At 44.1% G+C, this 144,179-nt stretch overlaps 1 protein-coding gene and 1 long non-coding RNA gene across 2 annotated transcripts; both read right to left on the bottom strand.

The window, feature by feature from the left end:
- Window positions 1-57,120: 57,120 nt before the first annotated feature.
- Window positions 57,121-134,425, bottom strand: LOC138288178 (uncharacterized). The gene is made up of 5 exons (XM_069229502.1): window positions 134,315-134,425; window positions 129,089-129,159; window positions 102,801-102,839; window positions 101,653-101,697; window positions 57,121-62,256 (listed from the first exon to the last, which is right to left on the bottom strand). The coding sequence occupies exons 2-5, from the start codon at window positions 129,156-129,158 to the stop codon at window positions 60,881-60,883; spliced, it is 1,530 nt and encodes a 509-aa protein (XP_069085603.1). The 5' UTR covers window position 129,159; window positions 134,315-134,425; the 3' UTR covers window positions 57,121-60,880.
- On the bottom strand, window positions 71,586-73,282 carry LOC138288583 (uncharacterized). Its single transcript, XR_011202473.1, has 3 exons — window positions 72,911-73,282; window positions 72,523-72,623; window positions 71,586-72,285 (listed from the first exon to the last, which is right to left on the bottom strand). It is a non-coding gene; the product is annotated as an uncharacterized lncRNA (long non-coding RNA).
- Window positions 134,426-144,179: the final 9,754 nt, after the last annotated feature.

The raw sequence follows: 144,179 nt of genomic DNA, 5'->3' as shown, positions 1-144,179 counted from the left end.
TCGCTCTCACATCTCAAATCCACCCTCATATCCCGCAACAGAGGCCACAACCTAACGTCCACCAAAAAATAATCAATGACACTTGTGGACATACCTCGTTTAAATGTAGGCGCGATGTTTAAATCAGAGGGCGTATGACCATTGCAAGCCCTGAGGCCATACTTTCAACATAAAGAGGCCAGCTGAGAAGCCACGCAAGAGCGAGTACAAAACCGAGAGTTAGTTGTCTGTGGAATTCCACAGAGTTCATCCTCTTCGACCGTTAATCCACTAAGCAGAGCAGATGGTTCAAAAGTAATCATGAAGAGCAAGCTGGTCTGATTCAGAGGGAATATGAGTTCAAATCTCAGAAGGGACAATTCCCCACATAGCCAAGAGGGGGAGCCGAATGAGCAAGTTGCTGTCACTAAATTTAAACCTCCTGTAATCAATCTAGCACCTCCTGTCCCTATGTTGTGGTACTATCAGGGGTACCTGAATTAAGGCCAGGCCAAAGGGAGTCCCAGGAAGATCTAACCAATAAATGCTGCATTGTCTCACAGAAAATAATAATTATCCCCCTGCATTTGTGAATGGCATCCTTTTAACGAGAATAGTTAGATAGATTGGCCAGAGCCCTAACGACAGTCCAGGCAAATGTGTTGCAGTTCATTTCAGGGATCCTCAGCTAGTCCAATGCCTCCTGGCAAGTGAACAATATGCATGCAGCCCAGGTTCTACAAAAAATGTTTTACCGCTGGGTTACTTCGATAGGCCTCCCAGAGCTGATAACCTAATTTGTTTAGTACCTAACATTCGGCATTTATGCCCGAAGCCCAGTCTTTTTAAGCTTCAGAATTCTTGCACTTTTAATTATAGTGTATCTATTGCCAACAGATTTGAAGTTTTGGTGGAGGTGGACTGACCTTATCGATTATGGGGCTACTGGGGACAACATGATAACTGATGATTAGTCTGTATTTTGTTTGGGCTGGTTCAGATTGGTTTGACTTAGCCCCCTCTAACCATAGTGATCAGTATGCCCCCCCCCGCCCAAGCCTCCTGAATTAACTACACAAGTTTGAAAGTGTAGCCTTGGAAGGTTTACTTGATTTGGCTAAATGGAAGGCTGCAAGTAGTAGCACTATCTTGGATTTATGTATCTCTAGCCCAGAGTCTAGCAATTTGATCACTCATACACATGCAAGGGGAGGTCCGGGAGTGGGGGTGGGGGAGCGACTGATTGTAGTATTCCCATCAACGATGTAATAGAACAAGTGGCTGATCTGGCCAAACCCAGATGGGACAGTGGCACCACCAGGGGATACAGTCTAATTCGGTGTAGTGGTTTGTGATCCATGTGATGGCACTGATAGAGAATGTAATGCTGAAATGGGGAGTAGCGGACTTAGGTATTCTAGTTACAGGCCATAGTATTATGGTAGCAGACAGAGGTAAACCTACCTATGATGCCAGTCTCCAAGAGGGTCCAGATAGATAGAACAAAGTTGAAGTGAGAGGGGAAGTTGAATTTTCCTCACTTTTCAAAGGCCCGAATATCATAGTGGCAGACCTGGGTAAACTTACTCGTAACCCTAGCCGCATAGAGGCAGTCACATTAGATCAGGTGGCCATAGCCACTCCTCAGCAGAATGGCCAGGGGAATGTTGCAGAATGCCTGGACATGCAACATTTGATCAGAGAAATCGAAGTGGTGTCATGGAACGTGGCCAGGTTGAAGGGGAAGCTGGATTGCTTGGACTGGGATTCCTTTATAAGCCAATATGGTATTTGCTTATTTCAAGAAACCTGGCTGACCAATGAAATATATCACCCAGGGTATGCTGTTTATACTAAGGTAGCTATTGGTGGGTGGAAAGGGAGGCCGTCCAATACTCTCCACCTGGGTAGCTTTGCAATTGAGTTGTATGGTCAAGGTTATATGAAACTGCCTCTGATGACATCCTATGCATCTTGCTCACTTTTTCCAGTTGCATGGATCTTTATCTGATCAATGTTTATTCTAGACCAATTGGTATAAGCTAAGAGTCTGCTGTGGTGGAGTCTTTAACAATCCTTTTATCCACGCTATCATAGAGCGCCTTCAAGTTAGTGGGTGGTGATTTTTTTATTGGCACTTTGAGCCCATTGAAGCTGACACAGATGGAATGCTATGTAACGGGGATAGGTTGTGGGGAATTCCTCTATTGACTACCCCTCCAATTATTGCATTATCAGTGAATCTCTCTTTGCGTGCCTGTAAAGGATGAACTAGTTCAGATAAATTAGGATCCCACACATTCAATCGAGCTGGCAGGACCTCTTTGATTGACTGTGTACTAGTGGAAATAAAGCTGTGGGCCTGTGTAGGAGACGTGTTAGACCTTTCCAGGTTTGACAGTGACCACAATGCGCTATCGCTTTAACTGGGGCTCCCCACTTTGAAAACCATTGGCACCATTCCAGACCAATTAGATGGTAGGCTTAGTCTGGCACTGAATAGGCGTAGAGATAAATGGAGCAAGTTTACACAGACTCCCGACCATATAAAGGTGGTACATGATGCAGTAAGGATTGCTTTACAGGAGCTAGGAAAGGCATTAGATTTGGAGGAGAAAAGTAGACTAGTCTAGATTAACCAAGATCCATCAAGGGTTGGTGGGAGCCCTCAAAGACCTTTTCTGGAAGAAACTTGGTCTGCAGCTTTGCTCTTTGTATTGCAATCAAGTTTGTCAGAATGGTTTGTGGGGTCTAACAATAATAGTAGGGCGTCCCCTATTCACGAAGTGAACAGATACACATTGATGGCCCTAGAAGAAGCGCTTAAGGCTATTAACAAATTAGCTCCTGGTAAATCCTTTGGTATTGATAAAATTCTCGGGGCATATATATCGCTCAGCATCAGACATGAGGGGTCCATATCTTTGTTTTTTTTAATGCTATTGTGGAAGGGATGCCTATCCCTCACACTTGGGCTAGGGCAGAGATTATCCCCATATTTAAAAAAGTTTCCCTTTGCTCCCTGTCAATTTTAGTCCCATTAGACTAATCAATATGATGCAAAAAATCTTTGCAAGAATTATCTAGGAAATGCTTAATGACTGTATCAAGGAAAGTACATAGCCTGTTTCAGGCTGGCTTTCGACAGAACACCTCTTCCATTGAGCAAGTACTTATGTTACAACTTTTGTATTGGAAAACTGAGCTGCTGGAGGGTGCTAGCCTCTATTTGATTTTTGTGGACTTGCAGGCGGCATTTGACTTGGTCCCTAGAGATGTATTTTGGCGTGTGCTGACGGACATGGGGGTTCCGACTTACTTGTGCAATATTAAAAAAAGATTGCATGTGGGAAATTTTGCACAGGTACGTCATGGTAAGTTGAGGGAAAGGGTTTTAGATAGTTTCAATGACTTTTGTAAGATAAGGGGTCTTGAAATCAGCACAAGTAACACCAAATGTATGGTATTTAATCCACCCCTTCTACCTGACCTAACCCCAGTTTGAATGGGATTCCACTGGAAAGGGTTACTTTAGTATTTGAGAAATTACACTAAATGAGCATCTGGACTGGTCAAGTCATATAGAAAACAGAGGTTGAGACTGGCACGGTTTATGGATGGGCTTGAAAAGGTATTAGGGGTTCCTTTTTTAAGCCCATTATGCCTGTGATTGAAATTTACTGAGACCAATTCTTGGGGGCGGTTATGTATCGGGCGGAGTTATGGGGTCACAAATCAGTTAACAACATCTTGCAATTAGAGAATGTATTTCTTAGGCAATTATTGAATCTTCCTCTTAATATGCCACTGGTCCTGTTTAGGATTGATTTGGGACCTAGCCCATTTCAGAGAATATTGGCTTAAGGTCTCTTTTGTTTTGGAGAAGGTTATGGGTTATCCCAGAATGAATTTCCAACAGGCAGGGCCTGGAGGAGATTTTAGGGTCTCTGGATGCAGGGAAACTGCCTAGGCTCTGGCTCATTAGGGAACCTTTGAAAAGTATGAGTCAAGCTGGCATGTGGGAGCAGCTCGCAGAGGCCTGTGTGTCTATCTCCAAGAAGGATTTTATCAAATGCTATGAAATGTACAAATTGTCTCCTGTTTTAACAAGTTCTACCCTTGGCTCTATGACCAGTAGATTCTCAGATTTGAAGGATTCTTATTTATCAGAACCCTTTCTAGGTGAAATCCAACCTGTGCTCGCCCGAAAGCTATATTTACAGCAAGGACACAGTACTTTGCCCTTGCATATGCCTACGAACAATTGGACAAGCAGGGGTGATGCAGTGGGGTTGCCATCTGGCACTCAGGATTTTGACTACTGACACACAGCATTTTTTTTGCTGTTTCCAGATATTTATTTCTGGCTTGGTGCATAAGGAAAAGGTATGTGTGATCATTGCACAGGCTATTAAATTGACAGTTTTTGCTTTAACAGTTATTTATCTTTATGCTCTTTTAGCTTTTTAATCTTATTTAATGTAGAGGTTTGTTCTTAAGCAATTTGTAGTGTTGCTTTTAAGTAGAGATTTGACTAATGAATCATGTGATGTATATAAATTTGCTTATTGGTATGTACTATTATGGCTTTGAGCTACAATAAAGTACTTAAACAAACAAGCATGTTCATATCAGGAAAACTAATTGACACAAATAAACCTATTGTTTGGAAAAATGAAAAACTATAGTCACGCAGAGGGGAAGTGGTAACAAGGAGGAAGTTGGGCAAATAATAAAAACACATCAGGAATCGTCAATGGAATCAGTCTATATACATGGAAAACAGAAATGTCCGTCCACAATATATGAAGGCTTGACTATCTACATTTAAAAAAAAAGTCAGACCCCCTAAGCCAGAAGCTGTGTTCAACTATGTTCCTGTCTTGGAGCAAAATTAATTGGTCATCCTCACGCTCTATTTTAAGCACTATGTGGAGATCCTTCTCCGGCATGGATGCTAGATGTGGCAGGACCAGACACCTCACTGGAAACATGAATCAGGGGAGTTGCAGGGTAAACAGTGATCACAGACAAAATGGAAAACAAGAATACAGAGGATGGGGCAGGTTAGGGAGCAGAAGAGGTAGAATAGATGCAGTCAAGGAGGTCATGACAGGGGGCGTCGCTTAGTACCGATCCAAGACGGTCGCACCTCCATGCACTCCTGTGCACTTGCGGGTAAAAATCTGCTGTTTTTCCTATCATGCAGGGCAGAATTGTACTGGAATGTAAGGCAAACTATTACTAAAGTTTCTACAACCTGCAGGTCGGTTTTCTTCTGCGACTATGCCCTTTTCTATATTTATTTAATGGAGTGACTACTCTGAGGAGAATACTGTGGCCGCCATTTGTATTCACACAAATCTTCATTCTCTTCATCAATATTACCGCATTTGCTTTGCTATCCTTCATGTTTTCAACAAGGCTGTTTTTTATTGTCTGTTCCAGTATTTCTGGCTCCATGACTTTTATATTTTAACACATATATTTTTGCGCTGATTGGACTCAGTCTGAATTTCTCGCAATATCTTCTATATGTGAAAATATGATCTTTTCAGCCTTCCCACCGAATAGTTTTAGATATATATGAACACATTTGTATGGGAAGAACTAAGGGCCCGGTGCGGTTTTCTGTCCAGATAACAATTTCTCAATACTTGCAACAAGTATTGATAGCACCATTTTTGAAAATATGGCATCCTCTTCTCCCAATGGGAATTAAACTCAAAATACTAAGTCAACTTCCAAACAACATGTAGGCATGACTTCAGCAACTAAACATGTTTAAAAGGATCCTCCATCACCAATTAAATCTCCTACTACTATTTCAATGGAGCTACTGTTAGATGAAATTCATGCCTTAAGACCATTTATGGAAGAAACTAATAACAAACTGCACACTTTAACAGATCATTGGTCTCTTCTGGAGAATAGAGTTACTCAAGTGGAACAATAATTCAGCAATGTTGAAGATACAGTTCAAAGTTTGCAATTGCTTAAATCTGAAGTAATTAATCTCAGGAAGAATGCTGAAGACCTAGAAAATCAAAGTAGAAGGAATAATCTACGTATTTATGGCTTACCAGAAGGAACGGAAGGTTCAGATCCTATTACATTTTTCCAATCTTTTCTTCCCAATCTTTTGGACCTTTGTTCTACATACATCTTTATTGAATATACAACAAGCCCACAGACTAGGCCATTCATCTCACCAAGCATCTTCGTCACGAAAACTGAGAGATGTTATTATATGCTTTCTAGAATATGTTGAACTTCTTCAAATACTTAGAGCTGCTAAATCGAAAGGAAAGACTTCATGTTTGGATTCACATTTGTTCCTTCCACAGGACTATGCTAAATCTATGGCTGACAGAAGAAAACAATTTTTGGACATGAGACCAGCCCTTCGTAATTTAAACACAAGATTTGGACTTTTTTCATTGATGCTCTGTTAAAGTAACTTATAAAAATAAAACAACGGTATATGAAGATCTCAAGATTTTACAATGCTTCATCAACTCACTATAAAGGAGAAGACATGGACTTTTCAAACCAACCTGCAACTTGAATCTCATTCATCCTTTTTCACTTCTAGATATTGCTGTTCGTTTTTTATGTTTTATTATTCATTATTATTAATACATGTTATATTTTATGTTCTTTTCCTTATGTATCTTATTTCTCGTATTAATCTTTTGTCTTTTATTTAGGTATTGGTTGTTGATGATATTATGATTACATCATTGTCTTTGTACTTGGTCCGATTCCTCTCCTGTTGACCTCGTCCAAGTTCTAGTTGTGCCATCTTCCTTTTGTGGTGTCACCACCCTCAATTCCTTATGTGCTATATAGGTATGTTATTTTTGTTCGTTTATATATTATGGTGGTCATTACAGCCCTGGCCGACGGTGTTAAAGTGGAGGTAAAACCGCCAACAGGCCAGCGGTAAAAAAATTGCAATTACGACCGTGGCTGAAACCTCCAACAAAGACAGCCACTTTAACACTCCGACCGCCACTGCGGTACAAACAAACAGCGCGGCGGTCACTGCCAACAGACAGACGGGAGACAATGTGCCGCCCACACTATTATGACAGGCCAATCCGCCACCTTTTCCCGGGCGGATTCAGCGTGGATAAAAACACGGCGGAAACAGGAATTTCGAAGGGAAAACGCTCACCTCTACACACTCCACGAGGAACGAGGACACCATGGAACCGGAACTCCAAATTCTACCATGAGCACGAACGCCGGCGGCGGAGACCACGGTGAGTAATGCACCTACGACACAGGGGAGGTGGGAGGCAAAAGAGAGGGACACACACACGCAACACCCCACACCCACCCCCACCCTCACCCACTACAACACACACACTAATGCATATCAATACATCACAGTTACACCCCCCAAACCCCCTGGAAAAATGCAAAGACCAAAGAAAATGAGTGTAACCATCGGAATATATTACAAACAAGTAGGCAGAAATATATATATACACCATGTACAAAATATATACCAGGCATAGTAGTCCAGGTACTGCACAAAGAAAGTCCGTGGAACACTGGGACCACACGGTATGGGCGAGGCCCACACAAGATCCCCGACCATGACAGAGAGAACACTGCAGGGGCATCAGACAGCAACTAAACAGGCACCTCAGGGGGAGGGAAAGGAGGGTGCACCTCAGCCGCTTGAGTGCAAGATGCCAAATCAACGAGGGGGCCACATGCCCACTGTTCAATCCTGGGGAGTGCAAGCCACAGTCTCTCAAGTCTCTACAGTGGGTGGTTTGCCCACTGTTCCATCCTGGGGAGTGCAAAGCCACAGTCTTTCAAGTCTCTACAGTGGGTGGTTTGCCCACTGTTCCATCCTGGGGAGCGCAAAGCCACAGTCTCTCAAGTCTCTACAGTGGGTGGTTTGCCCACTGTTCCATCCTGGGGAGGGCAAAGCCAGTCTCTCTAGTCTCTACAGTGGGTGGTTTGCCCACTGTTCCATCCTGGGGAGTTCAAAGCCACAGTCTCTCAAGTGGATAACAATCTCCACTGGTTCTGGAGGGGGACTGGTGCCCAGAGTGCTTCATCCTGTGAAGGACAGAGGTAGTGGATGGATGTCTCCACTGGTTCTGGAGGGGGACTGGTGCCCAGAGTGCATCACTCACCTGTGACGGACCCAGTTGCGTCAGTGCCCCTGCCGCTCATGGGCTAGCGGTGCTTGAGATGGCGGTGCCCTGTTCAGCGGTGCTTCAGTTGGCGGTGCCCTGTTCAGCGGTGCTTGAGTTGGCGGTGCCCTGTTCAGCGCTGCTTGAGTTGGCGGTGCCCTGTGCAGCGGTGCATGAGTTGGCGGTGCCCTGTTTAGCGGTGCTTGAGTTGGCGGTGCCCTGTTCAGCGGTGCTTGAGTTGGCGGTGCCCTGTGCAGCGATGCTTGAGTTGGCGGTGCCCTGTGCAGCGGTGCTTGAGTTGGCGGTGCCCTGTTCAGCAGTGGTTGAGTTGGCGGTGCCCTGTTCAGCGGTGGCTTGTGTTGGCGGTCCTTCATGGCCCAGAGGGGCTTGTGCTGGCGGTCCTTCATGGCCCAGCAGGGCTTGTGCTGGCGGTCCTTCATGGCCCAGTGGGGCTGGTGCTGGCGGTCCTTCATGGATCAGCAGGGCTGGTGCTGGCGGTGCCCTCCTGGGCAGCTGGGCTGGGGGCGGGGATGATGGCAGTCTTCTCTGCCGTGCAGCTCTTCCCAGACTTGCCAGGTTTCTTGTGGCCCTTCCCCACCTTGGAAGGTGTCACAGCTGACTCCACACTCTCACCGGGACCCCTGGGAGCGGCTCTGGTGGCTGGAGTCTTCCCCCTCTCCTGCCGGACACTGGCCAACTTCTGATGCTTCACAGGTGGGAGAATGTCTGTGCTGTGGCTCCGTGCCACACTGGCTGTCCTGGTGGCCGGTGCACTCCACACACTGGTGACTACAGGCACCACTGGTCCCGGAGATGTTGTGGCTGAGGTGCTAGTTCGGGACCTATGAGATGGACGGGGTGGGGGAGGTGTTGGTAAAAGATCAAGGCTGGACACGAAAAAAAAATTGGACACACTGGGACGGGTAGCTGGAGGGGGCTTGGGGGTGGAGGAAGAGGTGGTGGTAGTGGGAGGTGTACGTTTGGTGACTTTGGGTGCAGGTGCATGCGCTGGAGGCTGTCGTGAGGGGGATTGCTGTTGGGTGGGAGTGTGCCTGCGTTTGTGTATCTTGGGAGGGGGCGTCACAGACACACTGGTAGAGGACACAGGGGACGTGTGAATGGTAGTGGGGGTGGTGACTGAACGTGAGCAGGGTGTGCTGGTGGGTGTGCTGGTGAGGGACGTAGTGGCTGTAGAGGTAGTGCATGTAGGTGTGAGTGTAGACGAGACTGGGAGGGAGGAGGGAGACAAGGAGGAGGGGGACACAGTGGAGGCAGTGGATGTTGGTGTGTCTGCATTTGTGTGTTGCTTGCGTGAGTGCCTGTGGGATGTGAGGTGCTTATGCCTGAGCTTCCCTTGTGTGTTGATGTGTATGCATGCTGGTCTGATGGTGTGCTTGGGATAGGCAGAGGTACAGGGGATTGAGTCATGGTGGAGGAAGTTGGAGGGGGGAGGCTAGAGACGGGAACAATGGCTGCCATCAGTGCTGAGGCCAGATTTTGAAAAGCTCGGTGAAGTGCCGCCTGACCAGAATGAATGCCCTCTAGGAATGCATTAGTTTGTTGCAACTGCCTTTCTACACCCTGGATGGCATTCAAAATGGTAGACTGCCCAACAGTGAGGGACCTGAGGAGGTCAATGGCCTCCTCACTGAGGGCAGCAGGGGTGACTGGGGCAGGGGCTGAGGTGCCTGGGGCAAAGGTGATGCCCACACTCCTGGGTGAACGGGCACGGGGCGAAGGCTGAGGGGCTGCTGGGAGGGCGGTGCTGGTAGGGGGGGTAACGGCTGTACCTGTAAATGCAGGGGGCACAGATGTTGCCGCCACCACAAGGGAGCTCCCATCAGAGGATGTGTCTGTGTTGCTGGTCTCAGCTCCTGTCCCCGCTGTGAAGCTCCCCTCACCCTCCGTCCCACTGGTGAATTCGGAGTCCGTAGTCTCGCCCTCAAGGGCCATGTGGGATGCAGCTACCTGGTGCTCTGGTGCCTCTGCTCCTCCACCTGAGTATGCTAATGCACACAAGAACAGGGAGACCACAAAAAGGGGGGTGGGCGACAGAAGAAAGACATGTTGAGTGCATGGATTACTGCTACCGTTGGCAGACAAGACAGACACAGAAGCCCCCTGCACTACGCCGCGCTCTTGGGCTCCACTGTTTCCTGGGAAATGGCCTACAAGGCTATGGACGACATCTGCACACATAGATGACACAGGGGCATGAATAGCTGTACTTGGCAGTCTACAGAGGTGGGCTGGGGTGCCACATGGCCTGCCTTACGGAGGGGCCTTGCCTACGGACCTCGCCCTGGCCTAGGGAAACCCACAGACCTCCTCCCCCACCCAGACCACTCCACTGCACGCAAAGTCAGCAGAATGAGAGTGCACTCACCCCCTTGTGTCTGCTGTGATGCCCTCAAGCGCCAATCCAACTCCGGGTAGGCCACCGCCAGGATCCTGAACATAAGGGGGGTCATGGTGCGACAGGCACCCCTCCCACGTTGGGAGGCCATCCCCAGCTGAGCCTCCGCCGTCTTCTTGCTCCAGCGGCGAATGTCCTCCCATCTTTTCCGGCAGTGGGTGCTCCGTCTGTGGTAGACCCCCAGGATCCGGACGTCCTTGGCGATGGCCCGCCAAATATCTTTCTTCTGGTGGGCGCTGACCTACATGAAAAGTACGGGGAAAAAGAGAAGTTATTACCAGCTGCACCGTCAAAGTGATTGGCCCCCATCCCTACCCTTGCCATGTGGCACATGCATTCACCGTCTTTCATGCACGCAGCACTCTGCCCCCTTCCTTCTCAAATCCAGCCCTCTTCACACAGGCATAGCCCATACAACATGGTCCCTGTTTACTTACCTGTTTGTCTGGAGGACCGTAGAGTAGCGTGTACTGGGGTAGGACCCCATCCACGAGCATCTCCAACTCCTCCGATGTGAAGGCAGGGGCCCTATCCCCAGACGCACGAGCCATTGTCTCTTCCAGACCGAGGTCACAGCAGCACTTGCAGTGTAGGTCCTCTCCTGTCGAAGATCAGGTATCGAGTGATTGAAGAGATAGAAAATGGCGGTCACGTCCGCGGCGGTGCGTACCGTCACCGCCGGCGTACATCGTCATTGGCTCCTGGGACCCATAGGGTCCAATATTGACCAATGCAGAATTGCGCCACGGTCTTTGACCGCCTACCGCGACGGTGTACAACGCCAGCACAGTTACCTAACATCCCATTGTCCCACTTTACAGGTCAGACAGCCGCCATTTCAGGGGCCCACATGGCTTCATTTTCAACTGCGTCACACATACCTAGGCCTAGTCTCAACACACATACAGGCAACCTTTTTTGTATGATTGGTGTTCTGGGTAAACTGTGGGTACGTACCTCTGAGTTGGTTGACTCTGTGCTTGCTGTTGTCCTCCATAGGCACCGTCCGCTGGGACATGTGAGGAGATGGCAGCATCCTCCGGTGTACCGACCGCTGGTGGACCTGTCGACAATGGAAGAGCGACATTTGATAATGACCTACAGACTTGACCGTGCCACAATCCAGGAACTGTGTACCCATTTGGAGCCAGACCTGATGTCAGCAATCCGCCATCCCACAGGGTTCCCCCCTTAAGTGCAGGTGCTGTCAGTGCTCCATTTCATTGCAAGTGGCTCTTTTGAAACAACTGTGGCCATGGCATCAGGGATGTCCCAGCCTATGTTTTCCAACGTAATGTCCTGAGTGTTGTCTGTCCTTCTGAAACACATGCAGAGCTACATTGTTTTCCCTCAGGTGGAGGATTTGTTACAGTGAAAGGTGATTTCTATGCCCAGGGACATATCCCCAACATCATAGGTGCCATTGATGGGACCCAAGTGGCTTTGGTCCCCCCCCACAGGAGTGAACAGGTGTACAGAAACCGGAAGAGTTATCATTCTATGAATTTACAGATGGTATGTTTGGCAGACCAGTACATCTCCCATGTGAATGCCAGGTTCCCTGGCTCAGTGCATGACGCCTACATCCTGCAGAATAGCAGCATCCCTTATGTGATGGGTCAACTCCAGAGGCACTGTGTGTGGCTATTAGGTGAGCACCTGGAAGCAAGTCGGTGGGAATGGTTGTCTTGGGTTATCCTTCCAGGTTAGTGTGTGTCTAACAGTTGCCCCTCACCATTTGCAGGTGACTCTGGTTACCCCAACCTGTCATGGCTACTGACCCCAGTGAGGAATCCCAGGACCAGGGCAGAGGAACGCTACAATGAGGCCCATGGGCGAACTAGGAGGGTGATCGAGCGGACCTTCGGTCTCCTGAAGGCCAGGTTCAGGTGCCTCCACATGACAGGTGGATCCCTATTGTACTCACCAAAGAAGGTGTGCCAAATCATCGTGGCCTGCTGTATGCTTCACAACTTGGCTTAGCGATGCCAGGAGCCTTTTCTGCAGGAGGATGGTCCAGATGGCGGTGTTGTTGCAGCTGTGGAGGGTGTGGACAGTGATGAGGAGGAAGCAGAGGAAGAAGACATGCACAACAGGGACTCAGTGATCCAGCAATATTTCCAGTGAGACACAGATAAGAATACAATCATGCCTACTACATGTACTTTAACACTACTACCTCTCTCCTGACTGTCGTTTTCACCCAGTTATGGTCACTGAGTTGTCACTTTCCCTTACGGTTTCACAGATGTGGGCCCCACTGTGTGACATCTGCTTAGATTCCTCATGGACTAGAGTTGTGTGACATAGGTATGTTGACATTACTATTTCACAAACATTTTGTCACTGTAATTGCAAATACACTATTTCAAAATCCCAGACAGACTCCAGATCATTTTGTGCTTTAGGTGTGTTTATTTAAATGCTCAAAATTGGAGGAGGTAGTGAAATGGTGAGGAGTGATGGCGGAGGAGTGTCCATGGCAGAGTCCAGTCTATTTGTCTCACAGGTGCATTGCCCATATGGGCATAGGAAGTGGAGCTGGGGCAGTTTCAATATGGACAGGGTGACAAAGTGGGACAGTAGGATGACAATCAGGGTGGTCTCATTTCTTGGCGGGGGTCTTGGCATCGTTCTCTGTCTTGTTCCTGGATCTCAGGGACCGTTTGCGGGGTGGTTCTCCATCTGCAGGGGGTGGGGTGCTGGTGTGTGGTCCTGTGGCGGTGCCTCCTGTCCACTAGCGCCGGCGGAGGTGGTGGGCAGTTCATCGTCCATGCTAGTGTCAGGGGCCCCTTATAGTGCCACAGTGTCCCTCCTGGTGTTGAGTACTTCCTTCAGCACCCCAACGATGGTGCCAGGGTGGAGCTGATGGTTCAGAGTTGCTCCCTGAAGCCCATATACTGTTCCTCCTGCATGAGCTGGGTCTCCTGAAACTTGGCCAGTACCGTTGCCATCGTCACCTGGGAGTGGTGGTATGCTCCCATGATGGAGGAGCGAGCCTTGTGGAGAGTGGTTTCCCTTGACCTGTCCGCCCTCTGTCGCACGGCAGCCCTCCCAGTTCCCCTGTGTTCCTGGGCCTCCGTCCCCTGGACTGTGTGCCCACTACCACTGCCCCAGGTCCCTGTTGTTGTTGGGGTGGTGGGTTATCCTGGGTTCCCTGTAGTGGTGGACACACAGCAGATTGCGTGTCCTGGGGACGGAGGTATGGGCCCGCTGGTTGGGTGCTGTGCTGGTGTTACCAGAGGAGGGAAGGTCTGTGGTGGCCTGTGCCTGTGTGAGGGGAACCGACTGTCCCGAGGCCCACAATGGTCCGGGCTGCTCATCTAGATCCAGGTGGACAGAGGTGCTGTCATCACTGTGGGCCTCTTCTGTGGGTGGAGTGATGTCTGTACCCTCCTGTCTGGTGACGTTGGGTAGTGGTCCTGCAGGGGTGGAAAAGCATGATTGTTGCATCTGTGTGTGTCATGGTGTGCAATGGGTGGGTGACCGTGTACCCCAATGCTAGCATTCCTGTGTGGGGGCTTGTGTGATGATGGTTTAGGGGGGTGTCTGGGTATGTGCAGTGGGCATGCTTTAGTGATGGGTGTCCATGAGTTGTTGTTGCATGCAGAGCTTGGTGTTGGGATGGGTGGTTTGTAATATTGGGACATTTGTGAAGAGTTGGAGTGATAGGGGTGGGTGCAAGGGTGGGGGTATGTGATAGCATGCAGGTAGGGTGGGGGATATGGTTGTTAAAGGTTTGACTTACCAGAGTCCATTCCTCCACCGACGCCTGCGAGTCCCCTTGGGATGCACAATCACCAAGACCTGCTCCTCCCATGTTGTTAGTTGTGGGTGAGGAGGTGGGGGTCCGCCGCCAGTCCGCTGAACCACCTGGTGGTGTCTTGAGACCACGGAACGCACCTTCCCCCGTAGGTCGTTCCACCTCTTCCTGATGTCCTCCCGATTTCTTGGGTGTTGTGCCACTGTGTTGACCCTGTCCACTATTCTGCGCCATAGCTCCATCTTCCTAGCTATGGAGGTGTGCTGCACCTGTGCTCTGAATAGCTGTGGCTCTACCCGGAGGATTTCCTCCACCATGACCCTGAGCTCCTCCTCAGAGAACCTGGGGTGTCTTTGTCGTGCCATGGGGTGATGTAGGTGATGTGTGGGGTGGTGTGTGTGGTGATAAGTGTGGTGATATATAGTGGTGTGTTGTGTGAGGTGCGTGGAAGTTGTGTGGGTGATGGTGTTGTGTGCCTGTGAATGCTGTTGTTCTTGCTGGTGGTGCTCTCTTTCTGGCCTTCTTTCTGAATTTTTTGTCATGGGTTTTTTTGGGTGATGTGGGTGTGTGTTTTATATTGTAATGGGTGTGTGGGAGTGGTGTGTGTATGTGTCTCAGGTGTGTGTATTTCAAATTGTCGAATGTGGCGGTGTTTTGTAGCAGTGTGTGTATTTTGAGCGCGACGGTGTGTACCGCCAATGGAATACCGCGGTTGAAAGACCACCGCGTGGATTCGTGTGTCGTGATAGTGTGGGCGTATTTCTGTTGGTGTGACGGTGTAGGTTTTGTTTTCGCCAGTTTATCACTGACCTTTGGTGTGGCGGACTTGTGTGGGTGTCTGAATTTTGTCAGATTCCAAGATGTGGGTCATAATAGCTGTGGCGGAATTCCGCAGCCACAGCGGTGTGTTGGCGGTCTTCTGCACGGCGGTAAGCGCCTTTTACCACCAATGTTGTAATGACCCCCAAAGAGTACTCACACATCTAGCCAGATTGAGCACAGACATAGCATTGTTACAAGAAAAACATGTTTCAGATAAGGAGGTTAGTAAACTCAAACGTAATTGGGTAGGGTATGCCTTTACATCTCCTGGCACAGGTAACCGTAATGGTGTTGTTGTTTTATGTAAAAAAAAAATTACATGTTAAATTAGTATTACAAGAAAACAACACAGAAGGCCGTTGGCTACTTTTAAAATTTATGATCAATAACACACCAATAACAATTTTGAATGTATATGCACCTACTCGCTTGGATAAAACATTTTGGCCTAATATTGCCAATAAGTTGAAGTCTATTTCAGATGATTACTTAATTTTTGGAGGTGCTTGTAATCTTGTTTTTGATCCTTTTTTAGATCGTTCCTCTAAAACTAATTTTATTCCCACATCCATGCACAGACAGTTCATTTCAGCTATTGCACAGAGAGCCCTTATTGATTCATGGAGATTCAGTAATCCCATGTTACGAGAATACACATTTTTTTCTCCAGTAGACTTTTCCCAATCCAGGATTGATTATTTATTTATATCTAAGTCCTTATCTCAACATATCCAAGGTTCAGAGATTGGTACTATTCTAATTCCAATCATGCCCCAGTTACATTAGATCTGGAATTACCTTCTTTTTACTCCCAAGGCTAATCGTTGGTGCTTTAATACCTCTCTGTTAACAGACGCTACTTTTATTAAAAACTTTCAAGAATTTATACATGAATCTTTTTTATTGAATGATACACCTGAACTCTCTTTTCACACAATATGGGATGCTTTTAAAGCCGCTTAACAGGATTTTATTTTAACATATGTTTCTAACAAAAAGAAATCTAATAATAAAAATCACTTGACATTATTAAACATATTAAATCCCTTGAACAAATTTATTATACGTCTAAAACAAAATAATGTCTGAATGAATTAGTAAACGCTGAATTACAATTCAATAAATTCTCTACAGATAATGCTGCCTCATTTCTTCCTAAATCAAGTGCCAAATATCATGATGGACAAAACAAAGCAGGCGAACTTCTAGCAAATTAGTTAAAAATTAAAAAGGATAGAACCAAAATTGAAATGATTTTACATGATTATCATACCCCAGTCACTAATGTTAGAGAGATTTTGCATGATTTTTCTGACTACTATAACAAACTTGATACCCCAGAAAATGTTCCATCAAATTTGAATATCATTACATACTTAAACTCTATTAAACAGGAATTTGCTCAAATATAGATTTTTCCCCTCTAGATGCTGATAATTCTTTCAAAGATATTCAGGGAGCAATTATTTCTATTAAAACAAATGAAGCCCCCGGACCAGATGGTTTTCCTTTGGAGTTTTATTTATCTTTCTCAAAATTGTTAATCCCGAAATTACACAAACTCTTCGCATCTTTTACAACATCTAACAAAGTGTCTGGCACGTTTCAAGATGCTTTGATCTGCCTCATCCAAAAGAAGGCAAATGTGTTAAATTATGTAAAAATTACAGACCAATATCCCTAGTTAATACTGATTACAAAATATTCACTAAACTTCTTGCAATTAGACTAGAATCTTTCCTTCCCATTTTAATTGGCAAGGAATAGTCTGGTTTTATTAAAGGTAGATATCTTTCAGCTAATACTAGACTTTTCTTTGACATTTTAAATAAATCTAAGACTTCTTCCAAATCATTAGCTGCTATCTCCTTAGATGTCGAAAAAGCGTTTGATTGCATCCATTGGGATTATCTTTTTGCTACTCTTTCTTGTATCGATTTTGGCCAGAAATTTATCAAACTAGTGTCCATTTTATATAGCTCTCTTAAAGCGCCAGTTTTTGTGAATGGTATTACTTCTTCATTATTTTCTCTTCACAGAGGAGTCAGACAAGGAAGTCCCTTGTCTCCTTTGCTTTTTATCTTGGCACTTGAACCCTTTTCATCTTCTATTCGTCAGAATACTAATATACAAGGATTTAATTATAGAGACTTGCATATCAAATGTTCTGCATGTGCTGATGAAATTCTATTATGTGTATCTTCCCCTTAAATTTCCTTAAAACTTTTTTAGATACGGTCTCAAATTTTGCAAAAAGTTCAGGTTATAAGCTGAACACTGATAAATGGTGTTTTAAACATGAATTTACATCTTAAAATTTTCTTTGGAGTCCTCTCAAACGAAAATATCTAGGCATCTGGTTTACAAATTCTTTGAAAGACAATATTTCTATTATTTTTGGTGCTCTGTTGTCCACTCTTAGGAAGCTAACAATAAGATGGAACCCTTTGTTTCTCTCATGGTGGGGTAGACAATATTCGATTAAAATAATTTTCTATCTCTCTAATATTCCCATTAAAATTTTGCCTGCCGCCTTTAAGAATATCAATTTGTTTTTAATCTCCTTTTATTGCATAATAGGAAGCCTTGGATGTCTCTTAAAAATATGCAACAACCCAAACAAGATGGGGGAGTACATTTTCCAAATGTTCAACTATATCATACTGCCTTTTTTCTAAAACATTCAATCCATTTGTATCATGAAGATCCTTTATACCAAAAAACCTTGTGGGTTGAGTTAGAATTATCTTTTATTCATCCATTTTCGTTCACTGAATTTATTTTTCTCACCCAGTGTCCAGCCAATATGTCATTACCGGTTCTTAAAATTGCTCGTAAAATATTACATCCTATCTTTACTTCTAGATTTTCCAATTTAGATCAATTTATTAATTCGTCAATTTGGTACAATAATCATATCAAGATCAAAAATAAATGTGTTTTTTTTTTTAAGTCATGGCATAAAAAGGGCTTAATATGGGTATCTCAATTATTAGATAATCACCCATACTTTAGTTCACGCAGGTCAAACTGTTCTTTAATTTTCCTACATCTTTTCAAAACAAATATCAGCTCTTAACCATAGCTGTCTTACAATCGTATAACTCTCTATTGTCGGTAATGTCCCAAGCACCTACACCCTCTGTTGTGTGCTTACTAATTCACATTACTTTCAGAATGTAGAGGCCGGTGACGCATACGGATTCTTGTGTCCTCGATGCTGGAATGGTTCTGCTGTCAGTTGAGCTTGGACGTGTCGAGGAAGCAGACCTGTTCCCTTTTATCGTACTGGCAATTTAATAAAAGAAGATTTCACTTACCTCGACTCCGTCTTTAATTCCACCACACCCACTTCAATCTGGCGATGAGGGTGGTGGAAGAACAAGCTGCGTTACTTCAACCTCCAGATTCACTGCGGCCCTCGTTGACATCCTCATTTCGGTGGCGTCACTATTGGATCGTCGATCGTCGCTGAACAGGCTGGACAGGTTGTTGTTTTTTTTTTACATATGTGTATATTTTTTTTTTGTTGCTTTGAAGCAATTCTTATTAAGCAGCAACGCGCGCGTGCACGGACCGTTAATGCGCTCGAGCTGCCGGCGCATGTTCCCACTCGCCCGTCATCTCCTAGGCAACGGAGACTTTGGAAGTGCATCAATACGGTCGAGCTGCTAGCACGCATTTCCATTTGCGCATTGTCTCCTTGGCAATGGAGACGCTTTTGGAAGTTATCGCGTTTCCGTAGGAACGGAAACTGAGCGTACCTCTCAGCATTACGTAGAGCATCAAGCAGAGTGTGTCATAGGAAACGACAGACACTCTGCACAATTTACCTTTTCAACACGCTTTACACGCGTGCCACGTTGTTCGACTGCTGGTCATATGCAAATATGGTGTTCAGGCAACCCCTAAGCAATGAGCATTAGTGAGAATATATTGCTCATACAAATTTTTTTTTTAGCTTTCAATAAATAAGGGAACAGGTCTAGGAAGTATCCTCAAGCCAGTATCAGTATTTTTTTAATCCGCATAGCTAAGTGTGGGTGACATGGCACAGCCTAATTTCACGATTGTTCCTCCACAAGCATTTTGGGCTGCTGGGAATAACCCACCTGTTAAATGGACAGAATGGAAAGATTATTTCCTGAACTATATAGGTATAACAGAACGCCTGCAGAACAAAAGAAAAGATTCTTACTACATTCATTGGGACCAATGGGTCTGAAAACGTACAACAAAATGCAGAAGTGCTCCATAAGTGGAGACGTTTGTGTTTTTGGTATTGCAATGCAAGACCTGGATAAATACTTTGCACCCAAAGTTTGCATTGGAATTATTTGTTACAAATTCTTTCAAATAAAACAGGAGAAGGGTGGGGAAGATGTGAGACCTAAGTTTGGTTCAATACAAGATGATTTGATAAGGGATCAAGTGGTCATGCATAACAACAATCAATCCATTCAAGAGAGGTTATGGATTAATGGTGACTCCTCATTGGAGGAAATTGTGCCTATTGTAAGGAAAGCGGAAATTTCCGAAAGGTGTGTTTCAGAATTAAAATCGACTGAGAGGAGCTCTGACAACGTCTGCAAGATAAATAATCGTAGAACAGTGAAGGAACAGAAAACACCACAAACTAGCGACGGTGAAAGAAGATGTTATAGATGTGACAGCAAGGAACATTTAGCATACGCTAAATCATGTCCAGCCTTGAAATTGAAATGTAGTAAGTGTGGCATTGTGGGTCATTTTGCGAAGGTATGCAGGAATAAAAAGAAAATGGTTAAATGCATATTAAATGGCAGTGCTCACGTAGGGGTTGAACACCAAGAATATGATGACTCTGAATCAAAAGAAGATACTGTAGATGGAAGCTTTATCTTGAACATAACAGACGCAGAGACAAAGGGGAAACCAATGTGTGATATGGAAATAGGTGGAATTCCAATCACTATGTATTCAGACTCTGGCTCACCTTTCACTATAGTGAATGAGGAAGTATGGAATAAGACAGTCGCGAATAGATTAGGCTGGCAACTGTTGCAACCTGATGTGCGGCCGGAGAGCTACACAGGAGACAAGATTGACCTCATTGGTTTTAGATGGTTGATATTCTCTTTTAAAAATAGGTGTGCCAGAGGAAAATTGTATGTGTCAAAAAGGAGGCCATCAGTGCTTGGATGGAAGGATCAGGGACAGCTTTGCATGATCTTAGATCTTAATAGCAAAGAAAAGGTGTTGATAGTAAGTGATGGGCATACCCTGGCTACGGAAATGGAGAGAAGATTTCCCAAGGTCTTTGGAAACTTTTTAGGAAAATTGATTGGTTTTGAGCATGAAATTGTATTGAAGAAGAACGCAGGACCGAAAATCCATAAGGTGAGATCAGTACCCTTGATGATAAGGGATGAAGTTTCAAAAGAACTGTAGAAACTGGTAGGAATGGATGTGATTGAATCTATAGAAAGTGCAGAATGGTTATCACCAGTGGTTATTGCTCGACACAGCAACGGGAAAATCCGCTTATGTGTCAATTTAAGATATTTAAATTATAATATTGTCATCGACTGCTTTCCATTACCCAAAATCAATGAAGTGGTTTCAAATCTTAAAGGTGCGAATTGGTTTTCCACAATTGACTTATCAGCGGCTTATCATCAGATTCCTTTGAGAACTGAGTCGAGGAAACTGACAGCTTTCATCACACCTTTCGGTTGCTACCAGTACAAAAGGATGCCATTTGGACTAGCGTCTGCAGTTTTTCAAAGACTAATGTATAAGCTATTTGGACAATCTTTACGAGTTATGTGTTTCCAGGATGACATTTTGGTGTTTGGGCGTGATTGGAAGATGAATGATGAGCGTTTGGAATATGTTTTGGGGGTGTTGGAAAGTAAAGGCTTGACTGTCGAATTGAGCAAACGCAAGTTTGCCAGGAGAAGTGTAGAATATTTGGGGCATAAAACCGAAAGCGTCATTGGTTAGTGCCATTGTTAATGCAGCAACTCCTACCTCAAAGGAAGATGTCAGATCGTTTTTGGGAATGGCTGAATTTTGTGCTAAATTCATCCCAAATTTTGCAGGAGAAGTTTATAATTTGAGACTACTCCTAAAAAGAATACCCATTTTATTTGGAGTGATGTATGCGAAAGGGAATTTCTGAATGTTAAGGATGATTTGAACAAAGTAACGAATTTAGGAAGTTTTGATCCTGAATTGGATAATGTGGTGACTACGGATGCTAGCAATAAGGTTTTAGGCGCTGTACTGTCCCAGAAAGGGAAAGATGGAAGGGAAAGGATCATTTTGTTCGCATCTAGATCACTTTCGCCTTCAGAGGAGAAATACTCAGTTATCGAAAAGGAGGCGTTAGCATGCGCTTGGGCCTTGGAACATTTTCGTACATTTATTTGGGGTGAGAACATCACTATCCAGTGTGATCATAAACCTTTGATTAAGCTCCTCACATCAGACGGTAGTGTACTGGCTTCTGCGTGAATTTTAAGATTGTCTATGCGTATGAAGGATTTTATATACCATATTGTGTATGTTCCTGGAAAAAACAATCTGATGGCAGATTGTTTATCTAGGCTGCCGTGCCCTTTAGAAGGTTGTGTGGATGATCCTTGGGAAGGCTATAGTGTTGCTCTGTTGCTCTGATACATGATACTGGGAATTCCTCACTTGATAAGGACTTGTGGAGTAAGGAAATGGAAGAAGATTTAGATTTGCAAATGGTGCGGAAGTTCATCCTTGAAGGTTGTCCTAAGAAAGATCTACTTGGGGAGCAAAGTAGACACTTCTGGGAAGTTAGGCATGAACTTTCTATTGAGGGCAGCTTCATATTGAGAGGGAATAAAGTAATTCCACCACGTGGTATGAGAAATGTTGTTTTAGATCTATGCCATAAAGGCCATTTTGGTGTTCTTCGTACTAAATCAGAAGTTAAAGATTTGTTTTGGTGGCCTGAAGTGGATAAAGCAGTTGAAAGGTTTGTAAGGTCCTGTGAAGTGTGCTCTTCAGCAGACAAAACTTTGTGTACTTTAAAACCACCTATGGATCAAAATTTATTACCAAAGCAACCATGGGAGTGTGTTGTTGTTGATTTGTTTGGTCCTGTTGGGGATGAACAAGAGTATGTGGTTGTCCTTATTGACCTATTTTCTAAGTGGCCAGAAATTGGTGTAGTAGAGAGGGCAGATACAGTTTCTGTGTTGGACTTTATGGACAAAGTGTTTCTGTCAGAAGGAATTCCTGCGAAGTTGTTGAGCGATAATGGTGTGCAATTTGTTTCTAGTATAGCCAAGATGTATTTTTTCAAACCTTGGGCATCCAACACAAAACTACGTCTTTGTATAACCCCAGTGGAAACGGTACTTTTGAGAGATTCAATAGGGTCATTAAGAGTTTTATTTAAAGCTCTGCGAGTAATGGTGATTGGCACACAGCTGTGTTCAAAGCGGTGTGGGCTTACAGGATTACTGAGAATCCAACGACGGGTTTGAGTCCCTTCGTCATTATGAGAGGTAGAAAACCCAGGGGTAAGCATAATCCTGCGTGGTTGTTTGGTGCTGGTGTGGAAAATTGGTAGTTGGAATTTGTGAGGAATAATTTGGACAAATCGCAAGAAAAGAATAAAGTGTACTATGACCAATCTCATCATGTGAAACCTGTCAAAATTGCTGTGGGTGATTGGGTACGTGTTAAGAAACCTTTTAAAGTGAGAAAAAATGAGAGCCAATATTTTGAACCCGAACAAGTGAGGGAGGTGTTACATAATGCTGTTAAATTGAGTGATGTTCGGGTCTGGAATCTTAAACGTGTCGCTTTATTCAACAATAAGCAATGTATTATGCAAGATGGTATGGGTCTTAGGAATGAGGGAGGAAGGTCTGATTGGCTAGAAGATGAGTTATTAGACACGAGACGTTCACCTTCCTCATCCTTTAAAACTCGAAGAGTGGTTGCTCTTTTTCCTGCAACTCATCATCATTCCAGTGATAATGGAAGCGGAAGTGGTGTGTGTGATGATAGCGATGATGATTTTGATAGGGATGGGGAAGATGTGAGACCTAAGGAGAAGAGGAAAGTAACTCGTCCTGGTTGGTTGAAGGATTATGTGTTAGGGCATATTGCTGCCTCCTACACGGACTCTGGATGCTCTTGATGGGAATTTTCTTTTCTTATGTTTACCACTATATTTTGTTTTTTTTTGTTGCTATTTTAATTTATTGTTCTTAGTTAATTATTTTAAATTTACGGAAGGGGATGTATTGTGTGCTTACTAATTCACATTACTTTCAGAACGTAGAGGCCGGTGACGCATAGGGATTCTTGTGTCCTCGATGCTGGAATCCTTCTGGTGTCAGTTGAGCTTGGACGTGTCGAGGAAGCAGACCTGTTCCCTTTTATCGTACTGGCAATTTACCTCGACTTCGTCTTTAATTCCACCACACCCACTTCCCCTTCCCCTGTATAACAAATCTTACCAACGTTTCCCTCCGCCTCAAGAATTTACTCTCTTCTCAATTATGTAGCTCAACGAAGACAGAAGACATTAGTGGAATTACATTGGGAAGATGACGTATGAACCTCATATCCTATTCCTTTAAGGAATAGGATATGGACTAAAATTTGCAAAACATCTTGTGCGGCTATCACTACTCAAACATTATTTTTTCTATATAATAGATTACTACTTACACCATATATTTTAAACAAAACAAATTCTTCTATAATGTCGACATGTTGGACATGCCAAGTCTCTAATTCGACTCTAAAACATATGCTATATAAATGTCCACATACATATCAATTTCGGCTTCAGGTATGGTCTCAAATTAATCTAATTTTTCATACCTCCATACCATTTTCGTTTACAAATGTATTTTTGGGTAGTCTTTCTGATATTTGGATAAATTGTGAAATGGATGTGCAAATTGTGGATTTATTAATTGCTGTAGCTTTTCAGCAAATAACAAAAAATTGGAAAAATGCTCTTAATATAAACTAATTTGCATTAACCCATTTCTGAAGAAGTGTTCGAACCCCCTTGAATATCCTTTATTACCCATCTCAATGTTAATTGTTGAACTAGTTATCATTCTTAATTTATAGTTTAATGTATAAGGCTCATATAGTTTTATATTACAAGGAATGTTTATTCATAGTTTATTTTATTTTTTATAATATTTGTAACAATGTATTTGTTTGAGCCTATATTCTACTCAATGGTTTAACATCAATGTTCCTAATAATTTAAACAGAATATTTGAATATTTTTAATAAAATTCTTGAAATTAAAAAAAAGCAGGTCATGACACCACATAAAGGTTCTAGCTGCCTAGAGACATATTTTGGAGCATCGAGAGCTCCTCAATCAGGTCCTGGATATCCCATGAGACAGAAGTCCCTTAAACTCCATAGTTGGTATCATGACCTACATGAGAACAGAGAATGATGCAGCACAGGAGAGGTGTGGGTTGTGGGGGCATAAATGTTGCATGACTCAAGATCTGAGCAGGTAATGGGAGGACAAGGTGATGCATGGGCAGGAAGTGCAGCTGGATAAGGTAAAACTTAGCAAACATACGGTAGTTAGAAAGTGAGGTAAAGGTACACAATGTCAGCAGTTCCATAACTTCAAAAAAAGATTAGTAGCAAAGTCAAAGAAAACAAAAAATGACATGCATATAATTGAATTTGAACATTCTAAACTTTCATACAACAACAAAACATGTTAAATAGAACATTTAAAGCATGGTGAAGATCACAGTGAACACATGACAGTACAGCACTCCCAAAGCACACGTGAACCTAAATATCAAATACTCATATGCAATTATTTACTGTCCATCTGTTGCTAAAACCCTTCCAGCTGAGCATGGAGGGTGTTCAAGGCAGCTTTCAGGGCCTTCTGGTACATTGGTGTTATGCGGGATGCTGCATATGTGGCGTGGAAGACATGCCCAGAATATACTGGATCTTAATATGGGAACAGCAATTAAGGTCTCCCAGCACTTCCGACACAGCTTTCCTCTGCGAACTGTGGATACCAACTGCAGCCCTTGGCGATAACCCCCCAGATTTTTGAATGTCCTAAATTGCTCAGCTGTGTATCAGGCTCCATAAAGGTGAGGGAACTTGTCAAAGACCCCCAAGTGATGATGTTGAGTTCACTTTCTGAACATGAGGAGGGGGTCTTCTATTCAAGTCCTTCAGCCATTTGGAGGCAAGATTGTGCAAAGAAGCAGCAGGACAGAAGAGGATACTGCTTGGAGAAGAGGATGGCTCAGAATGAAAACAGACTGGTTAACTTTCTCTTCGTGTATGTCATTTCCTTTTACCATAGATGAAGATCTTTGTTTTGAATGCAGAGTCCCCACGTGCCACCCGCTCACATCTACTACATGAACTCCAAATGTGAGACAGTAACAAAATAAAAATGTACCTGATTATGGATTAAGTTATGATTTTTTAATATTTGCCCTAGATTTTAAAATATTTGCTCTGAAGCAGGAGTGTATAACGCAAGGTATTATGGTTCAGTGTTGATCTTTGTTACAATATTTGCAAAAATGAACAGTCTACTTTTTAAAAACTTGAGCATAGCATATTAGTTGGTGGCATTATGCGGTGAACAGAGTTTTCTCAGGATGGTATGACAAGCGGCTGTCCAACCACAGAAATCGAGTAAACATACTGGCAGCTCAAGAGACAAATTAGCCATTCATGCACCTGCAGGCACTGGCCTCTCTTCTGTACCCAGCCTAGGTCCCTGGATGTGGCCACAGATCAGATTTAACATCAGTATGTAAGCCCTGTTTTAAGTTGATGTTGTGCAGCACAGCACAAGCTACAGAAATCTTTTACACAACTTCGCAGGAGTACACAGGTACCATCCGGTCTGTCAAGACAGTTGAATGGTGAATTTAGGAGCCCAAAAGGGGACATAGGTTAAAGTTTAATTATGTCAGCATATTGGCATACTTTTGGTAATTTGGAATTGTTGGAAATTGGGTTGTTCGTTGGGTGAGGTGTGAGCCCTGGTCAAGCAACGGCCACAATCCCTTGCAGGGTGAACCACAAAAAGTTGCTAAATTAACCTGCTCTTAAACCTGGGTAGGCTGGCACAGAAAACAGTCGGGCTTAACTTAAAGGCAACATGGAAAGTATTTATGCAGCATACAAGCAGTAATTAAGTGAAAACACAACATAAGAAACCTTCCAAGCCAATTTAAAAAATAGAGTAAATGTTATTAAAGTACTTGACACCAGAACGACAAAAATTAAATCTGTAGAACCAGAGTTATGATGTTTGAAAGTTTTTTGTAAAAACTACCACCTAAAAGATCAAACCACCAACAGCGGACGACTAGTCAAGCAAGACTGTCTCAAAATATGGCCAATTGTGATGAAGCGCAGTTTGGGTAGAAGAAGTGGATTAGGACAGGTTGGTGCTTACTTTCAGACTTAAAAATGATTGAGAGAAAAATGTTCTGAGAAGGTAAATTTCACCAGGGCATGGATGCATGAGTTGTCTGAAGAGGGAGGGTCATTGCAATCTAGCCATGAGTCGAAGCTGATGTGAAGATTTCTACGTTCAGACTTAGGGATTGATTTAGAATTTGGCAGAGGGGTTACTCCACCACAAAGGTGATGGATCTACCGTCCACTGTATTACGATCTCCATAGGCTAATATGGGATTGTAATACAGCAGACAGGATATCCATCAAGTTTGTGATGGAGTAAACCCCTATGCAAACTCTAAATCAGGCCCTTAGTCTCTGAAATGGAAGTTGAACATCTCCCTCTGGAGGAAGCAAAGGCCTGTGGCCAGAGACAGTTACACGAGGCCCTTTGGCAAATGACCACTGAAAAGGATTTACTGCTCTGGAGAAGAATGTGCCACGGGAAAGTAAAACTGACCCGTGATGCATGCCGTGCAGATAAGCGAGCAGGTTTGCCCTGGTCTCCTCCTGGTTTTCAGAGCAATTTTTAGCCAAAAATGTGAAGTCCCCACTTTTGGATATTGCCTGCCTGAGCACAATTAGCACCACTACCAAGTGTACATGACAGGAGGAGCACCACTTGGAGTGTTAGGACTCACTCAGGCTGGGCCCAGGTACTGGTTCAAGATGCAGGTACCTTTTGTGTCCCTGTACCTCTGAACAGGAGGCCAGCAAACTAGCCCTCCTGAGTCACTCTGAAGGTCCTGTGACAGATGATAATCCATTCCTTGTACTCAGGGAGAAGGTAGTAGAGCAACAGGACAACAGAGCAGCAATCTAGCAGGACAAATATATTTCAGAGCAGCAGTCCAAAAGAGTAGCAGTTGTTCCAGCAGCACAGCAGTCCTTCTTCCTGTTAAAGTATCCCCATGTCCAGAAGTATACTGAAGAGCTTGTGTCTGAGGTCCCTTTTTATGCTCGGGTGCCCTCCTTCTAAAAGGTGGAGAAGCTTCTAGACAGTAGCTTTGAAGTGCATGGAATTTCCTGCCTCTATCCCCCCCTCCACACCCCTAGCTCCAAGCTGGCTGGCTGCAGTGACAGTGTGGGCTCCTTAGGTAGGTAAAGGCAGAGCACAGGCTACTTAGTTGTAAGTAGGGCTGTGCTTGTTTGACTGCCTGAGAGGAAGTCGCAAAGTCGCAAAGTCTTACTGACAGTTATTCCCAGTCATGTGGCTCCAGATAGGCTACAGGTACCAAAGGACTAAGGGCAAGAAAATGACACATTTCTAAAATAAATATTTTCAAAATTGTAATAAAAAAACAGACTTTACCATTAAATAGGGGTTTCCATTACAATTTCAAAGACACCAAACATGAAGTAGCTACCTGCTCCGAATAAGAAATTAAAGCTTCTAAATTGAAATAATGAATCCTCAATGTTACCTTATGGGAATGTTAGGTTTCACAGTAGTGCAATTTATGAGTTTGCACTATGAGGAGATGTAAATCTTCAAAGTCCATGTTCAACTTTTTAATTATGTAGCACCCCACCTGACAGGCTACACCTGATAAGGCCTTCTTTATGGGTGACTTATATGTCATAAAAGACAAGTCTTAGGCTTGCCAAGGGGGTTTTAATGCCGATATGACAATGGCAGTTTGATATTGCATTTTTTTGGGGCTATGAAGTGGGTGGCACAATAAGTGCTGCATTTAATTTACAGCTTCTAGACACATGGTAGTCTACTCTACAAGGACTTATAAGTAAATTCAATATGCCAAACAGGTGTAAATCAATAAGTACTAAGGCCATCAAAAATAAACTCAGCAAAATGTGAAGGGAAAAAGGCACAAAGGTTTGGGGTGACTCTGGAGAGAGGGACAGGTCCAACAGACATAATCAATTTGTGCGTAATTAACAAGATGATGACATTATGCCACTTAACGTAGACAAACTCCAGTTCATAGAGAAATGCAGCACAGGATGTAGAGAAACAAGTTGGCACAATGTGAGTGGCATCTTCCCAACCAAGGTAAGCAGCAGTTCCTTTAGCGTGGCCAGTCAACAAACATTTCAGGTTGATTTAAGCAGGCAGACCATTAAGGTAATTATTTGAGGAGATAATAAGAAATCTGAATGCAAGCGCCACCTTCCCAATGGGAGTGACAGTTGCTTGACAGCAGGTGCTCAACAAACATTTATGGTAGACGTTTTACCCAAGCATACTCTTCTGGTACTTTTAGAGGGCCAAATTACAAAACTGAGCTCAAACAGAAGTACTTTTAACTAGTGTGACAGGAAAATCAATGTGAAATTATTTTGAGTTTAATTTTTACCAGAACAGACTATTCTGGTAATTCTTTGAGCACAGACCATATTTTACTTTTTATCTTTTCAGTATTGTGGAGAGGCTACTGTACTTAAAGTAACAACTCTCTCTTCCCGTCCTGAGGTTCCTCCCTCTACTTTGTCTGGCCCTTGGTTATTTTGGATTTGGATTTTAAAGGGAAAGCATCACTCTCTGTCTGCAAATGTGTTACTTTTGGAAGTTTTACTTTCTTGGAAAAATAAATTAAGTTCAATATAATACTATACAAAAAGTTTGTTATTTGACAGACGGCGTGCATCACAATTTTTTGTTCCTTTTGTGTTCTTTTTGTTTGCTTGTGCTTGGATGGCCTAGAGTTAGTAACTATGGAATTGTGTTGTTTCAAGGGATAATGTTTCAAGGGATAATGTTCACGCATTTTTGGGAAGTTTGAGAATGTTTTAGATCCATTTTCTGTATTTCCTTGTGTTTTTTTGTGAGAATTTTGTGCGGATTTGTTAATCAGTTTACAATGTTATACTTTTAATATTTGGGGCCTACACTACCCTACAGTAGGTCTCAGGTGTATTTTGCAATATATTTTTTACATCCTCACAACTGCTGTGCTACATTCTTTTATAATCATTTTAGGGTCTTGCGGATGGCCTTGTATTAAATGGAAAATGTAGGTTATTTATTGTCTGCATGTGTCTGTTGGTGGCTGAGGTTGGGGTGGCTCCTGAAACCCAGGAGCATGTAGGCAGATATGTTCTTTTCTTCTTAGCTACAATCTTCCTCGTGCGCTTGCCCACAAGTGCTTGCCAGTGTGTGTCTGTGTGACATGGTTGATATTGTGTTTTACTTTTTTGATGCAGCTTTCAAAAATACTTTGAAGAGGCAATTATTGTTCCTTGGGCTGTTTTTCATTGAAGATTTTTTTAAAGGTTATTTCATTTTTTTTCTGATCTTGCTGATTTAATGATGGTGGGCACATCTGTGCTGTGCTTTCCCTGCAATACAAAAAATATTTTTTAATGGGGTGGAAAGTGTTTCAGGCAGAATAGCGTAAAAGGGTCTCTGTTCTCCACGTCTCCTACTTTGCTGTCCATGTGGTGGTGGACTTTTCGCATAAATAATTTGTGTGTTTGTCATGTTCTGCCACTCATGCCTTTTTGTCCATGCCTGTTTCATTCCTGACCATTCAGGGTGGTCACTTTGTGGAGCCAGTGCGTGTGTCAGAGAAAGAGAAAGAGAGAGAGAGAGAGAGAGAGAAAGAGAGAGAGAGAGAGAGAGAGAAACAAAAATACAGTGTGTCTGTGTGTGTGTTCATTGTGTCTTTGTACTCTATGCCTCCTTGTTTGATGGACATGCAGTGACCATCATTTTGTGGAGTCAATGACTAAGTGTTTTTGGTGGCCATATTGTCTTTGTTTTTTATGCCTCCTTCTTTAGTGGGAATGTGGTGGATGAGCTGGCTACTACAATTTGGTGGAGCCACGGTGTGTTTCTAAGTTGTTATTCTACTTTTAAAAGCCATTTTCTAGGAACATTGATAAAAGAGTCTCAGGACATTTTTATTATTCGTTGCCGTATTTATTCTTGTAGTACATTGTTGTTGTTTTTTAACTCACCTTTTCATTTTTGGTCTGCCTTCTGCCACCCATAGAGTCCCCATGTTAGGACTCGCAGTCACACACGCACACTTCTTGCTGCACCCTCACTAAATAAATCAGCATGTATGAAGAACAATGAAACATGTCATGAATGTGTTTACAGCACAGCACTTCCCTATAACTTGTGAGGAACACTGCATTGCATGTTTGTTTATATTAATAAAATCAAGTGTTGCTCCATTTATGAACTGTGTGCCAAATGGTTTATGGAGACATCGAATTCCTTCATATAAATCATCAGAAGTGTTTGATGACTCATCACCAGATACCCTTCATCTGAATCATCAGAAGGGATTGATGACTCATCACCAGCATGTGTCTGATGACTCATCACCAGTCTATAAATAGAACTGCCAAGGTGTTTTTTTGTGCTTGGCTTCGAGTCTTTCTTCACTCGCAGGTGTTCCCAGTTCAGATGTAGTTTCTGTGATTCTTTCCGGAGTTGTCATTTCAGTGTGAGGCTTCATCAGAGCTTCCTCTCTGGAGCGGATTACTTTCACAGTGGCTGGAGAATTTACAAACAGTATTCCATCTCCCTCAAATAATCGAAAATATTACAGGAGAAGTTGGTTCGTGAGTAATCCCCCTCTCGTTCCCCTGTTTTCAACCTTCTTGAGGTTAGTGATCTTTTGGTGCATTATAAAAAACATTTGTTAATGCTGAGAAAACCGAGACCATTTTCCAAAGACAGCTTGAGAAGTATTTTTAAAGGCAGCATTTAAGTTAAGTGTTGTGAACTCCTGAAAGCATCGCTCGATATCTATGCAAAATTAGACGTTTATTCTGATTATTCTTGGAGCAAGTCTATTGTGTGAAAATGAATAACAAAAGACAAATTCATGAGTTTAATTTTATAACGATTGTGTTATGAGTTACAAAAGCATGTTTCATAGTTGAGCATTCAAGTGCTAATAATTATTGTGATTTTGCTGAAAGGCTCGGTGATTGCTCAATTGAATGATAATAATTATTGTTATGTTGCTGAAAGACTCTGTGATATTTGTAGTTCTGTTGTTTTGGATTTGTTTTTGGTCTCAGAAATTCCTGCACCAACCCGGTGGCAACTTTCTTAGAACAACAGTGATGCTCCTTTATGAACCAGTGTTTTTGTTTCTCTTCCCTTCCCAAATCCCTGTTCCATATCCCTTTCCCCCAGCGACTATTCACTTGGTCCCTGTTCAGTTCAGATACAAGAGATTAGTGTTTAGGGGTGAATGTATTATTCTCTTCGTTCCTGCGGAACCTGGAATTCAGGTGAGTGGACATGGTCTTGTCACCCGCAGGACCCTGTAGGGGCACCAGTAATTCTTTAATTTATTCAAGTTTTTCTTCTCTCCCTCTGCTTCCCATACAGTTCCTGTTGGCCCCTGGTTGGGCACTGGCAATCATTTTGTTTATTCAATGTATGCCTGCCACTACACCCTCCTCCCAGAGAGTTCCCATGTGCACTGGAGGAGCACCAGCAATTACTTAATCAATTTATACAAGTTCTGCCTGCTACCAGTGGCTTCCCACAGAGTTCCCATGGGTATGAGAGGTTCACCAGTAATTATTTGATTTATTTATTTAATATTTGTCTGCCTCCCTTTGTCTTGCATAGAGTCCTCTCGGGCCCATGCGGGCCACCAATAATCATTTAATGTATTCAAATTTTACCTGCCCCCTCTGCCTCCTTAAGGGGTCCATGTACATTGGATAGATACCGGTAATTTATTTTATTTTATTTAGCTGCCTCTCCTTGAGTCCCTATTGTCTTGGAGGGGCACCAGCTATAATTTAATAAATGTATTTGATTCCCTGCCTTTCCAGTCGCTTCCCATACAGTTCCCATCGGCCCTGGATGAGTATCAGCAATAATGTCATTTTTTATTTTTGCCTACCCCCCTCACACAGAGTGTTCATGGGATCTGGATGGGTTTTACCAACAATTGTTTTCATTTATTTGATTTTTGCCCTCTCACCTCCCAAAGAATCCCCATCCTTTTGGAGGGCCACTAGCAATTACTTTGGCCTGATTTAGAATTCAGCAGAAGGGTTACTCCATCACAACAGTGGTGGGTATCCTGACCGCTAAAATCTAAATACCATGGAAACAATGGTATTTAGATTTCTGTAGAGGGAATAACCCCATCCGCTGAAATGTAAATCAGGCCCTTAGTTATTTATTCAAATTGTGCCTGCCTCTCAGAGGGGAACTATGGGTCTCGGAGGGACACCACTAATTATTTATTTAATTTATTCAATTTTGCCTACACCCCATCTCTCAAATGGGTCCAATCATCCCTGGATGGGCAAAAGCAATTCTTTAGTTCAATTTTTTCCAATCTATTGGTCAAAACTCAATGGTGAGTTGTAAGCCATTTGGTGGGTCACAAATGTCTTGGCATAGGTCACATTTACAGATTGTTAACTCATTCTTTCCTAGTCCTAATTGTGAAAAATCTTTGTTTACAAAGTAAACGCAACATGACAGCAGAGAGTATGCATGCTCATGTTCCCACTAATGTCTGTGTTCTGTGCATTGTCCTATTTAAGTCATGTTAGAGCACATCAACCACTGGTTCTGTTCTTGTCAAAGATTGGGAGATGTGAAGACATAGGAAGATGTCAGTGATTAATCTGCACTATTTGGACCTTTAGGACCATTTTGACCAAGAAGGAGTGAGTGACAAATCAAGCACAAGCGTTTTATGTGACTCGTTCTTACTCAGCGCTGCTGACCTTCCAGCAGGAATGGTCTGCAAGTAATTGTATTTAATTGTCTAGGTAGCCTAGTCCCCTGCTGGCCCTAAGGAGAGGTGCGCGCAGCTGGCAAGACCAAAGCACTGAAAGCTGCAGCCACAAGCTCAGGTTGAGGCAAATGATCTACAAAAACAACCGGAAAGCACAGGATAATTTGTCAAGGTCTGGAAAATATGTATATCATCTGTCTAAACTTCAGCATTCATGGGTAAGAAGCACACTATATGCATTTTGTATTGTGTGTAACACAAGCCAAAGAAAGATCCTGGGGCTCACAAAATCTAATTATGTTCTACCAGACTCTGTATGCCTGTGTCATAGTGCAACTCCTTGACAATGAACACAGCTGTCCCCTTCACCAGGGGTCTTTTATGCAGGCAGCAGATTTCCTTCTTCACCGTCAAAAACACCCGTGCCTCATGTCAATTAAAGCTAGGTGGGGCACAAACATATGATGTTCTAACAAATGGATTGTGCCTCCCTGCTTCTTAATTTGTCCCATGGGCCCAGGATGGACACCGGCAATTATTTAAAGAATGTCTTCCTTTTTGCCTGAAACCCTGTCCCCCACAGTGTTCCGAGCACCAGCAATCATGTAATTCATGTATTTTATTTTTGTCTGCCCCCTCTCTTGCCTGCCACAGGGTGTCCATCAGCCCTGAATAAGCACCACTAATAATTGTATTCATTTGTTTGATTTTTGCCTTACCCCACTTTTCCCTCACATCCACCTGCCAAAGGGTCCTTGTTGACTCTCGATGGGCAACACCAATAATTTAATTCAGTTATTCAATTGCTGTGCCCCTCACCCCCACCTGCAATAAGAACCCAAATGGGTCCTGGAGGGAACCAAGTTAGCTTTTGGTTTGTAATGTCTACCAAAAAATAGTTTATATATGGGTACGCTACTGTTAAGCATTGATAATTATGATGACTTGTATTGCCTTGGAGAGACTGACCAAGTCTCTTCTACTTTCATCTTCTCAAATTCACCATCCTTCCACACACACACAACCTGCCCACTCACCTGAAAGCACTGTATTTTCTTTTCCTTTTGTGCTGTCCATACTTTGACAGATATACACATCTTTCACACACTTTCCCACAATTACTTGTGGATCATATGCACTGTTCCCTCTAGTGTGCATGCCTGGGCGGCCACGCACATTGTAATATAACTCTGTATAGCTCTACACACTGGGACGGGGAGCAGCGCGCATTGCAAAGGGTCTTTCTGCTGGACAGCAAGAGAACTCTAAATGTGCTAAGTAAGTGGCAAAAACTGAGCTGAAAGCAAACAAAAGACTCATGTATTAGCTAGGCAAATTAAATATTGTTCAGATATTAAAATCTATTACAATTAAAAATTCACAACCAAAACGCACAGTCCATGCTCATACAGAAGTCCTTAAAACCATTGTTGCAGCTAAAAGTGAACAAATAGCAGGTGCTGGGCAATGTGACCAACATTTAAAACATATGGAAATTACTGCACAAGTTAGCTGCTAGAGATGGCACCATTGTACACTAAAGTGCTGGTGTGCTTAATCCAACAATAGCAGGGGCAGAAGTGTGCATCATTGACAATGTAAAGTGTATCTAAATCTTAGTATCACATCCCAGCTTTTACTGTGAATTTGCCTCACAAATTGCATCATGCTGAGGTCAACTGTTGTTGCATTTTCTTAAAAGAAATTATGGAGCAAGAGCAGAAAAGGCCTAATTGTTCAGTCTACAGTTGCGCTCAAAGTTCTTAAGTGAGCTGCAGGACAAAGCTGGGGTAAAAAAGACACAAATTTGTTTCACAGTTTGCACAGTAAATGAAACCTTTGGGCCCCAGGGCCACAGCCAAAGCCCCCTATGGGGCCTCCAGGTGATTAAACCTATTTAACTCATTGTTGACTAATTTTGTCAGCAAGATGTCATATTATTGGGATTTAGAGATGTGATAATGGCTTTTGGGCACCTACAGACTCCCGACTTGTTCACTCTCCCCAACTTGTTCCTCTTCCCATAGCCTGGATCTGCGTTCCTTCAGCAATTCTGGGTAGAGACACTTTATTTGTTCAAGGATTCTTCAAGGCACCTGCAGATTGATCCAACAGAAAGCTGTCGCCAGCTGTGTTGATGTTTAAAAAAGGGCCAATCTTCCAGCCTGAGGGCCATGAATCTTGCCTTAAAGTGAACGGTGTAGGTGCACATGAGATAGCTTGCTAGAGAGGGTGACTGATAGATATTGAGGACTGCCCAGGCATGCTTAAGCTTAGCAAGGAGGGCTTTATCTGAAAATGATATGACCACAACCAAACACATTTTCTAATACCTAGTGCAATGTAGAATGGCTCAGGTTGCTGGCCCAAAGATCTTCGACATTCAGTAACTGCTGACAGTCTTCGGGAAACCAATAGTGTGATCACTCGACCCACTAAAACTAATTTTGGTTCATTAATGCATTAGCTATTTGAAATAATGCCCCACATACAACTTTTGAAACAGATTTTCTAAAACAGTTTTTATAATTTTTTGTCTTGCTTTGCATGTTTACTAGAAACTTTTAAGATATACACATAAATATATATATATACACAAATATCTGTGGTGTCTTTAATGAAGCTAACATGGCGTGCCATTACCAGAGAGATGGAATCTGGGGCCAAGAGAGATTCCACGGCGGACGGTTGATGGCAAATGCGATGAGCGATGGATGGGCGACTATAAATAAACATACTTCGTCAGACAAGACTTATTGGCGTTGTTGATTCCCAGTATAAACGACTTCACATTGGCGATGAGTGCAGGATCAAGAGTTGCCTCAACATTGCTAGGAAACCTGCTGTCCCAAGGGATTTTACAATGAAAGCGGTACTCACGTAAGCGCTGAGGAGATTAGTGATGGTGTTCAGTTTTCTTCAGTGACTGCGCCCTTGGAAACGGCATTGTTTTCGTGGAGTGAGGTTTGAGAAAAACAAGAAAGATTTAGTTGGAGGAGTTGCGTGTTTGCTGTGTTTGTTGGGTCGACGATTGTCCAGCAGTTTTTAGTTCCGTCTTGGGAAACGTTTGCTGCTGTGATAACACTTCCGGTTGAGGGGCGTGTCCTCGAGGATTGCCCAGGATTTAAAGGGTATTTTCAAATTGAAAGGGGAATTCTACGGAGAGAAACTGTTTTAAATAAAAAATAACAATCTAGTGTTCGTTTAGACACAATTGGCTTTATGGTGTCAAAATAAACGTATTCTATAGATGCGGTGAGGCATATTTGGAAACAGTGGCACCAGGAAGGACAAGTGTGCTTTCTATTTTAAAAGTTATTTAGTTGTGAACTTTTATTGACAAAATAAGTCACCTGAGTGTTTGGAAAAGGAGAAACTTTTATATTATTGGGAAAAGTGAATGTACTACAGTGACAGGCACGCCATTCTTTGACTGTCAACGGGAACTGCAAAGGAATACGGTGACAGGCACACCTTTTGACATGGGGAAAGTGCTTTGTCTGTCTGTGATGGAGAACTGAAGGAATACACTGTGACGGGCACACCTTTGGAAATTCTGCTTTTAAAACCAATTTTTCTGTTTAAAAAAATATATATATATTTTCATAACTAATAATTTATTAAGTGAAGTTAGAGTAAATGTGCAAAATGCAAAGCCTCCACCATTTTCCTGGGGAACCACTTTATCCGTGGACAAAATGGATGAAGATGTTTATTCATTATGCTAGAGTATGTGGACCGACTCTAATTGCCAAAAGGAAACATGCTTTGCTTATGCATTGTCTGGGTGGTGAAGGTCAGGAGGTATTAGAGAACCTACCTGATTTGAGTAGTGAAGAAGCCAGGAATTTAAATGGATATGAGATATGTGTAATGAAATTAGACAGACACTACTTACCAAGAGTTAGTACTATTATAGAAAGATATTATTTTGGTAAGAGAGAGCAAGGAAAAGATGAGTCTGTGGAGGAGTACGTAACTAGTTTAAGGAAATTGGCAGCTTCATGTAAATTTGGTGCGCTAGTGGATGAGAGGATTAGAGATCAATTTGTGTTGAAGTGTAGCAGTGATAAGATTAGAGAAGAGTTGTGGTTGAAGGATGAACCACCTTTGGAGGAGGTCATTATGGTGGGAAAAAGGCTTGAACATATGTTGAAGTGTGTCATGGAGGTGAGTGATGTAAAAAAAATGGTACCCGGTGGCACAAATGTAGAAGAAGTGGTGTGTGAGGTAAAAACAGGTAAGTTGGTGGTAAAAAAATAAGAGTTAGTGAAGTTTAAAGGAGATTGTTTTAGATGTGGTAAGAGTGGCCATAAAGCTAATGCAAGTAACTATCCAGCCTTGAATATAATTTGCAATGGCTGTGGGAAGAAAGGACACTTTTATAAATGCTGTTGTAATAGAAGGAAGAAGAATTATAACCGTAAGTCTAGGAAGGAAGTCAGGGAAGTTTCACAAGATATTGTTTTTCAAGTTGAAGCACAAGTAAATTGTAGTGAACATCCTAGTGAGATGGTTATCCTAGATGGTGTTGGTGTAATGATGCGCTTTGATTCTTGTTCACAGTTAATCATAATTTCAAAACTGTGTTTTGATACTTTGGGTATGAGAGACTAAAAATTAAAGAAAATGGATGTATCCCCCGGAGGTTCTGGTGGGCAACCCATACAGATGTTAGGGTACTTCGAAGGACATTTAGAGTTGAAAGGAAGACATCTTGTAGGGAAAATATATGTATCCAACCGGTGTGACAATCTTTTGAGTTGGACGCATCAGAAGTTATTGTGGGTGATACTAAATCCTAATGCTCAACCACAAGTCCAAGTGCAAAAGGTTAATGATTATGAGAAGGATTTGGTACATGAATTTCCAGATGTGTTCTCAGAAGGTTTGGGTTGCCTTAAAGGTTATAAACATAGAATAAGATTGAAGAAGGATGCCATTCCGGCAGTGGCAAGAATGAGGAGAATTCCTTTAGCCCTACAAGAACCATTGGTGGCAGAACGTCAGAGATTGGAGAAATGAGCTGTAATAGAAGAGGTCGAAGCCACAGAATGGTTGGCTCCCATAGTGGTGGTGCAGAAGGGTGATGGTGAAATAAGGTTATGTGTGGACCTTAGAGCACTAAACAAAGAAATCGTGGTTGACAAATTTCCTCTTCCGAATATTGAAGAAATAGTGTCTATGATAGGTGGAGCAAAATATTTTTCCACTTTAGATTTGGGATCAGCATATCACCAGGTAGAGTTGGAAGAGAGTTCACAAGAACTGACAGCATTTATTACACCTTTTGGTGCATACAAGTTCAAAAGAATGCCATTTGGACTTGTGTCGGCGGCTTCCGTATTTCAACGCATCATGAACAGGGTATTGAAAGGCTTGAAGGGTGTGAAGTGTTATCAGAAAGATGTGTTGATATTTGCAGATACTGTGGAAGAACATTTTGAATGTGTGAAATTAGTTTTGGAATGTCTAAAACTGACAGGACTTACGCTTAAAAGGAAGAAATGTTGTTTTGGTTTGTCTGAGCTCGAATATTTAGGACATTTGATATCAGGGGATGGTGTAAAACCCAAACGTGATTTGGTCATGACAATTAAAAACTTGGTCTCTCCTCAAACCAAGGAGAAAGTTAGTTCTTTTTTAGGTATGGTTTGAATACTATGGGAGGTACATAAAAAATTTGGCCGAAAAGTCAGTAAACATGAGAGCATTATTAAAAGAGAATTTAAGTGGAGTTCGGTATGTGAGGAGGAGTCTTTAAGAATAAAAGAAGAATTAGAGAGTGCACCCTGTTTACAAGCTTTTAAACCAGGCAGACATACATTTATTGTCACTGATGCAAGTTTGGGGGCAGTTCTTATACAGGATGATAACGGGAGAAAGTTGATGATTGCTTGTGCATCTAAATCTTTGAGTGGAGCTGAAAAAAATTACTCAGTGATCGAAAGGGAATCTTTACCAATTTTCTGGGCTCTTAAAAAATGTAAGCATTTTGTTTGGGGCACAGACTTTGTTGTTCTGTCAGCCAATACCAAGTTGTGTCCAGGATGGATGGATTGGACGAAGGATAATTTCAACTTGTTTAACACTGATTGGAGGAAAAGAGAGGAAAGGCTCATGGACAAAAGGAAGCAAGAGTTTGATGTAAGAAAGAAAGTGTGTAAAGTGAAAATTAAAGTGGGGGATGTGGTAAAAATAAAATCACCTGTTGGTTGTGCTCAGGGGTCAAAATTCAATAGACCTTTAAAAGTTACCAAGATATTCAGAAATGCTGTAAAAACCTGTGATGGAAAGATTTGAAAGGGAGATGTGTGGTGTCTTTAATGAAGCTAACATCGCGTGCCATTACCAGAGAGATGAAATCTGGGGCCAAGAGAGATTCCATGGCGGACGGTTGATGGCAAATCCGATGAGCGATGGATGGGGCGACTATAATAAAACAGACTTAGTGAGACAAGACTTATCGGTGTTGTTTATTCCCAGTATTAAAGACTTCACAATATCTGTATTCACTGAAGAAACCAAAGTTTACAGGGACGTTATAGTTAGGAAATAGAATTTAAAAAAAACATAGAAATTCACTTAAAAATCCTTAGGGTACAGGGATGTTATAGTTAGACTCGCAAATTTTAAATGTACCAAACCGTAGAAGTTCACCAGTTACAGTTAGAGTTATTTCAAGTAACTATAACTCATTCCCTAAGGTAACTAAAACTGCATCCCACCATGCCATAATTTTTGGGGTAATTAGCAGTGCATGGCGAGGGTGCAAGTTATAGTTATCTCAGGGCACCAGTTGTAGTTACTTGAGATAACTCTAACTATTCTAATTACCCCACAAATTACAGCAATCATGACATCTTTGATAACATCACTGATAATATCAATGTAATACTTGCAGTAAAATAAATTATGAAAAATCTATGCATGGTGGGGGCACGAGTTATAGTTGCCTCAGGGCACGAGTCATAGTTACTAGAGAGATCTCTAACAATAACAGGTGAATTTCTATGGTTTTGTACATTTTAAATTTTTTCAGTGAAAATGTATATATATATATATATATATATATATATATATATATAAAACCATAATTGATCAAACAGCACTGTAAAGCTAATCTACTTTTAAGAAAAACACATACAGGGAGAGATTTTCTTTCAAGTCATAAAATATTGGGTATTTGTACACTACTAAGTTTTAACAGTAATCATTTTAGTTGCAAAAGGCATGATATGCACCGCTTTGATCGCCTCGCTTAAAGGTAGTAAAATTGCTTAAAATCATTAAGCAATGAAAAATTTGCTATTAACATACAGCCTGGCCCATGGAATGCTTGAAAATGTAAAGTGGTGTAAATGTATCTGCCAGAATGTCTCCTTTTTTATTGGTGAATTTTTGTTTTAGTTCTTGAAATAGAGGAGCGACAAGACAGGCGATGGCACTAAAGTTGCACTGAAAACAAATATATACGAAAAACATTGCTCTTTTTTGTCACATCTGGCTTCAATGACCAGCAGTTTCAACTGTTGTAGATCAAATGATGAACACATTAATAACACCAAAAGACCATGACCCTCATTACAACATTGGCGGTAATCCCACTTACCGCCAGCACACCGCTGCGGCGGCGGAATTCCGCTACAGCTATTATGACCCACAGCCCGGAATCTGCCAAAATCCAGACACCCACACAAGTCCGCCACACCAAAGGTCAGTGATAAACTGCCGATCAGAATACCTCCAGCGTCACGCCAACTGGAATACGCCCACACTATCACGACCCACGAATCCATGCAGCGGTCTTTCATCTGCGGTAAACCAGTGGCAGTACACACCGCCGCACTCAAAATACACACACACTTACAAAACACAACCACTTGGACAATTCAAAATACACACACCTGATATACATACACACACCACACCCACACACCCAATCCAATATAAAACACACACCCACATCACCCACAAACCCTTACATCAAAAACTGAGAAGGAAGCCCAGAGAGAGACACCACCAGAAACAACACTAGCATCCACAGGCACACAACACCATCACTCACACAACATCCACGCACCTCAGACAACACACACAAACACATCCCCTCACACATCACAACCGACACCACCTCACACATCAACCACACCACATCATGGCACCTCAACGACACCCCAGGTTCTCTGAGGAGGAGCTCAGGTTCATGGTGGAGGAAATCATCCGGGTAGAGCCACAGCTATTCGGATCACAGGTGCAGCACACCTCCATAGCTAGGAAGATGGAGCTATGGCGAAGAATAGTGGACAGGGTCAATGCAGTGGGACAGCGTCCAAGAACACCGGATGACATCAGGAAGAGGTGGAGCGACCTACATGGGAAGGTGCGTTCCGTGGTCTCAAGACACCAGATTGCAGAGGACTGGCGGCGGACCCCTACCTCCTCCCCCACAACTAACAACATGGGAGGAGCAAGTCTTGGCTATACTGCATCCTGAGGGCCTCGCAGGAGTAGCAGGAGGAATGGACTCTGGTAAGTCAACTCTTAACTATTACATCCCCTCCCTACCTGCATGCCATCACATACCCCACCCTCAACCTCACCCCATCACTCCAACACCTCACAAATGTCCCACTATCACAACCCCCCAACACCAAAGCATGGACACCCATCACCAAAGCATGCCACTACAGATACCCACAAAGACCCCAAACTAATTATCACACAAGGTCCTAGACAAGAATGCAAGCACTGAAGTACAGGGTCACCCACCCATTGCACACGATGGCACACACAAATGCAATAATCATGCCTTTACACCCCTGCAGGACCCTTACCCAACGTCACCGGACAGGAGTTTCCAGACATGTACACTCCCCCCACAGAAGAAGCCCACAGTGATGACAGCAGCTCTGTCCAACTGGATCAAGATGACCAGCCAGCCCATCTGGGACCTTGGGACAGTCGGTTCCCCTGACACTGGCACATGCCACCACAGAGCCTCCCCAATCAGGAAACACCAGCACAGCACCCACCCAGCGGGCCCATCCCTCTGTCCCCAGGACACGTCAAGCAGCAGTGTGTCCACCACTACAGGGAACCAAGGCAAACCCACCACCCCAAGAAAATCAGGGACCTGGGGGCAGTGTGCACACGGTTCAGGGGACAGAGGCACAGGAAAACAGGGGAACTTGGAGGGTTGCTGTGCGACAGGGGGAGGACAGGCCCAGGGAACCCACTCTCCACGAGGCGCTCTCCAACATCATTCCCAGGGGACAATGGCAACGGTACTGGCCAACTTTCAGGAGACCCAGCGGCTGCAGGAGGAACACTATCTCGGGATCAGGAAGGAACTTAAGTCCATCAACACCACTCTGGTCACCATTGTAGGGGTGCTGAAAGACCTTGTGAACACCAGTAGGGACACTGGTGCACAACAAGGGGCCGCCGGCGCTAGTGGACAGGAGGCACCACCACGGGGCCACAACACCAGCACTCCACCCCCTGCAGAAGGAGAACCACCCGCAAACGGTCCTGGAGATCCAGTACAAAGACAGAGAACAATGCCAAGACCCCCGCCAGGAAATGAGACCCCCCTGAATGTCATCCTTCTTTCCCACTTTGTCACCCTGTCCATCCATCAACTGCCCTAGCTCCACTTCCTATGCCCCTTTGGACAATGCACCTGTGAAACAAATAGACTGGACTCTGCCATTGACATTCCTCCACCATCACCCCTGCTCATTTTACAACCCCCTCCACCAATTAGCACTGAAATAAACACCCTTGAATCACAAGACAATCTGGAGCCAGTCTGTGCTTTCACAAATGTGTATTTACAATAACTATGGAATATAGCAATGTTAATTGTATTGTCAACATACCGATTTAACACAGCTCTAGTCCATGAGGTAATAATGTCGCGCCGCACCGCACGGCGCGAGCCGAGTGTTCGGCACAAGGCGGGCGTTCGGCTCGGGCCGCGCATCGCGTTTCTAAGACGCGGCGCGCCCCGAGCCTTTCCTGTACCTTACGAGGCCCCAGACCTTACATGGGGCCTTGCACTGCTCTCTCCCTCCGCATTTTTGGGGTCTCCTGACCCCTCTTACCTGTTCTTGTTTCTTCTTTTTCTTCTTTCTTGGGTTTTTGCTGCACTTTCCTTTATGTCTTTTCCCCCTTCCCAGGTTACCTTTTTCTTCCCAGCATTCCTCATTCCCTAGTCTCTATGGTTTCTACTCTATTCTGTCCTATCTACTTTTCCCTATCTAAGATGGTGTCCTTTTTCTTCCTGTGGGTCACTTCCTGTTTTTTGGTATTTAAGGGCGGTGTTTTCTTCTCTTCTTTGCGCTGCAACACTTTCTGTTCAGATGGTGTCTTCGCTCCTGATTTCCTTGCCTTTTGGTTCTGGAATTCGCCAATTCTGTGCTATTTGAATTCAGTTCTTTTTGATTCCTGTTCTTTTGTTCTTGTTTTCAGGAGTCATTCTGTTGGAGGTTTTTTCCCCTTTTTTGGAAGGTTTTTTTCCCTCTGGCGCTATTTTCTGAAGGTCACGGTCAGTTCTTGGCGTTTCCATTGCCTACAGCACCGTGGCTACCAGAAAGAGTCGCCCCTTTTTGGGCCAAAGCCGAACACTCAAGATCCACGCCACGAGATCTGCAGATTCCAGGCGCAAGCAGCACGTGAGTCGTGACAGATTGCAGTGCCTAACCATTCCGACGCCTTCAAACACCATGGATGACACAGTGGTGGATGCTGCAGATCCGGATCAATCTCTCCTGACGACGATTCAGCAACAAGCTCAAGAATTACAACAACTACGCAGTGAGAATGCTGCGTTACGACAGGCTTTGGCTTTCCGCAGTGGTGATGTTCCAACGCTTTCAGCTTCTACCCATCGTTTTTCCGGTGAACCAACCAAACTGTGTGAAATCCTTGATTCATTAACGGTGTACTTCGCCTTCCGACCCACCCAATTCTCCCATTACAGAAGAAAGGTGGGTTATCTAATCAGTGCCTTATCCGGTCCTGCCTTGGCCTGGGCAACCCCGATGGTATCGTCCAACGATCCGGTATTGTCGGACTATTCCGCCTTCGTGAATCGCTACAAACAAATGTTTAGTCGTCCTGGATTGGAGACTTCAGCGGAAGAAGCCTTATGCGACATTCAACAAGGTTCACAAGATGTCCTACAATACATAACACGTTTTCATCAGTTAGCGGCAGAGACCACCTGGGTGGAACGTACGCTGGTGACTTTGTTTCGTAGAGGACTCAAAGAAGAAATAAAGGATGAATTAGTACATTCCACCAGAGTGGAAGATCTTCGTGGCCTGATGGATCAAGCCCTTTCCATCGAATACCGCCTTCAGGAACAGAGATCGGAGAAGAGAAGGAGTAGAGGGTCTTTCCAACCAAGCACTTCACGAGTTTATCCGCATCGTTTTGAGGAACCTCACCCTCCTGCTAGAGACATCGAAGGAGAACCCATGCAGGTGGATACTACTCGAGGCCCTCTCTCCGCTAGCGAGCGGGAAGACAGGCGAAAGAAAGGGTTGTGCCTGTACTGTGGTTCTGCTGGCCATATGCTTCGTACCTGTCCTGTACTTCCGTCAAGGCCATCGGGAAACGCCACTTCCCGTCCTCTGTAAGAAGGGAGGGGACGGGATTATCAGCTATACCTTCCATCAGTTCCTTTAATGACAATACAACATCCTTGTTCATAGTACCAGTCCTGTTACAATTTCCTGACGGCCGTCAAGAAAAGACTATGGCTTTACTAGACTGTGGTGCTAGTGGTATTTACATGGATAAAACGTGGGCCACTACTCAACAAGTTCCTACACAACCCAAGGAAATTCCCGAACAAGTGAACACAGTGGACGGATCCTTGATATCCTCTGGTCCAGTTGATACAACTACTCTGCTGCTGAATTTACAGATCGGTAACCATCAAGAACACGTTGCCTTTGATCTCATAACATCCCCCAACCATACCATCATTCTTGGAATTCCATGGTTCATTAGACATAATCTGTATGTGAATTGGGCAACCCGGACAGTTTCCTTGTCTTCACAATTTTGTTACGAGCACTGTTTTCCTTCTGACAAGTATTGGTCACCTAAGAGATCAATAATTACGGAAGGTACCACCAGTTCTTCCATTAATACAGTCCAAGGAGTCCCTGAACACTATTTGGAGTTTCAAGATGTGTTCCAAAAACCATCCAGACCTGTGTTACCTCCACATCGAGACTATGATTGTGCTATTCCCTTGGAACCTGGCACAATCGTTCCTTTTGGAAGGATGTATTCCCTCACGGAACCTGAAAAGGAAGTTCTAAAAGAGTATCTGGAAGAAAATATACAGAGTGGTCTTATTGTTCCATCGTCTTCTCTGGCCGGGGCTCCTCTCTTTTTTGTACCCAAGAAATCAAAGGATCTTCGCCCTTGCCTGGATTTTCGAGGCCTGAATAAGATAACTATTAAAGATCGTTATCCTTTGCCTCTCATCAGGGATATTCTAGAAGCAGTCAGAGGGGCTCAACGGTTTACCAAACTAGATCTACGGAGAGCCTACCACCTTTTACGCATTAAAGAAGGAGACAAGTGGAAAACAGCTTTTAGGACCCCTTTTGGTCACTTTGAATACAAAGTAATGCCTTTTGGTCTCACTAATGCCCCTGCAATCTTCCAGAGATTTATGGACTCAGTGTTTTCTGACCTTCTGAACCAGACAGTTGTAATTTACTTAGATGATATTCTTATTTATTCTAGAAATCCCGAACTCCATTCTTCCCATGTGAAACAAGTCCTTCAAAGACTCCGGGCACATCAGCTATTTTGCAAACCAGAAAAGTGCGAGTTTGACAAGACCGAAGTTAAATATCTGGGTTATCATTTAAGTCCCACCGGCATAGCTATGGATAAAGAAAAAGTACAAGCTATTCTAGACTGGCCTTCTCCATCTTCTATTAGAGAAACACAATGTTTTCTAGGGTTAGCGAACTTTTATCGGCAATTCATCTTAGACTTTGCGAAACAGACTAGCCATATAACTCACACTTTAAAGAAGGAAAATTTAACTAAAGGGTTTGTCTGGACTAAGGCGGCCGAAACAGCTTTTCAAGATTTAAAGAAGGCGTTCACTCAAGCTCCCATCTTAAGACATCCAGATACCAACAATTTATTGTAGTTACCGATGCTTCCGAAAGAGCCATTGGAGCCGTCTTACTTCAACAACAAGAGAATGATGGTCTTGAACATCCTGTCTTCTACTTGTCCCATATACTCTCTATAGCAGAACAACATTACTCAGTACTGGAGAGAGAATTACTGGCCCTGAAAACAGCCTGCCTAGAATGGAGACAGTTCCTGATGGGTTCCAAGGAACCTTTTGAGGTGAGAACAGATCACCGTAATTTACAATGTTTACGAAATTTCATATGCCAGAATAGTCGCCAAGCTCGTTGGGCCTTTTTCTTCAGTCAGTATGACTTTTACATTACTTATATTCCTGGATCCCAAAATATTCTGGCTGATGCTCTGTCTCGCCGTTATCCAGATTGTACTCCTGCCCCATCTCACATCTACTGGAACCTAGTAAGATCATTGGAGTAGCTCAGTCTTTTCTGGAGGAGGTACAACTGGAATACTCCAACTTATCTGATCACGAAATAGAGAAACCTAGGCCTCTATTACATAAAAGACAAGGTTACTATTATTATCAAGATCTGTTATTCCTCCCTACCGACAGAGTAAGAGAAAAAGCATTACAAATGTGCCATGATTCACCGGTTGCGGGTCATAGAGGCATAAAGGCCACATAAGAACTTCTTTCGCGATTTTTCTGGTGGCCTACCTGGAAACTGGATATTGAAAGATACGTTCAGGCTTGTCCCACATGCGCTCAAGTCAAGATTCCCCGTAGCAGACCTGCAGGATTACTTCAGCCTTTGCCTGTTCCGCCAACTCCATGGCACACCATCTCTACTGATTTAATGTGTTCGCTACCACCTTCAGCAGGAAACCGGGTAATCATGGTCACTGTGGATTCCTTTACTAAAATGGCTCACTTCACTGCCCTGAAAAAGCTACCAACATCCCAAGAACTAAGCCAGATATTTATCGATCATATCTTCCGTCTTCATGGACTTCCACATACCATTGTATCCGATAGAGGGCCTCAGTACATTTCCCGGTTTTGGAGATTTTTTTGTAAAACACTAAATATCAATTGAGCCCTGTCATCAGGCTTCCATCCTCAGACCAATGGACAGACCGAGCGTCTGAACCAAGGATTAGAGCAATATCTTCGCTGTTTTTGCAATTCTACCCAAAGCAACTGGAACACTTACCTCCCTGTTGCAGAATTTTCCTACAATAATACTGTCCATAGTGCCTCCAAGGTCACTTCTTTTTTCTGTTCCTATGGCTTTCATCCTACTTCTTTTCCTACTTCTCCTCGGTTTACCGCTCCCCTGCCCGCTATCACTCATTTCTCCAAACGACTTCTACAAATCCATAGACTAATTCGATCCAATCTATTACACACCAAGAGATATATGAAGAAAGCAGCAGACAAGAAACGTAGGTCCACTCCGGACTACCATCTGCAAGATAAAGTTTGGCTTTCTTCCAAATTCTTACCCTCACGTCTTTCTCAGAACAAGTTCACACCTCGTTACTACGGACCTTTCCGTATTCTTCAGTTGATTAATCCTGTCACTGTCCGTCTTCACTTGCCTCATACGTGGAAGATCCATCCAGTCTTTCATGTCTCCCAGCTTAAACCTTATGTGCCTGACCCTTACTCTCGTCAGTTTCCTTGTCCTTCTCCTGTCTTAGTGGATGATGTTCCTGAATATGAGGTTCAGGACATTTGTGACTCTCGTCTTTCTCACAAACGTCTGCAGTATCTGATTCATTGGAAGGGTTATCCTCTCAGTGAATGTTCTTGGGAAGACGCATCTTCTGTTCACGCGCCTCTTCTGATTCAGCGCTTTCACCGTTTATTTCCTCTCAAACCTGGGCCTTCGGGAGGGGGACCTACTGTCGCGCCGCACCGCACGGCGCGAGCCGAGTGTTCGGCACAAGCCGGGCGTTCGGCTCGGGCCGCGCATCGCGTTTCTAAGATGCGGCGCGCCCCGAGCCTTTCCTGTACCTTACGAGGCCCCAGACCTTACATGGGGCCTCGCACTGCTCTCTCCCTCCGCATTTTTGGGGTCTCCTGACCCCTCTTACCTGTTCTTGTTTCTTCTTTTTCTTCTTTCTTCTTTCTTGGGTTTTTGCTGCACTTTCCTTTATGTCTTTTCCCCCTTCCCCCTTCCCAGGTTACCTTTTTCTTCCCAGCATTCCTCATTCCCTAGTCTCTATGGTTTCTACTCTATTCTGTTCTATCTACTTTTCCCTATCTAAGATGGTGTCCTTTTTCTTCCTGTGGGTCACTTCCTGTTTTTTGGTATTTAAGGGCGGTGTTTTCTTCTCTTCTTTGCGCTGCAACACTTTCTGTTCAGATGGTGTCTTCGCTCCTGATTTCCTTGCCTTTTGGTTCTGGAATTCGCCAATTCTGTGCTATTTGAATTCAGTTCTTTTTGATTCCTGTTCTTTTGTTCTTGTTTTCAGGAGTCATTCTGTTGGAGGTTTTTTCCCCTTTTTTGGAAGGGTTTTTTTCCCTCTGGTGCTATTTTCTGAAGGTCACGGTCTGTTCTTGGCGTTTCCATTGCCTACAGCACCGTGGCTACCAGAAAGAGTCGCCCCTTTTTGGGCCAAAGCCGAACACTCAAGATCCACGCCACGAGATCTGCAGATTCCAGGCACAAGCAGCACGTGAGTCGTGACAAATATAGCATAGGGCACACAGTGGGACCCACATCTGTGAAATCGAAAGGCAAAGCGACAAGTCAGGTTCCATACAGTGGGTGAGAGTGACAGAATTATGCTAGCTCAAACAATAATATGAGATGTGTGAGGCAGTGACATCTTCTTACCTGTGTCTCACTGGAAGTATTGCTGGATAATGTTGTTTCTGTTGTCGCTATCCTCTTCTTCTGCCTTCTCTTCTTCACTGTCCACAGGCTCCACAGCTGCCACAAGACCTCCTTCTGGACCATCCTCCTGCAGAAAAGGCACCTGTTGTCGCAAAGCCAGGTCGTGCAGCATACAGCAGGCCACGATTATCTGACACACCTTCTTTGGTGAGTAGTAGAGAGAACCACCTGTTATGTGGAGGCACCGGAACCTGGCCTTCAGGAGGTCGAAGGTCCTTTCAATCACTCTTCTAGTTCGCCCATGTGCCTCATTGTAGCGTTCCTCTTCCCTTGTCCTCACTGGGGTCAGTAGCCAGGACAGGTTGGGGTAACCAGAGTCACCTGCAAATGTCGAGGGACAAATGTTCGACACACACTAACCTTTAGGGACAACCCAAGACCCACACAACTATTCACAGGGCATAGGGTCCTTGTCCTCACCTATTAGCCACACACGGTGCCTCTGGAGTTGCCCCATCACATAAGGGATGCTGCTATTCCTCAGAATGTAAGCGTCATGCACTGAGCCAGGAAACTTGGCATTCACATGGGAGATGTACTGGTAGGCCAAACACACCATCTGCACGTTCATAGAATGGTAGCTCTTCCGGTTTCTGTACACTTGTTCACTCCTGCGAGGGGGTACCAAGGCCACATGTGTCCCATCAATGGCACCAATGATGTGGGGATATGTCCCAGGGCATAGAAGTCACCTTTCACTGTAGGCAAATCCTCCACCTGAGTGAACACGATGTAGCTGTGCATGTGTTTTAGCAGGGCAGACAACACTCTGGACACCACTTTTGAGAACATAGGCTTGGACATCCCTGATGCAATGGCCACTGTAGTTTGAAAAGACCCACTTGCCAGGAAATGGAGTACTGACAGGAACTGCAATAGAGGGGGGATCCCTGTGTGATGGCAGATTGCTGACATCAGGTCTGGCTCCAACTGGGCACACAGATCCAGGATTGTTGCACGGTCAAGCTTGTAGGTGACTATCACGTGTCTCTCTTCCATTGTCGACAGGTCCACCAGAGGTCTGTACACCGGAGGATGCCGCCATCTCATCACCTGCCCCAGCGGACGTGCCCTAAGGACGAGAAGAGCTATCAGAGAGTCAGGCAATACTGAGGTATTTCAAAAATTTTATTTGCACACATTTGTTAATCCGCAATGTGTCTGTCACTGTGTGTATGCAAGGCATGGATAGGCGTGATGCAATTATTATTAATGCCATGCGACCCCCTGAAATGGCGGCTGCCTGACCTGTAAGGGCGGACAAGGGGATATGAGGTAACTGCGCTGGCGTTGTACACCGTCGCTGTAGGCGGCCGAAGACCGCGGCGCAGTCCTGCATTGGTGAACAGTGGACCCTATGGGTCCCATGAGCCAATGACGATGTACGCCGGCGGTGACGGTACGCACCGCCGCGGACGTGACCGCCATTTTCTGTCTGTTCACTCACTTGATACCTGACCTTCGACAGGAGAGGACCTACACTGCAAGTGCTGCTGTGACCTCAGTCTGGAAGCAACGATGGCTCATGTGTCTGGGGAAATGGCCCCTGTCTTCACTTCGGAGGAGTTGGAGAAGTTAGTGGATGGGATCCTCCCCAGTACACGCTACTCTACGGTCCTCCAAACAGGTGAGTACACTGTGAGCATGCTGTGGGCAATGCCTGTTTGGAGTGGTGTGGATGGAAGTTAGAGGGGGGGACTGAGGCCTGCATGAGCGGACAGTGAGTGTATGTGCGTCAGGGCAAGGGTGGGAACGTGGGTGAATGACTGTGATGGTCCCACCCAATAGCCATCCACCTCACAACAGCCTCCAGCCCATGCACCTTCACCGAAATTCTGCAAACGTACACCTCCTACAACCATTGCCTCTTCCTCCACTCCCAAACTCCCTCCATCTACCTGTCCCAGTGTGTCTAAAAACTTTTTCTAGCTAATATTGACCTCTTCCCTACACCTCCCCCCGTACTTCCCCTAGGGCCAGGCTTTCCAGGTCCCAACCCAGCACCTCAGCCACCACATCACCAGGCACAGTGGTGCCAGTAACTGCAGGCTATTGGAGTGCGCTAACCAACAGGGCTGCCAGTGTGCCACGGAGCGAGGGCAAGGACATTCCGCCACCTGCAAAAGTTAAAAAGTTGCCCACATCCCGGAGGGAGAAGCAGAAAACAGCTGCCACCAAGGGCTCAGGGAAAACAAAAGGGGGTGATGGCAAGACAGCTGCGCCACCATCCAAGGTGGGGAAGGGCCAGAAAATAAAGGGCAGGTCAGGAGAGGGCATGGTGGCACCGACAATTGGACCAGTGTCACACCTTCAGTCCACGCCGATACCAACCTGTACGGCGGAGAAGACCGCCACCTGCACCGCCACCAGCACCGCTGTCATTGAGCCCGCCACTAGCACCGCAGTCACTGAGCCCGCCACCAGCACCGCAGTCACTGAGCCCGCCACCAGCACCGCCACCACAGAGCCCGCCGCCAGCAACGATGCCACAGAGGCCACCGCCAGCATCGCCGCCACAGAGCCCTCCGCCAGCACCAGTGCCACAGAGGCCGCCACAAGCACCGCTGCCACAGAGCCCCCCGCCAGCACCGATGCCACAGAGGCCGCCACCAGCACCGCCGCAAATGACCCCGCCGCAAGCACCGCCAGCACCCACGCAACATCCTGAGCCTGTGGCACCACCGCAGACATGGCTGCCATCCCCAGTGGTCAGTCGTCCGAGGCTGGTGGTCAGTTCCAGGAGCCTGGGCAGCTTCCATGATGCACTACTTTCTGTGGACAAAGGCATCCACTACCTCAGTCCTTGGCAGGATGAAGCACTCTGGGCACAAAGCCCCCTTCAGAACCAGTGGAGAATCGCATCCACTGCCTCAGTCCTTGGCAGGATGAAGCACTCTGGGCACAAAGCCCCCTCCAGAACCTGTGGAGAAAGGCATCCACTACCTCTCCCCTTGGCAGGATGAAGCACTCTGGGCACAAAGCCCCCTCCAGAGCCAGTGGAGAATCACATCCACTACCTCAGTCCTTGGCAGGATGAAGCACTCTGGGTACAAAGCCCCCTCCAGAACGAGTGGAGAAAGGCATCCACTACCTCTGTCCTTGGCAGGATGAAGCACTCTGTGCACAAAGCCCCCTCCAGAACCAGTAGAGAATCACATCCACTACCTCAGTCCGTGGCAGGATGAAGCACTCTGGGCACAAAGCCCCCTCTAGAACCAAAGGAGAAAGGCATCCACTACCTCTGTCCTTGGCAGGATGAAGCACTCTGGGCACAAAGCCCCCTCCAGAACCAGTGGAGAAAGGCATCCACTTGAGAGACTGTGGCTTTGCACTCCCCAGGATAAAGCAGTGGGCAAACCACCCACTGAAAAGAGTTGAGAGACTGGGGCTTTGCACTCCCCAGGATAAAGCAGTGGGCAAACCACCCACTGAAAAGAGTTGAGAGACTGTGGCTTTGCACTCCCCAGGATAAAGCAGTGGACAAACCACCCACTGGAGAGACTTGAGAGACTGTGGCTTTGCACTCCCCAGGATAAAGCAGTGGGCAAACCACCCACTGGAGAGACTTGAGAGACTGTGGCTTTGCACTTCCTAGGATACATCAATGGGCATGGAGCCCCCTCGTGGAGCAGTGACGTTGTGCATTCATCTGGCTAAGGTGCTCCCCATCCCCCTGAGGTGCCTGTTTCATTTCGATCTGATGCCCCTGCAGTGTTCTCTCTGTTTGAAGTCTGGTGTCATGTGTGGGACTTGCCCCTGCATTTTGGGCCCAGTGGGCCACGGACAATAATTGGTGCACTACCCAGACTTGTGTATTTGTTGTACATAATTGTATATACTGTATTTAGAGTTTTGAGTACTGGATTTTTATTGATTACAATCATTCAAATCATTTCCTTTTGTCCTTGCTTTCTTCCAGGGGGTGGGTGAGTGTATTTGTAATGTTGCAGCATGTATTTGTGTGTATGGTGTTGTGGGTGGGGGTGTTGCGTGTGTGTGTCACTTTCTTTTCCCTCCCACCTCCCCTGTGTTGTAGGTGCAGTACTCATTGCTTCGTCGCCGCCGTCTTTGCTGCTCCTGATAGAGGAGCAGGAAGATTATCGCAGGAAGTATCTGGAGTTCTGGCTCCATGGCATCCTGGTTCCTCGGGGGTGTGGTGAGGTGACTGTTTTCCCTTCCAAGTCCTGTTTCCACCGTGTTTTTGATCGCATTTGTTCCGCCACGGAAAAGGTGGCGGATTGCCGTGTTGCGATAGGGTGGGCAGTACATTGTCTTCCGCCTGTCTGTTGGCGGTGACCGCTGTGCTGTTTGTTTGTACCGCCCTGGCGGTCGGAGTGTTAAAGTGGCTGTCTATGTTGGCTGTTTCCGCCACGGTCGTGATTCAATTTTTTCCGCCGGCCTGTTGGCGGTCTTACTGCCGCTTTAACACCGACCGCCAGGATTGTAATGAGGGCCCAAGTTTTGCATTTATTTCTACGAGAAACAAAATTAGAACCCTATGTTAAACAAAGTCAACTACTATTTGCCAAATAAAGCCTATATCAGAAGTTGGTTTTCTAGAAACAAATACAAAGTAAAGTGAAGGCAGCGCACCATATTTTTATGTTGATATCCTGGTCATCCTTTGACTTAAAAAAGAGCCTGAGTTCAGGAGAGGCTCAAGACAGATGCTAAAACAGGCCAAAGGATATAGTTATCCAAAGGCTGAAGTACACAAGGTAAAAGAAGGGAACCTGGGCTCAAATCCCGGCTTCTCACTTGAAGAAATTGTCTGATCCTAGACTATTACATTACTCCACTGCACCTCTTTTCCATGATCATCACGTTTGAGAGCACCTTCCGGTAATTGAGTTGAAGACGTGCCCTATGCAAACGCCTCTCTGGGACATGGTTTACTAGCCCACAGTAATAATTTTGATTTTGGTCCCAGCCAGGCATGTTTGGAACAGAAAGTATTTGACTACAATAGTTCTTCGCATGCCAACCTGTATGGAAGGTTACCACTTTTCTCAGAGATAATACTGCTCATTTGTCTATGTTGGGTTCTGGGAAAGTGCGGAATTTGCAGTGCAAATCTCTTCTACTATGTATGGATGGGCACGTACAATGTTCAAATCAAGAAAATAGACGAGACTACAAATAGGAGAAAGCGAGTTAGGCAGCGGAGAACATCAGAAATGCGTCTGCTCTAATGTCATCACAATTGAGATATACTCCAAACAGAGTTCGTCCATTTTGAAAACTAACCTGTGTGTCATTGACAAGTTTATGTTGTATGGCTTGCTGATTACACTTTTAACTCAGTTTAGGCAGCACACGAAATCGGAAGCAGGTATGTCACTGGACCAGAACATCCAGGTCAATTGATGGAGTTAGTGGGGTCTAGGGTGGAGCGACGTATTAGGTCCAAGCCAGAATGACTGATGAGGTATGCAATGGATCATTTTAAATTATGGCAGAGCTTTCAGATTCAGAGGCAGATAGAGCTCTTGCAGCAATTGTCAGCCACAACACGGCCGTTAATGGCGGACCCTCAATGGCACACAATTTGGGGGATAATAATGAACTCCCTGCTGTTTTTACAGACCTAACAACAGGCTGCTGGAGTCGTGAATCAGCAGCCACCCACTCCAATAGATAACAACCTAATCCAGCCCTCCAGAAAGACCCTATGTACACCCCGGGTTCCTCATGATACCTGTGTAAAGCACAAGAACAACTCCAGCTCCAAGGAGGGAGGAGGCACAAAAGCCACAATGCCTACAATTGCACATATACACCAAGCAGTCGTAGCAACAAAGAGGTGTGGTTAAGGGCCAGTTTTACATTTAAGGGAGAATGTTTAGCCACAAACAGGTGGTGGTTTTATGCAGCATCAGGTTTTGAGGGCACAAGTCTTTGTGTCACAAGTGGCAAATCTTTACCTAGCAACTATAGGTTTACGCAACCATCTGCCAGCACTGCACAACCAGCAGTCCGAGTGTCTAATACCACATGACTAGCCATCCAGCTCACCATACTTGAGAACAAGTTCATCCCTTTTAAGCCAGTCCATCACAGAAAGGTGCAAAAGGTTGCTAAATCCGGGACAATTTCTGTCTATCTTGTAAGAAATAGGTATTGGGCGCTTGGCTTAAAATTCCAGAATAATAGCTTTACCTGCAGAGCTGGTCATCATCCCTGGCTAGCCACATAACCCACCTATGAGTAGCATCGGAGCTCTTTTCACCATACATCCGTGATGCAGACACAAACTAAGTGTCCCTTCCCCATCAAGACTGATTCACTTGTAATCATCCTAAATGTGGACCTCAAGATGTGGACAGAGTGGATCTTTGAAAGAAGAATTATGGAAGGCTTCTAAGTTTCCTAATTTTAGCCCCAAACAAAAATCACGTAGGAGTATACAAAGCAATTTTACCGGGTCAGTACACCATCCAGAACATTTTCAGATATCTATTGCCTATTTTAGCCATCGCAGTTATAATAATATTTCAAATTTGCCGTTTAGCCCTTTTGATCCAAAAATGAAAAAGGTGTTGCCTTTTATTCAGCCTTATAAGTTAGCAGTCTTGCTCCTTTGGTGATTCTTTCTACCTCACTAGTGCTCGGACAGCTCAAAAAGTGTGCACATAGACACTGCTTTGCCTCTCACCAAGAACAATAATTAGAGGGGACATTGGTCATATGTGACATTTGATGTGCATACTCTATTGAGAGGCGAAGTATTTATTGGATGTGCATGCAGTCTGACTATCTTTAGGACATACTGACGGGCAGTGTGTAGAACTCAAAGGGATTCCGAGGACAAGACTGCTCCCTGGTTGATGCGTGCGCATCCGACCTATGTGCCAATGGTGCTCACTGTATAAACTGGAATTGCAGATACAATTGCACTTGTTCCCCAGGTTACCAGGACAAGAATTGCTGCAATGATGTGGATGAATGCCGCCCACGCAATATCTGCCAAAATGTTGGCACTTACATTAATACCCCCGGCTCCTTCAAATGCCAATGTGAGAGTGGGTACACCCGGAAGGTGTGTGAGAACATTTACATGCCCTGTTGATCATCACAATGCATGAACGCAGGCACCTGTCGGCCGGCCGGCGACCTCACCTATGTGCCTGCTTACCAGGTAAGTTCCATTTTCTGCTTCTGGAGAGTAGAAAGGACAGCCTTTCATACTGAAGATCTAGGTTTATGCTTTGTGACAGTATAGGGAGAGTATACTGAGAATATGTGGTTGAAGGCTTACAGAATGGAAATAAAATTGGGGGAAGGGGTCGAAGAAAGTCCCCAGTGAGAGGGATGTCTGGTTTCCAGACATTGTCACCTTGTATGAATTCAAGTAGTCGGAATGTGGTAATGGTTATTTAAGTGTGCAGTGCGTGTGTCTAGCGAGAGCAGAATCTGAGTTAGACATGTTTCATACCAAGCTTTTAGTTTCAAGAGACAGATACGAGGAGAACACTATGGATATGTTCATGTACCACAACTATTTAGGTATTTCTAGGTAGCAGGGTTGTTCCTGTTGTGGGGCACTAAGTCTTACCCACTTGGAAGGACCTCTGTCACCTTAAATCCGGTTTTGCTCCGACTAACTAGCAGTGCCTCATCTCTCCCAAGGGGGAGGGATGATTGGGCAGCCGAGCGCATGGCATCTTTAGAACTTCTCAGGGAAGTCGTGGTCACTCAGGTCCCAACAAGCTCTCTCATTTACAGTATGATCTCATATACAAATGACAGAGGCAGTTTAAGTTTTATAAATTGTTTTTAATAATACGACTGCATTTTAGATATTAAGGCATGAGCCGCAATAACCAGAACCATACAACACAGTAGGATTAAAAATAGTCACGATGAGAGTGAAACATAAAAACAACGCTATCATTGTGTTAATAGATTCTATTCTCTCTCAGTAAGTTATATTTCGAGCACAGCATGTTAAGCTATTAACTTGCCTTTCAGATTCCCCGGGAAGACATCAACCCTCATACCTGAGCAAAGGCCTGGGATCTGGTTCAGCACCTGCAACAAGGCAGTCAGCGTCTAGTTGTGGTTCCCCTGGTCGGAATCTCCCTCTTGCGTGTATTAGGACAAGGAAGTGTTTTTATCACAAAATGTCCCTACGCAAGTAATCCAAAGACTAAACTTCTACCACGTCTATCGGCAATGTACCAGACTGTATCCTTGACTGAAGCACAGAGTGAACAAGAATGTGTTATTGAACTCCAGTGCTGAAGTAGGCTAAACAGTGTGATATAAAAAATAAAACAAGACCGTAGAACTGGCTATTTGAAAAATAACAGTACGAAACTGAATAAAATGCATTTAGAGCAAAGTGCACAGAGGCTCTATGCTGCAAGCAAAGGAATAAAATACATCCAGGGCAAAGTGCACAAAGGCCTAACGCCTGAAGCAAATGCGCAAATAATACATAAAAATGACCACACTACAGAGCAATGCATGCATTGTGCCACTTTGTAAATCTGGCGTGGCGATTTTTGCCTCGTTACAAATTGGGACTTTGGTTGGCAGTCAGGTTACCCACTGTCCAAGCAAGGAACCACACTCTAGTCAGGGTAAGGGAGAAACACCCACAGTTAACCCCCGCTCACCCTCTTGGTAGCCTGGCATGAGCAGGTAGACAGTAACTCAGTGAAAACACTACAAAATGACACAACACAGGTTTAGAAAAATAGATAATATTTATCTAAACAAAACAAGCCAAAACGACAAAAGAAAATCCAACATAAACAAGTTAAGATATTTTAAAAAGAATAAGAGTCTTGGGGCCATATGTAGGAACACTTGTTCCCATAGACACAGAATGGGTAAAAACCTTTGCTACATCTGGCCTTTAATCCTTAGAAAACAGTGAGAACACTGTTAGCGCACAAAAGTACCTGGGTAGCGTCAAAATAAAACCACACGAGCGAGTGTGCGTTGAAAAAGGTCAGTGATGTGTCAATTTTTCACCCACAAGCAAAAATGTGCATCATTCCTTCTTCGGTCGGGTCTGCCTGTGTCATTTCTTCTCTCCCGCAAGAGAGGGATGTGTTGATCTGGATGGGCACCTCGACTCCAGGCAGGCTTTGCGTTGCTTTTATGTGCCCAGCGTTGTGCTGAAATCCAGTTACACGGTGTCGAGAAACCACGCTGCGTTTGGGTTTGCATCATTTACAGCAGCCGATGCGGGTGTTGCGTGTTGTTTCTCGAGCTGCGTAGCATCGATTTTAGCCGCGAGGCCGGTGGCGCATCATTTATCAGCTGCGAGGCGGGTGGTGCGTCTAAAGTTTCCCCGCTCTTTGCGTGGATTTTCAGTTTTTAGCTGCCAGCCTGACCTCTCAAGGGCCCAGAGATTGGATAGGGCACCACTTGGCAGGGCAGGAGTCTCAGCAGAGAGTCCAGGTGCTGACAGAGGAAGTCTTTGATGGCCCTGAGACTTCAACAACAGGAGGCAATCTGAGTTCACGCCCTTGGTGATTCTTCTCAGGCAGGAATGCACAACAAAGTCCAGTCATTGCCCCTTTTCACAGGCAGAAGCAGCAACTGAAGGATAGCCCAACAAAGCACAGTTACAGGCCGGGGCAGCACTTCTCCTCAGCTCTTCAGCTCTTCTCCTTGGCAGAGGTTTCTCTTGATTCCAGAAGTGATCTAATTTTCAGGGGTTTTGGGTGCTCTTCTTATACCCCTTTCTTCCTTTGAAGTAGGCCTACTTCAAAGAGAAGTCTCTGTTGTTTTCAATATCCTGCCTTGCCCAGGCCAGGCCCCAGACACAGACCAGGGGGTTGGAGACTGCATTGTGTAAGGGCAGGCAAAGCCATTTCAGATGTAAGTGTCTACTTCTCCCTTCAGCCCAGATGGCCCATCAGGATATGCAGGCTACACCCCAGATCCCTTTGTGTCACTGTATAGAGGAGATGTGCAAACAGCCCAACTGTCAAACTGACCCAGACAGGGAATCCACAAACAAGCAGAGGCACAGAATGGTTTAAGCAAGAAAATGTCTACTTTCTAAAAGTGACATTTTCAAACACACAATCCAAAAAACAACTTCACTAAAAGATGTATTTTTTTAAATTGTGAGTTCAGAGACCCCAAGTTCCACATGTCTATCTGCTCCCCAAGGGAATCTACTCTTTAATAATATTTAAAGGCAGCCCCCATGTTAACCTATGAGAGAGATATTCCTTGCAACAGTGAAAACCGAATTTGGCAGTTTTTCACTATCAAGACATGTAAAACACATAGGTACATGTCCCACCTTTAACATACACTGCATCCTGCCCATGGGGCTACCTATGCCTACCTTAGGGGTGTCTTACATGTATAAAAAGAAAAGGTTTTAGCTTGCCAAATTGAATTGGCAGTTAAAACTGCATACACAGACACTGCAGTGACAGGTCTGAGCCATACTTACAGGGCTACTTATGTGGGTGGCACAACCAGTGCTGCAGGCCCACTAGTAGCATTTGATTTACAGGCCCTGGGCATCTCTGGTGCACAGTACTAGGGACTAACTAGTAAATCAAACATGTCAATCATGGAAAGCCAATTAGACATAAATTTTTACATAGGAGCACGTGCACTTTAGCACTGGATAGCAGTGGTAAAGTGCCCATAGTAAACAGCAAAAACGGAGACCAGCACACACCAAGAACCTGGAAAACAGAGGCAAAACATTAGGGGAGACCACACCAAGGATGTCAAGTATAACAGGCCTCGTTGGACCACATTAGCGTAAAAAAAAAAAATTATACTAATATGGCGGAATGAGGCAATAGGGGGTCTTAAATCACCCCCTAAGACCTTGATTACAAGTTTGCTGGATAAAAACTTGTGCAGGGGACCGAATTATGACAAATGCGTCTAAATCATACCAAATAATTTTTGCAGATCAAACCTGCCTATATTTACTGGGGAAGAATGTCCGGTAGATACTAGGACATGCAGCTTTTGGTGCATGGTGTGTCCTATTCTGAAGGTGAAAACCTGGACCAGAGTATAATTATCACACCAGATTCATTCCAGTTCCTCACATCCGATTTTAAAGAGTTTCATCATCATTTAAACATGGCTCTTGGGCACTCCTATTCAGGGGCTTAAAAAAGCAAGACAAACAGCATCCAAAAGCAAAACAAACACACTACATTTGGTCTTTAACATTACGCAGCTTTAGGTTTATTAGAAAGTAGGTAGAATGCAGCTAGTTCAAGTTCACGAGTCAATGTTGTTGCAAACTACGCCAGGGAACATAACTGACAAACAATGAATTAATAGAGCAAATGCGTACTTCCACCAATGAAGTCAGAGAGGGTGGATCGGTGCATAGAATGATAAATGACCAATGGAACAGATGGATGAGTGGGACGATTTAAGTACAGAGCTACAAATGGATGAATGGACAGACACATTGAAGAAGAGGAGAATGTAAACTTTGTTAAAGGACAGAGAGCAGTAGGATAAACATGGCATAAGGCAAAGTGAAAAGTCTTGTCATGTGCCCTGTATCACGGCCTCAATCACTAAATATTTAATTTTATTTCAGAAGGTCGACAGGTGAAATGGCGGTAAAAAAATTCAATTTGAGTTACTCCATTGTTGCCGGTCATTTTCACATTGTAAAGGCCGTAGGTATCTATGTCTCCAGCTTCAACTCTGGTAACACTCCAACCCCCTCGATTTCCAAGCCTGCCAGAAGATGTTCCATCACTACGAATAATTTCTATATCCACCATACCACCGTTATTGAAACTTATTTTGATATTGTGCACGAGTTTTCCCTTCGTGTCGATTTCATGAAGCAGTCCCCCATTTGGATTTCCGACAAATCTGCCCCAGGTGCCCTTATAGAAGAATCGGAGACCATCGATCAGATTCCACTCCCTCACATTCACTTGGGTGACAGGATTCTCGTTCGAGTTGTCTGAAGAGGGATAGTAAACAGTGCGGCTACGGTCAGAGTTACCTTCTAAAATGTTGTATGAAAATGGACCAAAGGAAGCTTTCTGCATGGAAGTGTGTGGTTTGGAAGGAATGTCCTCGCTCCCAGGCATGAAGTTATCAAGGAAGAAGGTGGGTACCAAGGTTTGAAGCATGGCACCATTTGCCCTATTCCACAGCATTGTCTTCACTGTGTCACAGATCTCTTTGAAGTAAGTCGGGTTGGACACAACTGTAGACTGCATTGTATAAAAGTTCCTATTTTTCCCAGTGACTTTGTCATATACATCTCCTGTGAAAACGTAGAAGAAAAAGGGTGGTATGGTTGTTGGGGACTTGTACTCATCCAAGGTCACAGTAATGCTGTCGCTTCGCCACTTTTGCCATTTGCCATAGAGTTCCTCAAAATCTTTCTGATAAGTTTCAATCTCTTCCTTCAAGTCTTTCTTCCAGACTACTGTGTTATCTTCATCATAGATTTCTTTGCCATGCATCAATCTTTCCTTAAGATTAGCCAGATGCATGTAAGACAATGTCACGGTCAGGGGAATCAAATGAACTGCGTTATTGGAGTGCACAAGTCGGCTGTGAAGATCATTACAAGAAGCAACGATGGCGCCCATGAGTGCCCCTTTCTCGTTGTTTTTTGCCTCTACATACTGTTGCATGGTTCGGCGTAAGCCATCAAGGCTATTTTGCATCTGGTTTACCTCTGCAGCAAGGATCTTCTGGTCAATCATGTATTCAACTTGATCTTTAACAAGATCCCATATATTAACAGCAGAGCTTGGCCAGAAGAAGCTTATGAGCACACTGATAAACTTCCCCACGGGGATGCCCTCCACATTAATAAGTCCAACAAGACCAGTAACTAGCTCCTTCATTCGATCGTTCCATGTCTCACCTAGTTTAGCAGTTCGGAAGATAGTTTGATTGTTCTCCAGTTTGTGAGCATTTTCTGTAAAGAAAACATACTGGTGAGACAAATGCTTCCGAAAAACATGTTCTAAATTGTGCATCTTAGCAGGAATGTGATACAGCATGCACAGTTCTAATATTGATTATGGTCTATCAGCAAATAATGGCCAGTGGTAAAATAGATTTTACTTGTCACTGCCAATTTTTGATAGTAGTGTATTGTGACCCATGTCACAGAGTTTCAATGAGAAATCTTATATCACTAATGATTGTCTTTTGGCTGGCCAGTGATTGTACGTTTTTTGATGTGCATTCCCCATTAAAGATTATTATTAATTCAAAGACCAAACCAATATACTTCTCATGTTGCATGCTCGCTGCAATCATTTTGGAGACAGCCGCCTTAATCAGCAAAGTTTCTGCCTAACGGACTCTCTATCTTAGACTTCAGAAATAACTCTTAATTTCAGAAAGTCTCTAAAAACATGCTTCTACATCATCCCTGTACACTCTCTGCCTATGCCCCACAGACTAGAAAACAACCTTCTTACATTCAGAAAGTCCCTAAAAACATATGTCTTCAAACTAGTCTATGAGTGATATTGTTTCCCTTTGACTTACCACAGGTCCACTGTGACTCGATTTAATTTTTCTGCCAGTCAGTCATCTAAAATTGATCACTGTCTTTAACATTCCAGGTCCCTAAAAGCATCACTGAATTATTTAAGGCTTCACTTGCAGATTGGCTGTCTCTCTATAACAAGATGTGTAATCTATTCTCTCCATATTTGTTCCCAACTCAAAATGCTGCAAGACTACCTCTTGAGGTCTAGAGTGCTTTACAAAATAGCTTAATTGCCTAAATCAAATGCAAGGGACACATTTTCATGTAAGAAGTGCAGGTTCCTTGCCTCTTCATGTCAGACCTATCACAAATGAATACAAAAAGGGTTTTATGGCAGAGTATTGTATTCAAAAATACTATCTAAAACATCTTCGGTGTAAAGTTTCTGTTCTTCATTCCAATATGGCGATTTAATTGCAGACAATGTTTCGGACCAATATTTACGTCATACAATATTCTGAGAATATTATTCGGGCACCACGCCACACAAATCATGGACCTTATAGCTCAGTTTCCCACCATCTAATACTGGGCAGACCTTGAAGACCCTAATAACAAAATGCATTTAGTGATGATTATCACATCTTCTTGACTTGATAAAGGTATAACTATCATATTGAAAGCATGAATTCTGTTAACATTACCTTGGACAGACTAAAGCCTGGGGAAAAGGTCTTCACATTAAGTGCCCCTTTACATTATAATTTACAAATCACTCACTGAAAGTTTTCATTTGGAGAAACAAAACATATCCTGGTGTTTCTATGATGACAAACAATGAACAAAATAAGGACGTGCTTAGTCCCATGAATACTGACATAGCAGTATTCTCTTTGCATGCTTAGTGTCAGCCCCTGCCCACCTGCACACCTCCCATAGCCACTAACAACTCACCTGTTTCCATTCTTTAGTCGCTAAACACTCACCTGATCCAGTCTCAGATCTGCTGACTCCTCACAAAAGCACCTCTCACAGAAGGGCAAGCCACTCATTATCATCAGTGGGGTGGCAATGCTGTCCCACACCAACTGGTTACACAGTTATTCCCTTCCTATAATATCCAATGAGCATCTGCTACGTTCAGGGGTGGCTGGTGATCTTTGTCATTGATGGGACGTGATACTTGCCCACAATTCCAGCCAGTGAATCAATTTCCTTCTCGAAAGGTTCAGGGTGAGGAAGGAGTGGTTCTTGTATGGCAGACTTACAAGCGTAACACTCTTATGTGCACACTCTCACTCACTCATGCTCACCTACATTCACTCATTCTTATTCTCACTTACACTCATTCATTTTCACTCACAGCTCCTTACCCATAACTCCTTCACACTGCCTTAAACGTGTTCTCAGTCACTCATACTGACTCTTACTCCCACTCACTATCACAATCTTTTTTTCTCATTCTCACACGTGACCATTGCTCTGTAGAGGGGAGAGGTATTGGATGAACACCTGGCCACACATTTTAAGGACCCAGTGACATGAACTGTGAGAAGATTGGGTTGTAAAATGAACGAGATGAAACATCATGAAAGGGCTTATTCTGGCATGGTTTGTTTAGGCAGGAATGTTCTGAAGTAGGACAAACTGGGGACTGAGGCGGATTGGCTGCAGGAGGCAACAGAGGGCCCTTGGAGCCCGACCTAACTGTAATCAGAGGTGAGGCACAGGCATTCTTCTTTTGCAGGACCAGTTCTCCAATTTAGTGTTCATTTCTCAGCCCTGGCTATGTCCTCTCTGCTGCTCTGACCTTCTGTGAGGCACAGCGGCAACAAGGGGAAAGTGAAATCAGGTTTAAACAGACACACCGTACCTGCATAGCGAAAGCAGTGTATCCATTTTACTGCATGTAACCACACGTCACAAAGTCATCAGACCTCTTGGCTCTGATGATGCCAGATCGCTTGGTGATAGACTGGCCCACCCCATAGATAAGCAGCCCCAGGAGCAATCACTTGATTGATAGGTAACCCCAGGCAATAAGGCTGAAGGCTACAGCACCCGGGACCACATTAAAAAGTGATGCTTGCTGTGTGCCATATAGGAAAATGGCATGGAGGCCCTGAAGAATTTCAGGCCTTGGCTGGATGAAGGTACTAGCACATGTAGCATTGAAAAAGTGAATGGCTGCTTGACCCTTGCTCAAGCGCGGGTTCAGAAAAGTGGCAGCCAGCCAGGATTTACTAACTTTTAATTGCTTTTATGAGATTATAATGTAATTAGAAAATTAGTTTATGATACAGAAACATGGATGAGTGGTACTCCAAAGCTCTAGGTAACCAGCCGCTCCTGGTTCTTTCCTATTCACCACTGACAGTGCCCCGGATCCAGTCCTATTACAAACTGGTTAGTTCTCACCATTCTCTCACCATTTATTTTCTGCAAACCAACAACAGTGCACTTTCTGCCCTTGCCATGAATAAAAACAATGTGCCTGCTTACTTCCTTACACTAGTCCCAGGATGATTGTTTTCTGGTCCAGGGAGGACCTGGCCTGGCAGTTCAGGTTGGACTGTTCACATGAGCAGCAGGGTCAAGACTGATTTGTATATGGCTTGGTCCAAACTGAAATGGAGTTGTATGGGAAAAAAGTGATGTATTTAGTACCAGACTGGACAAGGGGTGAATATTTGACAGTGTTCAGCGCTCCACAGTCACCATTAGGTAGGTATATTTAGGACATTGATTCTATAGAAACAGCATTTTTTGTTTTGCTAATAACTTTGGCACCATTTGATGAATCTTCCCCAAATTTTTTTTAAAAATATGATGCCCAGTTCAGCATCTGTCTGCTGTTTCCTCATGCATTTTTCCATAGGGATTTTGAACAGGAATAGCACCCGAACCACTGGAAGGAATTACACCAAATTTGGCAGAAAGGTAGCTCATGATCCAGAAAGCGCCCTTTTTGTTATTTGGTGTAAATCCATTCAGTAGGTTTTGAGAAATTAAAGAAAAAACAAATTTGTATACATAGGGACTCAAAATCTGATTGGGTGCCAATGTAGGCAGCCATGCCAAAAGATTAAAAAAAGAAAAGGGGCCAGGGTAAGGACACCCTGGCCCCTTAGCTCTGGTGCTAGGGATCCAGAGGACACCCCCAGAGCAAAAAAGCATTAAAAAAAAATATTTTGCAGGAGTTGCGGCAGACCTGCGGATCCACTGAAAATTCCTTTAAAACAACAAGCGTGGGCTCCAATGCGTAAATGCAGCCCCGAGTGGACAAGGTCCTGGGGGGCATTGACATTTTGAATGTGGAGGGGGCACCTGGCCCCCACATCCCAAGGACCACCACTTTCCTGAGGCTATCATCTAAGTAAATGCTGGGCTCCACCCGGCTACCTACAGCCCTGGGGGCTGCCAACTTCCTGGTGCTATCATCTAATAAATGCGGGGGGGTGCCCGGACTCCTGCAGCCCCAGGGATCACCACCTCCCAAGGGCTATCATCTAAGTAAATGTGGGGTGGACTGCCATGCCCCCTTGGCCCCGGGAACCAACACATCCATGGCACAGTTTGTAATGAAATGCAGGGGTGCAGCCTGGTCCCCCCTGCAGCTCCGGTACTGCCACCTCCCCGGGGCTCAATTTGAAATGATATGTAGAGGGGCTTCTTTCCCCCCTGCAGCCACTGGGACTGCCTCCTCCCCTCGGCTGTATAAGTTGGAGGGGGCTCGCTGCACCCTTGAGGAGCCAATGTTGGCCCTGGGAACCACCACCCCCGAGGGCCGGCTCAAGCTATGTCCCAGGCTTTCACTAGCTGGAAGCAGAGGTTTCCTCTGTTTCCCTGCCTGCAGAGAAACAGAGGGAAACAGAGGCAACAATTGCTCTCGCAGACAGGGAGCTGCATATTTAGCAGCTCCCTCTCTGTTACAGCATTGTTGGCTCCCGCAGGAGGCGGGGATCCAGTTGGGACCACGACGGCCTTCAGGCTCCCCCTGCAGCCTTCAACAGTAGTAACTGGGTGCCCTGGGGAGCACCCAAGTGACATGGCAAGGCCCCAGGGGTAGAAGTCCCCAGGGCTGAGATCGGTCTGGGGTGGGAGAATGTACGCCCCATGCCCCCGCAAAAAAAGAAAATGTTTAGGCTGGGCCCAAGGGTATAGGGTCACCATGGTCAAGATTCCCCCAAGGAGGGGAGCCACGAGGCCCCTGTCCCAAAAAATGTAAATATTTAGGCTGGGCCCCAGTCAATGGGGTCTGCAGGGCCACGATTGGCCCAGGGATTGGGGCCACGCAGCCCCCCCACTCCATAAAATAATCATATTAATGCCGGGCTCCGGGGAATGGGGTCCCTGGTCCCAAAAATCAACCAGGGGAGATGGACCACGTGGCCCCCGGCACTTGGCATGGGCACTGCAGGAGTCCCCCTGCCCAGAACCCTTGCAATGCTCACTGTCTACTGTGCAGACAGTGAGCATTGCGTGGGTGCTGGTGCACCCTTCAGGCCATGCAACCCCCCTCCCCAGGCTGAACTCATCCCCAGGGACCCCATCCTCCCAGGCATAGTCTAATTTGTTTTTTAGAGGTTAGGGAGGCTGTGCAGCCACCCTCCCTAGGCCGATCATTGCCCTGGGGACCCCATCCCCTGGGGCCAGGCCTAATTATTTTGTTTTCATCTGTGAGAACATTTTTGCGGGTAGGCAGACAGAGGAAATCTCCGCTCTGGTGAAGGGAAAGCTGACTGCCAGCTCTCCCTTCATCAGAGCAGAGTGTTTGTTGTGGCTTGGTGGTAGCTGTCAAAGCTGCCACCAAGCCACAGCAAACAGCTATGTCCCGGTGGGCACCCTAGGACAACCAGGACCCGGCCTTGGGGTTGGCAGTCCCCAGGGTCATCAGTGGCTCCTCAAGGGGGGCTGTGCGCCCCTTCCCATGAAAATAGCCTAGGGGAGGTGGTGGTCCCCAGGGCCTAGGGTACAAAACGGACGTCTTTCTATTTTCTACAGTTTATAGATCGATAGATAAATAGATAGATAGATAGACAGATAGATAGATATTTGTATTGACTTTTTTTTTTAATGCAATAAATAAAAAGAATCTAAATTTAAATATAGAAACAAATATAAAAAAGAATAAGTAACTTAATAAATTTTTGTTTTACAAATGTTTTGAAATACTAATAATAATATCTATTAAAATTTATAAAAAAGGCAAAATGTATACAAAATATAAAGGGCCTTGTTGCATGTTGGAGGTAATACGACCGCTGTATTATGACTCATACAACGAAGTCCGCCAAAATCACGAAACTGCCAGGACACTGAAGGGTGGGAAAGAGGTGGTCCCACCACCAGCACCGCCAGCCTGCCAAAAAACCTCTGATCCAATTACAACCCACAAGTCATGATGGCAGTTCTTCCATGGCAGAAAACCAATGGTGGTACGAAGTGCGGTGGTCAGCGGTCACCACAGTAATACAACATACCACATTGGATAATTTGAAAAGCCCACACTTGACACACATCCACACACCTACAAACTCCACACCACATTGGATAATTTGAAAAGCCCACACCTGACACACATACCTACACACTGCACTAGAAAACACACCCCTTCACACCCCACAATCCTTTGCATCTACAAGGACTATCCCAACTCTATAGAGGCCATACAAAAAATAATCATCATTTATAGATTAGGCTCCCCTGCACTCATCACAGAGCACTCATCCCACACCTGCACAACACACCCCACACATACATTACTACCCCACATAAAATACACCACCGCTCAACCACTCACAGCCCGGCACCCACACCTCATCACCAAATTTCATATTTTCTTATCCTTCCTCACCGCCACATCCACCACTACCAAGACCCCACAAAAACATCCCCGTTTCACAGATGATGAATTAAGGGTCATGGTCGATGAAATAATCAGATTAGAGCCACACCTATTTGGAGCTCCAGTCCAGCAACCATCTTTCGTCAGGAAAATGGAGATGTAAAAAAGAATCTTTGACAAGGTGAATGCTGTAGGCACCTATCCATGCACCAGGGAGGACATCACGAAGAGGTGGAACAACCTCGGGGGACGGTCCATTCCATGGTCCTCAGGATCCAGCTGGCAGTCCTCAAGACTGGCGGTGGGCCCCCACCTCCTTCCCCTAATTTCACATCATGGGAGGAGAAGGCCTTGGACATCCTGCATCCTGAGGGCTTGAAAGGAATACCTGGGGGAGTTGAGTCGGGTAAGTCACAGTACAACAACTGCAATGTCCTGCATGCTCACATCTGCCAGTACTATTACAAGCAACACACAGCTACAACTGTGTTCTCCACTAAACTGGCCTTTAAATCACCATCTAAACAATGTTATGTACTGACCTGGGAGGGGACACCAATATAGGAAACTGGATGTACTTGCAGTACATTCATACAGAAGCCCAGGTATAATAGTTACTACTATACTGTTGGCCGGCTCTGCTTCCATAGTACATTATGCAGCTGTGAGTTGACTCAATAATGCTATACACCTAACTGGAGATCACTTTAAAATGTACAGTCAACAAACCGACAATATATGAGTCAATGAACAGTCATCTAACCACCAAGATAGTCCAACATCATGTAGCAAGGTATATGCAATTGGAAATCTCTTTTTTGCCCACATAGCTTGAACCCAGATTTGGAAGTAGGTGGCATTGTCATATCAGGGGATCAAGTAAAGGCTTTGTGTGCATGTCACATAGAATGTCTACCGGTCAAAGTTTGATATCACTTGTTCCATTACTTTCAATAACTGTGTGTTTCACTTCTCCTACAGGTAACCTAACCAGTGTCCCCATGGAACGGACACAAGAGACGGACACTTCCCCTCTGGATGAAGCCCTCAGTGAGGAAAACACCACTGATGTGTGGACATTGAGGACGAAGCTGGCCCATCTGGGACACCTGGTCAGTCAATAACTGTGAGCCTCACCCTGCCTACATAGACTCCTCCCAGCCCTATTGTGTCAACATCACAGGCAACCATTCGCCCCCAAACCTGTGTTCCAAGGACAGTGTCTACCATCTTGTGCCCCCCAGTACAGGTATCTGATTCTCCTGTTGTAAACCCAGACAATGATGGGTCTGGCACCAGTGGGAGTGGCCAAACTGTGCCAAGGGCACAAGCACGTGGGGGTAGGGTGCGTGGGTGGGATGGCGTAGGCCAGAGGATGGAAGAACTTAGGGATACAACTGGCCAGGACACCATCTCACAAGTTTTGGGAGCTTACGATCAAACCCAAGGCGGGATGGGCCAGGTACTTACCATGATGGGGGAGATCAAGCAGCTGCAGAGGGACAACCACTAGGAATTCATGCAGAAATGGGAGGCCCGAAATGCCCACTTGGCTTCCATTGAAGGAGTGCTTTGAGACATGAATACCACCCGGAGTAGGTTTTGTACCCAACAACTGGCCCCTTCCACTAGAAATGAGACCTCAGCCCCTTCTACATCTGTGGCTGCTAGAGGAATGGAGGGCCTGCCGTGGGAAGGACATGCCTCAGACACCCCTGCCTCTGTAGCTGACGAACCCCCCACAAACGTGGGCGTCCTCCCAGACATCCAGGCGGAGCAGGTGCCAAGACCAAAACCACTGCCAGGAAGTAAACCTCTACTGACTGGTTCCCCTTGTGTGTCACAGATACACCCTGTTGACTTTTCTTAAACCTATCTCCATTTTCCTATGGTACAAGGACACTGGGCGTTTGTCTCCAAATGTTGTAGTGTCGTAGTTTGGACTCTTGCTTTGAGCAAGACTGCTGGTTTAAGGATGACAGTATTTTTGTTTGTAGGCGACTACGTCTTTCCTACAACAAGTCGCAACTGTTGTCCCAACCTTACCGGCTCACTAGCAGCACTTCACCAGAAACACAATAGTAAAAGGTGATTTATGGCAGCCGTTACGCATGGACTCGAGAATAAGATATCTCAGGGAGTGTAGTGGTTAAACGGAGATTACCCTTTTCTCACAGATATATTATGTCTCATACAAACACAGGCAATGACAAAGATGCAGTAAAGTTTCAATAGTTTTTATTTAACATAACTGCAATTTGCGATAAGTTGCATGGGCTGCAATGATTAGGATAATGAATAATGCAAGAAACAGAATTGTGAAGACGAGAGTCATTATTACAAAGACCCCCACCATCTTGCAATACGTAGAAAAGATATGTGAGATGTAATATACCCTAATACCCTAATGTGAAAGGCCTAACCTCCTACCTAAAGGAGAGCTGGGTTTGTTAAACCTAATCTGCCAATGCCATATCCATGAGAGGAGCCCCCAATCCTCGTTACCTTATAATGAGGTCTCTATTTCAGACTCCGCAGGGACACGAAGACTGGGTCAGGGTCAAGACAACTGTAGCATCGGTATAAGCGATGGTCGGAATCCCTCTGATTATCTGCCTAAAGTGTGATGTATTTATACAGATCTACAAGGACCCCTGACGTAGGTGTGTTCCTAAACAATAGATAACAGACATGCTTGGGACGGCAATTAATATAAACAATCCCTCGAAAGTATAGGGAGGGAAAATCCCTAAGTGTGAACACCTACTGTTTGTTTGTCTTTGGTGCTTGATCTTGACGCCTTGGCGCGGTGACACTGATAATGTTACCCATAACAAGTGGCCTATCTATAAACAAGGCAGCCATCTTAGAATAAATAAATAATTAAATGGGCTAAGACAGAGCAAGCTAAGTAGGTTAAAAGTCACTAAGTGACGGGGGCACGAGTCTGCAAGCCAGAGGCTAAGCTAACTCCTGTTGTCCCATTAAAACGAACTAGGATTCACTACAGTAGCAGCTACCCTGATGATTTCATCCACCATGACTGAACCCTTCACTGTCTCCTTTGTGTTATAGTTGATCCAATTCACCAATTTTGCTGTGCACTCCTTAATAAATACTATTTAACCACAGATCATGTGTGAGAGTCATTTATCAACTATATTTAACTGTCTTCTAAAATACCTCCTGCACAAAGAAGGGTCTCACAAATGTTAGACATTAGTATTGTTCCATCTCACATGTACTGCTTAACCAGGGTAGATTTTGCATTGCATAATTATGATAGACAAAACTCTAATCACTTTCATCGAACTTTCCCACATATAAGTTGGGAGGAAGCCAATGGTCACACAGTGAAGTACTGATGCTCACTTCAGTGTTTCGGCATAGGTGTCAATAACTACTACCCCACTCAATACTGAAGTTAAGAACATGTCAGTCTTTCACTATCCAAATAGGCAAACAGATTGGTTTAATGTATCATCAGCTAAAGCCTTATCACATACCCTTACCATAGCTCCCAAACGACCATACCCTATGATACAGACAGAGGTCAGTACAAATGCCCCCAGTCATGGAACCTTCAATCTACTATGGTCAGGTATCAGTAGGCATGCCACTCACCTATGTCAGTCTTGATTCTCATGTACAGTGGCCTGCAATGAGGAAACACAGTGAAAACAACATACAAGTTAGTTATTACCAATAAAAACCATTGAGGGCACAGATAGCACAGGATGACGTGTAAGAGACAAATGAACACACATATGGCACCACTGAACCAACCTCCCATGCCAAACAGGTCTATAGTGTGGAATAGGTGACCACCATCCCAATGTCCTGACAGCCTGGGCATAGAAGTCACACACCACAAATCTCATGCCTGACAGTACCTGGTTCAATCCATGTTCACCTCACTTGTCGGTCTGCAAATCCCACCTGCCTGTGACTCTGTTTGATATTGCCAAATGAGTGAAGTAATTTGTGAAGTAATCTGCAAAATATAAATTTCAAACAAAAGGTATAGGCAGCATTTAAACTAAAACATTCTACAGCCATGTCCTTTATACAACGGTAACTCTGACTGTGCATTGTGATAAACTTGGACTATGGTGATCAAAAACCTGCACAATACTCCATGTAATATTCTGCATGCACATCTGAGTTATGGGCTTTGAAGCTACCTATGACCCGTCTGATGGTCATACTAAGACCCTTATCAAGCATTCCTAACCCAACCAATACCCTACTGAGTTACTGAAATTACAAGACATGACATACCTAAAGTCAGGTGACGTACTGACTGATGATATCTCCAGCTTCATTCTCATCATACTCATCCTCATTTGGCAAATCTACATTCTCACCCACTGGAACTGCTGGCTCCCCCTCATCCGGTATAAATGGGCTTTGACGTCTCAGGGCAAGGTTGTGGAGCATGCATCAGGCAACAATGATTGGACACACTTTAGAGGGTGAGTAGAGGCGGGCTCCACCAGACTTATTGATGCTACGGAATCTTGCCTTCAAGAGCCCAAAAACGCGCTCCAGGACACTCCTTGTCCTTCCGTGGGCATCAATGAAGCAGACTTTCCCTGGCATGGTTTGGTACCTCACTGGTGTCAACAACCAGGGATGGCTTGGGTAACCTGAGTCCCCTGTAAAGAAGAGTTTAGAAAGGCATAAGTAATGGACATCCACACATTAAACACATAAAAAAGTTACAGACACACATTACATATATGTCTTACCAACCTGCCAGGCCCTCTATGTGTATTGTTGTGTCCTAAGCAGTGGGATATTGCTTTTCTGCATGAGGAAGGCATTATGGAATGACCCGGGGAACCTTCATGTAGGCTAAATCTTCACGTTGTGGAAATCAGATGTACCTGTCCAAGTGTTTAAACAATACAGACAGTACAGCCTTCAAAACCAGACTGAACACAGGCTTAGACGTCTCTGCAGTTAGGGCTACTGTATTTTGAAAGGATCCTATGGCCAGGAATGCAGCACTGACATGACTTGTACAATGGGTGGTGTTAGAAATGGGGTCTTTGGTTGGCAGTCAGGTTACCCCCTGTCCAAGCAAGGACCCTCACTCTGGTCAGGGTAAAAGAGAATCTCCCTCAGCTAACCCCCCCTCACCCTTTTGGTAGCTTGGCACGAGCAGTAGGCTTAACTTCAGAGTGCTAGGCATAAAGTATTTGTACCAACACACACAGTACCTTAATGAAAACACTACAACACAACACAGGTTTAGAAAAATAGAAAATATTTATCTAAACAAAACAAGACCAAAACGACAAAAAATCCACCATACACAAGTCAAGTTATAAATTAAAAAACAAAAAAAGAGTCTTCATGTGATTTTAAAAACAACGCTAACGCTGTTAGCATGGAAATGTACCTGGGCGCGTCAAAAATAACCCCCACGGGCAAGTGTGCGTCAAAAGGGGCTTATGAGCGAGACCGTGCGTCGTTTATCCTTCAGTCTGGTCAGCGTGCATCATTTCTTCTCCACAGGAGGCCGTTGCATCGATCCGAACAGCACTCTCGGATCTGGGCAGGCCATGCATCGTTTTTACACGCCCAGCGATGTTTGCATTGGAAATCCTGCAGCACGATGATTCGAACACCAGACAGCGTGGGTTGTGATCTCACCAGCCTTCATTACCGATGCTGCACATCGTTTCTCCAGCCGTGAGCGATGATTTTTCAGCTGCGTCTGGGAGTTGCGTTGATCTCTTCCCCGCACGGCGGTCTTTGCGTGGATTTCTTACTCTTGTTCTGCCAGCTTCTCCTTTCAGGGTCCCAGGAACTGGAAGGGCACCACTTGGCAGGGTAGGAGTCTCAGCAGAGGCTCCAGGTGCTGGCAGAGAGAAGTCTTTGCTGTCCCTGAGACTTCAACAACAGGAGGAAAGCTCTAGTTCAAGCCCTTGGAGAGTTCTTCACAAGCAGGAAGGCACACAAAGTCCAGTCTTTGTCCTCTTGCACAGGCAGAAGCAGCAATAGCTCCACAAAGCACAGTCACAGGCAGGGCAGCTCTTCTTCCTCAGCTCTTCAGCTCTTCTCCAGGCAGAGGTTTCCAGAAGTGTTCTAAAGTCTGTGGTTTTGGGTGCCCTTCTTATGCCCATTTTGCCTTTTGAAGTAGGATTACTTCAAAGAAAAGTCTCTCTTGTTTGTGAAATCCTGCCTTGCCCAGGCCAGGCCCCAGACACAAACCAGGGGGTTGGAGACTGCATTGTGTGAGGGCAGGCACAGCCCTTTCAGGTGTGAGTGACCACTCCTCCACTCCCTCCGAGCACAGATGGGAAAGGGAATCTACACTTTAATCATATTCAAAGGCAGCCACCATGTTAACCTATGAGAGGAATAGGCCTTGCAACAGTGAAAAACGAGTCACAGAAATGGTTTAAGGAAGAAAATGCTCACTTTCAAACACACAATCTTAAAATCAATTTTACTAAAATATCTATTTTTAATTTGTGAGCTCAGAGACCCAAAACTCCACATGTCTATCTGCTCCCAAAGGGAATCTAGACTCTAATCATATTCAAAGGCAGCCCCCATGGTAACCTATGAGAGGGTTCCCCATCGGGAAAAGGGTCAAGGCTGATTTGCATATGGCTGGGTTCAAACTGGAATGGCATGGCAAGCAAAAAAAACTGATGGATTAAAGCCAGATCTGTGACTGGGGGTGAATGTTTGATTTGTTCTGCATACCGTCCATCATCTGTTGTTTTTGCGTTTGTTGCCCCAAGTGGGAAGGGTATGGCCAGACGTGGGTCTCGTGCTTGCTATGCCACCAGATTTAAGCTAGCCTGACTGATGAAGGGTGATACCGTGAAAGGGGTCCCAGGATGCTTGTTTCTGGTTCAGGGATGACCTGGCCTCGCAGTTTGGGCTCGACTGTTTCCATGGGGAACAGAGTTAAGACTGATTTGCAAATGGCTTGGCCCAAACTGGAATGGCATGGCAAACAAAAAAACTGATGGATTAAACCCAGATCTGTGACTGGGGGTGAATATTTGATTTGTTCTGCATTCCGTCCCTCATCTGTTGTTTTTGCATCCAAGAAGGGTGGGCATCTCTTTTGCCCTAGGCACCTCTGCCCCAGCCCCTGTTAACCCTGCTGTCCTCAGTGAGGAGGCTATTGACCTCCTGAGGTCCATCTCTGTGGGTCAGTTGACCATTGTGAATGCCATCCAGGCACTGGCAACTCAGATACAACAGAGTAATGCGTTCCTGGAGGGCATTCACCGGCACTGGCTGGCCTACAGAGATCATTTCAGTCTCTGGCCTCCACACAGATGGCAGCCAGTCACTCTTTGTCTACAGTCCCCCTCTACCTTCCTCTTCCCAATCCCAATCCCCCCTTCACCGACCCAGCCAAAGCACACAAACAGACAGGCATGCATCAACTTGAACATCCAAGAGTAACACTGACAAACCAAAGCACCACAGGACACACCACCGGCATACACACAAACAACATACACCTGCACACACAGCAACAGTAACAAACTGCCCTGACACCACCACCATCCCCCGCATTACAAACACAACACCTGGCACACCTGCAGACACCACACCAACATTCAGTGATCCAGCCCCCACACCTATCCTACCCACAGACATCACTTCAGCAGACTCTCAGACATCTACCCCAGTCACCACACCTGCATACACCACAATCACTGACATGCCTTTATATAGCACATCCACCATACCTGCAGTCACCACCCCATCAGACAGCCACCCACCCACCACAGCATCCACCTACACTTCCACCTCCCTCAGCCCAAGTCACATAAACGCCCTCACTCACCCATCCAAAAAACACCCAACATCCACAAGTATACCTCCCACAAATACACACCCAAGACATCCACACTAACACCTCATACAACCTCTCCCTCCACACCCAAACCCTTTTGTTATGACATCCATGTGTGTGCAAAAAAGCTTTCCTCTCTGGGTTTGACCTTTTCCCTACTCCTCACCCCGTAACACCTCTAAATGATCTGTTTCTCTCCCCAAGGTTAACACTCCCACCCCCAAAGCCTCCCCTACTCTCCCTGCCAGTACCCATGCCTCTCCCTCACCAAGAAGGAAGTTGACCCCTCCCAAGAAAACCCAACCCTCTCTCAAGCCCAAACCAAAACTCCCTCCTCCCAAGCCTAAGTCCAAACGTCCCCCTCCGCAGCCTAAGCCCAAACGCCCCCAGATCATCCCTGCAGTGCCTGCCTGCCCCCTGGATGTCCCTACCTGTGGAGGTTACATGGCAGTCAGGGTTCAAGTTAGGGCACCATATAGTGCCTTTCGTGCACCGCCTAATATGTATAACAGACTGTCCAATGGCCTTTGACTTTTCTATTTTCTGTTAAAATAATATATTCAGACCAACCAGTTGCTGGTTTTCTGATTACATCTTTTTCCGGCTTTTCCTTTCCTAGCTTTAAGTTCTTCCTGGCTGACATTGGTTGTGTGTGAGGATTTGTGTGTGTGTTGTGCTTGTCCTTCCTGTATTGTTTGGGCAGTATGTGGGGTTGAGTGCAGTGTTTATTTCCCCCAGGGATGGGGAGTGTGTTGTGTGATGGACATGTATATGTTACTGACATGTTGTAATGGTATTGTGTAGTATTTGTGTTTACATGTGTTTGTTGTGGTGTGTGGCTTTGTGTGGTTTGACTGTGTGAGTGCGCATGTATTATGCATGGTATGATATGTGCAATGTGCTGTGCGTGTGTGATTTGTGTGTTGATTGCTAAGTTGTATGATTGGGTAATTGTGTGTGTTTGTTCCCTGTTGGTTGTACATTGCATTGTATCTGTGATGAGTCCCTGGCCAGTGTTGGTTGTGAGTGATTGACAATCTGTTTGTGATGTTGTGGTTGTGGTGTTGTTGTGACGTGTTAGTATGTTGTATGGGATTGTGTGAGGCTGGGCCTGTGCTGTGTTACTGTGTTACTGTGCGCAAGTGTTTATTCTTGATGTGTAGTGTGTGTGCTGGCTGCAGAGTTCGTGCTGTGTATGTGTGGGTGTCTTTGTTGTTGTATGTGAGTGTGCATGTCAGTGTACTGTTACATGTGTGTGTTTGCCTTCACAGCCCCCTCCCTATGGTATGTCATGTGAGTATAAAACATTTAATAATTTACAAATGTGGCAGGTGAATGTGTGTACTTATGGTTGTTATCATTCTCGTCTGCGATGATTCTGTTATCTTTCGGCGAGCAGGAGCAGCGGGAAGAAGTCTAGTAGTGGTTCCATGGTGGCTCTGGACGAGTATGGCTTCCTGGAGGGGAGTGTCTCCTTTTATACAGTTCCTTTCCACCTGGGTTACTGTGGTGGTCCTACTGGGACGGAAATGTGGGTGGTGTGCAGCCTCCTAATAAGCTCAATGGAATCATAGTGTCCGCTGGCCTATTGGTGGCTCCAATTGTCCACGGTGGTCTGAACGCACTTACGGTGCCGGCGGTGCTTTTGCTCTATTCCGTTGGCATCACTGTCAAACTCATAATTTGGTCTGACATGAGAGTCCTCAGACCGCCAAATTCATAATGAAGCCCAAAATGTACAATATATATATTAATAATGAAAAACTAGAAACAAATGATACAATATGATTGTTAAATACCTAAAATTACATTTTAAAAACACATTATTAACATTGTTATTAATGAAAACATTACTAAATAAAATAAAAGTGTTAGTTTTGATAAAATTACACTGTAAATAAAATCAAAAAAATATATTTCAAAACTAAACAATTAAAAAAATCAAAAATCAAAACATATTAAACAAAAAAAAAACAATTGATAAAAAGATTTATCTTCAACAAAAGGTGAATGGTTTTAAATGTTATACCTAAAGCACAGGTATATAAAAATTAAAATAAATGACACATAATGAACGTCCATTAAAATACAAATAAACCAAAAACATAATTAAAATAAAATTAACATTTAAATTCTATGATGCATTTTGAAGACTAAAATGTACTTCTTCTGCTTCAATTTAAAAAACAGTAGGGAAAGTATTGCACTTTAGAAGGACACTATTCCCACTTCAACCTCAGCAACATTAGGGAAAGCCTTGGACTTTGTAGGGGTCAGATTTCTATTCCCACTCTAACCTAAGCAACAGTAGGGAAAATATTGAACTTTAGAGTGAGGGTTCACTCCTGTTTAAGCAACATCAGTGAAATGTATTGTGACTTGGAGGGTTGAGATTTACTGCTCCCATTCCAACCTAAGCAATATTAGGGAAAGTGCTGGACTTTGGAGGAGTCAAATTAACTATTTCCACTCCAACAGAAGAAACAGTAGGACAAGCATTGGACATTTGAGGGGACTGATTAACTATTACCACTCTAACATAGGAAATATAAGGGAAAGTGTAAAAAATATATACCAATGGTTATAAAAAATATATTTTAAAAGATCACAACATTAAAAATGATTTGAAAAAAAAACATTATTTTTTTTGTTTAAGAAAAATCACTCTATAAACACTGCTTAATTAAAAAAAATATATATTCTAAACAAGTACTTAGTAAAAAAAATACAACTTTAATATCATTATAAAACAACACCAAATTTATCTTGGAAAAGTTCGTAACCTACTCCCCTACAATCCCAAAGACCTGCATAAAAGTTAAATGATTTTAACTAAGAAAATTAAATAAATAACAACAACATTTTTTAAATTAGTCAATCTTTAAAAAAACAAAAACATGTCACAATAAAAAATGAATTAAATTAATGTAATCAACGCAATAATAACATAGGCCCTCATTCTGACCCTGGCGGTCTTTGACCGCCAGGGCGGAGGACCGCGGGAGCACCGCCGACAAGCCGGCGGTGCTTCAATGGGGATTCCGACCGCGGCGGTAAAGCCGCGGTCGGACCGGCACCACTGGCGGGGTCCCGCCAGTGTACCGCGGCCCCATTGAATCCTCCGCGGCGGCGCAGCTTGCTGCACCGCCGCGGGGATTCTGACCCCCCCTACCGCCATCCAGATCCCGGCGGTCGGACCGCCGAGATCCGGATGGCGGTAGGGGGGGTCGCGGGGCCCCTGGGGGCCCCTGCAGTGCCCATGCCACTGGCATGGGCATTGCAGGGGCCCCCGTAAGAGGGCCCCTAAATGTATTTCACTGTCTGCTGCGCAGACAGTGAAATACGCGACGGGTGCAACTGCACCCGTCGCACAGCTTCCACTCCGCCGGCTCGATTCCGAGCCGGCTTCATCGTGGAAGCCTCTTTCCCGCTGGGCTGGCTGGCGGTCTGAAGGAGACCGCCCGCCAGCCCAGCGGGAAAGTCAGAATTACCGCCGCGGTCTTTCGACCGCGGAACGGTAACCTGACGGCGGGACTTTGGCGGGCGGCCTCCGCCGCCCGCCAAGGTCAGAATGAGGGCCATAGTTATCCAATATAATAAATAAATAAATTAACAGTGTAAAAAATAACTATTTAAAAATATGCATACCTTATAAAATAACTAACAAGGTCAAAGCAAATAACATTGTTTCAACATTAATTTAATGATGTAACAGTTGAATTAATTACATAATTATTGTTTGCAAATTGTAAATAAGATATAACATTTACAAATATACATTTTATTACTGTTCCACTCTACTTCCTTACAGATTAAACAGCCCACTAATAATACCAAAAAGATAATACAGGCAAAAATGAACAATTTTACTAAAATCATGAAATAATTTCTGAAAACTAATAAAATTAGCACATTAACTTAAAACACTCAAAATGATAAAACATTACAGAGTAGTACAAAGTCGATATTATATAAAACTAGTGTTACAAAAACAATATCAAACAATTCAAAAATTATATTCTGCAATGTTGTGTACCAAGATATTCTTGTAAAAAATGATATTTTGAGATGGTATTAATGTTGTGCATCATTTGACAAACCTTGTGTTGAAGTGTTATACATAGATGGCCAACTCTCTGTACTCTACTCAAAATGAAAAGGTATTCATCATCTGGCTAGTGTCAAAAATCCAGTAGTCACATATTTGAGCAACACTTATGTTGTAGTGTTGGGGAAAACTCAGATTTTCACTCAACGTCATTTGCCTGTCTCAAATTTCAAACAATAATGCTTATGACTTTTCTATGACTCACACTTTCATATATTGTGTAAGAATACATCCAGGCTACTTGAAAGCTATCTGTTTGCTACCAATAAATTATCGCAGAGATAAGAATATTTCCTTGCATGACCTACAATTTACAATAAAACGAAATATATGTATCAAGTCTGTAACCATCTTGCTATTAAAAAAAATAATTGAGGACAAAATGCTGCTGTACAAAAAATAAGTGTAGGAGCACCGACTGTGCAAAAATGACTCTATGTGGGGTGATCCTTATTTTGTGGCTGACTTTTATTGGACACTTTTCACTGGGGAACTTCTGTTCAGTGCACAGTTTATGTTTTCAGACTCCAGACACATGCAGAAATTAGTTATTTCCCGACTGACTAATTTAATTTCTTATAAGTTCATAGTATATGCTACAGAAAATACACATAGAAAGTTAAAATGCCACCTGTGGACTTCAGCACATACTGGGCCAGCTACTAGTATGACCAAGAAAAACATGTTTTCAGGTCTATCATTGTTGCCTGGCTGTTGCAGAATAAACCCTGCAGATGACATCTTAAAGTAACAATTTTTTACAGTTAAAAAGCTCCTATTTCAGTATTAGTAAGTCATCATAATGTAAGCTGTGTATGTAAAATTGAGACAAGTAGAAAATTACTGTGACAAGGACCTAAAAGCTATTTTCACTATTGCAGGCCTAGCTGTCCTATGTACAAAGACAAAGTACAGATTGAAATACTATTACTGTATGGAACCAGCTAGAAAAAATAATCAGGCCACTATTTTCAATAGTTGTAAAAATCCTATTCAATGGTGACGTTAGAATTATATTAAGGAAGGGAAACTTGTTTATAGTTACCTTAGCAGCCTGAACTGGTAGGAGGCTAATTAACATTAGCCTCTGCCATGTCAAAGCCTCTTCTCAGCATGGGAAGAGGCCTTTAAGAGATGTGGAATTCCTCCCAAGAACAAACAACAGTCTAACTTCAATGCACAGAGATGACTCATCTCAGGATATGCAGGTTGGGGGCTATGGGCTTCTGTTCAAACTACTAGTCAAATACTGTCTGACAGGTCTATTGAGCCACATGTAACGCAATGGCTCACTTGAAAGGGAGAGACAATGATGCAAAGACGATTCTTGTGTATCTCCTGTCTGGTTTCAGAAGGACCCTGTTTTTGTCATACTAGACTTTAGTCTTTAGTTTGTTGTGGGTACAGAGCCTGCTTCAAACTAGACTTCGGTATTAGTTGTCATTGGATACTAATGATTATCATAGTCTACCCTCATGCACACCTGCAGCCTTCAGAGTCCAAGTTTAGTGTGGCTGAATACTTCAGCCATCTTGCCATTGCCCTGACATATGGCATGTTGGGCCTATTTGCAATATGGCAAACTTGAACTACTGGAAAAGTAGGCAGGTCAGGGCCATTGGAACCTTTGCTCCATTGGTCATAGGGGAACTAAGAGTTGCTTAGGGTGTCCTCGGCCCACAGGCTGGTGAAGTCTACAAAGCTGGACTCTTACCTAACCTTCCCCAGAACACTGATAGGCTTGCAGAAGTATACCTGATGGACTGAACTTGGTGCACTTGGCATGTATGACCAGTTAAAAGGACCAGAAGAGGTTAGACTCCCTCCCACTTGAGATGCAAGGACAGAAAGATTTCCAAGGATCATAAGGCTGATCCTCTGGGTGGTTCTAGGAACATAAACAAAATGAAGAGTACATTCCTGTGAAGAATTCTGATTGACCAGTGGCTGTACCTGAACTGGACTTTGCTGTTGTCCTGTGCAACACCCTAAGAGTTTCTAAGCACTCCCACAGAGGTACTGGAAGTGTACTCCTGTCTGTGATTGTTTTGGCACCAAAAGAAAATTGGGAACCTTTTCAAACTTATTTGCTCCAGAGCTTCAAGGGGATTGACCACAAAAAGTATCGGACAGGCATTTCTGATATCAGATTGAATTCTGGTTTGTCCCATGTGGAGAATATGTTTACCTCAGGGAGAAAAACAACAAAGTCCCTTTTCAGATTGGGACTTCAAAACCTTTCCTAACTTCTCCACTTCTAGGTCCTAGCAGGGCTAATCTACTTGTTGTAGATGACCAGGGCCTCAACGCTGTCAACTTTTAATCATACCTAGGTCCCTGTCCACTGCGACCAATGACCACAATTGGCGCTTTTTTTAAAATCCAATCTGGGTACCAGTTTTAGATTTTTGTCACTTTGGTGTTTATTTGTAGACTACATTTTTCGCTATTTGTAGAAATGGGAGTACAATTTTTGTCGTGACATTTTTTACTTTTGAGTTGTTTTGGTACTTCTGAATGCTTTACACATTTTTATAAAATTAAAGTTGTCTGCTCTGTGCCAAAGCTACCAGGGGTCGAGCACAAGTTGGAATTATTGAAACCTTTGATTGGAACAACCAGGATAGTGACTTTATTAATTGTGGTGGATGTCAATTCACCCCAACTAACACATCACTTTCTCATATTTGTGTTCAGTGGTGGGGCCTAGATCTTGTGTTTAGCACTACTTTCAGTTTTAGAAGTTGAAATTAAAAATCCCTAAATTTAATTAACAGAACAAATGTAGTTTTTATTTTTAGTTGGCATATGGTCTTTTACTTGATCATCTTTAATTTCCCTAAATGTTTTAACCTTAAGTTTTTTTTGGGGAACATAGATGTGTATCTAGCTACACTGGCTGGTCTTACAATAGTGGAGATGAAGGCCCTACCAGAGAAAGGAAGCTGCAGTTGGCCCTGAATGCCAGGAAGGCAGACTACAAAAACAACATGAGGGCATTTGAAGAGGTCTGGTAAGCACAGACCACCTTAGAGGAGACTGATGGGGAGATAGAGGAAACCCAAGGATAGGAGGAGGAGTAGGAAAATAAAATGCTGCATCAAAGAACCTTCTCATGTGAAACTTTCAGGGCAGAAATGGAAGGAATCCACAGCCGTAGCTCCTTACAGCTCTCCGTCTGCCATCCAGCTTTCAAGTGCAAAATGCCAGAGAAGGGCCATCACGACAAGCTGTATGCCCTAACCCTGAATATAAATAAGCTTGCAGCAGAAGAAAGGTGACTGGCCTTAGAGGAGAAGAGGCCAGACTAGAAGTTCTGTCTAGTGAAGATGGTGACTTAAATGGTGAGGTTTCTACATAGAGTCACGCACCTCTTACTTAAAATGTGTTGCCTAGCTTTCTTGTGGGGGATGACATTGACAAATGGTTCACCTCCTATAAAAAGGCATTGCGAATGTGCAGGGTAGAAAAGCAGCACCAGGGAGTCTGAGCAACACTGGGGATCCCGATGTGGGAGTTGGTACCAACACTGGGGAAGGATACACTCCTGACTCTAGAAGAAGGGCCAGCTGACTCATATGCACACACCTGAAAGAACCCCTAGCACAAAGGTTTGGTCTTACACCTGAGTACAGGAAGAAGTTCCCAGACACCCATAATTAGGTAAAGCAAACTTAGGCAAATTTTGTAGACATCTCATTGAAAGCACTATAGAATGGGCTGGTCAAACAAGTGCATACTTATGATGGGCTATACAATTTAATTATGACTGAGCCCACCTAGAATAATTGTTCTTCAGAGCTACACCAGCAATTAGTGGACTCCAAGTTGACTGATGCCGGGAAGTATGGAAGAGGAATTAATGTGTGAGTATGCACTGGGGTACCCAAAATATTCCATGACTATGATTCCAGGAAGGGGGAGCCAGGCCCACACCATGAAAGGAGGGGCTCAACAGGCCCCAAATATAAAAATTCATATGATCTCTAACTTCTGAAAAGGGGAAAGAGTCCGAGCCTCTGCCTAAAAAGCTGGGAAGTGGGAACCCAGAGGAAGGAGACCATTTGAGAGGGGTATGTGTTTTGACTGCCTTCGCCAGGGCACAGAAAGAGAGATTCCTCATGCCCAATAGGGAGGTTGGCACTACTGTGAATTACACAGAGTAGACGTTAAAACCCCTTAGTTGGAAGGTAAACCCAGAAGATAAGCTTGTGATCCCTGAGAGTTCTAGTACTTCAATTGGGTCACATGGAATAGGGTCCCGGTCACTGCCCTATGGGATACCTATGCCAGCCACAACATGATGGTGGAAAGGCTGGTTTCTACAGGTGACTCTCTGCCAGGACAGGTTTGCAGGGTCAAGAATGTCCATGACCTTGAATCTGTCAACCCCATGGCTATGGTATCTTTAGAATGGGAAGGGGTACTTGCTAGAGAAGGGTAATTTTAGTCCACCCTTGCCCATAGCATGCATCCTTGGCTGTGAGCTCCAACAGGTGAGTAACAAGTCAGGAGTAAATGCCACACGGGGTGCCCCAAAAACACAGATTTCTTGGGGTGCTGTCCCTAGGCATAGGGTGAAGATGCTCTTCACAAGAGTAAAGGGTAGCAGATGAATGCTATCCACAGTGGGAAGACCTGAGTGGCTCAGTTTTCCTGCTTTGATAATAGAGGACTGGCACTGATTTAGCCATTTCTGGAGGTGCTCCTGAACTATCAGTGCAACAGGAGCCAGGAGAAATAGGCCACATAGACTCCAAAAACACGTACTGAGTTTGTCACCCTTCCCTTGAGAGGGACATTGTGTCTAATCTATACGTTCTGGAGTGCCAGGCATCTGGTCAGTCTCAGGATGCAGATACTGAGATGGGAGAAGTGAGAGTGAAGGATGGTGTCTGCAACCTCAGGTTGTAGCTCCCAACTCTGGGAAAGCTAAGAGGTCAAAGTGCCCTCTGGAGTAATTTGGTGCCTTCTCCTTAGCCCAAAGGCTAACAGTGAGGTGCCAGATAGCTTTAGACACCAGATAGCAGCAACCACCTGCCAGTGGATGGCTAGAGGCTTGCTTTCTGACACGACCATTGTCAGTGCCCTCTGTTGCTTGTCTACTGGGCAGAGCTGGTTCTTACTTTGAGACAGAAGCCTAACTGAGGATGTAGGGTCCACATCACCTTTTTAGCCATGATGGTCCTTTTCACTTTCTGGGAGGCTTCTGTTGGCAGGCTAGGGTGAGCTCTGTCCTAGTTGGGGTCTGCAGATGATAGGGATTCCCCTGGACAGGGTTATTGGTTGGGGCTGAGTTTGACAGACTGGCTGTACTGTTGAAGGCAAAACTTGAGGGTAGGCCCAAAACTGTTGGTATAGTCTATTCCCCACAGTAAAAGTGCTTTGCAGTGGGATATAAGTCTGGAACTGATCTCACCAATGTAGAGGGGTTTCCCTACATCCATTCCTCTTAAACCAATGGGAACTGCCCGGGATATGGCTGTTTGCTCTTGTCTTTCTAGCTAAGGAAGGGCTGTTTAAGAAAATGCCTCTTTTTGCATGGTCACCCATTTTTGCTCAATTGATTTGATGTTTTTTAGACATTGAGCATTGGGGCACTATTATGGAATGCCCAGTGTACATGAGTTGAGCCATAAACATGTAGATATTGGCTAATCCCTGATTGTCTTATTTAGCTTTCTTTTAAGGCCATAATATAAGGTGTATAATATGTATCTATGGCAATTAAAGATAAACTATCATCTGTGGATTGAAACATTTATTGTTCCAAAGGAAAACAAGGCTTCAGGTCTGCCATTGTAGCCTGACTGCAGTATCAAAATGGTAGTGCACCTTTTTTAACTCCTATTTTAAAATTAGTAACTCATCCCTACATAGGCATTGTACCCCCAAGGTATGGTGCATGGTATTTAAAACTGGGACATGTGGAACATTATTATTAATATTGAGTGAGAAGCCAATAGAATATATTTTCACTGTGCCCGGCCTAGTTGCCCAATAGTTGCCCAATATAGAAACCACAGCACAAAAATAAAATACTTACTTTATATCTCTAGAATGGGACCAGGTAGTAAAATAATTAAACAACCATTTAAATAGTTATTAAAAACACAATTCAGAGTTGAGGTCAGATTTGTAATAAATATTAAGGAAAAGTAAAGTTATATCTCTGCCAACTCCCAGCCTGTGCACAGCCAGTAAATGGTGTGAGAGAGGTGTGAAAATCTTCCCAGCAGCACACAATAGGCTGACCTTAATGGGCAGATATGACTCCTTTGAATTCAATCAAATATGTAGGGTGAAGGTGGTTTCATTCTGTGTTAAATCCTGTCTGATGGATCTTTCAGCCACATGTAACACTTTGGCAGCCTTAAAAGGAAGAGAATAGGATGCCAGTACAATTCTTGTATTGCGTGGACACTGGATACTGAAGGGCCATGCTTTTGTCCTACTAGACTTCTCTTTCAGAGTTTGTTGTGAGTACAGTGCCTGCTTCAAACTGGATTTTGGTGCTAGCTGTGATTGGACACTATGATCGTCCACTGCCCTATACATCCTCAGCTTTTGGATCCGAACTTCAGTATGGTTGAAGACTTTGGCTATCTTGGCACTGCTCAGGCTCATTGCATTTTTGGCCTGTTTAAGTGCAAGCAAATGTAAATTAAGTGTGGCGTTAGTCAATGTTGGCTTCACAGTGAATTAGGAAACTAGCTCACTCTCATATGACCATGAACAAGCCTCCATGGTCATGGATATTGAACAGCTGACAGGCATTATAAATACATTTAAATTGGATGGGGCTGCAGGTAATAGATTGGGCCTACTACTTAGCGCTTCTTTTTAACGATCTTTACAGTATAATGCAGTTGCCATACTCATGGAAAGGTAACATATTCCATCCATTTTATGAGTGGTAATCCCGCTTGCCCTCTAAACTATAGGCTAATAGCTTTGATTGAAGTTGAAGCAAAGCTCTACTCGTTTCTTCTGCATAATTTAACACCTTGGATAAATGATAAACATCTTATACCACGAAGCCAGACAGGATTTAGGGTTGGCATGGGGGCACTAACAAATTTAGCAGAACTATCCTTGTTAGCTACGAAGGCCAGATATAGGAAAGATTGGTTATTTGCATGTTTCATCAATCTCATATCATACCCAGAGCTCGACTGTGGCAAAAAATGGAAGATTGGGGTCATCCCAGCGGCCTACTGGGCTCAGTCATTGAACTACATTTAGGCACCTGGGCGCAATTCAAAACCGGAGAGGGTAGTCAAGTTACTAATAGAGTTCAAACAGCCAACTGCTTCAAACAAGGATACGTCCTAGCCCCAAGGCTGTTTACCTTATATCTTGTAAACTTGGCTGGCGCGCTTTTACTCAAAAACAGCCATCCGCCCATTCTGGCCTCTGAAGCAATAGCATGGCTGCAATCTGCAGATTAAATTGTAATACTTAGCCATACACCAGTGGGCTTGCAGTGCAATATTGATGCTCTTATTAGATATATGGACGAGCAAGGCCTTGAACTAAATTTGAATAAAATCAAGGCAGTCCGGCTGGTTGATTTGAAATGCAAATCATTTGCATGGTTTTTTAAAGGAAATCGGTGGAGGTAGCCCCTTCATATAAATATTTGGGACTTATAGTGGATCATCAAATGACTTTTAAACCACAGCTTGCTGCCGCTCAAGCAAAAGTACAGTCCCTCATCTATGAGTTTCAGTTACTAAAACAAAAGCTGAACTGTCCTTCACTTAACCAGTTGCTTTCCGTAATGTGGGCGCCATTAATGCCAACAGTTACATATAGGGGTTGAAATTATTCGGGGCAAGGAAATAGCCTCCTTCAACCACATTCAAATTGAGGTTTATAAAACAGTGTTTCAGATTCCAAACTCAGCTTCACCAGCACAGGTACGTTTAGAATTTGGGTTAAAAAATCAAGCATTCCAGTGCAAGTGTGCTTATATTAAACTTTCCTGGAGACTTCGATCTGTAGAGGTCGGCTCTATCAGCAACCTATGCTGGTTGGAAATCGAAGAACAGCAGCATAGCAATGTAAAAGGCTATTGGGGTCATTATTGAAATCATGTACTTAAGAGACTAGGGGCCTGATTTATACTTTTTTAGTGCTGCATTTGCGTGATTTTTTGGCGCAAAAGCGGCACAAACGTACAAAATTAAATTATGTTTTGTAAGTTTGTGCCACTTTTGTGTCAAAAAATGATGCAAATGCGGCGCTAAAAAAGTATAGATCAGGCCCTAGGTGTGCAAGACGCATGGGCCATGAACTTGAGGAAAGTGGAGTTCAGCCGCATAGCTAACGTTGCTACTAGGTCCATGTCCTTTTTAACGGACAGAAACACGTTTGCTACAAGACGTATGCCTGGTCTGTAATATCATCATATAAAAATTTACGGGTTTAGGGATATCTATCAATGTACTTTTCTCAGCTTCTGAAACATCAATTTATGCTATTTTGCTTTGGTACGATGGAGACCAAGGACATTGCCCCTTCCTGGAAATTTTTGTCTCAAGCTTGCTATCTTTGTGGGTACAAGCAACAGACACTTGAACATGTTTTCTGTGTGTGACCGGTGCTGGAATTACAAAGGAAAATTTTATTGAAACATACTTTTAGGATTTTGAACATTCGCTCATTTAGGCAAGCAGTTATTAGTTGGCTAAGCGTCACTTCAATTTCTCTTACCTTTTACAGGGGAAAGGATTCGGCAGGCGTGCCATATAGGCAACTCAAGGCACCCTCTGGGACAAGTTAGCTTGGGTACCTTATTAGCTGAGATGTTCCTTGTAGTGGAGTTTGCAAGAGAACCTGGGTTTAAAAATCTTTTGGTCACCACTTTCCCTGCAGTCTCTACATGAATTGATTTTATGACGCTTACTGTATTATGTTGCTTTGCCACTTTAACTAGGCTAATAGTAATTGTATGATTTCAAAACGTAGGGCCTCATCACTTAGGGCCTCGTCACTTGACCGCCAGACTCGCGGATGGCGGTCGGACTGCAGTAAAGGACATTTAAACAGGGGTCCCTAATCTAAGATGGAGAGTGATCAGGGGCACTACAAGAAGAGTAAAACACACAACACTCTCACATCCTAATCTCACATATGTGATTGCTAGTGTTGCTAATTTATATGTAGGCAAGTTTGAGGAAAAGCATATATATAACGAGCTTGCTCCTTTCTTTGAAAATGTGTGCAATTGGTGTAGATACGTTGATGATATTTTCTTAATTTGGAAAGGTGAAAAAGAAAAACTACACAAGTTTTTCATGTGGCTTAATCTGTGTGATTACAATCTTAAATTCACCATGCAGCACAGTTGTGATCAGGTTGAATTTTTAGATGTATACATTAAACATATGAACAAACAGTTGATAGTATCTCTATTCACTAAGCCTACAGCGAGGAATACACTTTTACATTATGATAGTTTTCATCCCAGAAGTCAAAGACAAGCGATTCCTTTCTCACAGTTCTTGCGCTTGAGAAGAAACTGTACAGAGATTAAAGATTTATTGAAGCATACAGATGTTCTAGCGGAGAAATTGAAACAAAGAGGATATCCCCATAGAGTGATTAAGGATTCATTACAAAGAGCGAAATATTACAACCGTGAGGCATTATTGCAAGGTAAAAGTAAAGTTAAAAGCGAGAAGTTGGTTTTTGTAGTCCACCATTCCAATTTGAACAATAGGTTGAGACAAATCATCAATTCTGAGTGGCACATCTTGAACACGTGTGATGATGCCATGTTATTAGAAAAAAACACTCTTTGCTTTTAAAAGGAATACAAATTTACGTAATATGTTGGTCCGGGCATCTGTTGGGTTTACTCAGAATCTGGTACAAAGATCCGCCATAGGATTGGACCCGGTTAAAGGGAACTTAAAATGTGGTAGCTGCCATGGATGTGATGGGGCTATTATTACTAATAAGTTCATACATAATGAGAGAACGGTTGTGTTGATGACCATGACAAACTGCAGATCCAAAAATGTGGTATATTTGATTTTATGCCCGTGTAATTTAGGTTACGTGGGGGAGACATCGAGAGAGTTCAGGACGAGATTATCTGAACACAAATCCGCAATAAGAACGCGCAAATTGAATGCCCGTTAGTTGCCCATTGGATTCTATTCAACCACAGTGAGGACAAGATAAGATGGACGATACTATAGAAAATCTTGTTAAGAGGGGATTCCTGTGTTGAATCCATTAGGAAAAAGAAAGAAGTATATTGGATTTTTTTCTTACAGACTTTTGAAAAAGGATTTAATGACGAGATCCCTTGGTGAAATGGCATTTAGTTTGTGCCAGTAACTTTATTTAAGATCTATATATGTGCCTTACGGATATCTGTTTACAGTTATTTTCACTGGTACCCTTTGGAGTGAAGTTGTTTATATATCTGTGTTCGTTTCCACTCCAACAAGGCCGCCATAAGTTAGCTCTGTGTATTAGAGCTACCATGTCTACCCCCTGTTTCTGAATAAAGATTAGAGTGGGTTAAGATTATATCTATGTGCAGATTATTATTTTCTGCTGCCCTCACTCACATCTACTATTTTTGACGCCGATGAGCTCATTTGACAGCATTTCTTGTTTTGGCATATGAGCAATACACCTACATTTAAAGATGGCCGCCGTCTTTTCCTGGATTTCATGTAGATTTATGGGTGCGCTTAGTCCCTTTTCTATGTTTTTTACGAACACATGCTGCTGTGAGACATCCAGTTTAGATCATAGAAGCGGCGTCCATTGGGGTCGCTGAAGGCTTGACAAACATGTTCTATCAAGTCACAGGACGAGCTGGCAATCTATGCAGTGATTACTTCTGAAGGTAAGTTTAGTTAATCACTGGTCTTATGGAGAAAGTAGGTTTTGCCACTGTTGAGGACAGGGAAACTTTGTTGGTGTTGAAATAGTATTTGAGGTTCATACAGTATTTTTATTCCTGTTGTTTTGTCTTTGTAGAGTCAGCTAGTTCCTCCTACCCCTGTAATTGGTTTTGGAGTTTGTTGCCAGTGGTTGGCATTGTGAGGTAGGATCTGCATGAGTAATATATACGCTATTATCTAATATTGATATATATATTTTGCATGGTGTTTTAGACTTGCTTGGGTGCGCACTTGAGTTAAGCACATTCATTTTGTTTTTTTCTTTGATTTTTTTCGGAACATTCACGTGGTTTGATGGTTGTGTTGTTTATTTTCTTTGTCACTTTTGTGGAGTGTGTTAGTTTGTCACGGGAACGGACATGAAAATCCCCTTTATTGTTGCAATATTATTAATTGAGGTATTTGTTCCTATATGTATAGATATATGACTGCGGCACAGTGTATCAGTTTACATCATCCTTCCACTATGCCCTGATGAAGGTGGCGCTTGTATTTCCAAACTTCAGATTTTGTTTGTCCACTGAAACGCGCGTTGGCTTTGAGGATAATAAAGTATGCCCTTGATGAATTCCAAGATTCTGGCCGTAATGAGCTTTAGGCCTTGATATTATGGATTATCTTGATGAATTTTGAACGTGTGGCTTGGATGAAAATTGAGGATTATGTTCATGAATTTTGAGATTATGACAAGTATACAAAGTTGATACTGGACAATATTTATTTTTCGTTATTTTTGTATACTCTTTCTGATTACTCTTTATTCTGTGTAAATATATTTTTTGACCATTAGCTTTTCTATTTACTGGAAACTCATTATATGAAAAACTATTGTTTATTTAAATTGGATTGTATTCAGATTAGGAGCCATATTTTATTTATTATTATGAGCATGGCATATAAAGAGTATTGTCTGTAGTTGTTTGTTTATATTGCTATCATTAATTTGTTTGTCTGGTGTTTCTAATTTTTATTTCCTATTTTGTCTCTGTCTTATATGTCTGTCTCTCTGTGTTGCAGTTGAATTTGTTATTGTTCTCTATTGTAATTCAGATGATTGAGTTTCAGGTTTTGGTATTTTGGGGAATTGTTTCTTTATATATGTGTAGTTGTTATTTTTTCTAGATTTCTTAGTGTATATTAATAAAAATTATTTTTCTGTTTAGAATATGTATTGATATTGGGTTAATTCATATGTGAGATTCGGATGTGAGAGTGTTGTGTGTTTTACTCTTCTGGAGGTCAGACTGCAGCCAATGCACCATATTTTGACCACGGTGATCATGCCACTGTGTGACCGCCAGCACCTCCGGGATCAGAGATCCCGGCGGTCTGGTGGTTGCAGCAGTCCTAGTCCGCCAGGACAGTAATAACCTTACCCAGTCAAATAGTGGCCTTAAAGCTGCTAATTCTGATATCATCACCAGGCTAAACTCTACAAAGAGAGCCTTCAAGGGGGTTCCCGGCCCTAGCCCCAATAAGGTTCTCAGAATTTTGTTCTCAGCTCCTTGCAGCACACTAGTCATATCCCCAGAGCTCTGCCCCGAAGAGTTTCGCAGCCACTGCTTTTCGGACATATATTTTCAAGATGGTACTGATACTTCTAGCTCCAGCCTTGTGCTTGAAATTCAGTATTGCCCCCGCTGTTTACTTGAGGACTATAGCTGTCTCCCCTACATGACTGTCCCTACTTAAGTTCTCCGAGCACCGCACACCCAGCTAGTCAAAGTGCTTGATGACCTCAATTGGTACATCGTTGATCGTTAGTTTTCACCAGAGGCTGTGAGAAGGCCGCAAGGTCATCCCCATGGTCTTACTATAGCTGATGGTCACTGATTTTTCCTCGCAGTATTTGACAACGCGTCCAAGCAGCCTATGGGCCACTTTTTCTGTGCGTGCCATGGGTATAACATCGTCCACAAATAGTAATATTGGGACCCTGCTGTCGGCTACAACAGGGACATCTAGCTGTTCTGCTAGGAGGTAGTGGACCACATAATTCAGGAAGAGGCTGAAAAGTAGAGATGCCAGGACACAACCTTGCCGGATGCCCTTTTGTACCTGAAAGAGATCTATGCACTCCCTACCCATCCTGTTTCTCACTCTAGCCATGCTATCTGAGTGCAGTGCTGGTATAGCTTTCACTCCTAAACCCAACAATGACCTCCATAATTAGCCCCTGTCCACTAAATCAAAGGCAGCTTTCAGGTCTATAAAAATCAATACAGTGAGGATCTCCTAATTTCTGTGGATTTATATGAGATCAGGTAGAGTCAGATGGCCTGATCGATAGTTCCCACCTGAGACCGAAAGCCAGCTTGCACTTCTGTTAGGACACCCTGGGCCTCGGCCCACCCGTGGAGGCGATTAAGCAAAACTTTCCCTAGAATCTTCCCGGCTCCATTGAGAAGGGAGATCGGCCCATAATAAGCAGGACAGCCTCTCTCTTCTGATAGATCGGGACAATAATAGCAGAGCACCAGTACTGTGGTACTGCGTTCCCCATCAAAAGCTGCATTAAACACCTTAGTGAGGAGTCTAGCACAATAAAGGTACACAGGCACCAGGTCAGGGCTGGGAACCTTGTGCTTCTTTATTGCTCCCAGTGCTCTAAGTACTTCTGGGATTAAAATTCCTATTGCATTGGGAGAGACGGAAAGGGCATCTCCCGGCTGCTTGGAAACCGGGAAGCAGTACTACATAGGGTGCTAAAATGGTGGACCAAGACAGTTGGGCCTATGCAAGTTTCTACAGCATTCACTGTCCCCTTCCCCACTCTGGTTACCAATTGCCAGATTTTTTTTTTAATTATTCTCAGCTGCGGCCTTACTGAGTTCTACCCACACAGTATTTTGGTACAGCCATTTCTTAGTGGCCAGGAGGCACTTATAATCTCTTCTCTACTCTCTCAATTTATTTTCTCTAATGCAGCTATCATGGCGCTGTATGTAGGCAAGCAAAACATCTTTTTGCCCTTGCGCACTCCTTATCAAATCAGCCTTTACAACTAGACTGCCCCCCTCTACTATTACCATCTAACTTAGATGCTACAGGTTTATACCACAGGATCTTGAACACCCCTATCATTGTGTCATAAGCGGCTAATATCAAGGGGCTATCATTGGTCAAAGCATCTATAATAAGCTATTATAAATTTGAGTTGCGGGAGTTCCTGCCGGTACTTTTTGCTATCCCAACTTATTCTCCTTTCACAATTAGATGGGGCAGTCTCCTCTCGTAGAACCCCTGGGCCCGCCCTGTCACATTTCCTAACCCTATAGCATTCATCCTCATACTGAGGACAAGTGGGTTGGGGTCACTCTCCACTCTACTGACCACAGCCATATCGAGAATGGACTTCCATGCTTCCATATTGATAATTACATAATCAGTGTCCGAGGAGGATCTACTGTTGTCGAAGTTTGCCTTAGCAGCACCAACCGACCTGCAGCACCCACTGGCAAAGCGGAGACCGTTGTTAAGCAGAAGATCAGTAAAGGCCTCAGCCTTTTTTTCTGGACTTAAAATGACTCATAGCTGTCTCAGGGATTCCCAATCTGCGATCTTCCATCAAGATTTCACTGTTATTTATGGCGTTGCAGGCTAGTGAATTATCACCTGCCAAACCCCATCTAGCTCTTTCAATTTATGCAGAACACTCTTTGCAGCATGCCTGAACCTCCTGGGACCATCCTGGCGGGATATATATGTTCAAGATGTCAGACACCACCCCTCTATCTTCCCCAGACCGGAGCCTCATATGCTGAATATTGGCAAAAGCCATCGAGGGTGGCAGATCTACTTGCTCTACTTTGCAGTTTTACACGAAACCGATGTTGAAAGGCCGCCCTATGGCCGCCCCTTCCTAGAACAGGTAGCCAGCGTATCAAACCCCAAGAACCCATTCTTACATATTACATCTTACATCAACAACCCAGGTTTCTTGGAAGCAGCAAATATCATATGAGCTAAAACCAATCATGGTCTTCCATTATGCTAACTAGACCTGCTAACTTCCATGACAGAATTCGCAAACAACCCCCCTTCAAAATATTACAAGGGTAGGTGTGGTGGGGGATGTATACAGGGAGAATGGCAGAATGGAGAGGGAGTTTCTTCTTTGCTCACCAGTTCTTACTCTGGGAAAGGGGGAGGGGGGTCCTGGGTCTCCAGCCAATACAGTTGCTACCCATGACCAGCCCTCAAAATTGTTCTCTTTTTTCTTCTTCTCGTGGCTGGGGATCCTAATTTTCCTGCTGTACTTGTGGAAAGTGATGGTCAGGGTTTCATGTACTCTGTTACCATTGGCTGTAGTTCTCATCTTTTTTTCCCCATGGTGCAGATCTGTGTTTATGCGGGCTGCCATCCCTCGACATATCTGTGTTACTCCTGAACCTCTAATCCAAGCCAATTTCCTCTTGATTAATATTAGGACATGGCAGCACATCAACCCCCATTATGTGGAAACAGTCTGCGTGATTAAGGATAAGTCTGGCTATAAAAAATAGAGCAAATTCAACTAAAGCTGAAGGACAGGAGATGACGGGATCTCCTTGGAAGGTGACAGGATGGACACGCCTACTACAACAGTAAAACTGCTGTTGCCTACTCCCCAGTTTTACTGGTTTCACATCGCTAGAAGAAAGAACTCTCAACTCTGGTACAGCATAGAAGAGAGTTAATAACTGTGATCTATTTAAAGGTTGATTCACACCAGCGTCAGGGAAGAGATCAACAAACTCCAGGCATTGCCCACTGTACCTTCTTCCAGGCGTAGCACCGGGGGGGCTACAGTGCTGTTATAATGCAAATCACAATCATCTGGACTGTCTATGCGTCTAGTTCCTAGGGGCACAGTAAATGGCAGGGCATCCAGGTTCAAGCCGGAAGGCACCCATGGCTCGCTGGGGATGCACGTTTTCCTGCTCAATTTGGGCTGCCACCATTTCCTGAGTGTAAGGCAAAGGGTTACCAGTCTTGGCTGCTCTCCTTGGGCCCTTCCTCCCGCTGTTCCCTTTCTCTTTATGGAGCCTTTTTTCTTGTTTCTAGGCATCCTTGTCCTTGACAAATATTCTTGGCAGACTGCTCCTTCTGCTGTTCCACCCTTACTTTGACTATCCTCGCAGTATGGGGTTTGGGTAGGTTCAAAGGACCTTACCACATCTCAACACCTATCATCCTACCATGAGGCATTGTCCAGCAAAGGGGCAGTTGAGTTACTGACATCTATGTTCTCCCCATTTGGCACATCCTTAGAGCTGGTAACTGGAGTTGCCCCAGTGTCTGCATGACTCATAGAGTTGGAGAACAACCATTTTAAAGAGTAGACTGGGAATGGTGTGGCCCACTTCCCCTTTTTTTTAGCATTTTCCTTCTTCTTGATACCCCTACTCGACTTTACACCTGTAACATCTGAGACTTCTCCCTGCGACCCCAGAGTTCTTACTTTTGGACTCCACAGTACTAAAAAAAAGCTCCTTAGATCCAGTAGCTACAGATTTATCTGTAGGGCTAGCCTGACACTATTCTGCAGGGAGGTTGCCCCTCCCTGCTGTAATAAGCCTGTCATCCACTCCACGACCACAGATGCCAGCGCCACAGGGGTTGGCCATAATTACATCAGTTTGTAGTTGACTCCCAGTTTGAACAGATGTGAAATCTAAAGGTTCAATCTGTACAGTACTCCTTTTGGAATGTGAGAGATTAATCTGGTTGTGACTGGGGTAAATCCTGGTTCCTTCCATCTGTCCTTCCACCCAGAACTAGGGCCTATAATATCATAGCTAGTAGTGACGCAATTTCTCCATTAATGCAAAGATCTATATTAGAATATTGTATTGTTTAATGTAATCAGAACCTCAGAGATTACAAACCCTTGTAAGGACTCTATAGGTGCAGTGTTGGCCTTTGGATACTGGCTAGTAGGGATATGCTAGTATAAAGAATCAGTTGAGCGGAGCTCCCCACTGGGGGTAAAGCTATTATTCGCAGATTTAAAGCCAACCGCAGCCTCCGCCAGGACCACAGAGCTATCACCTGATGTCAACAGGACTTCAGGTGACTCACAGGATCCAACCTTGTTCCTGGTGGCTATGGGCTGCAAGGTACCTCAGGGAGTGTGTAATCTAAAAATATCAGGGAGCTTTCATTAAGATAGTCACCTTCCCCTCTTCCGTTGCTGTCTCTCAAATCTTTGATTGGTGCCATTGGTTCTCCGTTAAGGCAGCTATGGAGCAGGACCTTGTGTTCCTTCCTTCCCTGGGGCAGCACCGTGGGTTCACTCTCCCCCCTTGAACTATCCATTGCACTTTGTTGCCTCTTTGGCGTGGGACCTAAGTTCTAGTGAGTTTGCTTGCTCTTGTCTCACTAATTCTCTCTGAACAGCTGCTGCACGGTTCACTCCCATTGTCCTCCTCCAGGGCAGTTCCCTGCATCACTAATTGCTCTTCTAGTTCTATTTGTTCAGCAATCTGCTCTAGAGGGGACACTTTATCCACCTTCGGATAGAAACTAGTTATTAACCTCTTGGTAGGTCTAGGAATGGCCATATCCACCGCGGCCTCGCCACAAGCACCATCCAGTGGAAGTGCAGAGAAGGAGAAATCAGGCCCAATGGGCACAGGACAATGGGGGACATCAGCGACCTCTGCCATATTCTTGAACTCCTCCACCCAAATCCTTTTGGCTTGGGGTGTGTCGTAATCAATCTATTGAACACTCTCATTGAGTGCCTCAGGATGATCTGCCTTGCATTGGTATTTTGTCTGTTTTTCAGCGTCATTTTTCTGCTGTTTTTCTGCAGTGTTGTGTGCAGTAATCAAGCCGAATAGCGACCAATAATGGCCAGTTGCCTTGTCAACTAGCAGCAGAGTGTCAATGATGCACTGTAGTTGCTAGAGTCGCAGCAGTATGCACCACATAATTCCAATCCAGGTGGCAGGTGAGCACACAGAGTGGGGCAAGCCGCACCAGGTCCTCTCAGGCTCTACCCCGGGCAGCTGGCTCTAAGACTGCAGCCACCACACCGCACCCGTCCTATAGCACCAGCCATCTTAAATATATCTATATATCCTTGCAGCGCAGATTGCCGTTTAGACCTGCCAGCCAATCGACCTGGCCTTCATTTAATGGTCATACAGCCCCTTTGCAATCATGTGTGTCTAGAAAGCTAGAGAGCAAGAGTGCTCGCCTGGGGCTGAGATGGAGTACTACGTAAGTTCAGACAGCAGTGCGGAATTGCTTCACCTTCACCTCCCCTCGCCTCCTCCTTCCTCAACCAACCACTACTGAGGACAAAGAGCAGAAGGGGTGTGGAAGCTAAAATCGAATCGACCCCTTCTGCAGCTCACTTGCTCCACTCCGCTTGCTACTGCCGCTCGCTACTGCCGCTCGCTACTGCCGTAGCTCCGCTGCACTGCCCCGCACTCTCAGGTCTCCCTGGTGCCTCAGCCATTCAGCTGCTCCTCTCCTTGGCTGTCATCGTCAACGTCAGGGTCTCCTGCTACTCCTGTTCTGCTCATGTCAGCTGTTTCATGTAAGCTGCAGGTTTCCTCTTCTATGATCACCCAAACAAGGAGCAGCTGCAACAGCTCTTTTGAGTAACCGCTGGTTCCTCAACCACACATTGAGACTACTGGTGATATATGGGGAATAGTATTTGCCAAGGATCAAACAACAGATTATGGTGGTCATTCTGACCGCGGCGGGTGGCAGTCGCCGCCCGCCATGCGGTTACCGCCGAATGGCCGCTCTGCGGTCAGGAGACCGCGGATGCCATTCTGGCTTTCCCGCTGGGCCGGCGGGTGACCGCCAAAAGGCCGCCCGCCGGCTGTACTGCCATTTGATAAAGTTTTTTTTGACCAATGACTTTGTGTTTCACCACTGCGCATATTAGTTGCTCAATGTTCACCAGTAGCACATGGTATGTTTTGTTCAGTTTAGCCGCCTATGGGCTTTGACATGGCATTAGCCATTACTTTCTGTATTCAGTTGAGCCGCCTATGGGCTTTGACATTGCATTAGTCATTACATTCTGTATTCTGCCTATTGGCTTTGACATGCTGTATCCAGTCTAGCCGCCTATTGGCTTTGACATTGCATTCCTATTGGCTTTGACATGATGTATTCAGTTTAGCTGCCTATTGACTTTGACATGCTATTAGATATTCTGCCTATTGGCTTTGACATGATATCATATATTACATTTTGTATTCAGCTCCGCTACCTATTGGCTTTGACATGGTATTATACATTGCATTTTATATTCAGCTCCGCTGCCTATTGGCTTTGACATGATATTATACATTGCATTTTATATTCAGCTCAGCTGCCTTTGGGCTTTGACATGATATTATACATTGCATTTTGTATTCAGCTCAGCTGCCTATGGGCTTTGACATGATATAAGACATTGCATTTTGTATTCAGCTTAGATGCTTATTGGCTTTAACATGACATTGCATTTGATATTTAGGTTAGCTGCCTATTGCCTTTAACGTGGAGTTAGATCTTGCAGTTGAGAATCCAAGCTGTATTTTTCCAAGCTGTGTTTTTGCACAAGATGAACCAAGATGTTTTTCTCACAGTAGACTAGACATGATAAGAGAGAGTACATAGGTGTTGTTTTTTCTTCGCTTCAGCTTGGGAACAGGAGTAGTCTTGGAGACCTGGCCAGTCTCCAAAAGGCTTGCTCAGTTTCCCAGGTCTGAGAGGAGGGGGCACACCTTTGTAACGAATGTAACAGGCTGCAGAGGGTCAGATTCGAATCTGCCGGACCTCGTGCTGGAGCTTGGCGCAGGCTGCCAGCAATCCTGTGTGGGTAGATGAATCTCTCTTTCTCGCAGCTGACAGGGGTCATCAGCTTGCAGACCTTAGAAAGATGAAGCTGTAGATAGTTCCCACACGGTGAAGTATTTGTTTTGCTTTGCATTCAATATCTTATAAATATAACCTGCTGTGTATATTGCAAACTGATATATTTTGTTTGATTAACGCGGACTTGAAAGCTACTAATTCGTCATACATAAAATATTGTGGTTGGGGAAGAATTAACAACAATAAAAGTCTTCTTTGACCTCAGAAGTGCATTTCTGTTGTGTTATGTTAGTGCTTAGAAACTAGATAAGAGGAAAGCACTACACCGGCCCAGCGGGAAAGCCCCTGCAACGAGGAAGCCGGCTCCGAATGGAGCCGGCGGAGTTGCAGGGGTGCGACTGGTGCAGTGGCACCCGTCGCGATTTTCACTGTCTGCAAAGCAGACAGTGAAAATCTGTATGGGGCCCTGTTAGGGGGCCCCTGCACTGCCCATGCCAGTGGCATGGGCAGTGCAGGGGCCCCCAGGGGCCCCACGACACCTGTTCCCGCCATCCTGGTTCTGGCGGTGAAAACCGCCAGAAACAGGCTGGCGGGAAGGGGGTCGGAATCCCCATGGCGGCGCTGCAAGCAGCGCCGCCATGGAGGATTCCCTGGGCCAGGGGAAAACTGGCAGGAAACCGCCGGTTCCCCTTTTCTGACCGCGGCTTTACCGCCGCGGTCAGAATAGCCCTGGAAGCACCGCCAGCCTGTTGGCGGTGCTTCCGCTGCCCTCCGCCCTGGCGGTCAGAGACCGCCAGGGTTGGAATGAGGGCCTATGTTTTGCCACTTACTCATATTGTCAGTAGTTTCTGCCTGCGTAGTAACAGTGCCTGGTGATTAATTGGGTAGAAGTGGATCTGGAATTCTTTGGATTTGCAACTAAATCAGGATGTCTCAAACATGGGATTTGAGATTACGAACTGGAGCATTTCTGGGAGAGACAGATCATGATTCTGAGATCCAAACAACAGCAACAAAGGAGTTTATTCATTTAAGAGTTTATTAAATTAATTAGTTTATTATAAAGTCAAAGGTATTAACCAAACCTGGCAGATCACTCCAGGCTTCCATACCTTAACTCTGCCCTACCTATTAAATGAATGTGAAAACTGAACCTTATCTTTCCTCCTACATTGTCTTACATGAGAAGTGATTCTTTCAAATCATCATTTAGAATGTGGTGGCACGTGCTTGTAAATACATTCCCTTTTATGGTTATCAGTGAGGCAGGAATTGTTGTGGGATCTAGCTAGTCATGTGTACTAAGAAGGGGCGGGTTGAGGGGCTTGGTACTTACCCAATAGGTAGAGAAGTAACTTAGGTTGGTTTGGTTCTTCTTTATCTAGAAAAGTCAAAAATCATGTTTAAGATTCACAAAGGAAACTGTGATGTATTTATCAATTTTAAATGACTAGAAACATATTTATGCAGGCTTATCAGAAATTCATTGAAATCCAAACCCAACAATATTTTGTGCTCTATTTACTAGATACTCCTCAAGACTGCTTTGCCCTAGCTGTCTTAAGGGGTGTCGTAGCTGGACACAACAAGTAAGGCTGCTCTTAAGTAGTTAAATTTAAATATTAATTTACTAAACGGCTGGCACAGTATAGAGCTGAAGATAAAAATCACCACAGCCCACAACCAATCACATCAAGTTTAGAAGTATCTAGTGTGTGAACACAAATTATTACATAAGATTATAATATGTGATGACAACAAGACAGGGGACAGTACAGTTTTTGAACTTTTTTAAATCATAAGAAGGGATATCTCATCCCTATTTGTCAAAATGCATTTCTATAGAAAGTCATGTCATTAAAATGGACATCAGAAGAAATGGACAAACATTTATTAGTAAGTGTAAAGATATTACAATAACTTTAAAATCTCATAAAACAAATGATATTCCTTGCTCACTGCAATTATATTTACTTCTAGTCATTTCATCTATCCGATGATTGGTACTGTACTTTAGCATAGACATATACAGTGAATGTTTTAGCACAGAGAGGACCAGGACTTGCAGCTGGGTTATTATGTAAGCATTGTTACCCTCTTTCTTCCCCTATCTCCACAGTACCTATTCCCTGTCCACCATTCTCTCCCTCCCCATATGTACTAGTCATTTTTTAATCCTGACCTTTGAGCTCTTCCCCTGCATCTTGACATGATGTTTGAAGTCCATGCTGTTCTGTCTACCTCTTCCTTCTATGCTTCTCCAATCACCCTTCCAGCCAGCATGTTTCAGGCCCTACATGCAAGGCATTAGCTTCTTCCTCATCTAGTAAGCTCAACAATGCTCCTCTACATCAGACTGCTGGAAGTGTTGCAAAACGTCATATTAAGTCATGGCTCAGACTGATAGCAAAAAATGAATTTGCTTTTTGATTCTACTGAGATAGTTTCTGCATGATGACCTCAAGATATTGAGAAAGTGCTTACCCAGAGGGCCTTTAGAAGGAAGTTGCACATCTTCATTACCTGGAAAATATAAAATAATGTAATGGTTTCTGCAAAATATTAAACAGTTATTATGCAGAGGTTGGCTAAGGAAGATATTCCTTTAAGTTTTCTTGTTTTGTTTAGCAGCTATTTTAACATACAAGAAATCATCTACAACAATGTTAGGTTTCCCATTTATTTAGTGATAGGAAAGTACCCCACAGTACTGCTGATCGGAAGGCAGCAATTCAGCAAGTAGAAAGGCTCAACATCTTATCCTGTCTCTGATGAGATCACAAAATATACTAAAACCTATTTTTTGCTCATGGTGTTTCCGTAATTTAAAATACATTTGAGGGACTATTTACAAACTACATTTCACAATACCACAGTAATACTATTAAAGTACAACAAACGTCACAAATGTTATTCACAAACCTATGAGTGTAAATCTTCACCTCCTATCTTTCTATGGGATGATCCTGGCTCTTGTAAGTTAGTAGTAAATGTCGGAGGGGCCAGGCGGAGTGGCTTGAAAAAGGGGCATACTTACTACTAAATGGGAGGGGCTTAGGGAGGAGTGGAGAGGGGTTTAGTGAGGTTTAGGGAAGAACATACATCCACCCACAAAAGAGGAAGCCAATTGCTATTCAGCACACCTAAAGTTAACACCACCAAAATGGAACTCAGCACAATAGTAAATTATTTCAGCTCAGAGCTTGAGGAAGTCCAGCACCACATATGGCCAACCCCTGGTACTGCAATACCCTCCACAAGGAAGCAATGGAGGTGGGGACTTAAAATAAAACCTCATAGGAAATAATGTTAGATTACATTTAAATTTTAAAAAATGAAAATGTTACAATAGCTACATTTAATGTAAAGTTTAAAAAAATTCATTTATTTTTTTATTTATAAAATATTTTAACAACCTTTTTTTCCACTAATTTGTATTAAACTATATATATACGACTTTTAATTAATACTGTACATCACTTTTAAAAATTGTTAATGCATAACCAGATGGGGTCCTGATCTACCTGTGATAAAGCATAGGGAAAATGTTTTAAGAAGTTCCTTAAAATGTATAATAAATTAGTGAACATTTTTGTATGTCAGATTGTAATCCAAATTAATTCTATATAAGTATTTTAAATGTCCAAGAAAATAAAAAATGTTACACCATTAACTTCACCTTGAATTAAATCTTTTATTAATTGACTTATATTATATCAAATAAAAATAGTTTGCTGATGTTTAGATTTTAAAAAAATCCTACATAAAGTTGATTTTAAAAAAAAAAATTGCATTAATAATTACAAAAAGTGATGCACAGAATTAAGTAAAAGTAGTTTAAATAGTTTTTAATAAAAAAAAAGTTACATAAATTTTTTATTAAAAAATGGGTGTTAAAATATTTTCTACTAACAAAAATATGTATTATTTGTACCCTTTTTCGTAACATTAAATTATATGCATTTATATTTTATTGGTTTTATTTAAACACAATCAGAATAAGCACTCCAGGAGCTGCAATACTGTTTGTCATGGTCAAATCCAAAATAATCAAGTAATATACAGTAGGAATCGTCTTAATTGATACATACTGTAGTATAAACTGACTAGTAGATTGACCAGTCATACAGTGACCGGGTGTTTTGGGGTGTTACTGACTGTACAGATAGGATGTACGTCAGAATCAGTTCTTAAAAATGGGGCCAGAGGCATCTGCTTAACTAGATGTTGGCAATCAGAATACTGGCATTACAGACCTGTCCAAAGCAATAAAGCAGGCGTGTCTATGCAGAGACATCAAGCAGGTATGATTTCACAATGTTCATTTATCTTTGGATTTGGATGTGGGCAGCATGAGTTGTGCATATAGCTCAAGTTGGGCATTACAGAATATGAGGGATTCCAACCAGTAATTTTTTTATGAGCGGTAGACGTACCTCCACCCAGCCAAGCAGTGCTATCTTGGGATCCAGTTGGAATGCAATCACTTCTCCCAGCTCATTGTCCCAGTCAATTCGGAACAGATGGTGACCACATGGTGCCTCATATTGCATCAAATAGTATTGAAAGGCAGTAAGTTGTTCTCTGGAGGTTACAGATAAGAGTTTTTCTAAAATAAGGAAATGATCAGGCTCTGAGGGGAACACAGACCCACAGGCACCAGAGAGATAATAATATAGAAAAATATCTAGGGATGAGCACAGGAAGCTTTTCTGCAGGTGTTTTGAATTTGCCATTTTTGTATAGGCTGCCCCAAGAGACCAAGGAAATGCAATTGGGTGATTGCTTTTGCCCCCTGTGTTGAAAGCAGCTTTGGGTTTGAGAAAGGGGATGCTTAGGCAAGTATATTATGTCATGACTAGCGGTGGCCGGAATATTCTGTTCTGGCAGCTAAATAGACAGATTTTGGCGACTCTGTGTTACTCTTGTAATGCGTGCCGGCTAAACTCTGTCAATTGCAACTTGGCAGAAGCTTTTCATGTGCAAAGCTCCAGAATGGTCATTTGGCAAGTGCGGACAATTGCACCCCCTAGTGTGATTTCCAGTTACTAGGAGGACATCCAATGCCGGTGGGCAGAGCCAGTCGTGATTGTGGTCAGAAGGCTTCCACTAGAGTAGGAAATCTGCTCCTGTGGCAGCAAAATCAATTAGAACAGCTGTACCCTCAGGTGCATTGCGTGGTGCTGTTCTCGCTCATTTTATTGCGTGGAAGGCGCAATCTAAATCTAAATTTAGTTTTATCTAACTGCTGAATTATGTGGAATCAAATTCTGCAAGTTTCACCCACCCCTAATCAGGACCAACCCATTCTTGCAGGCCATCCTATGCCCAGATAGTACATTAGTGGCATTTATTTATGCCATTCTCCTCTGCACAGGTGAGGACCCCATCATTGAATAGAGTGGCAGGAGAGCTACATTATCTGAATTAGCAGCAGTGAGTGGTAAATAATGGGATGGGTTAAACAAATAATAGGCAAAGTGTACCTGTGGCCACAAATAATTTAGCTCAAAATCTGGTGCCTTGAATCCACCACAGTGGAAAGGTACTATCAGCATTTGTCACTTAACACTGGGCTGCTTTCCAGCCCATGCCAACCTGATCATATGAGATGTAGGTACTGAGAGAGGACATTTAGAGAGTAATAATGATATTCACAAAATCAAAAAAACAAGAGACCTCTTTATGAGTTTGGCACGTGGACAAGCAACCGCCGAACTCATGGGGAGAATGCCATCATCCTACCGGTGGCTTCCTCTCAAGCATATTACAATGTTCCTGCCAGGCTGACCAGTGGGAACATTGTATTACATGTTCCCACTGGTCTGATTGGTGGGAACAGTGCTACAATATTGGTCACAGGCATGGCCCGTGCAGGGGCACCCCTCTGGCCCCCGGCTTTCTGCCAGCCTTTCCATGATGGGTGGCTGCCATAGAAAGGCTGGAGGAAAGCTGAGTTGTAATCAGCATGGCGGTGCTGAGTTCAGCACCGCCGTGGCTGAGAACAACTGAGACCACTGTGAGCCAGTTGGAAATGATGTTCCTGGCTGGGATGGCGGTCCCCTGGTGGGTCCACCCACCAGGGTTGTAAGGTGGCAGGTGGACTGCCTAGAGTGCGATCCTAAGACTGCTACACTCGTTATGAGGCCCAAAGTAATTTTAGAAGGCCAACCATTTTTATAAGACCAATCTGCTCTGGTAGAAGACAGAAGGAGAGGAAATATGCAAGTTATCTGTTTTGATAATTTAGCCAGAGTAACACCCTATTTTTCTCTACTTTCTAGATTGATGCCCTAGTTAATCCAAATCCCTAAACATTTATATGAGTCCTGCCACCAAATCGGCTGGAAATCTGGTGTAAATCTAATTGTGTTGACAGTTAGGGGGAAGATTTAAGATTTACTACTAGTAATAGTAATTCTTCATAGGACTTCAAATCTTAGGAATTCTCTGTTATTGGGTGGAGAAATTCCCGGGTTTCTGAGATATAAGGTCATGTCATTGGCATGGAGAGAAATAAGATGATGAGAGCTGGTAACTCTAACGGACATTGCTATAGTGGTGCTGGTGAAGGTTTGCTGATAAGTGTCTGAAGGCTATTGTAAAGGATAGGCGATAGAGGGTGCTCCTGCCAGGTTACCAGTGAGAGGTCTATAACCTGTGGGGCACAATTGTTTATCTGAATGTGGGTTGTGTGGCGTTGTGTGGGAATTCTACAATAACATGAGTCACTCCATAAATCCAGCAGACATGGGGCCTGATTACAACTTTGGAGGAGGTGTTAATCCGTCCCAAAAGTGACTGTAAAGTGACGGATATACCATGAGCCGTATTACGAGTCCATTATATCCTTTGGAACTAGTAATATGGCTGGTGGTATATCCGTCACATTTGGGATGGATTAAAACCTCCTCCAAAGTTGTAATCAGGCCCATACAGAGTCTAACCAGTATTGTAGACAAGCATTCCCATTCAAAGGAATCAAATGCCTTTGAGGCATCCAGAAAAACAACTATGGCATCCATGCTGAGCTCTATAAGTTACATAAATTGTGTGCCATTGACCTTCCTGGGATCAATCCTGATTTGTCTGGGAGCATCAAATCAGGGAGAAAGAGGGCTACAGTTAGTGATACGCTTTGCCACAATCTTGGTATCGCAACTTGGTATGGTAATTTACTGAGGTGATCCTTATCCAAAAGAGTGACTGTTAATGATTGTAGTGCATATGGTGGAAGCACTATCTGTTAAATCAGTGGTTTCCAACCTTTTGACTTTTGTGAACCCCCACTTTATCATTACTGGAACCCAGGGACCCACAGTAAATCATTATTAGAATCCAGGGACCCCCCACTGAGTTATTACTGAAAGCTGGGGACCTAATCTGTGAACATTATTTAATTTTCTAAGCAGTCACGGACCCCCTGAGGAGACTTTGCAGACCCCCAGAGGTCCCCGGACCACAGTGTGGGAACCACTGTGTTAAATGATAAGCAAAGATTCAAAGAAACCACCAGAATTTATCAAAGGGCATTCAGATCTGCTCAGGTAACCTATTACTCAACCAGAATTGAGACAGTTAGTAACTCCCTCAAAGAAGTATTTGAGGCAGTTAAATCTCTACTGGACCAGTCACGTAAGCAGTATTGTTCTTCAATAAGGTATCTAACATCCACTCTACCTTTGATAATTTAGCTGCATCACACTATGGGCCTTTTACAAGTTTGGTGGTCGGCTTTGAAGACCCCCAGACCCATGGTGAGGAGGCCGCCATCAAGGTGGTGGTCTCCCCACCGGCCCTATCATGATTTTCTCACTGGGCTGACAGGAGGGAACCAAGGTTCCCATCCATCAGCCCAGTGGGAAAGGTGCAGCAGCATTGCTGCAGGCTCAACATAGAGCTGGTGCCAATGCTGCCGTACGCAGGGTGCACCAGCACCCTTGAAATGCACACTATCTGCAGAGCAGACAGTGTGCATTTCAAGGGTGCTGGACAGGGGGACCCCTGCACTTGTTCTCCACCAGCATTTTCATGGTGGATAATGAGGTTGTAATCAGGAGGGCAGCGCTGAACTCAGCGCCGCCTTGACTGATTACAACCAAGACCTCTGTCAGCCTGTCAGGATCTGAGATCCTGGCAGGGATGGTGGTAGGTTGGAGGGTCTGCCCGCCAACCTCATAATGTGGCAGTCGGAAGGTAACAGCCGCAGCGGTTAAACAGCCAGCACAAGGCACGTAATCATAATCTCGTAATCTGGCCCTATGTCAGCTCCATTTACAAGAGTCCAATGGAGACACTGACTTCTTTTCAACTCCTCAAACCTAATACGTGTTGAGCTATAAAGCCATTAAATCAGGCTTGCCTTCTGAACAATGACCACCAGACAAGTTCGATAACATATGCAACATGCTCTCCCTGATCCTTATTGATCTGCTGAACTTTTCTTCGAATTATGGCGTGGTTCCTGGGGTATGAAAGCATGCTGTATGAAAGCATGCTATAATACTTCTACCACTAATAAAAGGAGACACCTGACTGGGCGAATTACCAAACTATTTCTCTCCTACCAATTTATACCAATATCCTGGAGAAGCACGGCCAGCTTCCTTCATTCCTAGAACAAAATAAGGTACTACATTCCCTCAATCTGGTTTTCACGCAAAACACAGCACTGAATCTGCACTGCTAGGCATTACAGAAACTCACAGACAGGAATTGGATAAAGGATGACCTGTGTCTTGGATCCTATTGGATTTAAGTGCTGCCTTTGACACTGTTTCTCATTGGGTGCTCTGGAGGTAGCACATTTCTGTTTACTGCCAAACCTTTAAAATATACAGTTTTCAACCTGCCCCATGGAGGTCCTCAAGGCTCCTCCTTGAACTACTTTTTCAATATATGCTTGCGACCATTGGCAAACATAGTGGAAAAGTTCCCCCTATCTCTCTATTCTTGCGAGGATGACAGACAAATTATAATCCCACTCTCCACAACGGCAAATAGTACCTCTTCAAATATGGCTCCCTGCCTTAAAGAAGTGGCATGCTGGATGTGTCATAACTGCCTGAAATTAAATGGCAGTAAAACGGACGTGCTCATCCTAAGCAATCAACCCCAGCTGTGGGGTCTCACTGTTGGTGAGATGAGCTGGGCTTCCAGACAGTCGATCAGGTCTGGTGGTTCAGGACAGCCAGACTCGTGGTGACAGTCAGACCACCGCAGCTGTGGTGGTCCGACCATCACATTAAAAATTTGGAAGGCGCACCCACCAAAAGACAGCCGTCGCCACTACAATCTTAGATCCCAACGGGCTGACGGCGGTCTTGGTTGTAATCAGCCATGGCAGCTCTGAACTCAGCGCCGCTGTGCTGATTACACCCTTGTTCTCCGCCAGCCTTTTCATGTTGGTTTCACAGGGTGCCCTTGCACTGTCCATGCCCATGGCATGAGCAGCGCAGGGGCCCCCTGCCCAGCACCGTCAGAATGCGCACTGTCTGATTAGCAGACAGTGGCAATTCCGAGGGTGCTGGACAGCCCCCAGTGCGATGCCATTGGCCTTGGCTCCATGTGGAGATGAGACCAATGCCACCGCACATTTTAAATTGGGCTTCCGCCAGTCAGCCCAGTGGAAAACTCGTAATGGGTCTGGGTCTGGTGGGGCTCCATGGTGGTCTTCTCACCACAAGTCTGTCAGTCAGCTGTTCTGACCACCAGAATCATAATCAGGCCCTTAGGCTCCTGCAACCAATTGACCATGGATCAACAAATTACTTGGGTAGCTGTGTGCTGTTTTGGTTTGGTAGATGTTTGACAATGATCCAGTAGTATTTGCACTTTGGATACACAAAAGTCTGTGGTTTAGACTTTAACAATTTTGAGACTGGATTATGGCAATGTGCTATTCTTGGCTAAAGCGGCTGCAGACCAGAATGCAGCTGCCCTATATCACAATGTATCAAGTACAAGGCACTGTGTTAAGTCCACAGACCCGTGCACCAGGCTGGCCCACTGTATGCATGCTCTCTTATACACTCATATTCCCAAGTGGGAACTTTGACCTGGTAAAATCCAACCTGGCCATCCTTCCCAGAATCAAAAGGGTAAGGCAAGGAAGTCGATCTTTTGCTTACCTGCGCCCAAAACTCTGGAATGATCTGCCAGCTGAGTTCTCTTGATCTGTTAACACTGGGAAACACCTCTGGAGTAGCCAAGAGCTTTATAAATTTGATTTGATTTGATTTGATTTGAAAAGTGAAAGTGGATGACAATTATTCACAGGTTTTCCCTGGTTTTAGTAGGGCCATCAGGATGACTTCACAGAGAATTGGAAGAGACATGTTGCTCTCTAGCTTCTTAAAAAATAGCCAGAAGATGAGATGTCAGAATGTCTAAAACCTTTTATAAAATTCAGCAGGCAGTACATAGAACCTGGGACTTTACTGACAGGAGACCACTTACAGCAGTTTTATTTCATCAAGTGTGAACTGCTGGACAAGGAACTGCCAATGAGCATCACCCAGACAGTTTTAAGCTGTTTTTTATAGGTAAGCAAAAGTGTGTTCTCAACTGTGACCCCACAAGGAGTATAGCTTAGTAAAGTATGTGGAGAAAATCTCTAGGGTCTGAGTCATAATGTGATATGGTGTACCCAAAGGGTCATTCATTTCTGTATTGCTGTTGGCAACCCAAGGGTGTTTTATGTTATGTTAAAAGGATTTATAAAGTGCATAGCTGCCCCAATAACTGGCTTCAAAATGCTACACCATCAACACAGGAGCATAACACACATTAAATAAAAGAAGGAGGCAAGAACACAGCAAAAGCAGCAGCAAGAAGTCTAAGCTGCAAACAATAAACCAGGTCTGTTTTTTCAAGTTAGGTCATAATTTACCATGGTGCCATTACTCTCCATTTGCATGGGCCCACGCATACTTACCATGGTACAGATGCTTTCTGTCAGCCACACCCTGGTATTCAGATATCTTATTTCTTATTCAATCTAAGGTAGAGGATTGAGTGCTAGGTGACAGTTCAAGTTCTCTGATCACACTTTCCATATGTATTATATCTGTTCTTAAAGATTTTAATACACCACTCTGCTTGGCCATGCATCTACCCCTGATCACCATCTTAATAGACTCCCAGCCCATACCCACATGCTACCCTGAGCCCAGATTAAGTTAAAAGTGCTCTATTATGTCTGTTTTCAGTTTTTCATAGAACAACCTGTGGTAAGGGAGCACAACCACTTGGCTTTGCAAAACAGTAATCAAACAGTTCCCAAGAATGTCCTCCCGTGCCTCAGCCACACTGAAGGCCCAAACTGGCCAGGACCTATATCTCGACCTCTATAAACATACAACACAGCTCATCAATAATGCTTGGGGTGCAAGTTAATAGTGACAAAAGTTCTATTCATGATATAACCCGAGGTGTTGCATGAGAGCCAGTTCCTTTCCCTCCTGTTTAGTATGGAGGCAGATTCAGAGCAGAACTATTTGAGACTCGCCACTATGTTAGGCGCTTATGCAGTGAAAGCCCCCCTGAACAATATTAAGGGCATGACTGAACTGTATAATACAGGTTAGGCAAGCATAGGTTATAAGCGCCCACAAGTGGGAGCACAGTATGATAACATGTTGATATGCCAGATTTGAAGCAGCTATACAGGCTACCTTCTTGTATATGGAATAAAAAATAGAATGTGAGGTCCAAATAGTTGGTTTCTCTATGTCCCAAAGAATAGTTATCTTGATCATGGCAGTAAGGAATAGCATCTGGAAGTGTTCGAAGGAAATCTGATGCCAGCTGTGAGGTTTAGAAGACTCTGGAATGCATAAGATATGGATATTATTCCATCAGGATCTCATGTGCATATTTTAATTCTTGACAGCAATAACGTTGAGGACTTTATCTACGTTTAGTAAAGTTGTGCCCTCAGTATTGTCATTATCTTCAGCGTTAGATACCCCTAGATCCACAGATCCCAGGCTACTGTCAAGTTTTTCCATTTTGCTTGATATAGAGTCCATTATGCGAATGAATGTATTAATCATTGTGCTGACTGCAACAAGATTTACTTGCATGGCTCTCAGCAAGACTTCATGCTATTATCATGCGTCTCCTGTTCATAACCCAGAGGAGGGGCTGTATCAGCATCTCCAACACAACCAATAATGCTTGAACGTAAGAATTCCACTTGTATCTTAGGTTGCTTGCCATTCACATTGCCAATCATGAGTGTTCCAGGCCAGCCATCAAGTTGACGCATATCCAGGTGGCATCTATCGTAGCATGCCACAGGAGAGGGGGGACCACCAGCGCACCACTGACATTATTATTCACCAGCAAGGGAACATATCAGCCTATGACTCAACCTTCAGCATATATATATAGTAACTGTGGTTTCTGGGCATATGTCCTGTACTATTTCATTAGGTAGTATGGTAGAATTAGTTATATTGAGAGATATATTCAAAACTGTTAATATGTTTTTTATTGCACAGTCCAGCACAATAGGTCCTGTCTTGACCCTTACGATCAATAATGAGAAGGGGACATGAGCAGACCAGGCCAGAGAAGGGACAAATTACTGGATCGCAGCTGTGGCCCAGAAGATAATAAGCAATAGTGTCTCGTTAGTCTGGGTGCACCCCAGTGTCATACACTATTCTTGTCAGCATTTTTAACTTGCACATATTTTGTTCATAAGGGACTATGAGTCCCCTCTATTATTTTAGGCTAGGTATGTGCTTCCAGGCATCAAAGCTCACAATATTTCATAGGCCTTCCTCTCTACATGAACAGCCAACAGAGCCGATCTCCTCTGCTTCACTTTCCACTCCAACCACAATGCAGATGTCCCACTACCCTGGCCCAGGGCAGCCATACATGGAGAAGAACTCTGCACTGCCCCATCACCAGACAAGTGTTGCCTGCTACTCCAGCTACTCATAGCTTTGATGGTGGCAGCCTCTCTCTGATGGTCCTGACCCACCTCACCTTCATACCAAGGGCACATTGATCACAGGACCCTGCTGGCCCCTAAAAGTATCTGTGAGGGCGGCACACTCTTACAACTCTACTCACCTACAGTCAGCCGTTGACCATCACTTCGGCCACAAACTCCTCTGTATGTCAGTCGTGGTCCCCGTGACTCCAAGGCAAATGCATCACCTTCTTCAACTATATTGTTATCAGACGACCATCAGCCACTGAGGTACAAGCAAGGCTGCCATTTTGGACAACAAGTTGTCGAGGTCGAGAAATGGTGTTTACAGCAATTCTCACCACTTCCTTCTACTTCTTTCACTCACCAGCAGGTAGCAAGAGATAATAGGGGGAAGATATTATCTTTCAGCTCAGGTAGGGCAATGATAGATGGGTTCTGTTGGATGTTCCCTTTCAACGGCAAGAGCCTCCGTAGGGTGAGGACATTGTGGCAGGTGGCACTCTAGTGCCCCCGAGGGGGTTTCATTTTATGCCCCTATTACCATTGTTTTCTAGGGGAGGGAGTTGCAGTATCAGAGGTTTCCCATCTGTGATGCTGGACGTATTACTGTTTCTTTTGGCAACAGTAACTTACACTCCTAAATTTAGCTCCACACCCTTTTTCAGTGGGGCTGCAGATACGGATGTCTCACTTTTGAGTAACTTTACATTAGGATTTTGTGAGTATTCCAAGTTAGTAAAGTTACTTAAAAGTATAAGAGTAAACTACACATGTACATTACTCACAAGTGTAAGTTACTTTTTGTGGATAGCCCTCTGAATATCTGTTTTCCACATTGAGCATTATTGACATGTCTGACAATGCCTTGTGTGGATTAAAATATGTACATGGTGTTATTTATTGATCTGTGGCTAAAAAAAATATTTCTGAACGTAATTTTAGAAAACCTATTTTGTATTAAGTATTTTGAAAAAAACGTAATACTTATAAGCAAGTGGTAATTGTCAAGTATACAAAAATTATCACCGCGACTTCACACAAAAGCAAGTCTACTTTTATGCAGCTTGAGTTAGGATTGTTGTAATGATCAGCAAGTTGTTTAGGTGGGGGGACTCCTTTGAAGGAACTCTATGTGTTTGGCACTGAGCCCTCGGTAAAAATTAGAAAGCTTAACGGTATTTTTGATAAAGGCAATGAAAACATATTTAGCGACATATTAATTAACCTTTAGTAAATGTCTCACATTTTGGTCACTTCTCATGAAGCAGATAAACAGAAAAATATGTGAGGGGGATCACAGGCCTAATAAATAAAACAGCTTTCAGCTTGTTGAGCTTTAACCGGCAATGCAAGGAAGATGAACGCCTTCAGCAGATAATGGAAGTGTGATTGTTTCCATGTTTACTGTATGTTAAGAACATTCATGAACAAAGGCAACAGGACTTTCCTTGGCAAGCATGTGCAGGGATTATTGTAATTGTTAAATTGCCAGCAAAAGCCACACAAAAAAGGTTAAAGGAAAATATGTTGTTATCTAAAGGTGGCTACCTTATCCATTCCAATAAAAATGTACATTGAAAAAACATTCAATGATGAGGCTGATTATTTACTAGTGACATACTTTTTAAACAAGACTTTCAGTTGTGCCATGGATGTTATTATTATGATTATTATTTGTGAAGAAGGTAGCTCCAAAGTTACAGTGTCGCTTAAACAGTTAATAACATTAGAGCGCAGGCAAAATAAATAGCTTATATTTAAATTTATTATAAGCAATAATTGATGAAGAAAATCACACTTTGAACTCGTTTTGCAACTTAAGAGAAAGAGACTATTTTAGTTGGATGTGAACAATGTTCAGAGGCGTTGTACTGTCATTGAACGAGAAAGGAGCCAATCAGTAAAGTGGGGTAACCCATTGCCCATGGATTATGCTGTGGTGGGTGGAAGCAAAATGTGAATGGCAATTTAACAGACGAATGGAAGAAGCTTTCCGAACAAATGCTGCCTATGTAAGTTTATTATGTATGATTTTGTTTAGGGAAAAACAAGAATCTGATGACACAGCTGAAACTATGTCAAAGACCCGACTTACAAAAAGTGACAGAATACTTTGAACATGCAATCATCCCAAGTGGCTGTCAGGGAGAAATCTTTCCTACAAGATGAGGAGAAACTAATCACGTTTTTCAGAACACCATTAGCAGTAGCAGAAACTAGTTTTGTGGAACATTTCCTTCCCAAAACTAATCTTTGAATGGCCTTAGAAGTGCACATGAATGTATGCCTCCTTTATTTTTTTGAGACAGCTAATCAGATATAAATTGAGAGACACTTTGGTGCACAGAAAGATAATATCTGTTTAGATTTACTAGAAAATATTTTCATGAATTATCACAAAGCCCATTTGATTATTTGAGTCACTTTACATAAAGGAATTCTATCTGTATTACATCTAGGCTATCCTGTTGTAGGTTTAAGCCTATAGTAACTGATAAAACCCCACCATTCACTTCTCTCCATAATAAAATGCATTTGAACAGCCATATCCATGAGCCCCAAACTAAGCCCAGTTAAAGTTATGCATAATATAGGCATAATTTTGGAATAAATCTTTTTGAATACCTAGATCAGTGTAAACATATGAACACTGATAAGCACCTGCACAACCACAAACTAAAATACCATTCAATCAAAGAACAGTGAGAAAGAAGGAGTCATTTTTATTTCTTCTTACAGGGACCAACACAAAGTAAGTTTGTTATACATGATAGCAGCAAGAAAGACTAGTCTAAGATAGTTCTGGTTTAGTATTGTTTTTCAGGGATGTCACTAAAATTAAATACTGTTTATTCTTCCTTTTGTTTTCTCCAGTTGTGTGTGCTTGGATTAAAGGTGCAGGGTTCAGAAGCATGTTTTAGGTTCATCTACTCATTTTATATACTGTAGAGAAACCGAGAATATTAAACATATTTGGGAAGCGCTGTGTGCCTGCCGGGAGGAGGAGTTTTACGGGCAGGAGCCCTTTAAACTACCTTCGCGCTCCCACCATCGCGGGAAGCGCTGTGTGCCTGCCGGGAGGAGGAGTTTCACGGGCAGGAGCCCTTTAACTATCTTTGCGCTCCCGCCGTCGCGGGAAGCGCTGTGTGCCTGCCGGGAGGAGGAGTTTCACGGGCAGGAGCCCTTTAACTATCTTTGCGCTCCCGCCGTCGCGGGAATCGCTGTGTGCCTGCCGGGAGGAGGAGTTTCACGGGCAGGAGCCCTTTAACTATCTTTGCGCTCCCGCCGTCGCGGGAATCGCTGTGTGCCTGCCGGGAGGAGGAGTTTCACGGGCAGGAGCCCTTTAAACTACCTTTGCGCTCCCGCCGTCGCGGGAAGCGCTGTGTGTCTGCCGGGAGGAGGAGTTTCACGGGCAGGAGCCCTTTAACTATCTTTGCGCTCCCGCCGTCGAGGGGAAGCGCTGTGTGCCTGCCGGGAGGAGGAGTTTCACGGGCAGGAGCCCTTTAACTATCTTCGCGCTCCCGCCGTCGCGGGAAGCGCTGTGTGCCTGCCGGGAGGAGGAGTTTCACGGGCAGGAGCCCTTTAACTATTTTCGCGCTCCCGCCGTCGCGGGAAGCGCTGTGTGCATGCCGGGAGGAGGAGTATCACGGGCAGGAGCCCTTTAACTATCTTCGCGCTCCCGCCGTCGCGGGAAGCGCTGTGTGCATGCCGGGAGGAGGAGTTTCACGGGCAGGAGCCCTTTAACTATCTTTGCACTCCCGCCGTCGCGGGAAGCGCTGTGTGCCTGCCGGGAGGAGGAGTTTCACGGGCAGGAGCCCTTTAAACTACCTTCGCGTCCCGCAACGCGGGACGCGCGCGGGCGGCGCCCGGGCAAAGCCCGGGCCAAGGGCGGGCCCGTCCTGCGCCCGTCAGCAACCAGAGGAGGCCGGGCTGGGCCACACCATTTTTATCCTGACTCCCGAGGTTGGTGACCAGCGGACGAACATACCTTACCTACCCGACACCTTCCTAATACAGGTGAGCAGTACTTTAGGCCCTCCTGGCGTCTCAGCTTTTCTTAATAAAAGCCCCAATAGAGCAAAAATAGGGTGGGAAAATGAGAGGAACAGCACCCATGGAAACAGACTGTCAAACTCTGGGGCTGGACCTAAGTGTCTTACCAAAACAAGATGGGCAGACGGAAGGGGGGGATGCCTTTGGAAAAAGCCGGTAACAACAAGACTCTAGATGGCTTCCTCCAAAAAGCGGTAGGGGCATTGGAAAAAGAAATTGAATTGGTGGAGCGCCGATTGACTGCTCCCCCACCAACGGATGCTCCATCGAAAACCCCACCACAACCTTTTTATCCACCAGTTTTTCAGCCTACACCGGCAACCCCACCTCCAATTACCCAAACTACCCGAATGCCCTTCGCAGAGCCCCTGGACAAAGCCATATATTCTTCAGAAACTTCACAGCCTATGCCAGATAGGCCTGCACCCTCCCCAAAGCACAGCTCAAAGGGCAAAAGGAAACGTGGGGAGGTGAACCTAAAGAATAAACGGGCCCGTGTTTTGAACTCCCCCAATCATACCGTGCCTACTCGGACCAAGGACTGCACACCTGCCCAAGCTACAAATAACGGCAGCCTGGACATAGCTTTTATAATAGATTTTATAAAAGACGAGCTTTCCAAAAAATTACACCCTATAACAACTCGCCTATCAGCTATTGAGGAGAAACTCGACGTTCTCATCAAACTCAATCAGCCAAACACCTCTACCTCATCGGATTTACAATATTCGCAACAACATCTTCCCCCATGCCCTCCAGCCAACAGTGCCAGCAGCCCTCTTCTACCACCAAGCACGGTTCACAACCCTCAATCACTTTGCCCTGATTCTTCGCATCAACCAGTGAAGACTTCTACTGCTAGACTGGCCAACTCCCCTAAAACATGGCACTCAAAGAGTGACCCTCTCTTCCCAAGGCGGACTGATGAAAGTGCTTCTTCCATAAACATGGACACAAAACTGTACAAGGACTATACCAACCCTCCAGCAGACCGGATGCATAGGGATCTAGGATCCAATATGAGAACCTTACACCTACCACCGGAAGCTTGCCCTTATGTGCTTGTTATCACAAATGTTCCTAAGCTTAAGCCTAATATCCCCGAATCATTTACAGAACTGAAAAATAAGACCATCCACTGGCTACATAAATATGCTAGATTTGCTTTCTATATGATACCCTCAATATTAATGGTGAGGCGGGTGGGTTGGGTGGGTCCACTCAAAAACCCCGGTACAGGGGACTGTATTGTTATTAACTTCAATGCGCCTTCCCTTGTCCAACAGATCTCCTTGAATGTGTGTCATTCCAACCCTCTAGGGGGAGCAACCTCACTTTGTAGGCTCCAGGCTTTTTACCCTCATAAAGCTGTACCAACTACTAAGGGGGTAACAATGTCACTCAGAGGTCCCACTAGGGTACAGATGCAGCCTGACTCTCAGCTGAGATGTAGCTCTTTTTCGCTCTCGCTCTCTGAAAATGATTGACTAAAAAACAGCACTGAGTACAGCTCACTTCAGCCTCAAGGTTCAAACATTTGGGATAAAAAGTACCCTATAGTCGGAAATAATGAAACTCACGAAATAGGGCAAGGCAACCCTGAGGTCGAACAAACCCCTACTGTAGACGCCAGAGACCCTACGCCAATTTCCGTACCTGCTCAGCCAGATCTTTCTAAGTGTTTTGAAAACTGTATTGGGGGTGCAAATAAGAAGCGCAAGGTGATTGAGACCAATTCAGCCACAGATTTATTAGATCTCAGCAAACTTGGATATCCACCACCATTTCAGACACTCGAATTGCTCACGCCACCTCCCGATCTAGACGGGACAAGAAATATTTTGGGCAATACAGTAGTGGGAAACCCAAACATGACTGGTATAGATACGATTGAAAAGGGTATAAAACTTCCCCACGGTACCCCATTGGCAAGAGAGAACTCTGTGGCCGAAGCGCCCCATGACAAAATAGATGGCCTAGATACCATCCTTAGTTGGAATATTGCAGGGTTGGAGAATAAAATGAACAACCCCGAATGGGGCAAATTCATAGAAGAACACAAAATATGTCTTTTCCAAGAAACATGGGCATTGGAGCCCAAATACAGAATTGGTTATAAAAGTTATTGGGTCCCAGCAACTAAGGTGAATTCAGGGAGACCCTCAGGTGGCCTGCTTATATGGCTCAGCTGTTCCTTTAAATGTCGGATTGAAACAATTGACTTGGGCTGCCCTGATTTAATGGGCTTATCAATACCATCCCTTAGCGAGAAACCACTCTTAATAATCAATATTTATAATAGGAGCCTGGGTAGCAAATACGAGTCCGACACACTGACTATTTTGGACAGCTTTCTTTCTTGTAAATCACCTTCCCACTTTATTCTTATTGCTGGAGATTTCAATGCTACTTTTGAACCCTACTCGCTGGCCCAGGAATTATACAAAGATGAAGATGCTTACTGGGGTATCCCTCAATTGGTATCAAGCAAAAGACCAAAAATAAATAGATTAACACACCAGGTTGTGGACATCACATTGGCACATGGCCTGCGGGCTTGCAATGGTCGTTCCCGCTCGGACCCTAATCTTCACCACACATTCAGGCGCGGGGCACAGAAGAGCCAGATAGATTATATTTTGCTTGATGTCCGCCTGTGGGGCTATATGGCTGACATGAACATTGTAGAACATGAGGAAAGTGACCACGAACCATTGATTTTATCTCTTAGGAACCTATTACCCGTACTTGAAGTTTCCTGTTCCAAGACCCACGAACAACAGCTCGCACTGACCAATAATAGACGAAATGTTAGATGGGAATCCCTGAACGCCGATACAGCCACCCTGGCATCTGCGTACAGGCAGTTGGCTGATCACATGGATTGTATATCTCAGCCTTTAGAAGATAGTGGTGGGCTTATAGCAGCCCACACACGATTTTTTAATTCTCTAAAAAATCTTTTTACCAAAGAGTCTGCAAAAGAAGTTAAAGAGAAGTGCAACACAAGGTGGTTCAACGCCGCATGCAGGGAAGCACAGCACAAACTGCTAAGAGCTTTAAGAGGAGGCCAGTCAGATCATATAAGGGAAGCCAGGAAAGATTATAAACAGGAACAAGGCAGAGCCCGCAGGACATGAGATGAATCTAGATGGGTTTCCCTCCTGGAGTCTGCTAAAACACATGGCACCTCGAAATTTTGGAAATTGGTGGCTGATGCCAGCAAAGAACCTAATCGTTCGCCTGGTGCCTCAATACTCCCTGCAGAGTGGACAGATCATTTTTCCAGACTATATTCTGGGATCACTGGTGTTACTTCCAGGGAATTTCCCCATATCATGATTACTGAGACCCCCAAAATTGAATTTACGTTGGCAGAAACTAAAGCTGCGATTGCTTCATTGAAATGGGGGAAGGCCCCCGGCCTCGATAAAATACCTGGTGATTTATACAAGACAAACCCAGATATATGGGACCCATATCTGAACCTTATTTCCAATGCGGTAACTGCAGGAGCACCTGTCCCGAGCTCCTGGATGGGAGCAGAGATAGTTCCCATCTTTAAGAAAGGTAACCCCTCCAACCCTGTTAACTACCGCCCAATCTCCTTAATCGACAACTTCCAAAAACTTTTTGCAAAGCAAATTTTGTCCCGCCTAGAAGAATGGATTCTGGAAACCAATGCTATTTCTGATTTGCAAGCAGGGTTTAGGCCAGCAGTTAGTACCATAGATCATGTGCTAAGATTCCTAACAATAAAATGGAAGACTGTGGAAGTAGGAGGTGGCAATCTTTTTGTAGTTTTTATTGATCTTAGAGCTGCGTTTGACTTGGTCCCAAGAAACCAGCTATGGCTGACACTAGCCAATATGAGTGTCCCACACGGCCTTTTGAAACTTATCACCCGACTACATGAGAATACTTATGCTCAAATCAGGAGCGGCAAGAATGGTTATCTAACAGAATCAGTCGCTATTGAGAGGGGAGTCAGACAGGGGTGTGTTCTGGCCCCAACTCTTTTCCTTCTATACATAAATAATTGTATTAAGTATTTAGCAAATTGCACTAATGATTCCCCAAAGCTGGCCGGGACCAAAGTTCCATGCTTACTTTATGCAGATGACACTATCCTCCTGTCCAAATCATCCATGGGAATCCAGAATCTGGTTAACCAGTTCGGTGTATTCTGCAGAGATTACGGGTTAGACATAAATCTCAAGAAAACTAAACTCATGATATATAGTCCCCCCCGAACAAGAAGCTTAGAGCAAATATAAAGATAGATTCAATTCCTCTGGAGAGGGTAATTGAATACGACTATTTGGGCATCAGACTATCCGATAAGGGCAGCTGGGATGCAGCTATAAGGAAAGGGGCACTAACAATCAGCCAAAGATGTGGAGTGATAGGACGCAAAGCTAGCACTGCAACAAGTCCCCCTCTGACCCTCATCTCTGAAATATACAAAGTCCAAATCCGCGCCGCGGCCCTATATGGAGCGGAACTTTGGGGATCTCACAGACAAATGGACACTCTTCAAGTCAAAGAAAATAATTTCCTTAGACACATATCCAGACTAGGGAAGGGTACGCCGATGCTCCCCCTAAGACTGGACCTGGGTCTAAATAGTATTAAAGACACAGCACACTTAAGACCACTTCTGTACTGGGTCAGACTATGGAAAACGGATGAACTCGAACCTTTCAGGTCAGCAGTTAAAGAATTATTGCCACCTTGCTATGGATGGGAAAAAGTACGATGGCTAAGGGAGATGAAAGCGGCCTGGGTTAAACTGAATTTATCCCATTATTGGGAAAATCCCGAGATGATTCCTGGTAACGCTAAACGCCTGATCAAAGACCGTTATTGGGAAAAGATCCATGAGGAATCTCTCGGCTCAAATGGGTTAGGTCGGCTGACAGCAGAGTTCCTGCTGGTTAAGCACAAACCTCTGCCTGAAAGCTTCCTGGATCTCCCTATACCAGCCCGTGCTCGCTCTTTATTACTTAAGGTTAGATATGGAACATTGGCAGTCAACAGCTTCACGGCCTGCTGGTCGACCAATAGTTCCTTATCTGACAAATGCACAAACTGTCATCTATGCAAGGAAACTTCTGAGCATGTTCTATTTTTCTGTCCTTTGTACAAATGCCCCCGAGGGAAGTGGATTACCCCTCTGTGCAAAACACTGTCAATACAAAACCGTAACAGTGCATATAGAATATGTAAATATGATACTTCCATGCTGATAGTGAGTTCTGTTTCTAAATATTTGGCAGCAGCATGGAAAATCCGCAGTAGGATCACTACAGATCTTAATCCACCGGTTGAAGTACAGTCTAGAAGTTAGCGAACTAGCACCCTGTTATATTAAGTCTGGGATTTTAAATAAAACTATTAGTGCGACCTATCGAGTTCAAAAGACTGTATCCCCGAGCATGCTGTCTAATGGGTTACCCCAACAGAAGTGACCTATAGCTCCTCAGCATATACAATTTTACAAATGGTAAGATGCAATTTATTTGATCAACTTATTCAATAGAACTGATTAACTTAGGGCATCATTTTCCACTGGTTGATTTTTAACTTTTGCTAACAGGAGCTATCGTATGTAGTTTTTATGTCTTATTCTTATTGTATAAACCCATTTTTAAATGGTTTTTATGCTCTTAACAACTGATCAGTATCATTTTAGCATTCAGCGTCTTGCATAGGGTAAGATCCAGAGACTATTTTGAGAGTCTTGTCTTAACTATTTATGAAACCTTTTATGTAATTTTATGAACTTCTTTCCTGTATTAATTGCCAATGTCCTTTTTATATATATTTTTTTTTTAGTATGCAACGGTTTATGGCTTCTACCTTTTTGTATGTATGATTACTTTTAACTTCTCAAATGGTCCAAATCTGGACCGAATAAACTATTGATTGAAACATATTTGACCTTTTGGCAGTGTTTAACTGTTTCCCAGATAAGTTAAATGACTGCTCATAAAAATATTTGCCAATATATACAAGACATTTAGCCACATACATTGAATCTATTACATTCTTGGATACACTCGCCTCCTGCACTTTCAAATCAGTATTGATATCAGGACAACTGCCAAACACCCCAGCTTTCAAACATTCATTGTAAGGCATTACAATAGTGGCCTGTGAAAAGAGCACCCCCACCATGCACATAGGATAGTGGTGAAAATATGACACAAGACTTTCAACATAACAGCAAAATACAAAGCTGCAACATGTCCCTTAGTAAAGTGTAATACCATCAGCTAATACTGGCTTTTTATGCAACTGCACTTTACTACTGAGAGTTTTTACACCACAGTTACAGTGCCAAAATGTCAGGTCCCAAAATACAATGTAATGACTGGTAAAAGATGTGCCTTAATGTGAGGACTTCACCATGGGGACACTTGACAGCTAAGACTGTCCAACAGCAGCACAACCTTACTGTAGTGAGGCAAACAGTGGTGTGTATGCTTGAAGCATTCATTTTCAAGTGCACTTGTATTCAGGGCTACAAATTATTCTTGTGTACGTCAAACTTTTCAAGTTTTCACAAGATACTATGCTGTTGGTAGAATTGACCACCACTACAGTGGCATAATACTCAGTAAGGAGTAGGTGAATTACCGCCAAATGGGTTCAGAAAAGTGTTTATTAAAACTTGTCAGTACAGCACTCGTACTTGTTTAATCCATTAATAGTCCTGTAAACCAGACGGAGGGACTGATTAGGAGTTTGGCAGATGGAAACACCCATCTTAGTTTTGGTCCAGGGAGGACCTGGCCTGGCAGTACAGGCTGTACTGTTTCCATGGGGAACAGGGAAAGACTGATTTGCATATGGCTGGGTCCAAACTGGGGTGGCATGGTGAGCAAAATAACTATGGATTAAACCCAGATCTGTGACTGGGGGCAAGTGTTTGAAAAGTTTCAGCACTCCATCCAGCATCCTTTTGTGCCGCATGCCACGGACAAGGGGAGTGCATGGGCCCCCCTGTGGCTCCCTGCACTTGTTCTCCGCCAGCCTTTTTTATGGCAGTTGAACCGCCATAAAAAGGCTTGAGGAGAACTAGCTTGTAATCAGCAGAGCGGTGCTGCCTTTAGCGCCACCATGGCTGATTACAACCTGCACTGCCATCAGCCCCTCAGGATCTGAGATCCTGGCAGGGACGGCAGTAGGTTGGCAGGTGTGCCCACCAACCTCGTAATGTGGCCATCAGAATGCACAGCCGCGGCGGGCCGACAGTCACCGTGAGTCTGGCAGTCTTCGGACTACCAGCCTCGTATTCAAGCCCTGAGTCCTGACTGGACTGCATGAGTGTGAGAGATGGTAATGAATTTGAGTCAAATGCACAGACTTTTTATGCTTAAAGCAGTCTAATATAACTGTACACACAGTGCATGGGAAGACCCTACGGACCATATTTATACTTTTTTTGCACCGCATTTGTGCCATTTTTTTGATGCAAAAGCGACGCAAGCTTACAAAATAGAATTGTATTTTGTAAGTTTGCACTGCTTTTGCATCAGAAAATGGCACAAATGTGGTGCAAAAAAAGTATAAATATGGGCCTACATAACCTACATTATATCCCCATAACATTAAATATGTGCTTTATAGCAATTACTGCATAAAAACAAAATGTTTTGGAAACACTGAAAAAACTGTTTTTGTCTATTTTGTGGGTTAAGCAGCTGAATAAACATGGATAAGCAATGATTTCAAAAGGTTTGTAAACCACTGATAAAACACAACCAAACATAGGACAGCATGCATACGCCCTACTGTAACTATAAAAGTTGATATGTCACTGTCTATATTTAACTAGAGAAAATTCTGTTTTAAAATGTTATCCCTTCATCTGGGATAACAATTCAATAATAACCATCTCATTGGCCACCCTGATATTGAACAGAAAACCTTAGGAACGAGCTAGAGATTTGTATCTGTACACTGGAACTTGTCCCCTATAGTCCTATTTAAAGTAAACATGTGGACCCCATTGCTACTAGGTGTTTCTCTGGCAAATGCAGTGGAGATGCTTCAATACAGACAGGATTCTGAGCCTATATTTAAATAACTTTTCCTTTATTGAGTTGTTATAGAGCTCTCCAAAATTGCACTTAGGCGTAAGCTTTGTGTAATTATTAAGGATCAACAATCCATGACTACGCCTAGCTTGGGCGATCCTGTCCTCCAAGAGTGACAGGGTTTTAGTGTTTGATTTTGTCATTCTTTAAAATTCCACCATACTCAATGGTAGATCCCATGCTGAGGAAAAGCCCTGATTAGTTGTGGCTAATTTAATGTTAAATAGGCTCTTACTTGTGAATGGGCCCTGCCTTGTATGTCAAGCCAAAGGTGGTGAGTTAAAGAGTCCTCGCTCACTAATTTAAAGTTGTTGCAGCAGTTCACAAAAGCAGCCAGGGATTGTTTATCAAGACCAAATTCAAGTCTAATATGGGCAGGAGACATGTATGTTGGTATTTTAAAGATGATCCTATAAATGTTCAATATTATTTTTATTCAGAGTGATACTCTCCCAACCTCTCAAGGATTCACTCCCATATATATGGGTAGATTGTAGTGGCAGTGTTATATTTGGACATTTCAGTTTTCTATGCAAAGCTCCCAAACCTGCAATGAGAGTGTTACCTTTCCTTTTGATATCTTCCAATTGTTTGCAGAGCATTCCGTTAGCATTAAAAAACACACCTAGGTACTTATACTCATTGATGGATTCTAACTTATCTCTACCTAGATGCCAGGTATGATGTTTGTTTTTTTGTTTATGGTTAGGGTTTTGGTCTTTTTCATGTTTATTATCAACCCATTATCTCAGAATAAGCTAGAGTTGCATCCAGAAGCTGTTGTAAGCCCACTTTTGTTCTACTGATTAGCACAAAAACATAAGCGTAAAGTAAGTTGGAAAGTTAGATTCCTCCAAATTTTGGGGCATGATTGTTGCTCTTATTTAGTGCTGATAGAAGATCAGACAGGAACAAATTGAAGCGGGTGGGCACAAACATGCAGCTTTGCTTTAGACCATGCGTTGTTTTATTAGCATTAGACAGGTGGGAACCACCCCTCAATTTTACCCGGCTCCGCATGTTGTTGTGGAGCCTCTGTATTGCTCTTAGCAGTCCCAAAGGAATATTCAATTTTTCTAGATTGTGCCATAGCTTCTCCCTATCCGCCCTGTCAAAAGGAGCTTTATAGTCTATGAAGCATAGATCCATTGTTTTTTTTGTAAGTGATTTCAACGTCAGTAAGCAGGGAGAAGACTATGATGTTGGTTGCTGTTCCATTGCTTTTGGTAAAGCCCATTTTATTCAGTGGCTTTATTGCTTTATCTGTGGCCCAACGACAGAAGTGTTTCCAGTAAGGCACCAGCATAATATTTGGCCTTATTATCCATTAGGGCCACCAGGTGGTTGCTTCCTGTATTGCTTTTCTCTCCTTATTTAGTGGTAAGATTATAGAGCTATTCCATGAAGTGGAGATATTGTTACTGCATAAGGTGTAACCTAAGAGTGGGAATATTTGGTCTACCCAAAAAGTGGGCTCTTCTTTATAGATTGCAAGGGGAATCCCATTTGGTCTGGGCAACTTCTGGTCATCCCTTAGATAATTGTCTTTGCCCGTCACCCCGAAAAATGTACTATTGCAAGAACCTACAGGGCTGTGACTCATATTTCGACGGGTGTCAGCAAGGGACTACTTATTTTGTTTACTCAATTCAAGCAGATTACCTGGAGGGAAATCTTTGTCCTCAAAGGTATTATTTTGAAGATCCTCAGCAGAGAGGTAATATTTCTGTTTACTTCACTCAGACTGATTGAGCACTGGGAGGTCTCTTCCTGTGTGGTTTATACCCCATTTTAAAATGCTTTGTAAGAAAGTTTACCCATGTGGATTCTGGGATGTTTGACTTTGTCACTCTGGATGAAGATCTATTAAAATAATTCACCATCCACCAGAAGAAGGTCAAGTTCTTCCTTTTAATGTCCCACAGCAGTTTCCCAAAAAGTTGTCATTTTGATGCCTTGCCAGTTCCAGTTTTTTCAGCCTATCTTTTCTTTCTTAAGTTCAAGATGTGTCACTCGCAAATATTGTGTCAACAATATCAAGCATAAAATATTGAGATGGTGAGTTTCCATAGGTAAGTATAAACTTACTTTACTTAATCCCACATATGCATGCTTAGACAATATATAGATTGTCAAGGTACATAGATGTGAGTTAAGAATAGGACATCTATATATGTACCTATATGAACTTACCTTCTCAATATTTATGTCCTCAATTTTTTGACATAATATCCTGGTACCACAGTATTTCTGCTGTTGATGTTTTTAACATAAAACCCTGCAGCCAATAGCCTTTTTTCAGGCTGTAGATAATGGGAGCACATATCTCCTTCTAACAGCCGTCTGCTCTCTCTAACAATTGTTCATATGGCAGCCTTCTTTCTCCCTCTACGATTGCTGGCCTCTAACGTTTGCTGGTATAGTACTTTTCTTTCTTTAAGATCTACAAATCTGTGTTTTCTTCACTATCTCCACTGATAAAAGCGTTTCTGTCGTGGCTGGTAATCTTTAGAATTCTCTTCTGCTATGCCTGTGGATTCAACCCTCCATTACAATTTTCGGAAAGCAGCTAAAGCTGCTAAACCAATAATATATACTGTTCTTCCATTTCTTGATTTTCCTTTGAGTCTTAGCACCAAGAAGTTCTACTCTTCTGTGCACTCTACAAGTATAGGTGCAGATTTAAGGAAAGTGGCGCCTACTGCCACCATTTGTGCGCCGTATCTAAGTTACAGCTCATGCGCAGGATAGGGGGCAATAGCATCAACATTTTTGATGCTATTGCTGTACTGTTCAGGGTTAACGACAAAATGTTAGCGCTAACCCTGAACAGTGTATAGGAGCCCATTTTAAACAATGGTATGCCCCCTTTTAATGCTTGCTCTGAGCAGGCATCAAAAGTGCCGAAAAAATTATGCAAAGAAATCTCTTAGATTTCTTTGCACCATTTTTTTCTGCTCCCCCCTAACGGGGAACACCCCCTTTGCATACATTATGCATGGCGCCACTTTGTAAAATGGCATGGGGAAAAGGCCACCTTAGCATTAAAAAACTGACCCTAAGGAGGCGCTAAAGTGGTGGTAGGCCCCCTTAAATCCGGGCCATTGTATATGATACAATCTAAATAAGCTTAATATCGCCTAATGCTACTTCCATTAAATCTCTTTTGTGACATTGGTTTAGTTGCCCAAACATAAATTACATTTTTTGTGAATTGCAGTAAGGTCCCAGCGAAACAGCTGACCTCATTATCCATTAGACTCACCAGGAGGTAGTTTCTGGGATTGCTTTCATCTCCTCCTTTATATATTGGTGAGATTATAGAGCTGTTCCATGAAGTGGTGATATTATTTCTGCATGGGATATAATTGAAGAGAGTGGATAATTGGTCTGCCCAAAAAGTGGGTTTTGTCTTATAGATTGTAGGGTTAATCCCATTTGAGCCCGGGCCCCTTCTCGACACCCCTTAGATAGTTGCCTTTGAATGTAACCCGGAATTATGAAAAATGTTCTATTGCAAGACTGTACAAGGCTGTGAATCACATTTCGATGGGCTTTAGCAAAGGGATTTTTGTGATTGTGATTATGATTTGCTCATTGGTTTATATTCTTCATATGGAGACTTAGGTACACATTGAATTATGCACACACACTAAACCTACCTTTTGTAGAGCTGACTTTCATGCACAGAAGCAGTAGGAACACAATACCGACAATTTGAGAGGCTTTCATGCTGTGAAAATAAAAGTTAAAGTTTGTATCACAAAGTTAAGTATGTATCAGAAACAGGCCAGCTAGGAATGCATCTGGTTATCTGTAAACTGGTAAACTCACTGCATGCAGTTTCAAATCACAGACTCACAGTTATAGTGCTGGAAGCAACCCTCTGAATGGTAATCTTGTATGTTCTTCTTGACATGTTGCAAGAAACTTTGTTGTACTGAAGTACTAGGGCCTGCTGGCTTATTGTACCCCCTGCCTTTGTTCAGGGTCCATCACCATACTAATTATTGGATCCTCCTAGATCAAAGGGGCCTTTTAATGAAAGCATTTTTGAATATTCAAAGTAGGTCTTGCGTAGTACTCTTTTACATACTCACAAATGCTGTTCACTAACGGACATTATCTTCTACAATGTGGGGAAGAAAGGGGAGGGGCATACACATTTTAAAAGACATCTACAAAAGGGCCTGATACTATTCACTAACGTTACACCACATCTACTCCAGTAGTATAACAACTCAAACAGACTGAAATCTACACCAATCAAGCCTTTGAGTAAGCCACAGACCACACATGGTCACTCCCACATACTGCAAAGTAATCCCATGCAAATCAATAGAGGCAAGGAATAAGACTACCGACATGCAAGGACAAAAATAGAAGGCAGACATAGTAAAGAGTAAATACATATCAATAAGCTACATTCCCTTTTAACACAACTGCTAATGCAAAATCATCCTCCACTATATCTATCTGGAAACATATCTTACTTTACATATTTATATGGCACATTTACATAGAACTATGAAGTAGAGGTAGAATTATTCTCCACCCTCTTCTACATTGGTGGAGAACTATGCACTTGAAGAGGAGTTTCCCTCCAAACTCAACAAAGAAGAAGCTGCACACAGGAACAGGAAGTAAGGTTATTTCTGAGCCATACTTGGAACAGAGAAGAATCCGCCTCCATCCTGATGCACCTTCAATTTCAAAATGTCTGGGGAGCGATGTGAGGGCTCACAGCTTCTCTCTAGAAGAATTAGAGGTCATTGCGGAAGGCGTACTCCAAAAATGCCTTCAGCTTTATGGATAACAGGGCTTCTAGCTGAGCAATGCACCATATGGACATCTGAACAGAGATCACTAGGTACTCCAATACAATGGGAGTACACAGCTGTCAAGCCAAGGAGGTACACAAGCATTGGGGGGGGCGTTGATGCTGTGCACAGCAAAATGCACAGGATGTACTGAAGATATGCTTGATGCGCTGGGGGGATGGTGCCAGCACCATGCTAGAACCCCAGGCTCCGTTCATTGCACGAGGTTCGTTAGAACAGTAGGGCCAAACCTTCACACTTAGAGGGAGGTTCATGAGCAGCAGCACTGCATTACGTGACTGTAGATAGAAACTCTGCTTGGAAGCATTGCTGGATCATATCAATATTTTCTGTATTCCATGGTATCATGCAACATGTGTAATTTACAGTATGCGGGCAATATAACTGTTGTCTTGATTTGTTAATTTTTCTATAATACATGCATTAAATGTAGAGGTATCATACATTAGCACACAAGAATTTCATCCTGATAATTATTTTTTAGCATTCTGAAGGATGATCATGTCACCATGGCCATATGTCCTTACCATGGAACTTTCTATTGATATTAACCATTCATGCCACACCTACAAGTCATCACATGTAACTCTCTGAATCATTCTTCCCTTGCTGTAAACCATCATGATGTGAATGTGAATTGGCAGCAGATGAGTAAGTCAAGCTATCTCTTGTGCAAAGCTCCCATTTGTTTATGTTGAGTCTGTGCTACACCTGCACATCTGCACCTTTGTTGACAGTAGTCACCCACTAATTAAAGACACATGCGAAAATATCAACCTTGCATGGGACACATTGTCACATTTTGCCTACATGACTATTACAATAATAATAATAAAATAAATTGTTCTATACATGAATCAGTGGGCATATGCACACATAGTTTCTTGCTTTCTTGTACTTCCTTTTTAGAGGACAGCCAAGAAGGAAGTGGGGAACAACAGGATCATGGGCAAAGAATGAGAAAGGCCTAGGCCACTAGTTGTGGCATTGTCTAATATCACCAAGAAGATGAGGACACACAAAGTTTGAGTGCAACCTCCCATAGTGTGACATAAATGACAAGTCAAAAGACTCCAGGAAGAGGCTGATGACACAACGGAGTAGGTTGATTGATTCAGACACTGCCTTTCAGGTGGAGAGAGATTGTAGGAATACTCACTGCCAGAAACAAGAATCAACAGTGGTGTTCCAGGGACAGACCCATCCATCATCTTGACTTGAAGCCGCTTCATTTTCAAGTAAAGAAGCCCTGACAACACTGGGGAGTGCATCTGCACCCCCTGTATCCTCTCCACTCTCAAATAATGCCTGACAAGAAGAATAGCAGCTGACAGTGAGATCCAGACACCATTGTGCCCCGGACTCCTCTGATCCCTCTTGTCTGGCAATACCCACTAGTTACGTTAACATAGCTTTTAGGGAGGCCATCAGGGAGCTGCAAGTTAGGTAGCTGGTGATCTGTGAAGGTCTTGAAACCATGATGAGAGCAGTCAAGGCCGTCTAGGATCGCAACATCTTGTGCCTTCTGGACTTCAGCCATCACTGGCTATACCCTGATCCACTCCTCCCCTGCTTTTGTCAACCCCTCAGCCCCCCAAACTACCCCGATGTATGGTACAGCTAAAAAAGATGTTAGGTACTGCTCTACAACATGCAATGCCTGCGCCTAAGGAGGAGATTCAAGTGGTCCTACTCTCTGACTCTGAAGAACACCAGAAAATTTCGACCTAAAACACAGGACAGCGTCTGGGTTGGGAGAATGACTTTTGATTTATTTTAGACCTGTTGGGTTATAATGTGAAAATGAACATTATGTTGGGACCATTATAATATTTGTTAGTGCTATTGTTTTGAATATTTTTCTTTATTTTCATCACTGGGCGTTGCATATAGATTCTTCTCCTATTCCTAATCTGTTTTTCTATGTTGCCCACCACCCTCCAAGTTGTTTATCTCCTCTCTGACTCAGGCTTTATTTTAGTTATTTCTCCCCTTGGAAGGATAATTGATGTGTTTACATCATGGCCAACCACAACCCTAGAATCAGATCCTGATGTATGGTTCTCTACTGTCCTTCCCCTCCAAGTTCATCCATTCCCCCCTTCGACTCAAGCTCAATTTTGGTTATTTCTCCCTCTCTGAAGGACACTTGACATGTGTACACCATCCCCAGAACCCCTAACCAATTTAATTTTTTTCATTCGATTTAAATATTTATTTTTCAAATCTTATTTAGATGTTTTGGGGCTCTGTCCAGCAGATCTTGGCATGCCTAAAGTCAGACATCTGTGTTTTGAACCTGGCAAATCGTGCAACACAATGCATGCTATTACTCGCATACATCCCCTTTTCAAACCTATCCACAAATGAGATGATTCACAAGTGGAAGGTAGGTCAATTAGTGTTTATTTTAGTATGTTTAAAAATAAGTTTTCAATACATATTCAATGGGGTGAATGGTTAATACAGAACTCGAGACGTGTTATGTGAGGACGGGTCAATGATTGGTCAGTAAAGTCACCATGGGAGTGGTGGATGCTGTTCATGCTGAAGGGAACTCGAAGGGGACATCAGTGTGTCAGGATACTCAATACTGGGTTCACAATGGTTTGATGGACAGGTTGTGGACTAGTAGCATGTGGAATGGTGGAGGTGGGTGGAACCTGCAGGTGATTGTTGACGTCTAGTTGCCTGACACAAAGGACTACCTCCTGTAAATGCTCTTTGGCCTTCTCTAGTATGTCTCAAACAGCATGTTGTTGTCAGGAATCAGTCTCAGACTTGGAGATCTACAGGGGTCAGGCCTACAGAAATACATTCACAGTCATTTAGGACATTTTTATCCAGGGTCCTAATAAAATGCAGCAGAGTCACACACATACACAGGCTCTGGACAATGGGTAGATGGAAACTGGGAAAGCCCTCTAAGACAGGGGCTGCTAAGCTCAGACCTGAAGGGTAAGCTGTTGGTTTTACGTCCAGGCTACAGGAGGCAGTTTTAAAGACAGCAAGCATGGAGAAATATGCTTGACAACAGCCGCTGTTGGGTTTTATCTGCTTTCGACTCAGTTCGCACCCATTTGGTCTGCAAACACATTTGATGTGTTTTTTCTTCTCACCCTTCACTCAGTGGTTAGGTTCCTTTTAGGCACAGCTCTACCAGTTTTCCCTTCTCTGTTCCACTGCAGTTTCGTAATATTTGTTAGTTGGCATCCCTCCATTATTTGGTGATTACATACCAAAACGTCTACGACTGAAGATCCATTGGTCCTATGCTTCTGGACATTTCGGTTCGGTTTCGGTCCTTATGAAAGGGGGCTCGTTGCAAAGCTTCCAGTACTTGCAGCTTTAGAGAGATTCAGCCTTGTTTCTAATCTGTTGTGTACTTTCTCTATAGAAACCCGAAGGACTAACGAGACTTGGTGAATTCCTAAAAACTGGTGAGCCTCCTTTACATCAATACCTCGCTCCTCTCTCTCACACACGCATACTTTCCCCGGGGTGTTCAGGTGTGCCAATTATCATGCAGAGTGAGCTGTTTTATGAAGAAAAACGGATTGCCTCCACTTTAGAGAAACTACAACCAGTCTCGAGTTCTGACAACTAGGATCTCTGGATGTCTCTTATGATTTCTCTCACTCTCTTTGCACAGCTTTGACTACTGCTTCATTCAGGTCTGTGGTCTCTTCCTTCTCACCTCACTATTATTACCTTCCGAGCTTCTCATCTTATATATCAAGGGTTGTCTACATGCGTCGCAAGTACTCTCTCTGTCCTGTGAGCATTTTGGCGAAGAGTAAAAATTGTAGATTGGTAATTGTGACTATAGGGGATTGTTTTCACCACAGAGTTTAGAGCTTCGCCCTAAAGGAGGAACCGACGCTCCTGAACCCCCAAAATGACAATTTAGTTAGTGGACAACTTCACTTATTATTTGATTTTTCAACTTTTCTTTTTAGTATTCGGGTTAAAAAAATCTGTAAAGTGTGTTAGAGAAGGAATGACATATTTACAAACAAACATTTTCTACACCAGTCCTGCACTTACCTGCTATGAAGAATGAAAGCCTCTCTTCAGTATTCTTTGCTGGACCTATTTGGTTCTGGGAAGTGGCTGAGAAACTCGCTTTTTAAATAAGCTCTGCCTGCTGGTGTTTGCTGACGGCGTCCTCCAGTTTTGCTCAATCTCTTTAAAAATCGATGTAGTTGGCACCATCCAGAGGACAACTATTCCAACCTGGAGGTCATCCCATTCGGAAGCGGGAGGGAAGGGTAAGGTCCAGTGGAGTATTCCATGGGCTTTGGTTGTGATATACAATGCCCACGGTCACCTACACACCAGACAGTTCAATACGTGCTTTCTCCCACCAAACCCAGCTCACCGGTTAAAGTTGGGGTTATGTGTATTCCCACTGAGTAAAATAAAAGCATATTTCTCAAACTGGTAGCAAAGGCACTGAATTGAATAGGGTCATTAACGGAGCTTACAGCCTTAGAGATGTGTTTATTAGCAGCTCTCTGTAAAGCACGTGGCACAGACAGGGGTGTCAAAACAATGAATAAAGGGGCATAGATGTATGCCTATGTTTATAAGACAGTAAAATACAGATACATTCTGCTAGTCAATGGGCAAATAGATACAGATATGGGCGGACAGCGACACAAACAAATGAATGCTACATAGAAACTGTTTAACACACAATTATAGAAGTGTTTGAGAGTAAATGAAGGTAGGATACCACCACCCGACCGCAACAACAGACGCAGGACACCTGTATCTGTGGTGTGGGAGAAGCCCAAAAGTGGTCTTTCCCCTATTTATTTATACCCTCGCCTGCCCTGGAGGATTTGATGCAGTACATCTGGGTCAGGGTTCCCACGTAGTGGCTGGGTGACTCACTACATCCCCTTCCCACTTTACTCTGAGTCACAGGACCTCAGCTTACCCACAAATTCCAAAGGTGTTTGACTTGGTCAACGATTGGGACGTAGATTATAACACAAGCTTCTGTGGATGTCCACCAGCTCTTCCTCTCCCTGGTCGCCCAGTGGCTGACTTCTATACCCTTCTTAAACCACTGCTTGCTCTGTCCCTGGTAGGATGTGGGGATGCTCAACATCTTCATCTGTCCCATCGCATTCACTTTGATTACTGCTCTTCTCACTGGCATTTCTGGTGGGTGCTTCCACTTTCTTGAACCATGACATGTTTCTGGTCACTGTTTCCTTCCCTTGACATGCTGTCACCAATGTGACTTCCACAGGCGTCACCTTCCACTTGCCTGTTTGATAAGGGGTGTGGAACTTTCAACCTGGTTGACGCCCCTTCAGGAGCACAAGATCTCCCAGTGTGAGAACCTGCAATGGGCTCTCCGCCTCCAACTCGTCCTTTTTCCTTATTTTGCTTCCTCCAAGCTTGCATGCTTTTGGGGTCATAGACAGGAGGTTCCCATTTGGGCTACTGGGATGTTGTCTTGTCAGTGTTCCTTCATCATCAGGACCCAGGGAGAGCATCTCATGGTGCAGTGAGGAGTTCCCTGGTATTCTCACAAGAACCGGTTGAAGACAATCTCTGGGTTTATACCTTCAAGAACAGCAATTCATAACTGCTTATTCATCGTCCGCATGAAACACTCCATGTCTTAATTTGCCTGCAGACCCTGTGGGGCAAATGCATCAATGTCTTATACCGATATGTTGTAGGATCTCTCTAAAATTCGGATTCTTGAAACAGTGGGCCATTGTCTGTCTTTGTCTCCTCTAGAACTCCAACAGTGCCAGTAACATTACAGATCAGGATTCACATTGTGAAATGCAGTTGACTCGATTAATTCCACAATAGAATAGTTGGAATGGCTATCCACTATTACCATGATTATACAGCCATCAGGAACATTTCAAAAGTGAAGACTAACCTTCCATGGAGTGTCACTTCTCTGATCAACAGTGCTGGTGGTTCAGGGCTGCTGGTCACTTGTACGCCTCAGACTTCAGTACCAGCTCAACGACTACTGCTTCCAATATACACTTTCTCTCGGAGGTGGCTCTTGGTCTTGGCAGCTAGTTGTTGCCATCAATGAGCCAGCCCTGACACAGAGCATACTGGTTCCGCAGGGACAACTATGCAGCACCTTCTCAGCACAAGGCCTTCTGGAGTAGAGCAAAACTCATCCATGTCTGGGCGGCTGCCCCACTGAAATGCATCTTGCACAAACATAATGTAAGTCACTCTCTGGAGTTTGTATTTGACTTTCAGCAACACAGCACCACTATCAGTTGCCTGATTGATTTCTTGGATGTCAACACTTTAGGACATGCTTCTTGTGTCAAAAGCCTTAGGTACTCTTCAGCAGGCCCACCCTTTTGAGTTGTTGCTCTCTCCTCTGCTGGTGGGTGTCGGGAGAGGAGATCAGCTGGGTTCCGGGAGCCATGCCTGTATACCACCTCAAAGTGATACTGCTGTAGTTATATCACCCATTTCTCAATTCTGGAACTTGGGTGAGGCACAATGCCTTTGAAAGGATGGATTAACAGTTACTGGCCTATTATTATACAGAAAGGCCGTCCAAAGAGATGTAGATGAAAGTGTTCATATGACAATTTGATGGTCAGTGCTTCTCACTCTATCTGAGCATACTTGGACTCCAACGATGTAGGTGCCCTACTGGCAAAAGCCAGAGGTGTCTATCGGCCTGAATACAACTCTTGCATCAGGACTGCTCCCAGCCTACCGGGTTGGCATCCACAAGGAGCTCCATCCAGTGATTCAGATCAGACTAGGCCATTGTTGTCTTACTGAGAAGCACTGACTTGACCCATTCTCGTCAGAGCTGGAAGGGGTTCTGCAATGGTCGCAAGGTTGGGGAAGAATCTACCACAGTAAGTTGCCATCCCAAGCAAACTGCAGACTTCTGTGATGTTGCGTGGTGCAGGGGCCCAGAGTATGGCTTGAGACTTTCTGAGGTCAACTTGGATGCCATCCTTAGTAAATACGTATCCAAAGAATTATATATGTGCCTCGAAGAATGAGCACTTCTTGCAATAAAAGGTAAGGCTGTGACCACTTAGCCGTTTCAGAGCAGCCTTGAATCAATGGTGGTGGTCTGTGGCTGTCGTGGAGTACATGGGAATGTAATCACTGACGTTCATTATGTCTAGAAGGCAGGATAGGACCTCACAGATGGCGTTTGGAATGCTTTATCCCAAAGCTAAGACTCTTGTATCATCACAGACCAAGATGTGTCGAAAAGGTTGTGAAGTACCTGGCACCATTTTGGTCTGTCATGATATCAACCATTGTTGGTGTGATGTGCCTCTGCTGTTTGATGGCCTTGTTTGGGAGGTGCATATAAACTGAGATGCGGATTATGCCTGGTTAGCTTGGGTCTCTCTGCGATGTCAATGGGAGACACCCATGTGGTGGGTCCACAGACCTTTAGGATGACATCTAGTCTCTCCAGTTTGTACAACTCCTGCTCGATGAGTGGTCGCAGGTGAAAAGGTACCTTATGGTGGCTTAAGGGCATTGGCGTTATGGACTTATCTACGTGCAGTTTTATAAAGGGTGTGCAGAAGCATCTTAACCCTTGACACAGACTTGGCGACTGATTGATTAAATCCTCCACTTTGAACTGTTAGACATTCCTGACAAAGGATACCAATCCAGGTTCTCTGCCTTGTGGCATCTGATGAGGGTCTCGGCTTCCCCTTAAATTACATAGAACTTTGCTGGGACTCCTTCCCATAGGACCACACCCATACATCCATGGTCTTTTTAAATGGTAGGGGTGTCCACCTGTAGGTTTAGTTTTTGATCAACGAGGGCACAAGCAGCAGCCTGGGGCGGAGGTGACAGTACTGATGATAGTACATCACCTACACAGATGCACTTGTATCTATAAGAGCCTTTGTGGTCATGCCAGCTATATCCACTGTGCATGTAGGCTGCAGCCATCTGTGCATTTTGAGGTGATCTGTGAATGACATCAGAAATAAGTCTCTCTCAGGGGCCAAGTCATCTTGGGGTCACTCAGCCACTTGCATTGTGTTGCAGAGCCCTGATTCCCAGCCTCTGTCATGTTTAGCTGCCCAGCTGGCTTCATTAATGGTGTATGCCACCTTGTTCCTCGGCTCTGCGGTTCACCTCTGCACACCTTGACAAAGTGATTGAGTTTTCCACTCTTGGACCACATTTTGCCTATGGCTGGACAGTTCTCCAGTGGGTGATAATCTCTCTCACAGTTCCTGCACCATCCTGTGGACACAGGTGTCATTCGGTTGGTTCTTGATTTGGAGGTTACTGCAGCCACTCTTTCCATCTTGACATTGAGCAACTTGCCGCTACCCTTGATGTGTGTCAATGTCATGTCCATTTAAGCTTCCGGTGCTGCGAAAGGTCACATGATTGTGCTAACACTTGGATGTCACCCAGGTTGATGCTGGGTTGCATCAGTGTCAGGCCAAGTTAGATATGGCATCTAAGGTGTGGTTTTCCCTGGCTTTTGCCTCTGCTTCCTTTATTTCTGACTGTGTGCTTGGCTTCGTTTTTACTGGTTTTTGGTACTCTGTGCCCTCTACCACTGCCTCCCAATGCTAAAGTGCAAGTGCTCCCTTTATAAATTGGGACTATGATTGGTTATCCCTCATTGTAAGTGCACTACAGGTGTTGAGGGCCTGTAAATCAAATACTACTAGTGGGCCTGCAGCACTGATTTTGCCACCCACATGAGTAGCCCTGTAAACATGATTCAGACCTGCCACTGCAGTGTCTGCATGTACAGATTTTCACTGCCTATTCGACCTGGCAAGTGTACCCACTACCAAGAAGGACGCCCTACTCACTAGATATGGTCTCACTCCACAGCCGTACAAGGAGAGATTCAGGTCTTACAAAAAGGGGGATTCTCAAACTTGATTGGAATGTGTTTATTCTTTTTACAGGGCACTGGATGGATGGGTGAAGGGCAACAAGGTAACAACTTATGAGGGGCTGTACAATCTAATTGCATGGGAGCACTTTTATAGTCTTTTTTTCCAGAGCTGCGCCAGCACCTGATTGACAGAAAGCTGATTCCAAGAAGCTTGCCCAGGAGGCGGACCGGTGGAAAAGTAATAGGGTGGGCAGGGTCCCCATCAGAAGAAGTGGGGGGTAAGGGAAAACAGTGGGAGTTCTCTAAATGGCCCCAAACTAGTTTGCAGGGTATGGATTCCCATCCCTTAGGTGAGAAGAAGACATGGATCTCTACTGAGAAGCCTTTAGAGAGGGGTCCCCATAAGTGTTATGCATGTAATCAGGAGGGTCACATGAGGAGGACCTCTGTGCCTGAGAACACTAAGAAATACAGGCAGTGGGTGATTATCAATGGACAGAGGGTCAAGGCTCTGAGAGGCACTGGAGCCAGTGTGGCTACTGTCAGGTGTTACCTGGTGTCTGAAGAGCAAGTGATTCCCAATGTGCTTCACCAAGTAGTTGCTGTAGATAACTCAGAGTGCCTGTGCCAGGTGGTGCAGGATCCCTTTCAATGGGGGTTGGGGGTAGGAGGTCTCAGGTTTCTTGAGGATCTATGTGAATCCAGATTCTGCATGTTGATTGTCTGCTAGGCTACAACTTGGTGGATTCCCCTTGGAGTGATATGGAATGCTTGGAGATGTTGGGTCTGCCTGGGTGGACAATGGCAGCCAGTCAGGGTGATCAGGAAGCCCTGGAGCCTGAAAGAGTGGCCCAGGTGCCTGCCAGGAAGAGGAAGGGTAAGGGGCACGGGAAACCCGCCCCAGACGTTCCCACAGTCCAGGAGGAGGCTGAACTTGAGGGGAATGCCCTAGAGCCTACAGGGGAACAAGTGGCTGAACTGGGGGATGTGCCTGAGCTGACCCATTAGCAGCAGGAAGGGGATCCCAGCAGGGAAGAGGGCAGAAGTGATGCCCTTCTCTTGAGGGTCTGTGGCGGGCTGCAGACCAAGCATCTGGCAAGAAGTCTGGAAATACACTGGTTTTCCTGAGAGGATGGCCTCTTGTATAGTGAGCCTAAGGTTGCTGAGCCTGGGTAACCCGTGTGCTGGTGGTACCCGAGATCTACAGAACCTTCCTACTGGAGCTGCCTTATGATGTGCCTTTGGCAGGACAAAACTATTGAGAGGATTGCCACCCACTTTTACTGGCCGCAAATGTGCAGGTACTCTGACACCTGTTGTAGGCCTTGCCAGACTTGCCAGGCGAGTGGCAAGAGTGAGGGGAGATGCAAGACTCCCCTCCAACAATTCCTTGTTGCCAGCACCCCTTTTGAGTGGGTGGGAATTGACATTGTGGGGCCTCTGGGCCCTAAGATAGCCATGGGTAACAGGTTTATCCTGGTCTTGGTGGACCATGCCACCTGGTACTCTGAGGTCAGTGACAGCCCCTGTGGTGGTCCGAGCGTTGATGGGGATTTTTACCTGCATGGGGTTTTCCAAGGAGATGGTATCTGACCGGGTACCAACTTCATATCTACCTATATGAAGTCTCTGTGGAAGGAGTGTGGGGTAACCTACAAGTTCACCGCTCCTTACCACCCCCAAAAGGTGGGTTTGTTGAAATGTTCAACCGCACCCTGAAAGGCATGATTATAGGTCTGTCAGAACCCATGAGGCATAAGTGGGACATCCTCTTGCCATGCCTTCTCTTTGCATACAGGAAGGTACCACAAAAGGACTTGGTTTTCACCCCTGTGAGCTGCTGTATGGGCACCCTGTGAGAGGACCTCTAAGTCTGGTGAAGGAGTGCTGGGAGAAAGCTACCAGTAGGTCCCCAGAACATATATAGCTTAGAAACTAGACTCCCAGCTTCAGGAAAATCGCTCAGGTGAACCTAGAAGCCAGCCAGGAGGACATGAAATGGTGGTAAGACCAGAATGCCACTCTGGTTGAGTTTTAGACTGGCCACAAAGTGTGGGTCATGGCCCAGTGGCGCCTTGTGCTCTCCAGAATAAGTGGACTGGGCCTTTTGAGGTGGTAGATCACAAGAGTAATGTCACCTATCTGGTAAACTTGCAGACTCCAAGGAACCCTTTGAGGGTCCTACATGTGAACCGCCTCATACCACATTTTGAGAGGTCTGAACTGACCAGCTCTTGGCAACAGATGATGGAATGGAGGAGGAGAGTGAGCTTCTTTCTGACCTCCTACCTGCCCAAGACAAAGATGGGTCTGTGGAGGGTATGATCCTCTCCCCTACACTGACCCTGGAACACCAGAGGGACTGTCACCAGTTACTGGGACAGTTTGCCTCTCTGTTTTCCTTGACCTCACGGGTCACTCATTTGTGTACACATGATGTGGACACTGGGGACAGTCCACCTGTGAAGCATAAGGTTGGAGCCAGTATCAAGGATGGGGTTTCCAAGATGCTAGCATTAGGGGTGATAGAGTTCTCTAGCAATCCTTGGTCCAGTCCAGAGGCCTTGGTTCCAAAGGCTGCTGCCCCTGGTGGAAGTCCTGAACCAAAGTTCTACATAGACTACTGTGGGCTCAACACCATCACTAAGACTAACGCATACCCAATCCCCTAGGCTGATGAGCTCATAGATCGGCTAGAAGCTGCTAAGCTCCTCAGCACGTTTGACTTGACATCTGGGTACTGGCAGATTGCCTTGACGGATGGGGCCAAAGAGAGGTCAGTATTTTTAACACCAGAGGGGCACTACCAGTTCAGGGTCATGCCCTTTTGGGTTGTAAAATGCCCTTGCAGAGGTTGGTCAACCAGATTTTGGCTGGACTGGAGGAGTTCAGTGCTGCCTACCTGGATGACATTGCAGTGTTCAACTCCAGATGGGAGGATCACCTGCATCACCTCTGCAAAGTGTTGGAGGCCTTGCAGAAGGCAGGCCTCACTATTAAGGCCAGTAAGTGCTGCATAGGGCAGGGATCTTTGGTCTACTTGGGACACCAGGGCAGGAGTGGCCAGGTGGCGCCCCTACTACCCAAAATTGATGCCATTTTGGCTTGGGAACCCTCCAAGACCCAGACAGAGGTGAGAACCTTCTTAGGTCTCACCAGTTACTGCAGAATGTTTGTCAAGGGGTATGGCACCATTGATGCCCCTTGAAGAGCTGACTTCCAGGAAGCAGCCCAAGAAAGCGATCTGGACTGAGGCTTGTCAGATCGCTTTTGATGCCCTGAAGGCAGTCATGTGCACAGCACCCGTGCTGTAGTCACCCGACTTCTCCAAGGAATTTGTTGTACAGACTGACGCTTCAGAGCATGGTGTGAGGGTTGTTCTAGCACAGTTAAATGAAGAGGGTCTGGACCAGCCAGTAGCCTTCATTAGTAGGAGGTTACTCTCCAGGGAACAGAAGTGTAGCACAATTAAGAGAGAAACACTTACTGTGGTCTGGGCACTGAAGAAACTGAGGCCTTACTTGTTTGGGACTTCTGTGTTCAGACAGACCACAGGCCTCTCAGATGCTTAATGCAGATGAGGGGCGAGAACCCAAAACTGTTGAGGTGGTCCATCTCCCTACAGGGAATGGACTTTACGGTGGAACACCGCACTGGCACAGAACACGCCAATGCTGATGGTCTGTCCAGATTCTTCTGCCTTAGTGATGAGAACTCCCATGGGGACACGTGTTAGACCTGGCATCCTTGGCAAGGTTTCCTTATGCCTCTGCTTCCTTTATTTTTGACTGTGCTGGATTACGTTTTTGTTGGTTTTGGTACTCTCTGCATTTTCTGCCTGCTGACCAGTGCTAAAGTGCTAGTGCTCCCTGTATAAATTGTGATTATGATTGGTTATCCCTGATTGGCATATTTTATTTACTAGTAGGTCCATAGTAAAGTGCACTGGAGGTTCCCAAGGTCAGTAAATCATATACTACTGGTGAGCCTGCAGGATTGATTGTGCCACCCACGTGAGCAGCTCTGTAAACATATTTCAGACCTGTGTTTGAGTGTGCATTCTTTCACTGCCAATTTGGCCTGGCAAGTGTACCCACTTGCAAGGCCCAAACCTTCCCTTTTCCTACATGTAAGTCACCCCCAAGGTAAGCCGCAGGTAGCCCCATGGGCGGGGTGCAGTGTATTTAAGAGGTAGGACCTGTACTGGTGTGTTTTACATGCTCTGATTGTGAAATACTGCCAAATTCAGTTTTCACGATTTAATATCTCTCCCATAGGTTACCATGGGGACTATTTTTAAGTATCTTTTAAGTGTGGTTTCCCATTGGGAGCAGATAGAGATCTGGAGTTTGGGGTCTCACAATTTAAAAATACGTCTTTTGGAGGTGTTGGTTTTTTAGATTGCCTGTTTGAAAATGCCACTTTTACAAATTGACCATTTTCTTGCTTAACCATTCCATGCCTCTGCCTGCCTGTGGAATCCACATCTGGGTCAGACTTACAGTTTGGCTGTTTGTGAATTCCCTCTAGACAGTGACACAAAACGAGCTGAGGTGTGTCCTTAGTCTTCCTGGGCTAGAGTGGGGAGGGAGGAGCTCACACCTGTCCCTGAAAGGGTTGTGCCTGCCCTCAAACAATGTAGTCTCCAACCCACTGGAGTATGTCTGGGGCCAGGCCTGGGCAAGGCAGCATCTTATGAACAATAGAGACCTTCCTTTGAAGTTTGTCTACTTTAAAAGCAGAAATGAGTATAAGTAGTAGACCCAAACTCCCAGATTTTTAGATCACTTCTGGATCAAGAGGAACCTCAGCCAAGGAGAAGAGCTGAAGAGCTGGAGGAGTAGTACTGCCCCTTTATTGTGTGTGCTTTGCTGGGTTGGCCTGCAGTTGCTGCTTCTGCTTTAAAGAGGATAAAGACTGGACTTTGCTGTGTATCCTGCTTGTTAAGATTCTCCAAGGGCTTGGGCTGAGCTTGCCTCCTGTTAAGAAGTCTCAGGGACATCAAAGACTTAATCTGCCAACACCTGGGCTCTCTTGATGAGA

The sequence above is a fragment of the Pleurodeles waltl genome, chromosome 4_1, assembly GCF_031143425.1.
Source record: "Pleurodeles waltl isolate 20211129_DDA chromosome 4_1, aPleWal1.hap1.20221129, whole genome shotgun sequence".
Classification (NCBI taxonomy): domain Eukaryota; kingdom Metazoa; phylum Chordata; class Amphibia; order Caudata; family Salamandridae; genus Pleurodeles; species Pleurodeles waltl.
Note: the sequence above shows the minus strand (reverse complement) of the source record. Positions and strands in the feature narration are given on the sequence as shown.

Coding starts and splice junctions, on each gene's coding strand:
- LOC138288178 (XM_069229502.1), bottom strand. CDS start 129,158: ATGAAAGCCTCTCAAATTGTCGGTATTGTGTTCCTACTGCTTCTGTGC. Junction 102,840..129,088: donor GAAAGTCAGCTCTACAAAAG/GTAGGTTTAGTG, acceptor TATATTTTCCAG/GTAATGAAGATGTGCAACTT. Junction 101,698..102,800: donor TCCTTCTAAAGGCCCTCTGG/GTAAGCACTTTC, acceptor TGACTTTTCTAG/ATAAAGAAGAACCAAACCAA.